Source organism: Anoplopoma fimbria, chromosome 9, assembly GCF_027596085.1.
Source record: "Anoplopoma fimbria isolate UVic2021 breed Golden Eagle Sablefish chromosome 9, Afim_UVic_2022, whole genome shotgun sequence".
NCBI classification, from domain to species: Eukaryota; Metazoa; Chordata; class Actinopteri; order Perciformes; family Anoplopomatidae; genus Anoplopoma; species Anoplopoma fimbria.
The window spans coordinates 28,991,925-29,136,103 of record NC_072457.1 but is presented as its reverse complement, the minus strand read 5'-3'; the positions used below and the strand labels follow the sequence as shown (position 1 = coordinate 29,136,103).

Below are 144,179 nucleotides of genomic sequence, written 5' to 3'. Positions count from 1 at the left end.
CATCCGCAGGGGATAGACAGGGACTCATTGACTGCAGTTAACTTTGGCTGTTAGATGATAAATATAGCCTAGTAACCCTATATCAATGCTTGATAACAATACAACCAAACTTTTCTTCACTTCCCTGGACCCAACAAGCACAAGCTGATAGCCTCATACTGTGGTTTGGTTTCCATTGATAACACAGTCCCGACCAACGGCGTCTGTAGCCTCTGAAGTGGAAGAGCACAGTAAGTAGTATACAACTGAGTTGCACATGTTTAAAGTGTTTTGGGTGCCTTTTTGTAAGTTGTAAGTAAGACAATATGTTAGAATAGTAACATAGTTTAATAATACAATAATAAAAACAACATAAATATATAGCCGTTTTAGTCTGTGTCTTTTATTTAGCAGCCCAAGGTCCAGGTGGCTTACCTCACCTAACGGTATAGTCTACCCTTTCCTTTTTTGGTAGTGTATTTCACGGGGGATTCTGGGCGTGAACAGCCCAATTTATTTGTTTGACGCAACTACTATATATATCATGGCAGGTGTATAGCTCAAGAACCAAGGAGGCACAGTTTGAGTGTGAAATTGTTTGTATGAGCTGTTCTCCAGAAAGCTGCAAGCATTAAGCCCCTTCTGAACAAGCATGTTTTGGAAGGACACCCATTTATTCTGGTTTTAATTTTAGCACATTTTTTTGCACAATTTTTCAGGTCAATATGTGCATATGAAAGCAGTCTGATATGATTTGGACATAATTGTATAGCTAATGTTTGAGTTTATCTTTCCAAAATAAGTCAGGTGCAGCTTTTGATAGAGGGCAGGATAGGAGTTTGTGAGTTTAGAGTAAACTCAGCAGCATGTACAGTTAATGTACTCAAATGTTGGAGTATCAATTATTTAACTAGCTATGCAGAATCTGTCAGAAAACACTTAGGAGAGAGGTTCATTAAAATATAGATCCCGTGAGATATTTAATGTACCAAAGACAAGAGGGTCGGAGGTCAACCCAACGAGAAAAAGATGAGAATGATGATGTAGAGCGAGTTTGAGGTTAAGGAAGAGGAGGGAAAGTGGAGAGGGTGAAGGACGAATAATGAGTGATGGAGAGGAAGAGACCATTTTATGGGCTGTTTGAGAGGATACTCTGGGAGACCCATTTGGCCTTCATTCTCCCCTGAGCATGCAAATGCTTTTAAAGGAGAGTGAGAGCGAGAGGAAGAGAGAGAGAGGGGGGTGAAAGAGAAAGTGTGTTTTTACTTTAATATCTTCATCCTGCACGTTTGCACGGCAAACACTGTTTAAAGGAGTAAATGCTTTGCCATGAGCTGAAATGCTCTGCTTATACTGTTTGTTTTCCTTGAGTTGAAATGAAATTAAGTCGACTGACAGAGATTAAAAGGGGGAGAAAAGGATGGGGGGGGGGGGGGGGGAGACAGCAGAAAAGACAGAGATTAAACTGAGTAAGATGAGGTAGAAAGCTGATGACAGAGACAGAACCTGAGAGATTTGTGGGTGAGAAAGAATGGAGACAGGTGCAAAGAGCCAGAGGAAGAAAGATAGTGGCACATGCTTGACAGCAGCATGATCCTTCTCATTGCAACTGTAGTGTCAGAACCTTGCAAAAAACTTCCATTCATTTTTCTTTTTGTCACATTCTTTCATTCTGCCTTTTTTCCGCAGATAAGCACTAATATATGTCTAATACAGTGCTATTAAAAGCCTTGTGACATTCACAGAAGACCACACAGTAACAGTGTCCCGACACATTTTCATGCAGAAAGAAAATTTACTTTTTTCACGTTCAAAATGAGCAGATCAAAAGAAATTGCATATCTGTCCCTCAAGGCACGTCCACCAAAAAGTGGGTTACATGAATTTGAATATATTTCATGTAAGTGAGTCATTCAGCCTTTGTAGTTCAATATCTAAACAGTGATTTTCCTTTCTTATTTTACATTATAGTGGTGATTGGGTGTAAATGAGACCCTGAAGTGGCCATATTGGGGTTTAAGAAATGTCATCTAACCTTGAGAGAATCCAGAGCGAGTGATGTGGGCATCATCAACCTGTTCTGTATGCTGAGTACACTTATTATCTTATGCTTAATATGCTATTATGAAAATTGTTAAAAAGTGAAACGTGTTGGCATATATGTTAAAAAAATTATTGAAATGGGTTTGTGGAAATTAAAAAAATGCTCCCAAGCTCTATGCGTAAAATATGGAAACCTAATGATAAGTAGGGTGTTCATGAAAAAAGGCGGAGGATACAGTGGTGTGGAGCGGGCAATGCAGTGTGAGTTGCTTTCAACACATTTGTTTGTGACTCAGTTTGTGTTTAGCCACGCCCCCTCTGCTCTGTGTTCTGCTCTATAAATGTTACTGTGATATAAGCCTTGTAACCACGCAGCTAAACACACACACACACACACACACACACACACACACATACACAAACATCTCATCAACACAGTTCACTGACTGGATCATCAGTCATGCATTCAAATACATGAAGAGAGCAGCTTCTATTTGAAAACAAGTGACAGCGTCATGAATATACCTACAGGCTGAGGTTACACATTAGTAGTAGCAAATTTTGAAACCACCAGTAGCAACAGAAAAACTCTACACATGTGTACGTGCTATTTACTCTGTGTTCATGTTTTTTGAAGGCACTGTACATATCAGTTGGTGTAGATGTGTATGAGGCTAAAATTGTAGCTTACAGTATGTCACATAAGCCCTCTGTTCCCAGCACTCGGCCCTGAAAACAAATGTGACGTCACAGTTTTGATGTTGGTAATAGATAAATGTTGATCAGAGGGTTCGCAAATTGTAATCAGTGTGTCAAAGAAATGCTACAGTTAAAGTATTGTCTAGTAGTGTAATATTGTACTTTACATGGTCATGATACACGCAATAATTACTTTTAAATTTCCAACAGAGTGGAAAATATGTTTATATTCTACAAATGTCCACAAATGTTACAAAGGAAAACATAATTGCTGCCCTGATTACATCCATTAGCAATGTTCCCTCTAAACTATATTAGTGTTTTTTCAACATCTAATCAAGACTACAATTTTTCTTTTTTCGTACTTTGGATTGCCTAAACATAACCAGTCGATTGTTAATGTTGTGCTGAAAATATAATCCTTGCAATTTTACAGTTATACAAAAGCATTTATTAATACAAATGTGGGTTATTTATTTTATGAATGTGTAAAAACATCTGTAAAAGCACACTGAGATTTGTAAGTGTTCTAGAGTTTGTAAGTAGTCTTAAATTTGTGGATGTGTAAAATGATCTGTATGTATATTCAGATTTATAATGACGTAAAACATCTGTTATTGTATACTGAGAATTGTAAGTATACTCAAAATTGTGAATGGTCTCAGATTTGTGAATTTGTAAAATGAACGGATAGGTGAGAGTAATTAAATTTATAATTATGTGAAACAATTGTTAAATGTGAGATTTAGAAATTGTACTCTAAATGGTGAAAATGTTCTCAAAATTGAAAATGTTAACTAAACAAACCACTGTAAAATGTGTCACATAAAAAGATCTTCACCATCAGAGTAAATGTTTTGAAGCTTGGAAAGCTCGCCTGCCAGCTGGATGACATTAGCTACTGTAGCTGCCTCCCTAGTAGATACCAGTAACCACAGCAGTTCTCAAGATGGTGCCACTTAATTCCCAGAAGTCCCTTGGTCTTTAATAGTGTGTCTGAGTCCATTATTACATGAACATATTGAGATTCAGGGTCACAACTTTCCACAAACATTTACAAATGATTTAAGTACAAACTTGGCTTCTGAAAATGCCAGGAGCAAGAGAGTGAGGGAAACACATACAAACACACACAGACAGAGACACCCCCAAGCCACGAGGGTCATGCATGGAATGAAGTATGTGTGGAGCCTGATAAACCATAAAAGAGCCTATCTGCCACCTTGCATAAATCAGATAGCTGTTATTTATGCCTTTGGAGCAAATGTTTACGTTACTGCTTTGAAATGCCGCGGCATCATTACAGTCTCTGCATCTATTCCACAGAGTGGCTCCAGGTCACAACCAGACTCCCTGCGTCAGCTGCGGTCAGTGATTAAGTCTGGGTGCATTTCAATAATACCCAATCCCTCCTTCCTTCTCTCCTTCTTCCCTCCCTTGTTCCCTGTCCTCCTTCCTTCCATTAATCTTTTCTTGCTACCTCTGTCCCTCTCTTCATTCCTTATCCAATCAATTTCAACTCAATGTCTAAGGACAAAGCTGCTTATTCTTCTTTATTTTAGAAATTATATATATATATATATATTTCCATAATATTGACTCCCACCTTAACTTAATCGTACTAAACTTAACCCAGCTAAACACAACTTGTAACCTAAACATATTCCTTTTGATAAGTTAAGGATCCATCAAAATAACTTACAATTACCAAATCAAAAAATCGAATTCATTAATAAAAAGTAGAAACCATTTTTATTCATACCATAACAGGGGTAAAATGAAATAAGGCTGTAAGACTCATCCATAGAAGCACATGACAATGAGAAAGGTTTTTATCAAAAGCATGCAGACGACCAGTCTCCCAGTCTGGATACCAGTGCTGGCACAGGCCCACACCCTCTCCCACCAGTAAACAGGAACACACATCCTGTAAACTAATTATCATCTGTGTTAGTTTACTCAAATCACGACTCATGGCTCAAAACTACATTTGCATTCATCAAAATGCATCTCTCGGATTCTTCTGCATTTCATTTAGTTGGCCTCGTTAACACGGAACGAAGCGTGACGACAAAGATACACATGTGAAATAACTTAAAAGTTGACAGTTTGACAATAAATCTTTGGAAACTTTAACGACTATTTTGAATTTTCAAATGTATAATAAAACTGAAAAAAGTTATACGACTGATTACAGATGACTGATTATCAGAGGAACTTCTTTGGCTTATATATATATATACATTGCTGACTTCTCATAGCTGAAATATTAAGACAAAGTTATAAAAATAAAAAGGGATAAACTGAACCATCATACAATCTGCAAGTTAACTGTCTTGTCACAGGAGCGCAAACCTCCCAGCTCATCATCGCCTCCTCATTTAAACCAGACGAATCTGAAATAAACATTATTAAAGCATTAAATCATAACATACAGCCTACCTTGCTCTACTTACCTTGAGCCATCAAACCCACGACAAGAAGCAACCAGGTCCATCTCTCCGCCGGCTGCATCTCCCCAGTGTCGTTTCAGGATCCTCTTCACTTTTTTTCTTTCTTCTGAAGGAACTCTCTCTGTTCAATCAATGAGCGAAATAAATAATGTGGAATGGCATGAAAAACGTGCGTCTCTCCCCTGGTATCAGTCTGGCTCTGCCGGGGATCTGATCCGGACTTGGCTTGGTTCGTCCCTCCCCTCTGAGCATCCACACGGGCTCCACACAGGGAAGAGCCTGACTGGCTCTGAAGGATACAAGGCGTCATTTGATACCATGGATGACAGGAAGAGAACATGTATCTATAAACAATATATGTATATTATAACAATGTTTGTATAGTATGTGTATTTATTGTCTGTGTAGTTGTATAGTATGTGTATTTATTGTCTGTGTAGTTGTATAGTATGTGTATTTATTGTCTGTGTAGTTGTATAGTATGTGTATTTATTGTCTGTGTAGTTGTATAGTATGTGTATTTATTGTCTGTGTAGTTGTATAGTATGTGTATTTATTGTCTGTGTAGTTGTATAGTATGTGTATTTATTGTCTGTGTAGTTGTATAGTATGTGTATTTATTGTCTGTGTAGTTGTATAGTATGTGTATTTATTGTCTGTGTAGTATTTATGTGTATTTATGTGTCTGTGTAGTTGTATAGTATGTGTATTTATTGTCTGTGTAGTTGTATAGTATGTGTATTTATTGTCTGTGTAGTTGTATAGTATGTGTATTTATTGTCTGTGTAGTTGTATAGTATGTGTATTTATTGTCTGTGTAGTTGTATAGTATGTGTATTTATTGTCTGTGTAGTTGTATAGTATGTGTATTTATTGTCTGTGTAGTTGTATAGTATGTGTATTTATTGTCTGTGTAGTTGTATAGTATGTGTATTTATTGTCTGTGTAGTTGAGCTGCTGCAACACTTGAATTTCCCCCATGGGGATCAATAAAGGAATATAATTAATATCAAATCATTTTTTTTTAGCCTTTATTCAGGAGAAATGTTTGGCCCTGGTGTCTTGTAACTAAAGGCAAGTGTTGCACCCACCGCGCCGTAATCTTCCTGTAAAATATCCTTAACTCACATTAACATTAACATTCCTATAACCGTTCATTTGTTTGTAGCTGAGCCATAAAAAGGTTCAGTAAATACAATATTAGAACAGAATAATGTCTGACTTAAAGACATGTGAGTTGTCGCCAGTCGCTCTGTGTTCATACTCTGATCTCCAGCTGGTATAGGTGGTAAAAGTTTCCGTGTGACGGTAAATACAGCTCTGAATGACGTGTAGCCCTGCTGTGTGGAGAGAAAGCGATGCTGGGGATTTCAGAACCACGGACAGCGCCAATGAGTTTCAGTGAGAGCTGTCATTGGTGCTATAGTCAGCTGCGTATTATTATTATATTCCTTTATTGATCCCCATGTAGCTCAACTACACAGACACAGACAATAAATACACATACTATACAACTACACAGACAATAAATACACATACTATACAACTACACAGACAATAAATACACATACTATACAACTACACAGACAATAAATACACATACTATACAACTACACAGACAATAAATACACATACTATACAACTACACAGACAATAAATACACATACTATACAACTACACAGACAATAAATACACATACTATACAACTACACAGACAATAAATACACATACTATATTGAAGTGCACTTACTTTATTTAGAGGGATATTTCATATGTTATTAGCATTTTACACCATGTTTTGTTGCATGACACGAATAGATGTCGAAAGGTCTTTTTTAAAAACATGTGTCAGAGTGTCCCAATGAGTTAAAGTACAATCTTTACATAACTTGTTTGCGCCGCTAAACCCCAGATTAGAGACAGAGCGTCGGGCATGCTGTGTCTTTTCCCAGCCACTAAACTGCAGCACTGCGCTGTGCTCAGGAGCAACGTGTATCTGCTCTGAACATCGCTTCTGTCTCTCTGAGAAAGCTGCTAATATGATATGCTTCCCAGGTGCCTCCAGATCGCGCTGATTATGTTTAATTTTAGCCTGCGATTTTCCACGCTTGGTTTGACGTCATCAAACAAAGTAATTAAGGTAGTAATGCTGAGCTGAGCTGAGCTGAGCTGAGCTGAACCGAGCTGACACAAAAACCTTCAGTGTGTGGGTAGAAAGTCAACAGACACACTCAAGGGTTGGGCGTATGTGTGTTTATACATGGAAGCACATCTGCCCTTGTTTATACATGGAAGCACATCACAACACACACACACACACACACACACACACACACACACACACACACACACACACACTTGTATTATGTAGTTTGGCATTATGGAGTATTTTTTTAACTTTTGACATCACTACCCCCTCGCTTCAATACGTTCTGATTAACTAAATTATATATTTTTTGTTCATCTTATTCTAATTGTGCATACTAGCCAGGGGCATAATATCAGACAATAGGCTGCTGGGCACACTACTACAGACTGAGTCCTGAGTCCCTTCCATCAGGGCCTGGTGGGCCTATAAAGTATTCATCCATGCTTACTAGTTTATTTTTATTTGAACTTAAAAATGCACTAGATGTTATAGTTTGTGGAACTTTTTTGTCAAATATATGACCTGTTGTTAAAAAAATACAACCATTTGTTCAAATCATGTTCTATTGATCTGTTTTTTATATTTTGTTGGTGTTCCTGGATTTTCTATATACTACAGAAGGGGATGTAGTATATAGAAAATCCAGAAACACCAACAAATCACTGAGCCACATGCCATCCATCCAATACACTAACAATCATATTAAATTTAGTTTAGCGTATTATTATATTTTAAATGAATTACAAAGGTTAATGAAAACAATGCAATATGAGACTGGATGAAACGATTACCACATCACAATTATGGTATTTAAGTTAAAGAGGCCAGTTGCCTCCGGTGAAACACTACCAGATGTGGCATGTGGGATATAAATATCCTGCTAGTATATGCATCATACGTGTGTGTACACTGGTGCTTATACACACACCAACTATATTTCAAGATCTCCCCTTCACCCTCAGGCAATATCACAGAGGATGAACACAATCTACCTTCACAAAACATCTGAATGTTGTCACAACAAACAGTATCGCTTCATTTCAACACAAGTAAAAACCATAAAAACATTTTTGCATTTCTCTTTCTCTTTCTTATTTAGCAATGGGAAGGATTTAACCAAGTTGATTCCTAAGGGTTGCATAAAAAGGATAGATGATGAGAAACAGAATAAGCATGGTGAGGATAATATGTTTTTGCTGTTGCTGGTGTCGCCATCTGACAAGTGCTGAGCTCACAGTGTGGCGTCATGACACGCTTGTCTTCGCAAGCCTTATTAGCGAAGCGGTTTAGAGGAGGAACTAGGTGAGAATCAATGTTTCTGCCAGGATTGTTTAGCGTGACGCACCATGGCCTGTGCTGCTGCTCTGCCCCGGGTGATGTTTAATTCATGTTTTTCATAAAAGCTGGATGCAGCGAGCCCAAAAGCCATTAGTGTCATCCTCTTTTCTCGCAACAGCGTCATCTCTCCATTTGCACTCCCTCTCCTTTCAGTCGTCACCCCAACAATAAATAGGCCTTCTTTATTAATCTGGGTCCGCCTTTTCATACCTTTCTTCTCCCAACAGTCCTCTTTTATAATACATTTTCCTTTCTTGCTGGGTATATTTCTTCCTCTCAATGCTTTCTGATGCCCTTCTCCTTTCACCTCACATACCTTCAACATGCTTTCCACCACTGAACCTGCTCTCGTTCATACAATGTACACTGGTGCCATCTTTCTGCCTTTAGTGAAACACAACATATAAAAATATCTATCTCCCTCGCTAGAACTTTTAGACCATCCTGAATTATTCACATCCACATATCTGCACCACATCCCCTGACCCTGAGAGAAGTGCTTTTATTTTCAACTCTGCGTAATGAAATCTGGATGGCCTTTTTTATTCTCCCTGACATGATCGCCTCACTGAGGTGGGGTTTAATGGAGCGGAGGTAATCAGAGGCTCCTGGAAGCTTCCTTGAGGCAGGAAGGTGGATATCTCGTCTTCGAAATATGGTGAGAAAAGAAGTAAGAGTGGTGGTAAAGTAGTAAAGAGGTCATGGTTGCGGTATGGACAGAGCAGAATGCATGACTTTCATAGAGGTTCAGTGCAGCTGCATCCAGGAAATCGCATCAGTCAGAAGGGAACAAAACAAATTGTTCAAGGAACGGTTGGTAATCTGCTTTAAAAACATTTGTTTCATTTGTTGAAGTTCTCAGTTCATCCTGACAGCGATCAATAGATCAAATACTCTGTCAAACAAAAAAATCCAGCATTTGTGGCTGTTGCAGCACTAAAATAAACCTCTCCAATCATTTCAGTCGACCCTCATCTAGTGATTGGAGGGGCTATCTGCCTGTCTACCTGACAGCTATGAGTACTAATGATCGCCAATGTTTTTCTTTGTTTTTGGGGAGTAGCTTTGGAGGGAGGCCTGGAGGTCAAGGCTGTCACTGTTGCCTATTTGGAAACGTTCTTGCTATATTTAGCAAACTTTCGTGCTTGTGCTACTTTCATTGGAAAAATGGTGGCAACACTGGAATGGGTTTTTCGGTTGGATATTTTTTTTTAAATCTAACGTTGCTCTTTCTAGTTTCTTAAGATTACCAATACTGGCTGTAGTTAAATGAATGGCTTTTTATCGCTTCAATGGAGGCTTAATTGCAACCATTGAATCTTAAGTATTTAACTGAAAGCAATCTTTTGTATCATTTAAATTCTCAAGCAATTTAAAAAAGAAAATAATAGATGCAATCAACACTTAAGAAGTGTACATTCATACTAAGAGAAGCAACCTCAGTAACGACTTTAAATAAATGATGACAGCACACCTGGTTGCGTAAGCATAAATTCACATGAGGTCTGCCAACGGTGGCAATTTCTTTCTTGAACGAAGGATTATCAGTTTAATGCACATGCATAAGGATACATGCAGGTGGAAGAGCAAAAATAAACACCTACACAAACACATCTGTTCATTTGTCTGATTAGGGAAAGCAATAATTTGATTGACTCTGCCCACATAGATCTATAGCTCTACAGTGTACTGTTGTGTATCTTTAAACACACACCAGGGTATGCAGTAGCCCTACATAGAGATGATTTACATCAGCAGCAGGTACCATACAATACCTACAATAACGCCAAAAGTTAACATACACACAGAAACACACACATGCTGGTCTTGCAAGACTAATTTCCACTGGGACAGTAAATGTCATACGGTCTGGTGCATGTAGTACAAATTGTATGCTGACTATAACTGCAATAAATCAAATTAGGGACATCAATGTTTGCCCCAAATTATGTATAAAACTCCCAGAATATTAGTTTAAAGTCCTGAAATCTGTCCCCATATGTGGCTTATGGTCTTCACATGCACACACTCACAGTCATGCAAATCACTGAGCTCCAAAGGTCTCAGTGTGAGGAGATTGCAAGTCAGGGATTGTAAACTGATAGTTCTAAATCTTGAAATAAATGTGGCAGCTCACCAGTCTGGCAATACTTTGACTGTTACAACTTGTGATAGCGAGGGAAGGAGTATCTGACACTCATGTAACTCGAGCCAAAGGCAAGAGGAATACTTAAACAAGTTCAAACCTCTGTTAGTACATCATAAGTGCTGTCTAACAGCATCGCTATCATTACTGTCTGCAAAGCTGGGTATCCTTTATTTATCGCTGTGGCGGCAGCAGAGGAAGGGGAGTATAATTAGAGACCAAATGTCCTGTCATCACTGGGGATGTTTTTACATGGTTTGGATAACTAAAATCAACTGAAAAGCCAAACTTAAACTCAAGTACAGTGCATCGGTGTTGTGCAGACTGTAAAATATCTGAAAGGATAAGTCTTTTAAATATTCAGAGTTGTTCATAGGACAGAAAAGTCGGGCATTTGTTTTTCGTCTTGCATTTATTTCTCATTGCAGTGTTTCTTTGCTGGTGTCCTTTCAGGTCATCTTCAGACAGCACAAACACACGTTTACACACACATGCAAGCTGACGCACATAGCGATCAAATAGTGTGTTCTGCTGAAAGTGGGTTATCCTGTGGGACAAGCTGACTTAAGCCATCATGCTTAGCATGCGATATCTAGTGGGGCCACAAACACACAGTGAAAACTCAGAAAGTAGTAATACTGCAGGGTCATCATGGAGCAGCCTACTGCTGCACTGGCACAACTTTATCTTGTCTGTTTCTCTCTCTGCTGGTGTTCACTGCAGAGATACAATACCTCTCTAGTCCAAAATAATAATTGCAGCAAAAATCAATTTCAATTTCTTACAGTAAGCGTGAATGCTGCGTTCAGTTGATTTGTAGTTCCCCACTGGTACAGCAGTCATTCAATTCCTGTGCTACTTAAATTACAAACACATAGGAATCCCATCTGAAGGCTGGTATTTCACACACAGCCTGTCCCATGTTCTAAGCTATTTGGGCGTGTAGCGTGAAAAAGGACAGATAATTGGGTTTATCACTGGCGTATTTTTAGTTTGCATTTCTCTACACGCAATTTACAACAGACTGAATAGGGGCGGGGACGTGAGGAAGGTTGAAGAGAGGAGGAGGAGGAGGAGGGGAATGGAGGTTAATAATGGGAAGAGAAAGAAGGAATGGGCCACGGAGATGGAGCTTGGCACGTGTCCAGGTTTGGTGGAGTGTGTGTGAAGGAGCAGTAGTGCTTCCGCCCCTCAGGCACTAGTCCGGGTAGACGGAGCAGAACAAGCCCTCTGGATGACTGCAGGGATGCCTGACAAACCATGCTTATTTATGAGAGGAACCTTAGGAAAGTTATAGGCAGGGAGCCGGATTATACACCATGATGCAGACCTCCGTTAACTCTGGCAAACATCACAGGGCATACAAATATAAATCTGATGGCTGTTGTGTGGCTTGAGGCATCCCTTCATGTTGTTAAGTTTTATGAAGGAACAGATAAAGTGATGTGCTGGAGATTCCATTAAGTGGTGCTTTGATCGATAAAACGAAACAAGAAATATTGATGGATAGTAACATAAATTGGATGCTTTGTTTCTATAAATGCATATTTAAAGACAAACTAGGAAAGAAGAAAAGCTTTGTTTAAGATTTGTGTTCAAGTTAAAATAATAGGGAATACTACAAGAATAGTTAAACAATGCTTATTCCCTCTCAAACATACAGTTAGCTGAGAAGATTGGCACCATTCACATGTTTGTATGTTACCTATGAAGCTACAGCAACAAGATGGTTAGCTTAGCCTGGACTGGAAAAGGGGAAAACAGCCAGTGTAAAAACGACACCTTGTTCTTTGACATAGCTGTGCTAGGTGTTTGCCCAGATTTATTTCCAGTTTCTGTTCCAGTTTTATGCTAAGTTAAGCTAATCATCTCCTAGCTGTAACTTCATATTCAACACACAGACATGAGTGGTTGCTGATCGACATTATCATCTCAGTCTTGGTAAGAGCGTTAAAAAGCATTTCCTTTAAACTATTCCTTTAAGGCCAATGCAACAATGTGCTTAAGATCTTCTTGAAAATGTTACCAATATTGTCTGAATATTTTTGCAAAAGCTAAATGACAAGATTTGGAATCTAGTGCTTAATTTTTCAAAGAGCAAATTATTGGAATTTGAGACAATTTTGCGTTATTGCATGGTAGCATGCTGGGTATTCACTGGGAGCTATGGCTATTGAAAAAGTGCACAGCTACTGTACCTTGACAAATGGACAGAAGGCTTAGTGTGAACATTGTGTGTTGGGCAAAAACTGCTGATCTGAAAAGCTGGCTTCACTTAAATTAATGCTGCAGCAGAGATCAGATGGGTGAGGGTAAGGGGGCGGCTGCAGAAGGCACTCAGAAATAGGGAGATGGAAAGAGATCAGTTAAAAAGCAGTGTCCCGGAAAAGTGCTGCTCTGTGAAGAACTGCGGCACCATTCAGAAATCAGTCACTGTTGGAAGAGAAATAAAAGCAGCAAATCAAGTTAGATTATTGTTGCAGTTAGTTTGGCAACACTTTAGCACTACATTTGTATGCTAAGGTTGCTTTGGTCAAATTTGCAATTGAACTTTGTGGAAGAAAGTTGATTTAAACCATTTATCAATTACTTTTGGATAACTATTTGGGCTGTTTAATTTAGCCATATGTTCCACCAATTTATAACTTATACAAATAATTCAAATGTTCCATTTTTTACCTTTATCTTACCCTTTCAACCATTTAATCATAACTTTTAGCTAACTATGCCAACTGTGTCCCCATTTCCGTTATTAAACAACTGGGTCTTTTAGCAATTTTATATACCTTTAAATTTAATGTCTATTTTAACTCTTTATTCATTACATTTTAGATTTCTGCTTGCACTGTAACATGGGTGTTACAGCTGATTTAATTATGAATGGATGGATGGATGTATATATATCTATGACTTAATAATGCTTAGTTGCACACAACGGCATTACATTACACAATCTAATACTACATAATGATAGCTGGCCTGCTCTGTCCTCTTCTGCCTTTCCTCCAGAGCCATCAACAGCACATCTGTCACCTTAATGCTCCAGTCAATCTCATATTGATAGGGTGGAGCACCTGTTAAATATCACACACACACACACACACACACACACACACACACACACACACACACACACACACACACACACACACACACACACACACACACACACACACACACACACACACACACACACACACACACACACACACACACACACACACACACACACACAGAGGGGGCACAGTAAATACATGTTTTGTCGATAGCTGTCCATGGCAGCAGAGGCTCATAGTATTTTTGCTGATGTGCTGACTTCAGGAATCAGCGCTTCACTTTTGCTGAGATAAAGGATTTGGGCCAGTTAAATCTTATCATAGTGTATTATGTGTGTGTGTGTTCATTCAGTGGTGGTACATAAAAAGTAACAGTGTGCTCTGTCTTCAGAGGCTGCTGACAGTTGGAAGGTTATGTTATTTTCACCTGATATTACCTTTTGGTTGGCAGATGGCATTCACAAATTTGGCCATATGCACTCACAAACACACAGGCCCACACACATGCCTGCAATGGAACAAAAGTGCATTAGTGCTGTTGAACACATTTCCTCTTCTGTCAGACTGAGGAACGAGGCTTTCTCGTACACGCAGATAGACATACAGTAACCAGGATGTCTATTAACAGGATGTGACTCTGAATGTAGATTCAACCTTTTTTTCCACTTGAGATAGATCCACTGACCAAAGCACTAAATGTGTGTGCGTGCACTCTGGCAAGATAAAATGTCTCCATAAATTGTCCCTGTGGTTCATTTTATCTCACCTATAAAGCAGATGAACATTAATAACATTTTACAAGGAACAAATGTATGTTGACTGAATATGTGTTTCAGAGAAACACTTACACCACACACACACACACACACACACACACACACACACACACACACACACACACACACACACACACACACACACACACACACACACACACACACACACACACACACACACACGTATTATGTAGTTTGGCATTATGGAGTATTTTTAGTGCTTGTCTTCTGATGCCGTTTGATCAACGCATGATGAAAAATTATGCAAAAGATTGGGAAAAGTTCAAAATGTGAATGAGGTCATCCAGATAAAACACGTCACAGATGACATTTTAGTGTCATTATAACTACTATACTTTTGAGATGTATAAAAATACTTTTCCCACTTTCTGCCAACCCTGTCTGCCCCCTTCTGAGTGCTGCACACCTCCTTTTATCGCTTACTGTCAGGACTCAGCCGAGTCTTTTAACAATGTCAGTTATCCGATCCACGGAAGCAATACAGTTATTTTGTCTTCTTCTAGTCTCTCCCCTCCTCTCTTTTACTGTATATAGTACATCTAACATTGTCTTCAGCTACAACACGAGGATAAAGTCAATGACATTCTGAGCTTGTAAATGATTTTCATTTTCACAACTAGTGATTGTATATGACCTTTTGTGAGACTATGGAAAAATCTTTGTCAAAAAGATTGTGCAAAATATTATATGTGAGGCATGTAAATAGAGGTATTGACTTAAAGTCTATTTATTTGCAGTCTTTCTTTGTACATTTGTTCATACTGAAGTTAAACTCTAACAACAGCTCAAGAATATACAGTTTAATTTTCTAAAACAGCCCAGTAATATTCCGAATCAGCTGGGCAGTGTAGATTTGAACACACTTTACTCAAAAATAAGTAATAGTGGATTTGTTTCTAACTATTTTTAGTTTGAACGTTGCAACTGTGAATATTTACAGCAGCAGGATGGTGTCTGTGGGGTTTTGTCCAAATAAACCATAGTTGCTGTGTTTATGGTAATAATGGAAAATGAATCAGTCAGAAGAGCAGTGGTTTATCAAAATAACTTTAATTGTGCAGCAATTAATACTCATGAATATAACCTTAATTTAGACCAATTTCATGACCATACCAGTGTTTTTTTTTCATGTTTAAGACAAATAAATACGATCAAAGGATTTAAAAAAAATAAAAACTCTAAAATAACATAGCTTCAATGAAAACAGTGCGGGTTTATGTTTCACTGTGATGCATTAGCTATATTGAGCAAGTTTCAAGTGTCTGAAGAAGATTTTAAGAACATACGAAAAGGAACTGAAACCAATAGGCCCATGGAAGGTAAGAAAATTAATCAAAAATGACATTTCTATCAATTGGGAAATGTTTTTCGGTAATGTAATTTGTAAGCACATAGGATTTACAGGGCTGACTGTGCAAAACTATTGGTTTGGCCCTTTAAAGAGACAAAATGTGAGGAAGAAACTGGGAAACGTGACTAAGGGAACAGCACTGGCCAAGCACATAAAATACAGAGCTTTTTATTCAACATGTAATAGAATACAGTAATAGTTATTCCTAATACTGTCTGTAACCTGGTGCTGCTACAAGTAAGATGTGATATGGCGCACAAAGGAGAGAAAATAAGAGAATAACCAAACAAGTGAGAGAAAGACAGATAGAAAACGCAAGAGGATAATACATATTTTTCAAAATAAGTCAATGCGGTAACGATTACAGTGCTGCTTGGGACGTGGATTGTGGAGATGAGGCACAATGCTCTGAAGCAGATCATGAAAAAGGACAGAGCTAAAGATATGATGGATTAATATTTTTATGAAGAGAATAGGTGGATGGGACAAATTGTTCTTGCGTTGTTACAATAAAGCTGGGTTTGAGACGGGAGAAATGGTGGCCCATTGTACTCTGCCAACAATTGGTACAATGTCGTATAATGTCTTATTTTTCACATCAACAGTGCTGCAGAGGAGAAAATAGTTGTTTTAGGTCCACTGGTACAAACACAGCCTATGTAGCTGGCTGCATTGATTAGGCTGAGTATGTGTCAGATTAGCCAGACCTTGTGCAGTTTCTCAGTTATAGTGTCTATGAGAGACGGTTATTTGGGCGGTTTTCTATTTCATGTCACACAAATCTTAGAAATCTCCATACCTATGAAAAGAAAAACACAAAATAGTTAATAGAAATAGATTGGAAGACATGCAGTAAACACCTGCTCCTTGAATGCTGTAATTTATGTATCTGACAGCACCCCGGAAATGTTTGAAATGAAGATGATTTTTTAGTTTGCATGACCAAAAAAAACTACTACAGGTTTGGCTTCATTTAGACATTATCTCTTTTGATTTGGCTTATTGATTTGGGCTTATTGATTCTGGTTCATTAATTCCTTCAATTCTTAGCAAATTGTAAGTATGAAAAAACAAACTGAAAAATGTCAAAGCAATAATCAACTCTTTTTCATCTGATTTAGGCAGCTCATTATTTATAAATAACTAGATACGTGTTTCAACCATACTCTATCTAAACCGACTGCCAATCAGTCTGCATCGTCAATCTGATAACAGTAATACAGGTTGAAAACACGCAATTATCTCATCCACTTTGATTTGAGCTTTAATGAACTCTGATGCAGTTTAGATGCAGTTTAGAAAGATAACACTTTCACTTACTGCTTGGAAAGCTTTAATTGTGGAGACTGCAAAGTGACTTGGCATGTTACCAGATAAAATCAAATACAGTAAAAATGAACATTTAGATTGATCGGGTATACAGTAAACATGAGGTTTCTTTCTTATTTTAGACATTTTAATGACTTGTTTTTGCCAAGTTAAGAGATATGTTGCTATGTTCTTTAATGTATGTTTCAGAGGTTGTATGTGACTCACTCTGTGTCATCAGCTGCGGGAGTGTTATAGCTTTGAAACAGCGGCTGCATGAAGAGCCCCAGAGTTCCCACCACACACACCAGGATGAAGATCCACAGGAACAGACGGTCTATCACCATAGCTACGTACTTCCAGTCTTCTATGATCTGAAACCAAACCAACAAGTTAAGACTGTTACAGATTGTTAACACAGATCACATCACGACTTTAAAGTAAGTTTGTAGGAACAGACCTTCAGGGAAACACCATGTTTTAACCCTTTGGGTCAGAAGAACATAAACCTGTGAGGGGTCTCTAAAGGTTTGTGTGCTCACAATCCACCTATTTTACAGCTGATTGTTTGCTACACCCCTCCCCCAAACAGTAACTGTCGAACCAAGACTGTCTAATAATAGCTTAGCCATTAGATTACAACCCCCGTAATAAAAAGACCACCCACTCATGCCTAGCATATCCACTGTAGTATTTCCCCACTGTGTGAATATCTAAGTAATATTAGAAGCTAGGTCCTGAATGCTTAAGCTGCAGAAGCCCCAACCTACATAACCTGAGATTGCATTTGCATTGCATTGTCTGCTAAACACATTGGGTAGTCCTCCTCTTGTAATCATTGTCTCTTGTATTGTTGAAGGTGAAAAATACGAGCAACCATGCTAAACAGTTGGACCAGGTCTTATCTGATCTATTTCACACTTGGCAACAAAAAAACTTTTAATCGCCTTCCTGGAGTCGACAAGCAGTTAGACTACACAAGAACATCGCTACTCTGCCATTGCAACTCAAATTGTGTACGTTTTTGCCAAACTAATTTATAGAACTAATAATGTTACAGCCGCAAAAGTAACTTAGCTCAGCCGAGCTGTTTATTAAGTGTGGGGATTTGGTGGAATTTTAAAATCCTTAAGGGTGTATGCAGGGTTTTCTGAGGTTATCTGATACATTTCAGAAAAATAATAGATTAGTTGAAAGATTGGAATAATGTCACAGAAGGACAAAAGCAAATCCTGAATGATTTAAGACATGGCATGTTCTGTTTCTTATGTGGCCCTGATACCTTCTTCATTTATTTTACAAATCTCCTTATTCTGCCCTTATTCTTTGTCATCACCCATCTCCATAATCTGCTTTTATAGGTCTCCTTTCTTCTGTCATTGTTCTGTATTCTGTCTTCCCTTTCTTTCAACCTTTTATCCCATCTCTTCCTGCTCATCATCACTTATGTATTCTTTTGACCACGGCTTTATCTCCTCACCCCTTCATCGTCATCTTCTGTCTTCATATGTTCAGCGATGTATCTTACTCCATCCACTGCCTCCTCCACATCTGCATCCCACTGAACAGCCAAAGGCTTCCGGAAGTCTGAAAACCCACCACCTGCATCTGGGATGTCATCCACCTTCCAGCAAAACTTGTGTGCCAAGTCCTCATTCACATAGATAGAGTCGGCATCTGTTCGGATCCCACCGAGTCTGATGTTTGAATACTGCCTCTTGTCTGTGCCGCTTTGGGAATTGTTTTTCCCGACGGTACTCCGGTTGGCATACTTCCTGCGGAGTTTATCACGGACGTTGGAAGATCCTGGACGCCTCATGAAGAGGAAGGCAGGGAGGCGGACTAAGAAGAAGCGTTTGACCCAGTCGGGCATGTGATGAGTGGATGGGGAGCGGTGATGCACATTGAGGACACAGACACTGGTCACAATGCAAAAAGTGACCAGCACCATGGTGAACATCAAGTATTTACCTAAGAGAGAGAAACAAAAAGATGCCACCATGAACAAATAAATATTGGTGCTGCCTTAAATCACACTGCTCTCAGTCAGTCATGTGTTACTCTGTATTTGAATAATCACTGAGTCTCAAATAATTGTGGCGGTAATGTCCAACATGAACAAATAAGTCTCTAATAAAAGATCCCGTATGGCTCACCTTTTTCAGGCTGTACATTTCCACTTCTATCAGTACAACAATCAGAACCATGTCACACTCACCAATTTGCCGCTCTGAGGTTCCAATTTTAACAGAAATACTTTTTTCATTTACTGAGCAATTCCAAAGGCTTCCACTTTGCTGTTTTTTTGTTTGTTGTGAAGATGCTGTCAATAAGAGAGGACTTCCTACAAATGTTTCACATTAAAAGCATGCTGGAAAAGGAAGCGATTACTCCCCTTGAGGTTTTTGATGTGAGTTTGCAAATAGCAACAGCAAATATCATAGTAAAATAAAATGGGAGCCCCAAGGACTTGATTGTAATCAACTTGGCAGGCATTTTTATGTGTTATTCGGCTTTATAATTAACTTTAATGTGAAACTGTAAAAGCATTAGTTTGACCTTTTGGCTACCTTCTGGCTCTACCCAAACGTAACACAATCAGCCAGACTATTTCTTACCTGGGATCAGTGGCTGCCTGGAATTTTTTTGTTGGTTGCCTGGCTACCTGGTGGTGATGGCAAGACTCCAGGAAGTCACTGCACCCGAGCAAAATATTGTCCAACACATAACCTCCCTTAAATGTCACAACTTGTAGATTTTACACTTTGGCTGTTTTACAGATAAATAAATTAGATAGCATGGCTTTATTAGTGAGCTTTAGAGGTGCTTGAAGACGAACAGGCTGGCACTTTTTAATACATTTTTTACACAGAAAGGCAAACTAGTTTTTCCAAGAAACATAAATAAAGCTGAAAAATCCTACCTAATTGTGATAGTTTTAATAATAACAGATTCAAAATCTTGATTTTTATAAGCAAAATCTGACTGAAGGATGTTTTTGTTATATTTGGTTTTAAACCGTTTCTTTGAAAAAGATATCAAAAAGTTACTTGTGTGTTTTTAAGATGTTAAGATTTTTTAGTTTTTAGGGTTTTTTTAAGTTTATTTCATTCCCAATGATACAAGACTCATCTGTAAATGGTAAATGGTTCACACCTCTAACTGCAAAACAACTGTAAAAAGATGCAAATAAATATGACTGACCTATGAGTGGCACTGCCAGAGAGGTGGGTGGCACTATCTTTGATATCAGCAGCAGGAACACAGTGAGTGCCAGCAGCACGGAGATGCACAGCGTCATCTTCTCCCCGCAATCTGATGGCAGGTAGAACACCAGGATAGCCAGCGACGTGATCAGCACACATGGGATGATCAGGTTAATGGTGTAAAACAGCGGCTTCCTCTTGATCACAAAATCATAGGTGATATCCAGGTAGGTGATGTCATTGGGGTCCTCATTTTTGCGCGCCGGGAGTGAGACGATATCCCACTCTCCACTCGGAGTAAAGTCATCACGGCTCGCAAAGTCGCTTGTGAGAATCAGATCGAGTTCAGTGTGGTCATAGGTCCAGGAGCGAAACTTGAGAGTGCAGTTCTGCTGATCGAAGGGGAAGTTCTGCACCTCGATGGCGCAGGCCGACTTGTAGATGGCCGGAGGAAGCCAGAAGATGTCTCCTGTGTTGGAGACCACAGCATTGCAATAGAAGGAAACCTCGTACACGCCATCAGCACTGTGAGAGGTTGTGGGTGAGAGGTAAGATTAGAAAGAGGATGGATTCAGTCTTTAATGATAATAATCAGAAAAAACAAAATTCTTCCTCATGATTGTCTGAAGAAAAATATTAAAAGTAGACATTGATTAAGCTCTTACTAATCCCCTTCACCATACAAAAAAATGGCTTGGTAGAGAGACAATGCAACATTTTAATTACAAAATCTCCATTGAGAAACGTGCTTTTTTTAGCAGCAGATTTTCTGCTTGTAAAGCCCTGATGTGAATGTTGCAAAACCTCCTAATACTATAGAATAATATACTGTAACTCCATCAATACCACACAGTTATCCATTTATATGATGCCACTACACGCACACAAAAACACACATGCTGTTATTGTAGCTGCATTCTTTCATTACACTGACTAGCACAGCATAATAGATCCAGATCACCTCAATCAAATATGGACAAATTGGTCTTCTCTTTGGTGGAACTCTTTGGTATACTTACTTGTTGTAGAGAACTATATCAGGAAGCCAGATGTGTTTGGATGGTATTCGTAGTTTCTTGATGCCCTCGTACTTCTCTGGGTCCCATCTAAGCCTGTAGTCGTTCCACTCCTGCAGAGAAAGCGTTAATAAACTCCCTTACTGACAAACACACCCACATACTGTATGTTGAACACTGTATGGGCATTGAACAGTTAGAAAGATTAAATTGTACCTGAAACAGCCACAAGTTGGTAGTCATTATCTGTTCCCTCTCATTCTACAAGAAAACAATAGTCAGCTTGTCATTAAATAAGCATAATTTCCATAAAGAAATCCCTTTATAAGATGAATGGTTGAATTATTACAATGCTGTCTACTGGCCGTGGATACAGCACAACACACTAAAGGTCAAACCCAAATATCAGAGCATACCTTTAGGCAGACACAATAACATAAATATTTTGTGGCAAAATAACATTCCTTTCAAAAACCTTCACAAAATGTCACAAAGGTAGATTAAATACAGAGCTAAATGTATTTTCCCCCTGTAACGTGTTGTCAAAAGTCAGAGAATGTAACACATGAATTGTAATATTTACATTACTTTCAGATGTCAATTATGTATGATTGAGTGCAACAAAATGCATTCAAGTGGGATATGTTTGTGACAGGAAGCTAAAGCATCGCATGATTGAAATCAACGATGGTGACTGCATTATAAGCTGTCTTGTGCTAACAGTAGAGATGTCATTCAACAGTGGCCCAGATGATAAGCAATAAGAATTATTATATAGAAATAGTCAATCTTCTCACTGATGGGCTCATCTACTTATTTAGATCATATAGAGGCATCAGTATTACATTGAGACTGTTTCATTACCAGTTAAAAGTAAGTTAAAAAAATCAACATTTAGCCAAATTAAACATTATTACAACAGTAACAGTCCTCCACCATGAAATAAAAATATTTGTTTGTGATGGATGCATGCGTTAGTGCCATTTTAACAGTTTGAAGCATTTTCTGATGATTATCCGGATAAATGTATGTTACTGTGGCGTTATTGTTAAATACAACATTAGTTGCTCAAACTAGAGCAACCTAATGACCACAATGGTCTCTCTTTGCGGAATGCGTCCTGGTTGCTCGTAGTTGCCACAGCTGTGTCCTTGTAAAAGCCTTCAATTTTACTTTAATAAATTTAAAATACATACTTATCCTTGTTTATTATCTACTCCAACCATACATAAGTCACTAAGAGTAACCTCAGATGCATTCGGCTTCAAGTCAGCAGTTAATACTGTTAGCAGACACTGATTCACCACCACAGTGAATCAGTGAAATAGTGGTGGCGCCGCTATTATGGTGCAGCACACAAAGAGGTTGGTTTTTGTCTATACAGAGTTGTGATGCAACCTTTAAAGCATTGCTAGAAGCTTTAACAGATATGAATCAAAGCTCTCACGTCAGATTCATAGTAAGATAATATATCAAAAGGGGCTTTGGTTATATTCCTTTAAACATTTAGTCACAATCAGGATGTCACTGTAATCAAATTGATAATGTAGGTAGTGTCTGTCAAAACCTCAAAGCCTCAAATATGTGTTTACGTGTATAAAAACATACTTACTACATTGATGAGCTGCGACAGAGACACCTGTATGGAGATGGTGACCTGTTGGCTCTTATTGACAGCCGGTCTGATCAGTTTGTTGTAGCGCTCTGGACCCAAGAGGTAGTTCACCAGCCGCTCCTCTGCATTCTCTGCCCTGCTGCCTACAGACCATTCAGAATACAGAGAGTTGGAGAACATTATATTTTTAAAGAGCTATAAACCCATTTAAAATCTTAACAATACAGGTACACTTGCATGTACCTTTACTGCTCTGCTTAAAATGAAGTATTTGTCTAGGGGTAGTGTGTCTCGCATGAGTCATTGAATACAAAAATGTCACCATATTATGTTTGCATGTACAGTATGTTGCGGTTCCAAGCGTGAAATCCACCACAGTATGTTTTCAGTCCAGTGACACTGTGAATGATGAACAATAAACAAGTTGGGTGTAAATGAAGTAAATTTACCAAAGGGCTAAATCACGTGTTCATTTTAAAATGTGAGTGTGTGTGTGTGTGTGTGTGTGTGTGTGTGTGTGTGTGTGTGTGTGTGTGTGTGTGTGTGTGTGTGTGTGTGTGTGTGTGTGTGGGTGGGTCTTGCAGTCTCACGCCTTACTGCAGGGTTTTAGAGCAAAATAACAAACAAAAATCCAGTCATGCATCCATCACTGTGAGAGGATCCCTGAAGCTTTGTGTTTCCTCAGCCCTAAATTATTGGTTACGTAAAAGTGATCGTATGAATAAGTCAGAAGAAAAATGCTTTTGACCCATTCTCCTGGCTTCCGCAGCCATTATGTCTACATTGTCAAACAAACTGACAACAGTGCAGAGAGCGTTTAATATCTGCTCGGCTTCACCCCCTCTGTGCCACATGAATTGTCTGTTTATGAAAGAGAAGGCTGAGTGAGCAAAGATGTTCCTTTTTACCACAGCACCCTGCTCTTTCAAGTCACTGTCAATGTTTTCAGCTATTTAAAAGCAAGAGAGGTAAGGGAATTTATTAGAACTTAATGGGACTTTAGTCTGCAATTTCTTTTCACTTCAGAGGATAAATTACTTTCCATTAAGTAAGAACCTGAAATGTATATTTGTTCAAGAGACTGGTAAATTCAACTGAAGGTTAATCTAGTATGGAGCCTGTTATCACATTAAGATGCTATCTTAAGTGGTATCAATGTATTTAAAATTTGAATATGTGTGGTAACCGTTTCGATTATAGCCTGCAAATCATTTTGTCATTATTTAGCATATACAGGGAAATACTGGGTTGGCTACCTGTATCTGGAAAATATGTACTAAGTATGAGGAAAGGCAGTAAGTTGGTAACAACTTTGGTTTTAATACAGACTTAGTAATAAAAAATAAGGATGATTCTCATTGTGTGTTTTATTTCTCAGTACTTATTAAAAAAACCCGGTAAAATTGGTATTAAATAGTGTCTCTTTTCGCTCCCAAAACAAATGCATGCACTAGCCAGATAAAGATCTATCAAACATGAGGCGGTGGTGCTAATGGAAAAGCTACCACCTTTGTCCACTGGCAGCAAAAATCAAGACTCAATAAAAGCTTTCTCCAGGATTACGGTTGCAGCATTAAACAGTTTCAAACATGTGCGCAACATTGTAAACTGAAACAGAACAAAACAAAAAACGTTGACAGGTTTAGAGAAAAAAACATCATGGTTTGGCTAAAAATTACTACAAAATTGAAAGAAAAAAAATCACAAAAAGGTATGTTTTGGCAAATAAACAACCTGGTTACATTTAGGCTACCATGGTACTTGGTTGACACAGGACACAAACAGAGGTCTTCTGGGTGAAAGCACTGTGTATTTTTGACCCATCGACAACCCCAACCTTCAAACTAAGCAGACTTTGAAACTTGTTTTTTGATACTTCAGAAGCAATGCTAATCAAAGACAAAATACTTTCCTTCAAAACGAAATGGTGGTTTTGTTGAATAGGAACATAATTGTGTGTCTGGTTGACTCGCAGTTGATCCCGGCAGACCCATTTTATTGAGATTCATTGGACCACATACTTTTATGCATTCATTTGTTATTCCAGCTAAAGGTAATAGCAATTAATTTTGGAAAGAGTACTCCAACAATTTAGCATTGCACTCTTATAACATGGTCTGACTCACATTAAAAAAAAGTATAAAAATTGATGGGGCAGAAACCAGAGACCTTGTTTCATGCACTTGTCAAAACCTGGCACCCAAATTTCCCAATATGTAACTCGACTGCATGTGGTTCTGTTGAATTTGGATGTGTTTTGCTAGTAGTGGCTAATGTAGCCTCGAGCAGAGATGAGGAGCAGGCAAAGAGGTCTGTTGGGATTACTTCTTTCTAATGTGTAAAATTGATGGAGTGGTTTAATATGCCTACTGTGGCTTTTGTATTTTTTAATCTCTATGGTTTTGGACAGCTTCAGTTAAAACACAGCTGCTGTCACTGAGGAATTGTGCCAGACATCCTTGCATAGTACAAGGCCTAGTCACGTCTGCAGACACTCAAAACAACATGCTGGCAGACACAGCAAAGTACTATGTGCCTTCTTGGTGTACTGCATCATTTAAATAATTCAAACCTAGATTTCAGAGTATCTTTTCCTTGATGGAGGTTACAGCCTTATGCTTGACTATGCTGCCTGTCATACCTGATCTTCGTCAGAGTCCACCTGTTTTTGTACAGCAAACGTGACTATTGATGGTTCAGATTTTTTTTCTGTCTCAATAATTTTGTCCTATTGAAAGATAAGTCCAGCCAACGAGCTAAAGCTAAAGCAGAGCCTACAAGCTGATTCATTTCCATGGTAAACGTATACAACAGTCAACACTCTTTAGAAGAAAACCTGGATCAAGGTCAAGTTATGAAAGGAAGCTCCTCTTTGAGGACAGTGATGTTGACATCCAAATGCACTGCCTAAAAGACCGGAGACAGTGCTTTCCTGGCAGTAGGTATAAAATAGCCTTTTGTAAATTATTCAAAGAGCCATCTGCTTTTACTCACAAGTGTTTCAAAAGTATGATCACTACACAGTTTTTAAAAACCCTGTCTCTGAGGCAAATGCGGAGGGTTGGCTGCGTTCTTTTATTTAAAAACTCAATATTGTTGTCATAGACATACAGCATCCTCTCCTTTTGGGGCTATAGAGGGGTCCTTCGAGTTAGTGTTTCTTTCTTTAGCCATAAAGGACTCAGAGTATCATCAGTCTCTATACAACAATGTAAATTTGATGTAACAGATTGGTAAGACAGGTTGTGTACGGACATTTCCACAAGGTTATCAAGGCAACAAGAACAAAACATGCACACAAAATGTTTATCTATTTATACTATTTACAGAAACAATATTTTATTATATTCTCCAAATACACATAAACTACACAAGATGGGTTTTGCACTCAAAGTATTTTGAATGTGGCTGTTTATGTAACGAAATCGAGTAGCCCAAATACAATGCCATTTCAATAAAAGAGATCAATTGAGTTTTTTTTTACCACTAAGATATTCCTGGCACGTGAAAAGTTGGGAAAAGATTAGCATGTAACAATCATAGGTAGATAAACATTATCAAATTAATAATCAAAAGTAAAACAAAAAAGGCAATTGCACAGCATTTTTTGCCAGCTGCAGTCAAAAAAAAAGATCTAAGAGTGACCCTAACTACACGGATAGATATGAAATGACAAGTTGTCTCTTTATCCCTAAAGAGCTAAAGCAAGGTAGCCGAAAGAGAACACAAGGTTAACGCTGGGTTTGTTTAGTACTTCAGGGTTGCATTATGATCGCTTCAGATTTCCCCTCATGTATCTTTCTGCTTGTTAAAGAATATAAAGATATTTGAAAAATCTATAGGCTACATTGAACTCCCACCTGTTTATTTCAAGTAGTGTTGTGCAATATGGCCAATATCTTTAATCCTGATACAGGTCATTTCATGTCTTGATTAAAATATATATCGCGATAAAGCATGTTTTCTGGTAATTCAATAAATGAAAGTGGATATGAAATAACTAGATGGTACAGCCTATTTTTGTATACTTCTGTGTGCACTTAAAACATGACAAATTAAAAGTAGTTAGTATTTTATAATTTAACTAGGAATTTAAGTGCAACATTTGATTAGAGTTTAAAGTGACATTAAAAAGAATAAAATATATATTTCCTGTGTTTACATGAGTGCACACACATACGGAGCAATCAGATTAGGACAATAGTTTGTTTTAACGACCATGGCGTATTCCAGTGAGCAGAATTCTTATCAATTCACATAATTGTGTATCTCGATATATGATTTCTTCAACATACGATCCCATTGAAAGGCGTTAAATTATCATATTGAATTAGCACTTATGTTACACAGATTGCAGTTAGTGTTGTACAAATGAAATGACTTATGTATTTGGACACATCATGCTAAAAAAGCAGTAATTTGTTCAGTCTGTGTGCTTAAAGATTTCTCACGATTGAATGAACCACTTAAAGCAAAGAAGCACTTTAAATGATAGAGCTCAGTATTTGATTATAAGTTCATATCTAATTAGTGCCACCTTTAATGTGACTTATGTGTGCATGATTACCTAAAGGACATTACATTAATTTATCTTTAGTGAAATTATCTATTCAGCAGTTCCCTTAGACCTCATTTCAACTTCCTGTGTGTGTGTGTGTCAGTGTGTGTGTGTGAGATGACGTGAGAGGGAAACAGCAGAGAAAGAGAAAGATAGAGAGAGAAGGAGAGACTATTCATTTGTATATTCATCTTTTTGAAAGACGTTTTCATGATGGAGAGGTTGTGTCAGTGTATCAGCACCATGGACAGCGTCCTCTTGTCTTGTCTTATTGTTATGTACGGATGCTGGCTAAAGGACACAAGGACAATACTGTACGTTTGGAGAATTGATCAAAACAACAGTTTTACTACATTACCTCACTTAAATACACATCCAAACTTTGTGAAAATAATAAATATATTAGAACATACCGGTGTGAGAGAGGATGAAGAGCAGGAGGACAGTGCTGGCAGTCATCTCCTTTCTGCTTCCTTGGACAAAGTTGCCACTTTGTTATATTTTCCTCCAAAAAATAAAAAAAGAAGTGCCTTGACTGTGAACAGCTGTTATGAACTGTGTGTATTCCGTATATCGGGTTCTTCTGTCTTGTATCTGAGCTGTTCACACACTCGGTTCGTCGTCTTTTGCCTGAATAGTCGCAAAAATCACCCAAACCAAGAAACTTCTCTAATATGCTAAACAGATTTGTTGAAAATGATTACCTGTCAAAGATTACATGTTGTTCTCTTATTTCATAGCCGACTAGAGGAGCTGGGCTGATCATTCCTGCACCGCCGACTGAGCCACAAACCAGCACGACTACATCTAAACCCTCGATCCAAAGCCAGAAGTCCACAGAAGTGTAAGGTTGTTGTTTCCAGCCCTCCTCCCCAAAGAAAAGACATTAAACTTCTTCATCTATGGATTCAACCAGCAGCGCTCACCTGCGTTAGGTTCGCTCTCCTCCGATGTGTGTGTGTGTGTGTGTGTGTGTGTGTGTGTGTGTGTGTGTGTGTGTGTGTGTGTGTGTGTGTGTGTGTGTGTGTGTGTGCTCCTTGGAAAAAGAATCACGTCATGAAGAAACAGCACAGGACCGAGGATGTGCAGCCTGCACCCATCTGATTATAAGAAGCAATCCATTCTGAGCTGGTTTGATAGCTGGATATCATATATACATTTTATTTTATTTTTTGTTTGTTTTTAGTGTTTTATTATTATATTTGATTATTGTGATTGTTCTACCCTGTGCAGCACCTTGAGATTTCTTTGTATTTTAAAGTGTGCTATATAAATAAAATCCATTATTATTATTATTATTATTACATACTGTATATATATATATTTTATTTATATATTTGTTTAATTTATATTGCATTATTATTTTATAGTAAATGCATTCTGTAAGTGCATAATGCATATGTATGTTATATTACTTTCACTTACTTTTTTATTTACCTTTGACACGTATTTTAGTATTAAGTATATATCTTCTGTCGGAGCAGGATAAGTAGCCGTTGTGTTGGTAACAGCTAATCAGGATATTTATAAATTAAATTTTAAATTACACTTTATTTTAATTATCACATACACATTTAATCTGGCAGCGTGTAACCACTCCTAAGCATTTAGGGGCAGTGGTTCTGCTGTAAAGCACCCAGGGAGCAACCTGGGGTTCAGTGTCTTGCTAAAGACACATGCAGACAGGAGGAGCCTCGGATCAAACCGATGAACCAGTGATTATAGAAAGACCTGCTTTACCCTCTGAGCCACGGCCAGCCCAGATCTGGTTGATCCTCCATAACAACAACATATCCTGCCAAAGTTTCACTGAGCAAGACGTTACACACAGGCACTCTGCATCTGGAAAAATAAGAATCAGCCTCAAACTTTAAATCACAACTTCTATCCGACATGTGTTCCCACAAATAAGTTAAATAACAAAAATTAAAGTACATTTTTTTTTCTATCAATAAACTTATTATGTTCATTTCAAAACTGCTTTCACCGACTTCACAGTGAAGTAGATTCTAAGCGTCTGTGTAATGCAGATGTCAAGTTTTCACGTCACACATCTTCCAAATTGGGATGTCGTAAAAAATCCTGATCCTATGTACATGTCTTTAACTGGGATTAAAGGTTATAAAAGAGAAACGTTCCCCCTTTAGCAGATGAATGTGAGTACAGCTTTCCTGTTAAACTCTTCTCATACATCATTCTACAAAGTGAAGGTCAAACATCACAGTTAAGTCACAATAAGCAAAACCCATTTTTGAGCAGAGGGAGGCTTTAAAAATCACAAAAAAATGAAGAATGTGAGAAGTGGGAATTGTATTAACCACAAATGTCTTTATTCATTATCCACCAGCAGGTTTTGTGTCTCTAATTATTCTGAAGAATAACAATTTGCTCATCTTCTTTTATTGAGAGATAATTTACTTTGAAATTGATTGTATGGGTTCTGTTGAAAGACACTCCTATATAGAGGAGCTAATGTCTGGTTCATTTTACTATCCTACATTATCTACCATCAGAGCCGCAGTAATGTTGCATAATGTGTGCGGGCGTGCCTTTATAAGAGTGTTTTTTAACAGTTGGTACACGTGGCTATGATTTGCCATCTCACTAAGAGGAGAATCATGTCGCAGGCCACTTTGCTGCAGAAGTTACAGTGAAAATAGAGAAAGGTTTGGGTGTGAAAGCAATAAAGAGGAGAAGACCTGAAAAGGCAGCGCCACTTTTTAGATATTTTGCTTGTTGCCCATGAATAACCCATTGCACATTCAGTCGCATGACAGTCACATGCATGGATTCTTCTTGGCCAGGGGAATTAGAGGTTTGTTTAAAACATTTTATTGTTTTATTGTCAAAAATGAGAAGATTAAAAAATCATACCCATTTTTATAATTGATTCCAAATCAGAAGACACTTTTTTTTACCCCCTTTCAAACACACATACACAGCCCTCTAATGGTATTCACTCACAAAATCTCCTAAAACAGAAATAATGATGTCAAAACAAAGACTGACAGGAGATTAACACATTATTGATGGGTTTAGCATGTGCATGCATTCATCACAGTCCAGTCCACATAACTAACACATTACTCCTTTTCACAGCTGAGTGGACATTTCAATCCACCGTAATGGGAATGTGTGTCTGATTTAGTCAAGTCAACTGGCACCAGGGCGTCCCAGCTACGGCAATTCACAACAGCCTCTCTAACTCTGCCGCTCCATCACTACCTTTCTCTCTCACACACGCAGCTTCAGGCAGCTAAATAACAGCACCAAGATGATACCTGACACATTTATATATTTATAGTCAGGACACACTGTTTGGTGGGATCAATATATCAAGGCATTACTACTAGAGCTCTATGCCTGTTGGTTTTTAATCTGTATTTGTCCAGATAAGGGCTGCTGAGTGTGCATGTTGTATAGATTGCTGAGCATGCAACAAACAACCTACCTTCCAATTCATGAGCTCACCCACGCAGTCACAATAGGTGAGTGTGCTAATCTTATCCATGAATGGCTCAATCTCTCAGAAAATAGTAAAAGTCAACTCTTAAAAAAGCATCCTAAAAATCCTTCTAATACAGAGATCTAGAGTGTAAAAAAAGACAACTTAGCTATACATAGTATATTAAACAGAACACGAGTCTACTTAATCGATATCAGTGTCAGCTTACCCCTAAAAGCGCACCTCAGCAATTTGGTATCACATTTTCTAAAATTTGTGGGAAAGGGCCAGAGACTGATTTTTTAAATATTTTTTAACAAAACTGAAGCAGCAGATGTGTCATATCCTGACTTTAGGTCCCTGGGTAAAGCTCCAAATACGTCACATTTCACATAATGCAAACCACTAGCATCTTTTCACACTGCCTGATAAAGATCCATGTCTTTAACGCCATACCCTCAATTTATGGGTTCGAGGGCAGAAGCAACAGCTAGGCCCTGGATGATGGTTTTCTGAAATAATAAAAGTATTAATGGGTTCACGAGTCCTAATGTAGAGGTCGTGTGCAGGGAAAATCTGGTCACATTTTGTAGTATGCAACCCAGCAGGCTTTTTTGGCTATTCTGACCCACAATTCTTTGCGCTGCAGATATATGAGCAAGAGGGTCAAAGTTTAAGGGGCCATGTTATGAGGAAGTAGTATGTCAGAATTTAAAGCATACCTTATGTAACAGTACATACTTTGTAAGGGCAGCTATAGTATGTACTTAGAGTAAAAAGAAAGAGAAAGTGATTTGGAACGCAGCTAAAATCTTCAAACAAGACTGCAAAGACAATCCAGATATGTTTTGACATTGTAATGAAAAACTAAACAAAGAGGCACTCCTTCTGAGGGAGGGTGGAAGGTGAGTTATTATTAATAATATTGAGACAATAACTTTACATCCCTACGGGGTACCAAGAGAGACGGAAAAAGATTAGTGACTGCCTACTTTTGAAGCACTCATAAAGTCTGAATATGTGTCCATTCCTGGAGTATTCCTTTAAACCGTAAGAGTCCACTGTTTGAAGAATCAAAGCCCTTTTTCTGCCCCCCAAAAAAAGATAATCGAAGTTGTCTAGTCAAAAATATTGCTCTGACTGCTAAACTTCGTTTGTCAAACGAAGACCTAAACATATTTTCTCTTCTTCCTCCACTGCTGTTGCGTATCATTGTTTCGGTAACTTGCTCCCGAATAAACGTTTTCCCACCTTACTCTGTGTAGTTTTAACCCCTTTTCCTTTTGGGTTTAAGAAGGATTGAGAGACATTTGTTTCAGTACGCCGGTTGCAGTAAATCCCCTGGTGCCATAAAACGAGCATTGTTTACTGTCTCGGATGTATATCAAATGTATGCTTCGTAATGTATATTTGATTCAATCGCCTAATATTCAAGAAATAAACATACTGGTTTAAATAAACAATCTGGTAGTATTTCCCATCTTTGCTGAGCCAATGAAATTATAGGCATGTTCCAGTCAGACACTGGTTGAGTTCAGTGATAAATAAAGCTCGGTCAATAACTTGCAGTTTTGGTAAATACCTTGTAGCTACAGGTTGTGTAGGAGACTCCAGGGTAAAAAGCATTTTAGACAAGCAGGCAAATGAGCATACATTCATGCACACATATGAACAGAGGGGGGTAACAGGTGTAATATATCACAGTCATAGTCATCAAAGCCCCAGAGCTTTTACCCTTAGTCCTCCTTCTGTGCTCTTACATAACACATTAACCTGTTTTAGTTATTTTGTATAGTGCATGCAGCCAAACGTTACACACCAACTTATGTGACCTTCCATTGTAGAGTAAATATTTTTGCAAAAGTGCTTCTTGTTTCATGGCTGGAAAATAATTTGAGTTATCTTTTAGTTGGTGATTTAGTATATAATATGTTATATAAGTCCTTTGGATTTGACTATTTACATGTTTCCAGTTCACTCCATATATTTTAAAGGTTCTAAAGATGGATAACATGCTTCTCTGTGCTATAGTGGTCTGTGTTTTTACTGTGAGGGGCAGAGCTGGCCAGCATGAAGAGTCAATGGGGTTTTCAAAAAATAGGCATTTATTTAACCAACATTTTCTACAAACAATTTATGAAAGTAGCATGAAGTTCTGGACACATAAAAGAGAACAACTAAACAATATTTAACTCAGGCCATGCTTTCTTAACATTACTGAACAGACTAAAAAGACCCAACTAAGACTAAATCCATCCAAACAAACTGACAGAAGGGGAATATAATGGCTGATCAGACCATTTCTGAAACAAAGGGGTAACAAATATAAACACTACCAACTTAACTACATGCTTTAGCCTATTAACAAATTATTTCTGTAATCAACCAAAACATAAAGCACCAACAAAACTACTGAAATAAAATAAAAAAAACTCCAAACTAAAACTCTCAATCCCCACTATATATATATATATATATATATATATATTTATTTTGAATTAAAAGACTCTGCTTAAGTGTTTGGTATCCTTTGTGCCAGCTTGCCAATATTTCCTTCAGCAGCAGCAACCAGCAACAAAACCTTGATCACTGGCAACTCAAGATATATAAATTATAACAACTCAAGGCAAAAGTATCCAAAGACAAAATAAAGTAAGATCGTAGACAGAAGTTACCTAAATGTCTGTGCTACAAATAAAAGCCAAAGTACTGCAGTCATAAATAAACTATGATGAGTATGATTTATGAAACAAGTTCACTCTAGGTAGCAATGGAGGGGGTGTCTCTGAAAGGCAGTCCTTAAAATGAATGTCTTTTCTTTCTTGGCATGATATTTCAGTGGAGCTGATTGCTTTTCCTGATGTTTTGGAAGCGCTTCATACAGATTAGGTGGATTAGCTGACTCTCGGTGCAAACAACACCTACTGATATGTCAAGACAGCAGTCTGGATCTGATTCAAAACACTCAATCAGGCATTTTTTTTATTTTTTTATAATTTTAGTCAAACATCAGATGATAACTCTGTTCAACCTGTCACAATAGCTCTATAGCTAGTGTAAATGTTGATACACGTAGACCCAAGGGGACATGAATTGTATGCTTCTATGGCACACACAGGTAAAATGACAAACCTGTTGTATGTTTCAAATATAGCTTCCTAAAAGTTAGAGCTCTTTAAAACATACTCAATCCTGAAAAGAGATAAGAGATAAATTAATATCATGTGTTCGTACATATATCACCACTAGATGGCAATGGTGACTTAATGACTGGGTCCTATTCATGGTTTAGCCCTCCAGTCTGCAGCCAGATCATGGTTTTGAAATAACCAACAAAGGAACAATGATGAAAAATGATACTTTGCATGTACGTGTTTGTGCATCAGCATCTAATTTCATCCTGGAATGCTCCTAGTGACATATGTGGAAGTCAACAACAAAATCCCCAACACATTTAACGAAGCTATCACAACAACATCATAGTTATGATTAGAAGCTCACTGGGCCCATCCACAAGCCTGTCTGCATTGCATCAGAGGGCAGGTACAGTTCAAGTTCAAAGTGTGTGGTGAAGCAATGTGCTACTCAAGACCAAGTGACACTCAATCTTCTTCAAGGACCAAGATATGAAGGCCAACTCTAAAATCATCACTGTGCCCTTTTCCTTCACTTGAGCCTTGAGGATGGGGACATAATGGAGCATAAATGAGATAGCTGTGGGACTTGCAAAGGAAAGTTAGCCCACGTCATGTGCCAAGGAACAGCACTGCAGCAATAATGTCTGCAGACCATCAGGCACCGGACATGGTCACATTTATGTCAAGATAGGAATTTTGTGAAAAGCGTCACTGGGATTTTGATGATTAAACCACTGTAATAAGTAAAAATGAATAAATCCTGTAATACACATATAAATCAGCCAGTTATTTCCTTAGACAGTCACCAGTAGGTGGTTTACCCAAGAGTATATGAATATGCTATTCTTGGGGAACCTCAAACTACAGTCTGTGATCCTAATGGAAAAAACATTTCAATGTCTAACTGATGATCATAAAAACATCTGATAACAGATGAGTTAAATTACATGAATATCCTTAAATTTGAGTGCAAGTCCTCAGCTATAATTTACCAAACGCATTACTTAACAGTGGGGGGGTTTACACACGGAAAGTAACAGTTACTGAACATTGACCAGACAGACATCAGACAGGAACAACAGGAAGATAATAAAGTAAAGTGTTTTTGATGTGCTTGGTCAGAGGAAGAAGTGGATCTGGAGGAAGAACCAGAGGGGGGGCTGCAGCTGATCAGAGCAGAGACATGTGGGGCAGGGTTGCACAATGCCAAACTAAGTCTTTGTGTATTATGAGGGGAAACAATAGATGAGACTTTAAATGTCAAGAGAATAATGTGACCAGATAGACAGAAATTATTTTTTATGTTTTATGTTTTTGTATGTTTCAACACAAAAAAATCAGGTCAATTAGGACCTATTTGAAAAAAAGAATCCCCAAACTTACATCATGCATATGAAGGTAATTGTTCTTTACAATATTCTATATGTAAATTAGTGAGTGAGGAGCTCCATTCCAACACTGTTGAGGAATAGAACACAATGATGTCATAGAGTCATAGAGAGGCAGCATAATTATGTCATGGGATCACAGACATGAAGGCAGAGTGCTGTCAGAACAGTTCAGTACTCAGATGAGACTACAAGCAGACACTTTTCTCTCGTTCTTTGTCTTTTATATCAACATCAGCGCTGAGTTTGCTTGAAAACGATTCATGGCATTGAGTGACATGTCAGGTAAGCTGAGAGTGGTTAAGAAAACTCTGATATTGTTAACTGCAAAGAAATGAGAAACTCAAATTAAGTTGTGTGAATTTTATGTTGAGAAGAAAACCAACCTGTTAGTTTTTTTTCATGAATATTATTGTGTTTATTTGTTTGCTTATTCTTTGAAGATTATGGATTAATTGTGATGATGTTAGCCTGGCCCTCAGTAGGGGGCTCCAGGGCGATCAGATTTTTTTTGTTTTTTACAAAAAAAGGTATTTTTTATGCTATTTATCCACTCTAGCACCTCATTTACAGTACATGTCTTACAGTACATGTCTATCTTTGAAATGTGTACCTCAATAGCTGTTATTGTCCAGATCAATTAGGAATTGTGATGATAGAAATAGAAATATATATTTAGTTGTTAATAATTCGTATTGGTATACCATTTAAAGTGATGAACACATAAATGCATCAATAATTATAAAACAATAGTATGATGTACAATATGCTGAAAGGGGCCATTCTGTATTATAGTAACCTTTCCTTTTGATTTTTATGTATATTTTGTTGCTAATTCTTTAGCATTTTTACTTGGGTAATATTTTGAATGCAGGACTTTTATTTGTAATAGGGTATTTTACACTTTAGTTTCACTACTTTTACTTACAGATCTGAGTACTTCTTCCACAACATTGACAATAGTTTATTTAAATATTATAAAGGGTTAAGTTTTCATCCCAGACACAAAGGTACAGCTCATCCAGTGTAGTGTAAGATCTGTTCCCTTCTCCATCCTCTGATGCTGTCGGTCTGTCTCTCTACACGGTGACTTTAAGAACGTTTTCATTTATAGCAAAATTATTCATTTAATGTTTTAGCTAGTTTTAGAGGCACGTCATAAAGTAGTCCTTATGTAATAAAATTTGAGATTTTTAGGATAAAATAAAAAAAGAAACTACATATGTTAATAGATTGAATTGTTTTTAGTGCTTAAGTCGCGAAAAAAAAAGCTGAAGACACTGTCATAAGATTGTGTGCTGAATATGAGCAAATAACTTCCCTGGCCAAATTTAACAGAGATGAGGCTATATGTGTGTACTGGTGAGAATTGTCTATTGTTATGAACATACTAAAATGTGGATGACATGGTGGTTTATTTTCATAGAATTTTAGCAATTGTGGGTTTCTATTGTTTAAGCTACAGTACGCAACCACAACATTAAAGAAAAATCTTTTGTATTTTTTCCAGATGTGCAGCTCGGCCTGGTGCAAGTCGCTGATTTTAAGTATGCTTTTTTGCTTCCTTATCCTTTGTCTTATTATGGACTATTTGTGGGCATGGCTCGAGGTGCTAGTAACTTCCGACCTGCTTGCCATCGAGGGAGCAGCGTTCGCGGCCTTTGGGTGGCCATAATAAAGCTACCCAAAGGTGAAGAGGACGTGAGAAGACCTGCCTATGTTTGTTATCATTGCTTGGATTAATTTGTTTCCTTATTCTATATGTAAATTAGTGAGTGAGGAGCTCCATTCCAACACTGTTGAGGAATAGAACACAATGATGTCATAGAGTCATAGAGAGGCAGCACAATGATGTCATGGAATCAAAGACATGAAGGCAGAGTGCTGTCAGAACAGTTCAGTACTCAGATGAGACTACAAGCAGACACTTTTCTCTCGTTCTTTGTCTTTTATATCAACATCAGCGCTGAGTTTGCTTGAAAACGATTCATGGCATTGAGTGACATGTCAGGTAAGCTGAGAGTGGTTAAGAAAACTCTGATATTGTTAACTGCAAAGAAATGAGAAACTCAAATTAAGTTGTGTGAATTTTATGTTGAGAAGAAAACCAACCTGTTAGTTTTTTTTCATGAATATTATTGTGTTTATTTGTTTGCTTATTCTTTGAAGATTATGGATTAATTGTGATGATGTTAGCCTGGCCCTCAGTAGGGGGCTCCATTGCGATCAGATTTTTTTGTTTTTTACAAAAAAAGGTATTTTTTATGCTATTTATCCACTCTAGCACCTCATTTACAGTACATGTCTTACAGTACATGTCTATCTTTGAAATGTGTACCTCAATAGCTGTTATTGTCCAGATCAATTAGGAATTGTGATTAGAAATAGAAATATATATTTAGTTGTTAATAATTCGATTGGTATACCATTTAAAGTGATGAACACATAAATGCATCAATAATTATAAAACAATAGTATGATGTACAGATGCTGAAAGGGGCCATTCTGTATTATAGTAACCTTTCCTTTTGATTTTTATGTATATTTTGTTGCTAATTCTTTAGCATTTTACTTGGGTAATATTTTGAATGCAGGACTTTTATTTGTAATAGGGTATTTTACACTTTAGTTTCACTACTTTTATTAAGATCTGAGTATTCTTCCACAACATTGACAATAGTTTTTTAAATATTATAAAGGGTTAAGTTTTCATCCCAGACACAAAGGTAAGCTCATCCAGTGTACCTGATTGTTCCATTCTCCATCCTCTGATGCTGTCGGTCTGTCTGAGCTCTACACGGTGACTTTAAGAACGTTTTCATTTATAGCAAAATTATTCATTTAATGTTTTAGCTAGTTTTAGAGGCACGTCATAAAGTAGTCCTTATGTAATAAAACTTGAGATTTTTAGGATAAAATAAAAAAAGAAACTACATATGTTAATAGATTGAATTGTTTTTAGTGCTTAAGTCGCGAAAAAAAAAGCTGAAGACACTGTCATAAGATTGTGTGCTGAATATGAGCAAATAACTTCCCTGGCCAAATTTAACAGAGATGAGGCTATATGTGTGTACTGGTGAGAATTGTCTATTGTTATGAACATACTAAAATGTGGATGACATGGTGGTTTATTTTCATCATTTTAGCAATTGTGGGTTTCTATTGTTTAAGCTATTACCACAATTAAAGAAAAATCTTTTGTATTTTTTCCAGATGTGCAGCTGGCCTGGTGCAAGTTGATTTTAAGTTGCTTTTTTTGTTTCCTTATTCTTTGATTATTATGGATTATTTGTGAGCATGGCTCGAGGTGCTAGTAACTTCCGACCTGCTTGCCATCGAGGGAGCAGCATTCGCGGCCTTTGGGTGGCCATAATAAAGCTACCCAAAGGTGAAGAGGACGTGAGAAGACCTGCCTATGTTTGTTATCATTGCTTGGATTAATTTGTTTCCTTATTCTATTGTAAATTAGTGAGTGAGGAGCTTTCAACACTGTTGAGGAATAGAACACAATATGTCATAGAGTCATTGATGTCATGGAATCAGCATGAAGGCAGAGTGCTGTCAGAACAGTTCAGTACTCAGATGAGACTTCCAGACACTGCTTGTCCATCAGGCTGAGTTTGCTTGAAAACGATTCATGGCATTGAGTGACATGTCAGGTTGAGGTGGTTAAGAAAACCTGATATTGTTAACTAAAGAAATACCTCAAATTAAGAGTGTGAATTTTATGTTGAGAAGAAAACCAACCTGTTAGTTTTTTTTCATGAATATTTGTTTTATTTGTTTGCATTGAAGATTATGGATTAATTGTGATGATGTTAGCCTGGCCCTCAGTAGGGGGTTTTATTGTTTCCTTATTCTTTGGATTATTAAGGATTAGTTGTGAGCATGGCTCGAGGTGCTAGTAACTTCCGACCTGCTTGCCATCGAGGGAGCAGCATTCGCGGCCTTTGGGTGGCCATAATAAAGCTACCCAAAGGTGAAGAGGACGTGAGAAGACCTGCCTATGTTTGTTATCATTGCTTGGATTAATTTGTTTTATTGTTTCCTTATTCTTTGGATTATTAAGGATTAGTTGTGAGCATGGCTCGAGGTGCTAGTAACTTCCGACCTGCTTGCCATCGAGGGAGCAGCATTCGCGGCCTTTGGGTGGCCATAATAAAGCTACCCAAAGGTGAAGAGGACGTGAGAAGACCTGCCTATGTTTGTTATCATTGCTTGGATTAATTTTTTATTGTTTCCTTATTCTTTGGATTATTAAGGATTATTTGTGAGCATGGCTCGAGGTGCTAGTAACTTCCGACCTGCTTGCCATCGAGGGAGCAGCATTCGCGGCCTTTGGGTGGCCATAATAAAGCTACCCAAAGGTGAAGAGGACGTGAGAAGACCTGCCTATGTTTGTTATCATTGCTTGGATTAATTTGTTTTATTGTTTCCTTATTCTTTGGATTATTAAGGATTAGTTGTGAGCATGGCTCGAGGTGCTAGTAACTTCCGACCTGCTTGCCATCGAGGAGCAGCATTCGCGGCCTTTGGGTGGCCATAATAAAGCTACCCAAAGGTGAAGAGGACGTGAGAAGACCTGCCTATGTTTGTTATCATTGCTTGGATTAATTTGTTTTATTGTTTCCTTATTCTTTGGATTATTAAGGATTAGTTGTGAGCATGGCTCGAGGTGCTAGTAACTTCCGACCTGCTTGCCATCGAGGGAGCAGCATTCGCGGCCTTTGGGTGGCCATAATAAAGCTACCCAAAGGTGAAGAGGACGTGAGAAGACCTGCCTATGTTTGTTATCATTGCTTGGATTAATTTGTTTCCTTATTCTTTGGATTATTAAGGATTAGTTGTGAGCATGGCTCGAGGTGCTAGTTATTCTTTGGATTATTAAGGATTAGAGAGCAGCACAATGGGATTGTCATGGAGCATGGCTCAGACATGAAGGTGCTAGTAACTTCCGTTTGTTATCATTGCTGCTTGCCATCGAGGGAGCAGCATTTGCTTGCCATGTTTGTTATCATTGAAACGATTCATGGCTTTGGGTGGCCATAATAAAGCTACCCAAAGGTGAAAGGACGTGAGAAGACCTGCCTATGTTTGTTATCATTGCTTGGATTAATTCGTTTTATTGTTTCCTTATTCTTTGGATTATTAAGGATTAGTTGTGAGCATGGCTCGAGGTGCTAGTAACTTCCGACCTGCTTGCCATCGAGGGAGCAGCATTCGCGGCCTTTGGGTGGCCATAATAAAGCTACCCAAAGGTGAAGAGGACGTGAGAAGACCTGCCTATGTTTGTTATCATTGCTTGGATTAATTTGTTTTATTGTTTCCTTATTCTTTGGATTATTAAGGATTAGTTGTGAGCATGGCTCGAGGTGCTAGTAACTTCCGACCTGCTTGCCATCGAGGGAGCAGCATTCGCGGCCTTTGGGTGGCCATAATAAAGCTACCCAAAGGTGAAGAGGACGTGAGAAGACCTGCCTATGTTTGTTATCATTGCTTGGATTAATTCGTTTTATTGTTTCCTTATTCTTTGGATTATTAAGGATTAGTTGTGAGCATGGCTCGAGGTGCTAGTAACTTCCGACCTGCTTGCCATCGAGGGAGCAGCATTCGCGGCCTTTGGGTGGCCATAATAAAGCTACCCAAAGGTGAAGAGGACGTGAGAAGACCTGCCTATGTTTGTTATCATTGCTTGGATTAATTTGTTTTATTGTTTCCTTATTCTTTGGATTATTAAGGATTAGTTGTGAGCATGGCTCGAGGTGCTAGTAACTTCCGACCTGCTTGCCATCGAGGGAGCAGCATTCGCGGCCTTTGGGTGGCCATAATAAAGCTACCCAAAGGTGAAGAGGACGTGAGAAGACCTGCCTATGTTTGTTATCATTGCTTGGATTAATTTGTTTTATTGTTTCCTTATTCTTTGGATTATTAAGGATTAGTTGTGAGCATGGCTCGAGGTGCTAGTAACTTCCGACCTGCTTGCCATCGAGGGAGCAGCATTCGCGGCCTTTGGGTGGCCATAATAAAGCTACCCAAAGGTGAAGAGGACGTGAGAAGACCTGCCTATGTTTGTTATCATTGCTTGGATTAATTTGTTTTATTGTTTCCTTATTCTTTGGATTATTAAGGATTAGTTGTGAGCATGGCTCGAGGTGCTAGTAACTTCCGACCTGCTTGCCATCGAGGGAGCAGCATTCGCGGCCTTTGGGTGGCCATAATAAAGCTACCCAAAGGTGAAGAGGACGTGAGAAGACCTGCCTATGTTTGTTATCATTGCTTGGATTAATTTGTTTTATTGTTTCCTTATTCTTTGGATTATTAAGGATTAGTTGTGAGCATGGCTCGAGGTGCTAGTAACTTCCGACCTGCTTGCCATCGAGGGAGCAGCATTCGCGGCCTTTGGGTGGCCATAATAAAGCTACCCAAAGGTGAAGAGGACGTGAGAAGACCTGCCTATGTTTGTTATCATTGCTTGGATTAATTTGTTTTATTGTTTCCTTATTCTTTGGATTATTAAGGATTAGTTGTGAGCATGGCTCGAGGTGCTAGTAACTTCCGACCTGCTTGCCATCGAGGGAGCAGCATTCGCGGCCTTTGGGTGGCCATAATAAAGCTACCCAAAGGTGAAGAGGACGTGAGAAGACCTGCCTATGTTTGTTATCATTGCTTGGATTAATTTGTTTTATTGTTTCCTTATTCTTTGGATTATTAAGGATTAGTTGTGAGCATGGCTCGAGGTGCTAGTAACTTCCGACCTGCTTGCCATCGAGGGAGCAGCATTCGCGGCCTTTGGGTGGCCATAATAAAGCTACCCAAAGGTGAAGAGGACGTGAGAAGACCTGCCTATGTTTGTTATCATTGCTTGGATTAATTTGTTTCCTTATTCTTTGGATTATTAAGGATTAGTTGTGAGCATGGCTCGAGGTGCTAGTAACTTCCGACCTGCTTGCCATCGAGGGAGCAGCATTCGCGGCCTTTGGGTGGCCATAATAAAGCTACCCAAAGGTGAAGAGGACGTGAGAAGACCTGCCTATGTTTGTTATCATTGCTTGGATTAATTTGTTTTATTGTTTCCTTATTCTTTGGATTATTAAGGATTAGTTGTGAGCATGGCTCGAGGTGCTAGTAACTTCCGACCTGCTTGCCATCGAGGGAGCAGCATTCGCGGCCTTTGGGTGGCCATAATAAAGCTACCCAAAGGTGAAGAGGACGTGAGAAGACCTGCCTATGTTTGTTATCATTGCTTGGATTAATTTGTTTTATTGTTTCCTTATTCTTTGGATTATTAAGGATTAGTTGTGAGCATGGCTCGAGGTGCTAGTAACTTCCGACCTGCTTGCCATCGAGGGAGCAGCATTCGCGGCCTTTGGGTGGCCATAATAAAGCTACCCAAAGGTGAAGAGGACGTGAGAAGACCTGCCTATGTTTGTTATCATTGCTTGGATTAATTTGTTTTATTGTTTCCTTATTCTTTGGATTATTAAGGATTAGTTGTGAGCATGGCTCGAGGTGCTAGTAACTTCCGACCTGCTTGCCATCGAGGGAGCAGCATTCGCGGCCTTTGGGTGGCCATAATAAAGCTACCCAAAGGTGAAGAGGACGTGAGAAGACCTGCCTATGTTTGTTATCATTGCTTGGATTAATTTGTTTCCTTATTCTTTGGATTATTAAGGATTAGTTGTGAGCATGGCTCGAGGTGCTAGTAACTTCCGACCTGCTTGCCATCGAGGGAGCAGCATTCGCGGCCTTTGGGTGGCCATAATAAAGCTACCCAAAGGTGAAGAGGACGTGAGAAGACCTGCCTATGTTTGTTATCATTGCTTGGATTAATTTGTTTTATTGTTTCCTTATTCTTTGGATTATTAAGGATTAGTTGTGAGCATGGCTCGAGGTGCTAGTAACTTCCGACCTGCTTGCCATCGAGGGAGCAGCATTCGCGGCCTTTGGGTGGCCATAATAAAGCTACCCAAAGGTGAAGAGGACGTGAGAAGACCTGCCTATGTTTGTTATCATTGCTTGGATTAATTTGTTTTATTGTTTCCTTATTCTTTGGATTATTAAGGATTAGTTGTGAGCATGGCTCGAGGTGCTAGTAACTTCCGACCTGCTTGCCATCGAGGAGCAGCATTCGCGGCCTTTGGGTGGCCATAATAAAGCTACCCAAAGGTGAAGAGGACGTGAGAAGACCTGCCTATGTTTGTTATCATTGCTTGGATTAATTTGTTTTATTGTTTCCTTATTCTTTGGATTATTAAGGATTAGTTGTGAGCATGGCTCGAGGTGCTAGTAACTTCCGACCTGCTTGCCATCGAGGAGCAGCATTCGCGGCCTTTGGGTGGCCATAATAAAGCTACCCAAAGGTGAAGAGGACGTGAGAAGACCTGCCTATGTTTGTTATCATTGCTTGGATTAATTTGTTTTATTGTTTCCTTATTCTTTGGATTATTAAGGATTAGTTGTGAGCATGGCTCGAGGTGCTAGTAACTTCCGACCTGCTTGCCATCGAGGGAGCAGCATTCGCGGCCTTTGGGTGGCCATAATAAAGCTACCCAAAGGTGAAGAGGACGTGAGAAGACCTGCCTATGTTTGTTATCATTGCTTGGATTAATTTGTTTTATTGTTTCCTTATTCTTTGGATTATTAAGGATTAGTTGTGAGCATGGCTCGAGGTGCTAGTAACTTCCGACCTGCTTGCCATCGAGGGAGCAGCATTCGCGGCCTTTGGGTGGCCATAATAAAGCTACCCAAAGGTGAAGAGGACGTGAGAAGACCTGCCTATGTTTGTTATCATTGCTTGGATTAATTTGTTTTATTGTTTCCTTATTCTTTGGATTATTAAGGATTAGTTGTGAGCATGGCTCGAGGTGCTAGTAACTTCCGACCTGCTTGCCATCGAGGGAGCAGCATTCGCGGCCTTTGGGTGGCCATAATAAAGCTACCCAAAGGTGAAGAGGACGTGAGAAGACCTGCCTATGTTTGTTATCATTGCTTGGATTAATTTGTTTCCTTATTCTTTGGATTATTAAGGATTAGTTGTGAGCATGGCTCGAGGTGCTAGTAACTTCCGACCTGCTTGCCATCGAGGGAGCAGCATTCGCGGCCTTTGGGTGGCCATAATAAAGCTACCCAAAGGTGAAGAGGACGTGAGAAGACCTGCCTATGTTTGTTATCATTGCTTGGATTAATTTGTTTTATTGTTTCCTTATTCTTTGGATTATTAAGGATTAGTTGTGAGCATGGCTCGAGGTGCTAGTAACTTCCGACCTGCTTGCCATCGAGGGAGCAGCATTCGCGGCCTTTGGGTGGCCATAATAAAGCTACCCAAAGGTGAAGAGGACGTGAGAAGACCTGCCTATGTTTGTTATCATTGCTTGGATTAATTTGTTTCCTTATTCTTTGGATTATTAAGGATTAGTTGTGAGCATGGCTCGAGGTGCTAGTAACTTCCGACCTGCTTGCCATCGAGGGAGCAGCATTCGCGGCCTTTGGGTGGCCATAATAAAGCTACCCAAAGGTGAAGAGGACGTGAGAAGACCTGCCTATGTTTGTTATCATTGCTTGGATTAATTTGTTTTATTGTTTCCTTATTCTTTGGATTATTAAGGATTAGTTGTGAGCATGGCTCGAGGTGCTAGTAACTTCCGACCTGCTTGCCATCGAGGGAGCAGCATTCGCGGCCTTTGGGTGGCCATAATAAAGCTACCCAAAGGTGAAGAGGACGTGAGAAGACCTGCCTATGTTTGTTATCATTGCTTGGATTAATTTGTTTCCTTATTCTTTGGATTATTAAGGATTAGTTGTGAGCATGGCTCGAGGTGCTAGTAACTTCCGACCTGCTTGCCATCGAGGGAGCAGCATTCGCGGCCTTTGGGTGGCCATAATAAAGCTACCCAAAGGTGAAGAGGACGTGAGAAGACCTGCCTATGTTTGTTATCATTGCTTGGATTAATTTGTTTTATTGTTTCCTTATTCTTTGGATTATTAAGGATTAGTTGTGAGCATGGCTCGAGGTGCTAGTAACTTCCGACCTGCTTGCCATCGAGGGAGCAGCATTCGCGGCCTTTGGGTGGCCATAATAAAGCTACCCAAAGGTGAAGAGGACGTGAGAAGACCTGCCTATGTTTGTTATCATTGCTTGGATTAATTTGTTTTATTGTTTCCTTATTCTTTGGATTATTAAGGATTAGTTGTGAGCATGGCTCGAGGTGCTAGTAACTTCCGACCTGCTTGCCATCGAGGGAGCAGCATTCGCGGCCTTTGGGTGGCCATAATAAAGCCCAAAGGTGAAGAGGACGTGAGAAGACCTGCCTATGTTTGTTATCATTGCTTGGATTAATTTGTTTTATTGTTTCCTTATTCTTTGGATTATTAAGGATTAGTTGTGAGCATGGCTCGAGGTGCTAGTAACTTCCGACCTGCTTGCCATCGAGGGAGCAGCATTCGCGGCCTTTGGGTGGCCATAATAAAGCTACCCAAAGGTGAAGAGGACGTGAGAAGACCTGCCTATGTTTGTTATCATTGCTTGGATTAATTTGTTTTATTGTTTCCTTATTCTTTGGATTATTAAGGATTAGTTGTGAGCATGGCTCGAGGTGCTAGTAACTTCCGACCTGCTTGCCATCGAGGGAGCAGCATTCGCGGCCTTTGGGTGGCCATAATAAAGCTACCCAAAGGTGAAGAGGACGTGAGAAGACCTGCCTATGTTTGTTATCATTGCTTGGATTAATTTGTTTTATTGTTTCCTTATTCTTTGGATTATTAAGGATTAGTTGTGAGCATGGCTCGAGGTGCTAGTAACTTCCGACCTGCTTGCCATCGAGGGAGCAGCATTCGCGGCCTTTGGGTGGCCATAATAAAGCTACCCAAAGGTGAAGAGGACGTGAGAAGACCTGCCTATGTTTGTTATCATTGCTTGGATTAATTTGTTTTATTGTTTCCTTATTCTTTGGATTATTAAGGATTAGTTGTGAGCATGGCTCGAGGTGCTAGTAACTTCCGACCTGCTTGCCATCGAGGGAGCAGCGTTCGCGGCCTTTGGGTGGCCATAATAAAGCTACCCAAAGGTGAAGAGGACGTGAGAAGACCTGCCTATGTTTGTTATCATTGCTTGGATTAATTTGTTTTATTGTTTCCTTATTCTTTGGATTATTAAGGATTAGTTGTGAGCATGGCTCGAGGTGCTAGTAACTTCCGACCTGCTTGCCATCGAGGGAGCAGCATTCGCGGCCTTTGGGTGGCCATAATAAAGCTACCCAAAGGTGAAGAGGACGTGAGAAGACCTGCCTATGTTTGTTATCATTGCTTGGATTAATTTGTTTTATTGTTTCCTTATTCTTTGGATTATTAAGGATTAGTTGTGAGCATGGCTCGAGGTGCTAGTAACTTCCGACCTGCTTGCCATCGAGGGAGCAGCATTCGCGGCCTTTGGGTGGCCATAATAAAGCTACCCAAAGGTGAAGAGGACGTGAGAAGACCTGCCTATGTTTGTTATCATTGCTTGGATTAATTTGTTTTATTGTTTCCTTATTCTTTGGATTATTAAGGATTAGTTGTGAGCATGGCTCGAGGTGCTAGTAACTTCCGACCTGCTTGCCATCGAGGGAGCAGCATTCGCGGCCTTTGGGTGGCCATAATAAAGCTACCCAAAGGTGAAGAGGACGTGAGAAGACCTGCCTATGTTTGTTATCATTGCTTGGATTAATTTGTTTTATTGTTTCCTTATTCTTTGGATTATTAAGGATTAGTTGTGAGCATGGCTCGAGGTGCTAGTAACTTCCGACCTGCTTGCCATCGAGGGAGCAGCAGTCGCGGCCTTTGGGTGGCCATAATAAAGCTACCCAAAGGTGAAGAGGACGTGAGAAGACCTGCCTATGTTTGTTATCATTGCTTGGATTAATTTGTTTCCTTATTCTTTGGATTATTAAGGATTAGTTGTGAGCATGGCTCGAGGTGCTAGTAACTTCCGACCTGCTTGCCATCGAGGGAGCAGCATTCGCGGCCTTTGGGTGGCCATAATAAAGCTACCCAAAGGTGAAGAGGACGTGAGAAGACCTGCCTATGTTTGTTATCATTGCTTGGATTAATTTGTTTCCTTATTCTTTGGATTATTAAGGATTAGTTGTGAGCATGGCTCGAGGTGCTAGTAACTTCCGACCTGCTTGCCATCGAGGGCAGCAGCATTCGCGGCCTTTGGGTGGCCATAATAAAGCTACCCAAAGGTGAAGAGGACGTGAGAAGACCTGCCTATGTTTGTTATCATTGCTTGGATTAATTTGTTTTATTGTTTCCTTATTCTTTGGATTATTAAGGATTAGTTGTGAGCATGGCTCGAGGTGCTAGTAACTTCCGACCTGCTTGCCATCGAGGGAGCAGCATTCGCGGCCTTTGGGTGGCCATAATAAAGCTACCCAAAGGTGAAGAGGACGTGAGAAGACCTGCCTATGTTTGTTATCATTGCTTGGATTAATTCGTTTTATTGTTTCCTTATTCTTTGGATTATTAAGGATTATTTGTGAGCATGGCTCGAGGTGCTAGTAACTTCCGACCTGCTTGCCATCGAGGAGCAGCATTCGCGGCCTTTGGGTGGCCATAATAAAGCTACCCAAAGGTGAAGAGGACGTGAGAAGACCTGCCTATGTTTGTTATCATTGCTTGGATTAATTTGTTTTATTGTTTCCTTATTCTTTGGATTATTAAGGATTAGTTGTGAGCATGGCTCGAGGTGCTAGTAACTTCCGACCTGCTTGCCATCGAGGGAGCAGCATTCGCGGCCTTTGGGTGGCCATAATAAAGCTACCCAAAGGTGAAGAGGACGTGAGAAGACCTGCCTATGTTTGTTATCATTGCTTGGATTAATTTGTTTTATTGTTTCCTTATTCTTTGGATTATTAAGGATTAGTTGTGAGCATGGCTCGAGGTGCTAGTAACTTCCGACCTGCTTGCCATCGAGGGAGCAGCATTCGCGGCCTTTGGGTGGCCATAATAAAGCTACCCAAAGGTGAAGAGGACGTGAGAAGACCTGCCTATGTTTGTTATCATTGCTTGGATTAATTTGTTTTATTGTTTCCTTATTCTTTGGATTATTAAGGATTAGTTGTGAGCATGGCTCGAGGTGCTAGTAACTTCCGACCTGCTTGCCATCGAGGGAGCAGCATTCGCGGCCTTTGGGTGGCCATAATAAAGCTACCCAAAGGTGAAGAGGACGTGAGAAGACCTGCCTATGTTTGTTATCATTGCTTGGATTAATTTGTTTTATTGTTTCCTTATTCTTTGGATTATTAAGGATTAGTTGTGAGCATGGCTCGAGGTGCTAGTAACTTCCGACCTGCTTGCCATCGAGGGAGCAGCATTCGCGGCCTTTGGGTGGCCATAATAAAGCTACCCAAAGGTGAAGAGGACGTGAGAAGACCTGCCTATGTTTGTTATCATTGCTTGGATTAATTTGTTTTATTGTTTCCTTATTCTTTGGATTATTAAGGATTAGTTGTGAGCATGGCTCGAGGTGCTAGTAACTTCCGACCTGCTTGCCATCGAGGGAGCAGCATTCGCGGCCTTTGGGTGGCCATAATAAAGCTACCCAAAGGTGAAGAGGACGTGAGAAGACCTGCCTATGTTTGTTATCATTGCTTGGATTAATTTGTTTCCTTATTCTTTGGATTATTAAGGATTAGTTGTGAGCATGGCTCGAGGTGCTAGTAACTTCCGACCTGCTTGCCATCGAGGGAGCAGCATTCGCGGCCTTTGGGTGGCCATAATAAAGCTACCCAAAGGTGAAGAGGACGTGAGAAGACCTGCCTATGTTTGTTATCATTGCTTGGATTAATTTGTTTCCTTATTCTTTGGATTATTAAGGATTAGTTGTGAGCATGGCTCGAGGTGCTAGTAACTTCCGACCTGCTTGCCATCGAGGGAGCAGCATTCGCGGCCTTTGGGTGGCCATAATAAAGCTACCCAAAGGTGAAGAGGACGTGAGAAGACCTGCCTATGTTTGTTATCATTGCTTGGATTAATTTGTTTTATTGTTTCCTTATTCTTTGGATTATTAAGGATTAGTTGTGAGCATGGCTCGAGGTGCTAGTAACTTCCGACCTGCTTGCCATCGAGGGAGCAGCATTCGCGGCCTTTGGGTGGCCATAATAAAGCTACCCAAAGGTGAAGAGGACGTGAGAAGACCTGCCTATGTTTGTTATCATTGCTTGGATTAATTTGTTTTATTGTTTCCTTATTCTTTGGATTATTAAGGATTAGTTGTGAGCATGGCTCGAGGTGCTAGTAACTTCCGACCTGCTTGCCATCGAGGGAGCAGCATTCGCGGCCTTTGGGTGGCCATAATAAAGCTACCCAAAGGTGAAGAGGACGTGAGAAGACCTGCCTATGTTTGTTATCATTGCTTGGATTAATTTGTTTCCTTATTCTTTGGATTATTAAGGATTAGTTGTGAGCATGGCTCGAGGTGCTAGTAACTTCCGACCTGCTTGCCATCGAGGGAGCAGCATTCGCGGCCTTTGGGTGGCCATAATAAAGCTACCCAAAGGTGAAGAGGACGTGAGAAGACCTGCCTATGTTTGTTATCATTGCTTGGATTAATTTGTTTCCTTATTCTTTGGATTATTAAGGATTAGTTGTGAGCATGGCTCGAGGTGCTAGTAACTTCCGACCTGCTTGCCATCGAGGGAGCAGCATTCGCGGCCTTTGGGTGGCCATAATAAAGCTACCCAAAGGTGAAGAGGACGTGAGAAGACCTGCCTATGTTTGTTATCATTGCTTGGATTAATTTGTTTCCTTATTCTTTGGATTATTAAGGATTAGTTGTGAGCATGGCTCGAGGTGCTAGTAACTTCCGACCTGCTTGCCATCGAGGGAGCAGCATTCGCGGCCTTTGGGTGGCCATAATAAAGCTACCCAAAGGTGAAGAGGACGTGAGAAGACCTGCCTATGTTTGTTATCATTGCTTGGATTAATTCGTTTTATTGTTTCCTTATTCTTTGGATTATTAAGGATTAGTTGTGAGCATGGCTCGAGGTGCTAGTAACTTCCGACCTGCTTGCCATCGAGGGAGCAGCATTCGCGGCCTTTGGGTGGCCATAATAAAGCTACCCAAAGGTGAAGAGGACGTGAGAAGACCTGCCTATGTTTGTTATCATCCAGCTATGTGATGTTCGAGATGGTCTGAGAGAATTTGAGTTTGAGGGGACTGACATCAAGACCATGATCAGTCTCCTAGCGAGCATGTGATTATGATTGTTTCTTCCAACTGTACAATATATGTACGAATAAATTATTATTATTGATTGCATTAATTTGTTTTATTGTTTCCTTATTCTTTGGATTATTAAGGATTAGTTGTGAGCATGGCTCGAGGTGCTAGTAACTTCCGACCTGCTTGCCATCGAGGGAGCAGCGTTCGCGGCCTTTGGGTGGCCATAATAAAGCTACCCAAAGGTGAAGAGGACGTGCCAAGACCTGCCTCCTAAAGTTAAACATGAAATATACACAAAATGCATTTCTTTATTTTGTATTTATTGTTATATTTTCGTCTTCCTAGTGTCCAGGGTCTCAGCTACTTCTTGTATGGACCTGGATCTCCTTACTATCAAGCTCTTCTGTCCAGTATCCGAATGACCGAAATCGAAGATTTGCAAATTATTGTAGGTAGCTGCGAAGGATGAGAAACTTCTACTGCGTCATTCCACTCACATACCCTGACAAACAAATATAAACAATGTCCCTGGTTCATTATTATGACCTACTAAAATTCACCTTCTCATGTCCTGTCCATTTCTTCCAGTTCTTTTCCTGACAAATGGTGAACAAGCGTCACACCAATGCAGTCTCCCAGGACGTTGACAGCAGTGTTGCAGCGATCTCTGAAAGACACAAACGGCAGATGAGGGGATATGTGGGATATGCGGTGTGCTTTTTGATGTCAGGTGTAGAAATCCCTGCCAAAACTGAGGTTAAACTTACAGCAGCCATTCTATAGCCAACAGAAGGGAAGCGTCCCTCGCAGGAATCCCAATGACTGTCAAAATGAAGAGAGTGGTGACTGTTCCTGTAGCTGGGATCCCAGCTTCTCCAACGCTGGACACTGCTACTGTCAAACTGCAGTGAAAACACAGAGTCACCAGAGTTGACTGTTGAAGATGCTAAAATATTATTTTATTTTATTTACCAGCTTTTACAGATCCCATATTGTATACGATACTAATTCAATGTCTGTGTGTTCATTTCCCAGTTTTTCAAGTTCATCCCTTTACCAGGAATGGCTGGAAGGAGAGAGGGAGGCACTGCATGTATCCAACTTTATCCCGAAAACAGCACTACACTATGATCCTATGTTGAGTCAGAGCTTCTAAGACTTACTGAAGATTTGTGCTAAATGCAATCATTTTCAGTAATTTGGCAATATTTGGTTCATACAAAGGAACCACGGTGCACAACATTAACAAACATGTCTGGGTTGTGAGTGCATTGAAGGATCTACAGACACACAAAGGTAAGATTCATATCAGAAAGCACCGTGTGGAAGAGCAAATGAGAGAGGACTCAGCCCCTAATCACTAACACCGAGCTCAGCGGAGTGGAGGAGAGACGGACAGCGGAGAGTTGACTACTGCTGCACTCGTTGCGTTGCAGTTTATGAAAGCTTGTGACGGCTGACGTAAACCAAAGGCTCGGGCTCAATAGCTCAATATAGTCAATACTGATCAGTGAGAGAACGCCCTGGTCGGCCCCGATAGGGACATCCTTGCCAGAATGTTCAGCTACTACTGCGACTGATTTTATTATGACTATGTAACAGCAGCAGCTACATGTTACTGTAAATGGTTTGCTGCACAACCAAGAAAGAAAGCTATAGCATGTCATTGCAGCTTGAGAACAGCACCATCCAACTACAGATCCATAACCTGCTGCTGGGCACTAAGGGTCCGCTCACATGCCACAGAGCTCAACTCATCTCATGAGGCAAGGAACAAACCATCACAACTGGCAGATATATTTTTTCTGTCTTCTGTAAATATTAGTCTACCGTGAATTTGTGGAGGTGAAGTTAACCATTTTAGTGCAGAACTACAAGGAGCTTTATGATCTGTCCCACGGACTACTCCCCACTACAACTACAGTTGAAAATGGCACACAAATCTAGCAGTAGGTTTACCGAGAACTTTACAGTGCTGTAAATCCATACATCTTTGCTTTGACCTTGTTCAGTTTAGTCAGTTAGGCTTACTGCTAAATAAACGCAACGTCATCATTAGCCTCATGCAGTGACAAAGGTTCAGATTACCATCAGACTACACAATACTATACGTCAGCAATCAAGTTTTTTTCTTTTCTACAATATGAAAGGAACTATGTACTTGAGTGATTGAGCCACTCTCAAATACAGTAAAAAATAACACACATCATTCTAACATTACTATTTGAACTATATTTAGTGTTCAACATGCATAGAATTTAAACCAAGCTCTATATATCAAGAAGAAAGAGAGTGATACAATAATTGATTGTGTCTTACCTAAGGATAATTAGCTGGCTCCAGTTCAGATAGATGCGGTTGAGTTGGGCGATGAAAACTACCGCCGCTACTTCATAAAGAGCTGTTCCGTCCATGTTGACATTGATCCCAATCGGCAGCATGAAGCGAGTGATTCTTTTGTCAACCATGTTCACTTCCTCACAACATTGGAAAGTCATCGTGAACGCAGAGCTTGGAGACACAGTGCACCCCTTGTTAGTTACTAAATGTCTATTATCTATCAATCTAAATCCTCCAATCTAGATACTCTATTGCTAAAGACTCACACAAATGTAAAATACTCTTACCTGCGCGAGATAAGCATGGCCCTCATCATGGCGGGAAAAACACCCTTAATGACTAGAAAGGGGTTGCGTTTCACACATATGAGATAGATCAGTGGTAGGACTACTGCTCCATGGATGATGAGCCTGAAATAGAGCAGACATTACTCAGTGAAGACTTACCATACCAGACAAAAAAAACTGACAACATCAAGCACGGTTTGCATACACAATGCAACTGAAAAAGTGCTGAAAGTGCAAAAGAGAACATACCCAATAATAACCACTGCCATGAACTTTCCGAGTTTGAAGACAGTCTCAAAGTTGTCCCCAACCTCAACAATATAGCTTGCAGTCATGAACAACACTCCTATTGGCAAGAAGCTGGAAAGGTAACAAAAAAAATTAAAATTACAGGATAAAGAAGTATATTTATTAATCCCTCACAGACGACATTTTATTTTAAAAGAAGCTTAACATAAAAAATGTTAAACTTCCATTTATTCACATATATAGTTTTTTTTATTATTATTGTTTTTGTATTTTATTTATCAATTTTTTCCTGTTGTGAACCTCTATGTTACATTGTTAAGAAAAGTGCTATACACATAAACTTCAGGATACTCAGGATAGATATTATTTTCCATATGTAAATATTATTTCGCCACACAGAGGTTTTCTTCTAGAACATGCGTGCTGTTTCATCTTACCCTATTATGGATCTAACCACATGTTTGATGGCCTCGTTGAGGGCCTGAAGGAGGTCCACAACTAGTTGCGCGCTCTCTCCCATATTCCTGAGGGCCAGTCCAAAAATAGAAGACGAGACAATAAGGCCCAAAGTATTGAGCCCGTCAATATGTTCACCCACCAGACGCACTTCTGTGCTAATCTAAAAAAAAAATGTGAAACTCAGTGAGAACAGTCAGACAGCAAATTCATGTATGAACAGATAACACTGTGAATGAAGACTTCAAAAACTATATTTCTTAGTGAAAATTGTTTACCACTTCCAGGCCAGTATTTTCATCGATTTCTGTAATTTCAAACTCCACCTTCCGAGTTTTGTACTGAAGAGGAGAAAAGAATCAAACCCTTTGATATTACATTGTCTTCCTTATGGACCATATGTCCCATATCTGAGCAATAAAACATACCTGTTGAAAGCTAGCCTGAACCAGATTTTGTGGCACCATGTTCCTATAAAGAGAAAAAAAACACACATATATATACCGTCATGAAATTGTTGAGTAAAAATATAAGTCAGCTTGTAAATGCTGACGCATCTGATTAGAAGTTCAGAGAAAAACTTTCTTCTCACCTTATTAGATCCAACAAGGCATCAACTGTGGAGAAGGTTTCTTCATCCTCTTCATCTGTCTCAGCAGCATTGTGACTGACCCCAGGCTTGACTAACAGTACCAACAGTAATCCTACAACACAAAATCCAGTTGAACTCAGGTGGAAAAACTAAGTATTCTTTAACTCTTCCATAGGGACTGAATACAACACTATTCAATCACTAGTTTAAAATACCATACTGAGCTAATTGGAAAATTTCACTACAATAGCTAGTGTTAATAATCAGTTTGAACTGTTGTTTTAATAGTACTTAACACTGGTATAAAAACAGTGAAAAATGAGAAGAGGAAAACAAATCTGCTGAAATGTTGAACACCATGAATGAAGATAAAAAAAATGGTTTTAATTTAAATGAAACAAAAAAAAATATCACATGGTGTAAAATAATCCTCTCTATTCTCAGATATTGCTAGGGATTATGGAGAAAATGTATTTTTGTCATTTGAGTGTACTGCAGTCTTGATGTATAAAATCTAAACCGTATGATTCTGACTTGTAGCATAAAAAAATGATTTGGGTCAAACATGATAACTAATTGTGTTTGTATGACTAACTGTGTTTAAAAGTGAAAATAAGCTACAATCAGGTGACAATTTATTAAGTAAACTAAAACTAAACTCAACAAATGCGATCTTATACCGCATTCCTGCAATAAACCATACTTTCATCAAGTTAAGAATGTATTTCTATTATTTTGTCCACCCAGCAATGCAATCTACATCATACAAAATAATCATTGACAACACCGCTCCAGAAAAAGTTAAAAATACAAAAAAACTGAACATAGTAACGTACAAGAAGGTAGGATTGACTGAGGGAGTATTACACTGCGTACTAAATAAACTGGCAACTGAGAGTACATTGTATGCATTTCTCTTACCTAAAGCAACAGCCAGAAAAGTGGTTGAAACAAAGTATACTGTTGTACGCATGGTGATTTTCCTGGAGGTGCCAACACTCAGACTAGAAATTCCTATAAAAGTTAAGAATGTGAGCATCAGTAAAATCATTTCTGAGTAGTACATTAATGTCATGGAAAGTTAGGGCAACCTAACAACCTGTTATCTTTAAACTCTATGACGATTACATTTCTTAAAACGTATATTACTGTCAAATTGTGAGAAATTAGTGTCAATTATTATTGTAAATATGATTATGACTTTTGATTTGCTTTGTGTGTAACATGTATAACCTAATGTAACAGCTGACAGAGTGGGAAATACACCTGTGGCTTACCGGTTATCACACTTGACATAATGAGAGGAATGGTAACCAACTGCAACAGCCGCATGAGTATTTCTCCAGGGAAGCTGATGTACACTTTGTCAAGGTTTGTCATCGGGACGTAGGCCTTCAGAATCATGCCCAAAGCAACACCTTGGTGACAGTAACATAGAAATATTAGACTGTCAACACAGGAAAAGGGTTCAGAATCGCCGAGAACAGAAATGTAACAGAAGGAAAACAAACGACGATAAATTACCTCACATTTGCACAAATAACGCATACATTTTACAAAACTAAACAAAATGCCACACTAAATACGATAAACCACAATAATAAACCATAATTCATAATTTTTTGTTGTTGTTGTCGTGGTTCCAGATATTGCAAATGATAGGCCTGTATTGTATTGACTGTATGTACTCTGTATCCTAGCATGCCTTTGTCAATTAAATGATCTATATTTCAGACCACCAGATTAATGTCACACAGTAACATCACGACAAAAGAAAAACAAACGTAGAACATGTCAGCAACCCCCATTCTCAAATGATTTACAAATGCATTTATTCTGTATTATTACACTAATCTCTACCATATCCAAACTGCACATATCTTTCTACAAAGGTTCCTATTGAATGCGTAACAAACGGGCATATTTATGCTCATGAACATGCAACAAAAATGTTAAAAGTTAGAGAAATTTCAAAATGTCAAGTTTTCCATGATGTAAAATCACATGCCTGCTTCCTTTACGCACGTGTCATGTCTGTGGAAACTAATAATTATTATTATATTCCTTTATTGATCCCCATGGGGGAAATTCAAGTGTTGCAGCAGCTCAACTACACAGACACAGACAATAACTACACATACTATACAACTACACATACTATACAACTACACAGACAATAAATACACATACTATACAACTACACAGACAATAAATACACATACTATACAACTACACAGACAATAAATACACATACTATACAACTACACAGACAATAAATACACATACTATACAACTACACAGACAATAAATACACATACTATACAACTACAGACAATAAATACACTATACAACTACACAGACAATAAATACACATACTATACAACTACACAGACAATAAATACACATACTATACAACTACACAGACAATAAATACACATACTATACAACTACACATACTATACAACTAAATACACATACTATACAACTACACAGACAATAAATACACATACTATACAACTACACAGACAATAAATACACATACTATACAACTACACAGACAATAAATACACATACTATACAACTACACAGACAATAAATACACATACTATACATACTACAATAAATACACATACTATACAACTACACAGACAATAAATACACATACTATACAACTACACAGACAATAAATACAGTTATAATGCGTGACATAGGGATAAACATGATCGTCCATCACGGTTGAAAATCTAAACAATTGTGTGGGGTTATTTATTATTGGCCCTCCATCACTGCTGCCTCACAGACAGGCTCTCTGTGGGGTTGCATGTTAATGTGTGGAAGCTAGAGGAGATGCAGTGACTGTAACTGTCCACTAGATGGTGCTGTTTACTTCGGGTCCGTCTTACTCAAGTTGCAGGATGATAAAGACGCACCTGTTTGCTGTTTTCATTTATCTTCTGTGCAGAACATTAGTTACCTCAGACATGCATTGTACGTTTAGATTACCATACCTTAAAATGAGAATTGTATTGATCGTTAGCTTCATCAGAACAGGATACTACCATTGTTTAGTCAGGCCTGGAACATCAATTAAGATAAGATAAGATAAGATAAGATAAGATAAGATAAGATAATCCTTTATTAGTCCCGCAGCGGGGACATGTGCAGACTTACAGCAGCAGAGAGTAAAGTGCACACAAGAGACTTAGTAGAAGAAAAACAAAATAAAAAGTAAAAACAAGAAAAAATGAAAAATAAAAATAAAATAAAACAAGTATTATAAATAAGTAATAATAATAATTACTTACTAACTTAATGAATTTACCAACCGTGTCATTTGGTTTTTAAATGTGGTTTTTAAACAATAACATGTCACTGATGTAGTTCAGTGACACAATAGAACCAGGTCAGCTCAGTAGGTTAGTCTGGGTTAAACTTACCCAGGGCCAGAGCCACCAGGCTGGACACCGTTAACATAGTCCTGCTCCGGAGGAAGTTGCAACATGCTGTTAAGCAGTTCACCATTTTCTCGCAGTCTAAAAGAAAACCAAAAAAAACTCACAATTATAATAATTTGCTAATTGGCTTTTTGCAGTGAGCCCAATGATGGCGTTTACTACACAGATCACCTGAGTCAATACTCACAAAGACAACGGGAGATAATGAACGTTTAGTATGAAGTCAGCTGGTGAGATGTCCTGCAGCCGTTCTCTCTCTCTCTCTCTCTCTCTCTCTCTCTCTCTCTCTTCAAATCTCCCGTTTTGATTCAAAGTGAACCCAGTCTTGGTGATAGAACACAGCGTTACGAAAGTAAACAGAACATCTGTCGTGATAACTACAGAAACAGTTACAGTCTAAACACTCACTGATGGCTAATGCTGTGTCTCTGAATTAAATCAGATTAATGGCATGTTGTTGTTTTTTTGCAAAACCTATATACATTTCGTTAACTACTTTGTCAATTAACATTTAAAAACAAAAGGTTTCTATAAAGCCACAGTCATGCAGGTATTGATATGAATGTATCGTTTGGCTTTTCTCTAAACAGAAAACTTGAGAAGCATTGAAATCAATGTTTTGTATTCAAATCTAACAAACTTGTGTTTAAAATATGCTGCATTGTCAAATAAAGACAAATGTTGTCGGCACTTGATTTAAGCAGGTCGTGAAGAAAAGTAACAAGTGGAGGATTTTAGCACAATGCAAACTAAATGTCAGGGTCAGAAGTCATATGTGAGCCTTTCAGATACATAGTGTGGATAACATAACTACACTGGCACCAGGTGGACTGTCCCAAAGTCAAGGATTACATTTTTAAAAGCTGAAAGACAAGAAAGGTGATGAGGGAAAAATAAGTGGAAAACACAATGTTTTAGAAGAGGATGTTATACATTTATTATTTAACCAGCTTTTGAAATCCAAAAGACGGGGTAGGGGTTTAAAAAAAATCATTGCACTACTTAATAAAGTATTACTAGTAATTACTCTCATACAAAATGTACAAATGTTTGTTAAAAATGTCATTATCGTCATAACAGGCCTTCAAATGATTTTGGTTACAGATATAATACATAATGAAACTACTATGATACCATTTTATTTATAAAGTTTCATAGTTTAAAAGGAAAAATATTCAAACAACCCAACAGCTTGCATGGAAAAAAAAAAAGATTAGCAAAATGAATTGATAAGCACTAATCATACTGGTTGCGCCATTTTCTGAAAAGACATAAATAGTGGGACTGAGGTAATTGCTATTGTACCAAGCAACAACAAAATAACTGTCCAACATAAAACAATCCCAAGACACAAAATGGATGCATACGGTCACAAATATGGCCTTTTACCCCAAAGAAAAAAATTTGACAGAAAATAAAATTCCCCTCATTTCACATGACTTTATACACTGACGGAGAGTTTCATAAGCGACGCTCTTCCTGGTTCTCCACTGATTCACTGTTGGTTTGCATTTTTCTGGGAAACAAAACTCAGGTTTAAACAAATGGATTGGTCTGATGTGACGTCTCTTGATAGAGACAAGTTGTACCTGCAGAAAATAGAGGTTTGTAAATGCTTCTTAGATGTAAGACTATGCAGGTGCCTGGGTGAACTTTCCAAAACAAACTTGTGTCTAAGCATCTCTATAAGGCCTATGTTAGGCTGCCATCTTGTAACAAAACACCAATTGTGATAAATAACCATAATTCCATTAGAAAGCCTGCTCTGTGCGTGAGGTGAACATCTCTATATTACATTATCACATGCTGACCTAGGCCTTACAGAGATTAAAGTATCATTAACAAACGGATGTGGAGTGGGAATAATATAAAGGAATTTACATATTGGGATACTGTAGGTGCTGGAAGTCAATGTGGAGAACGTGTATGTTTTTAATGCATTAAAATATTTGTTCTCAGACACACGTGTACTGTGGGAAAACTGAAGTGTGTGTAGGTCTTAAATCTACGTATTAAAGTGCTGAAGTGTTACATCCACCGTCTGGTGAAACAGTAGATTAACTGCGACCTTTAAAGTCTCTTCAAACCTGTTCCCTGTCAATGATGGAGAAATCATCGCTATCCATCAACACTTCACAGAAAGCTGCTTGGCTACAATGACAGATATAGACGCATGTTTTCAAAGGCCTCATTGCCGTGAGAAAGCTAGCAAACGGAGCAAGTATGAATGTTTTGGCGAGATTTTTTAATGAATGTTTTGCACTGATCTCATCAGCTCTGTAAAATCTAACTGAATTCACATAATGCGTCTTGGGGGAGAGCTTAGTCCATATGTCGAGAAAAAAGATAAATAGTCCTAATCTGTTTCCTTTAGGTGAGGACACACTGTATCACAAAAAAAATGTATTTTAAAAGCCGCCAGCCTAAACTCATTTAAGACGAGAAAAATGTAGATAGGCAGACAAGGGGTGATGGAGTCAGAATTGTAGAGCGTGTTGATGATGTGTGGCTTAGAAAGCAAAAAATAAACATGATGACTTCCATGGAGGTTCTTCTGGTCCAACACTTTGATTTTTGAACAAAACTTGGCTATAAAAGCCTGAAGTTGCCCTCAACCTCCAGAGTCTAATCATTCTCAAACAGAGTGGAAAGAAACAGGATTAAGGAAGTCAATGCACTGTACCATATGAACTGTATAAATACCACAGGAGAAGTAACACACACACCCACACAAGCGCACAGACACACACAGGCACACAAACACACGTATAGAGAAAATAGTCTATTTTTCATTGTTCTAAAGTAGCTTTGACACAGTGTACAGTATCTTTGTTTCGCCCAATACAGACGGAGCTCACGGCGAGGAATGCAAGAATAAATGTACAGGAATGAAAAATTGACAGAAACTGTTCAAATGCAATTATAATGAGTCTAGTAGAAATGAGCCAGGATGTGAAAGCTTAATTATAACCAGAACAATAACAATGTGGTACCATGATCTTTCCACAGCAAATTAAACTATACCAACGTTTTTCCAAAAGTCCTTTTTTTCTGTCCAGGGCTCATGGGTTTAAAGAAAAATACACATACATTTGTCCACCTGCACATGACACTGTGTATGTGTTTCAAAGGCCATTCATAGTGAAGGGGTAACCATGAGCAGAAGGCGGAGTAGTAGGGGTGTAAAAGTCAAAAAACAGAAGGCCGAGGAAGTCCAGCGATAAAGTGAGCAAGAGTCAGTAGAGAGTTGCTGATCCCAGGTGAGAATACTGGTCAGTGTGCTGGATGATAAAGAGTGAAGGAATAAGGAGCACTGGTCCCAGTTATGTGGCAGAATGTGTGAGAGGAAGCATTTGGTAAAAGGAAAGAAGTTCACTGATTGGTTGGTGCATCCAAAATGGAGTCTGGGATTGAGGGTTTTGGGAAATGGTCACTCTGAATCCCGCTGGACCTCAGAGGCGTCGGCTCGACAGATAGGACAGGTTCGGTTAGCCTGGAAGGAATGAAAAAGTAAGGAGAGTTGAGTGGGTTAAGCAGTTTTAAAATATCCCTAAAAGATCAATGAATAATAGATACAAACACCAAAGCCTAATGTGTTCAAACTGTCTACGTATGGAAGACACTTAGAAGTCAGCAGATTAAAGGCCTGATCACACCAGCATTTAAAACAGTGACATTTATACGCAAATCAAATTATTGCACGTGAATAGCAGCAATCAGGGGATTTGCTTGAGGGAGCTTAAAGTAAATCTGCACAAACTGCCACTTTAAATTCTGTGAACTTATATGTATATACATATATACATACATACATACATACATACATACATACATACATACATACATACATACATACATACATACATACATACAAAGCAGCTTATACATTTCAGTGATCCAAATAGATCCGTGTCTTAACTCACCTTAAGCCATTTGTCGACACACTTGGCGTGAAACTCGTGATTACAGGGCAAGACCCTTAGGAGCTGGCGAGACTCAAAGTCACACATGCATACCACACACCTGCAAGACAAAAGCAAGGTATTTAAAACAACATGTTGTACAAAATCATACCACCTTAAAACCTACAAGAAAAATTCCTCACAACACATGGATATTATAAAAAGGCAGAAAGGTACTCACATTGTTTGTTCAGATTGATGGTTGTTGGAGTTGAACCTGTATGATGGGAGCTGTTCTATATCGGCCTTAGTCAGACCACGGGGCTTGGCCTCCCCTAGACGTTCCGCAAGGTTCAGCAGGGCCTGAAGGTTTCACACAGAAATGCAAAGTTTAGAAGTTTGCAATGGAAGAACTAATAAAAAAGCAGTTAGAAAATAGATTCTCTCCAGTCCAGGTTTAAAGAGTGTGAGGAAAAATGTCATAGTATATAAATCTGTTTGGGCTGACAAAAGAAGTCCCTTTAAAAACCTAAATGAAATCCTAAGGTGTATCATGTATAACATTATTATTGGTTGGACGTTGTGGCAGCAGTTTTGTCCTACCTCATAGTTCTCAACCTCTCCGTCGTCCACATCCAGCTCTAGATTGATAGTGGGGGCCACATTCGGGGGCACTGGAAGCATAGACCTTTATATGGTTGAAGACAAGGTACACAAAAGTTAGTAGATCGTATTTGTGACGTGTCTGAGACATACTCAAATCTACTGCAAATATAACTATTTAGTTTCACATAAACTTGAGAAAGTAAAAAACACTTACAGGAAGTAAGGCAGGAAGCTGGGGTGGTAGGGTGATGGAGGTACAGCCTGCTGAGAGCGGTAACGCCGGCTTGTGAATCGGCGAGGCATAAAGTGGGGATAGGGCTGTGAAAGATGGGAGAAAAACAAAAGATAAATTGTTAATTCCACAACGCGAAAAATGATTAATTTTACCATAATCATATATTGTTATCCAAACAAATGTGGTCACGGTCATGAATGTACTGACCACTGTGAAGAGCTCCTGCGACAGAGGGTCATGGTGCGAGAGGAACTGGAGTGGTGTGGAGGGCGGCAGGGTGGAGGGAGGCTGGTGGTGATGGTGGTGGTGGTGATGGTGGGCGTAGCTGAAGCCTCCACCTACTGAAAGGTGCTCTCCAAGAAGCTCAACCTCATTTTCAATCCTCTGTAAAGGCTGTGTGAAGAAACACGCTACGTTATTGATCATGACAAATGGATAACAGGTGTTATGATGGGAAGTTTAGGGCCAAATGTGTTAACAAGGAGTTTTGTAGGATATTTGAGCTGCTAAATCAGGACAGCAGATTTTTCAATATAATATATTATTATTTTTATACAATTTTTCGGGTATATGAGACCCCTCTGTTATTTGACTAGGAAACTAATACAACTAGGGGTTATTTATTAGCTGGTACTGTTCTTTAAAGGCTATATAAAACTACTACTAGGAAAATAATTTGTCTTCCTTTATGCATACCAAAGTCAAAGTGCAATTTTTAGCACAGAACGATACAGAATTCATATAATTGAATACCAGATTTAAAACATAAATCTTTCACGTACCGATCGTGGCTGTTGCGTCTGGAAAGGCAGGAACTGTCCGGGTGTGGGGAGGTGGGGCGGGTGGTGAGAGAGGTGGGGTGGATGGGGAAGCAGGAACTGAGTGTCACTGGACAGCAGCGAGGGAAAGGCATAGGGCACTGGCAAATGTTGCATTGAACACGCCTGAAGCATCTAGAGAAGGGGTGAATGAGAAGAGAGAGCAAAGTTATAAATGCTTCTTTTTTCACCATTGTGATTGTAATGTGCCATGTTTTGCCACAAGGTGGCAGCAAACGCCAAAAAGATTAACAAGCCCCTTTAAACGGGGAAATGCTCTGCAGGTCTTCCTATTTTTTACCCACTTTCCTTCTTGTGCACTTTTCTTTTTCTTTTGTGGCTTCATAAGAGAGACTGTACAGCACAAAGTGTACTTTCTTATTAACAAACAAACCCACACACTCCTACAAAATGCACACTGCTGTGTTCTTCTCACCGGGTGGTAGTGTTGTCCAGTGCTGAAAACAACACTGCAGGCGGGGACTTGTTGAGAGGAACAGGTAGGGGGAAGGTGCTGGCCGCTACACAAAGGCGCCGCCAGACTGTGCGGAGGGACCGGGGTCACCGTGTAGGACACTGGTACACTGCCCTGCTGCAGCTGGGGACAGAACACACAACAGTTAATATGCAGACACACACACACACACGCACACGCACACGCACACACAGTCTCCTAGTGATCTAACACGCACATTCAAAGTTTGTAAACTAACCTGTTCATGCAAGTCCATGACCATGGCTCCTTGCTGCTGCTGCTGCGTTGCATGATGCTGTTGCGCATGATGATGGTGAAGGTGATGATGGTGGGCAGCCGGGTGAAGTAGCCGTGGCGACAAGGTGGGAGGGTGGAAAGCTCGGGGCTCCTCCAAACCTGCCCCTCCGCCTCCAGCTGTAGGGTGCTGACCATAGACGCTGGGTGTGTGTGTCGGGTATGTGTGGTGTGCCGAGGGATGGGGGTTGTGGTGGTAGTTTTCATCCTGGTGCTCTGACGGCGACAGGCGAGGTGCGGGGCCTTGGGTGGAGGGGTGGTGATGGGGAGGCATGTGACGGGTGGGTCTGACGAGGCGGCCACGCTGGCGCCTTGCTGGCGGGCTAGAGGTAGAGAAAGAGGGACAGCTTTAGATTAAGGAAGCTCAGTTAACTAATTCAAATGCAGACATCAAGAAATGAGCTTACCTGCGCCTGTGCCGAGCAGGGGTGAGGCATCTCTCCTGGTGATAGTGAGTGTGGGGGTGAGGTTGTCTTCGACTTGGGGGTCCTGACTCCCAGGGGCGGATGGGGGAGATGGGGTGGACGGTGGGGGGCGGATGAGGTCAGCTGTTCCAAGACGGACTGACTGGACAGCCTCTGGCGCTTTGGACTGGGGCTTTCCTCACTCTGCAGAGAGGGGAGGGGTTAAACATGGAGGAGGAAAAAGAGGGAGTGGGAGAGAGGATGAGTGTTGTAGTCAGTGACCCATAGCATGCGTATGAAATCAATTTCACCATGCTTAACATTTCCCAATCCATACTACTGCATGGACACTTAGTTCCATTGTGACTCATGGCATTTCCTGTATGATCCAGAGTGTGAGTGTGTGTGTGTGTGTGTGTGTGTGATGTGTGTGTGTGTGTGTGTGTGTGTGTGTGTGTGTGTGTGTGTGTGTGTGTGTGTGTGTGTGTGTGTGTGTGTGTGTGTGTTTGCTTATATGCATGTGTGTGTGAAGGAGAGCATATTACACCACCAGCGCTCTGAGGCCCTGAGGGTACAAAGTCACTTCCTCTTGGAGTGAGGAAATGCAAATGCAAGACAAGAACTCACAAGCCCATGTGCGAGTCATACGTACACACCCTCAACCGGAGAGCTCAACAAATATGTTCTGTATGGAGTCACCGATACACACAAAGACCGTCACATAGCTGAACATGTTGTCATCGAGATTTAGACTGACTAAGGAGTTATCATGAACACCGTTTCAATCCTATCAACTCATCTGTGAGTCACTTACAGTCAAACAGTGACTCTCACACTTCGCACTAGGTGAGGCAAGAACACACACGCTCATGTGTCAGCTCTTAGTCACTCTCCTCAAGACAGACCATAGCTATGCTTTGAGGAACACACAGGTTATTTAAGAGACACCGCAAACACACACACACACACGCCAACTTCGTAGTTACCATTACTCCTCCCACCCCCCACCACCACCACTTACTCAATCCCTGCTTCCACTGCCCCTCTTCGTGGGAGAGACACGTTGTTAAAGTGTGATAAAAATGACTCAGCGGCTGTGACTTTTAACACACGCATACAGAGACACACATACCCAACTCAGCAACCTTGAGAGCGGTGTGATAGTTAACAGGAAACAGCTGGAGAGCAGGCTGCAGAACCACACACACACACACACACGGTTATGGTTATTCACATTCACACATGGGCAGCTGCCACTGTTTGAGTTCTACAACCCAGAAAAGAACAATACCTTCTGAAGCTCTTTAGAGCAAGACACTGCAGTTCTAACAAACCTGAACAAAATGTGATTCGACTGAAGGGACAAAAAACACACTGTCCACTATTGGCTCTATCGCTCACGAGCACTGGATGTGACCTGAGCCTGACCAGCTGATGGGAAAGACAAACAATAACAATGACTTCATTCTGTATTGACCAGAGAGGACTATGTGATAGGAGAGGGCTGGAAAGAAACATGGACAACGGAAGAAAAAACGAGAAGTGGAGACAGAAGGAGTGCGTAAGACAGATGAAAGAGAGGAGAAGCTTGGTGGAGCCTTAGGGTGCACCAGAACCCTTAATGGCAAAACATATTTGGGACGTATGGGTTAAGCACCACGGAAATTGGAGTTTGTCTGCCTGTGTCTGCTTATATTTTCATATGCTGTGTAAATTATCATGCCTGAGAATTTGTGTCAAAAATGACCTAGCCTTCCTATAGTTCTCAATATATTTTCCTTTATACAGTGCTCCAATTCTTTCTCAAAGTAATGGTTAACCTTCTTTCAGAATCAGCTTTGAATGGTGCAGCCCTAAATTCAAATAAAAAAAAATGTCCAGGCAATATGTATGGGGTAGTATTTATACTTTATAACTTAAGATCTCTCAAATGCTGAATAATTAACATCAGACACAAAAGGTACTTTGTTTGATTCAAGTCTGTAATGTTCCAACACAATGAGGTTGTTTTACATTTCAGAGGATCCTCTGCACATTAAGTAACATTTAAATGATTCTATATATTCCTTTTAGAAAAAAAATCTTTAAAATAATTGTATGGTCAACTTCACCTTTAAGTAAAGCTATGCTAGCTTTTTATCGGATCGAAAGTGACATGGAAGGCACACTCTAGATCTGTGCCCATTTCTATACATGCTGGAGGGCTCCAGGGATCCACCCCCACTCCCAAACCTCAAGCCTCTCTGCTCCTCTGAACAGCAGCCCTCCCTCTTCTCCCTCCCTCTTCTTCCCAACACCCCACAACCTCTGTACCAGCCTAGCCCCAACACCAACACCCTAGGGACATCTACTGTGCCCATTTTCACATCTAAGCCAGCCTCCTTCAGCCCGAGCCTGACATATTCCCTCCTCTCACCCACACTCCCCACCCTCCTCAACAACCTCCTCCCTTCCCCCCCTTTCCTTCCATCAGATAAGCTGAACCCCTCTTCCTCTTGCTTCCTCCCCCTTTTTTCCCCTCTGTCTGTCCTGTCCGGTCCTGTACTGTCCGAGACCTCGGCCTAAAATCTAAGGGGACAAGACAAGAAGTTCTGAGACAGGACACACACACACACACACACACACAAACACACACACTCTGTCTTAACACATGCAGACTATTGCCCATTAGTATGAAAGTTTGATGGGCCTGTCTACCCGCGTTAGTGGGAGGAGAGCAGTGTCAGACAAAGGAGTGTGTGTGTGTGTGTGTGTGTGTGTGTGTGTGTGTGCGCTCCCAAGCAATATGCCTTAACATGGCCTTATGTTCTAATAAAGTGTTTGTTATGAACATATACACACACACTTCTGGTCCAAACATGTTTGCACTAAAGCCAGAAAATTGGAGAAAAAAAAAAACATGCTGACTCTCAACACACACACAGACGGACTAACAGACACATACAGTGACTCCCAGCACAGCCAAGTACATTGTGAACTGCTCTATGGCTGATATTACAGCACATTCGGCTGTGCTCACAGTGTGTGTGCACACACACACACACACACACACACACACACACACACACACACACACACACACACACACACACACACACACACACACACACACACACACACACACACACACACACACACACACACACACACACACACACACACACACACACACACACACACACACACACACACACACACACACACACACACACACACACACATTCCTTTCACTGTGTCCACATTCAGCATGCACACACCAAGCCGGGCAGATATCCTGAAGCACAAGTACAGACACACCCTACCACATTCTAGTTCACTATGTCCGCATTTGGGATGTGCATGTATCTACTCGGACACACACACCCAGCAGCTGCTGTAGCTTCGCTGTCAATGCTGAGAACCAAAATAAAGAGAGAGACCCGCAGAGTGAATGCAAATACTCAACTTAGACATACAACTGAGCCCAAGTTTCCCTTTTGCAGCTTTCATGCCCCAAGAAATTGAGCATGAATGTGCACACTGCACACTGAGCAAATATGGTCATTTGCTTTTACAGATTCATTAATATTTGCAGACATGCTTCCACTAACACTCAAACACTTCTCCCTCCCCCCACCTATTTTCTTTCCATCAACAAGATTTCAAAGCCCATTTTGTTTCCTCTGCCACTGTTCCTCCCTTCCTCCCCCTCACTCCTTCTCCTCCTCCTCCTTCCCCTTCCCTCACTCCAACCAAGTCCCACAGCTGGAGGTGAAATCATTAGCAAAACCCCCTCCCTGTTTTTTCGGCCTCCCCTCCCTCCAAGCTTTCTGCAACACCTTCCTCAGCATCCTGCCTCCCCTCTTCTCCTTCTTCACTGTTTTTTTTTTATTTGTCTGCCTGCTTTTTAACAGAGACCTTTGCGCGTGACGATGACTATCATTTACTGAAGTACAAATTAACATTAGGGTTTTAAATTAGGCTTATATGAGCTACATGAATATGTTTCTATAAAACTGCCATCATTGACATGCCAATGTTGACTGAAATGATCAGTTTTAAAATGCACATTTTCTTCCCTTGTCGATTTAAGTTTATGGTTTCTAACAAGGAATAAGTACCCTCAATGGAAATGAAAAACTATATGGTTAGTGTAGAGAATGTATATATGAAGGACGCATGGATGTATCACTCAGTTATCAGCTGATCATCAGAGGATTACCTAAAAGCATGGTCAGCTCCTACAATGTCCTTTCAAACAAATGAAAAGAAAGAGAAGGTTCTTTTAAATACTTAAATAGGCTTCAATTCAGCCTCCTACACTTTCAGACAACTATGAATTTGCTGGAGGAGCACGAGACTCACATATTGAACTCTGCATATACTGTACATTGTGTATACACAAATAAACACACACACACAGGAACTGGTCTGGTTCACGGTGTATGCCTCTCAGTCCTTCAACAAGCATCAGCTGAGAGAAATCATCATCCATTACTGAGTCACATCATCTCAATCACGCTGTGCAATAGGGTACTTCACTGATATACCTCAATATATGTATTATGTTGTGTATGTTAAAGGTGTGTGGCTTACCTTATCACTCTCCTCTCCATATGCGTGATCAGGGTGGCAGTGGTAGGATCCGCCAGAAGCTCCTACACAGAGAAGAAAAAAGAAGAAAACAAGGTCACACGGTGCGACAACATATGCCTTAAGTCTGTTAGGTCTGGTGTTTATTACGCTCACTGCACATATAAAATGTTTTACTTGCTCAGGGATCTTTCATGTTCTACATTTCATAAATGCAACACATCTCATTTTCATAAATGAATTGATGTGGTATTTTTTGGGACAATGTTTAGCAGCCCTTTTCCCTAAATTAAATTTATTAAGGCATGTTATGTTCCGCCTGTTATGTTCAGTAATATTCCCCAAACAATAATTGCAGAAATGTGTGATTTTGACACTGCCAACGGTTAGTCAATGCAATAAAATTAATGATTTTTGTAATATGCGATTCCATTTGGACCACCTAACAATGTGTATCTGCACTCTCAACAAAGTCTTGTCCTGCTCTACATGAGTTTGATTGTATTTGACTAGCATGAGTAATAATTGGGTATTAATGTGTGTATTATTTTACAACATGATATCCTAAGCATGTTGGTAATACCTTTTGTTGAAATTAATAGCACGGTTATGCCCGGACGTTTTTGGGGAAGACTCCTGTTTATCTACACAGTAAATTTAATCCTTTTGTTGTTATTGTTCTTGTGCAACTTGGATTTAATACACAGCAGCAAAAAACAATGACAACATGTTTGTGAGAAGGGGCGCTGACCATGTGTACAGCACAAAAGTGACTAAAACACATATGGCATACTCTCAGATCAGAGGCAGTAGATGTCGGTGTACACACACACACACACACACACACACACACACACACACACACACACACACACACACACACACACACACACACACACACACACACACACACACACACACACACACACAACACACACACACACACACACACACACACACACACACACACACACAGTAATCCTGGATTAGAGAAGCTGATGATACCGCCGCTTGCATCATGGCTAAGACTTTTACTCCTTTGTTTTGCCACAATCCTTTCATCTTTTTATTGTCTTTATTTTTTCATTCTGGGTTTTGTTTTTCCCTTTGTCATGGGCATGTGTTTAGCTGGGGACGTCCTCACCACAGATGGTGGCAGTGGTATACCAAGGGTAAGCACTCCCAAGGGCGCTCCAGACAAGGCTACCTTTACGATAGATATGAAGGGAGCTAAACTGGAAGGGAATAGATGCAAAAAAGCCTTTTAAAAAAAAAGAGCATTTTTAACCCCTCGGCTGTTGTTTGTGGTATCTTTGCTGCTCACAGCCACCTTCTTTGAAGAAAAAGCCGTGATTGACAACAAAGAACAGAGGGGGGAGAGAAAGCGAAAGAAGAGGCAGACAGAGTGCGGTTTTCACAACGGAATTCCTCACTTTTTAAAAGAAGCATTTTCCTCTCCAATCCCTAGAAAATAAATGGATTGAAAAGGCTGAGTTAAGTAAAGCTTAGTGAAAACCAGCTAAAGGGCTATTTTCACCAAGTTGATTTGGGATTGAGTGCTGGTGAGGCATTCATGGGACTTGCCGGCTGCATAGCGCTTTTCTGTAGGACACTCATTCACCGGTCACAATAGGCAAAAATCCAGCTTCCAGCTCCCCCCCCCCACTGAATATGGTCTCACTTGCAAATTGTACGAGACCGGTAAATTGAGTCAGAGACGAGTCATTCAGTCGGAGTCACTCTATAGAGCACAACACAGAGGCTACAGAACAGGTTTAAAATGTTTTGATGACATCATGTCCACTGTTGGACTCACAGACTGCACACAGCACAGTACACACAGTTTAGTTTCTACACTCAGGGCCTCAAGGAAAGCTGAACAGTAGGATAACAGTATGAATTTCAATGTGTGTGGACACAATCATTTCTTCTCCAGTGTCTAGGGAATTTTAGAAAATATGGGCAATTTCATGCATATAATAATCTTTCAAATGTGTTAATATTTTAAACGCGCACAGTGTCTCGTCAAGGTAGATACTGGAGACTTATGCACACACAAGATAGACACGCTGCAGGCAAAATCAATGTCAATGTTACAAATGTTGGTGTGGAAATAGAAAAAAGAGTCACAGAATGACGATGGGTGGAAAAGAGGATTCAATAAAAATACTAATAACTGTCAATTTTGAAAATATAGGATTTAACAAAGAAAGAACTGCACTTTTAAGTAAAGAAAAAGCAAATCCAAAATAGACATGTGTGACATTAAAACATCAGAAGCCTCACAACAAGCTTTCATTTACACTAACTATTGAGTACTATTGTTACTAACCACTACATTGGGCCATTTCTACTTTGAGAAAGACATTTTCAAATCTGGTGAAATGCATGGGATTTGCAATGTCAAATTGTATCACTTCCCCAAGCATGTGGGAGAAAAAAAAAAAAGCAAGCCTAGAAGGTGTGTACATGCTTTAAGCAGACTACTTCATGTACAAAAGATTGCCCAGCAAATTTGAAAACTGGAATGAGATGATGTCCATTATAGAGAAGGGTGTGATTGTGAGCAGGACATTCTTTATGTGGTATTAACCAAACAATATAAAATGTTTGGACTTTAACTAGTAAAAAACAAAAGAGCACTACTTTACAAGTCTCACAAAAATAGCACACCACCATCTTGACTAAAAAAAGTTGAATCCTTTCCTGAAGTGTCAAAGTTACTGGTGGTATAAAAGTGGAGCATGATACAAAATTCTAAGTAATCAACAATCAATTAGCTTAAGTGGTAGTGTGAAGAATGAACTATGTTTGGAGACCACAAAAAACATTCCTATTTCCGTCCCCAACCACACCCTCACATTTCAGATTTGTTGGAAAGATAGGAGAATGATAGACATACAAGTCCCTGATACCCATGTTAGGTCTAAAGCATGCGGAAGCCCGTAGAAGATAAGAGGATGCTTTGGAACGAGGGTGAAAGACAAGGCCAGGACAACGGCGATGAGAGGTGAGGACGAAGGGGGCGGGGGGTGAAGGAGAGAAACGACCGGGGAGGAAAATGTGGCAAACAACAAGAAAGTAAAGTGGCGTTACAGAAGAAGGAGAGGACAGGGATGTAAATGTACATGAAAGGGTGAGAGCACTGAGGAGGAAATGGAGATGGGAAAAGATAAAGAGTGGAGGGACAAAACATAAGGAAGACGAGTGGAGGCGGAGACAGCAGTCAGAGAGGGAGAGAGGGAGCAGGGTGGGGGTTGTGGCTTCCCCTCTTGACTACTATCGATTTTCTGTAAGCCTCAGAGTGCATCAGCTATTTCTATCCATTTCCTCCACCTCTCCCTCCCTTCCTCGTTCCTCACCCCTCTCCCTCCCTTCCTCGTCCCCCCCCCCTCTCTGCACTCAGCACAGACACCCTCCTCACACATCCTCCTCCTCCTCACACTCTCCCATCACTTCATCACCATCCCTCCCTGCCACCGATCTATTTCCCCGATCTGCCGGCCTGTCTCTCTCCCATATATTCCGGCTGCTTTATCTCACAGCGTCCACATTTCCCTGCTTTCCCGTATCGCACCATCTCGGCCCATGATCTCCATCACCCTCTCTGCTGCAGACTGTCTCCATTAAACTTTCCTTCTCATGTCAAAAAGCAGAAAAACAGAGGGGAAAGTGGGTGAAAAGAAAGAGCGGTTGGATAGATAAAATGATAGATAAGTGACAGGCTTACAACAGAAAATCACCAGCTGAACGGTAACTAATGGGAAAATGGACAGAAACATTGTCGACTGCAGCAGAACTTGTACCAATTTACATAGAGAAAGACAATTTCAGCCAGGCATATGGGTAACACGCACACACACGTACACAACGCACCTCTCACATCACCCCGCCTTCTGAACACATGCCACAGCACACTTCACACCCTAGTGCAAAGCAGAGGCGAGTAACAAGCTGGCATACGGGCTTAAAATAGGCGGGCATGTAGCGTCTGCCCAGCCATTACCTGCCTAACACTGCTTCACACAGGCCTGATGGCAGGTTTGAATGTGTGTGTGAGCATTTAGAAATGGGACTGATTTTACCTTTCTCCCACTGCATTGTCCTCCATCTATTTATTGTTCTTTCCTCCTCATTATCTTTCTCATTATCTTCCTCTTCTGTTCTGTTACTGCTGCAGTCCTTGAGGTTGCTCCTCTATCCTGCACTTCTTCTCAAGTCTTAAACGTGGATGTATACCCCCAGAACATGTGCAGGTGTTCACACTCAACATACTTGATTGTGAAGTTATTACGGGCAGCAGCGGTAAAGCTTTGGCCAAAATAAGAATGCATGGCAAACCTAAAGTCAGAGACACAACCCTAGAAAGAACATCAAATACAATAAATAACAAAGTAAATGCAATACTGTTGTATATCCTTCCTTGACCGACCAATCACAACTACAAAAACACATTATGCGCAGTTGTTATTCTGGAGGAAAAGTATTGAGTTTACAAGACGACATGAGCTATAGCTACCCAGAAACCCTTTCTGTACATCCCTTCACAAGGATCAATCTATATAGTTTTAGCTGAGGCTTGTTTTGATGTTGTGGTTTTAACCCATCTACACAGACCTGAGCTTTGGATATTTTATTATGTGGTTAATAATAGTCTATATAGCCTTATAAAAAGCTCAAAAGACATTGGTTTTGCATTATAACCATGTTTATTTCCAAGTCAGAGTCATTACTGCAGAATATATTAAGAGTCTTTTTCCATGCAAAAATATGTTTTGCTTATTCTGTATGTATACATACGTTTCTGACACTCCTGTTTCTGCTCCAGGCCCACCCAGGCCGCAACTAAACAACACGTGTGCGCACACACACACACACACACACACACACACACACGTCAGTAGAGGCACATACACGTACTCCTTCACACTCCTTACTCGTTCTCACTCCTCCTTCTGCCCTAACAATCTCCCTCCCCTCCTTCCCCAATGAAAGACTGAAGCCAGCTGAGACAGAGTGTTAGAGGAGAGAAAGTGATGTACAGAAAGGCAGAGACAGATGACAGTCTTAATTATTTTTCTTCTGTCATAAATCTCAACACTATCACCACAAACTGAGCCATCAACTCATTGAAACTACATTCTGAGGAGCTGAACGGCAATAACTTTTAAGAAATGTACCTGATCTGTGTCTTTTGGACAACCAATGCACATTTTATATCCTTAGAATCAATGTCAGTCAATCTTACTATAATTTTACCATAAAAACACAGAAACACACACACACAGTGGCTGTTTTACAACAGCTGCAAATGTGGACTGTGTGAAAATGTTGGTCAAAAACCAGTGAATTTAAAAACAAAATACCGATAGTCAGGATGTTCTAAAAAATTTTTTAAAAAAAGGAGGTTTTCTCCCAACGACAACTACAAGGCAAATGTTACAACCTCAATTAAGATCTACAAACTTTCAGTGAGGTATTCAGTCCACGTACATGTGCATTGCCAGCTCACTTTGCATAACCGTTAAAACAGAAGCAGAAAGAGAACAACAAGAGGTGGATACAGGGAAGGACACAGACAGGGATTATGTTGAAATGACAAAAAATGCTGAAGATGCAAACAAACTGTTGAGACACAGATATTGCAAGAAAAGCAACTACAGTTCAAAATGCAAGCGTGAGCGAGCAGAGCTCCGTTTACTTGAGCCTGGCACCGCATCGCGAGCCACCACAGACGGCGCGCAAGCACGGAGCATGAACAGAGACGTTTATACTCAATGTGTTGCATTATTCTCGAAAAACGCCAAAGCGTGTACAAACAAAATGAACTGTGAAGAAACAAAAAGATTAACCTACAGATATGTCCATTGACTGTAGGCGTAACCAGCAAAAAGCCATACATCAACCTCTTATTATCTGTAAACTCGCATCTCATATTCATGGACTACTTTCTTGCCTTTGTACAAGCCCTGTAAAGAAAAAAAATCAAGTATTACATGCATTATAAAGAAATGACGGTTGAATATACTGTAAACTATTTGATTCAGATGGCAAAATATACACGCAAATTAAGTTATTTTAATACCACCTGTTTCTAAAGCATTTAAAAGGCAAACTGGGCTTGGCCGTCTCACTATGGCAAGTTTGAACTAGGCCTAAGAAATGGTAGAATTGTTAGTATCTGTTGAAGCCTGGTGATAACTGTATTGTCTTTAAGTTGAATTTAAACTTGATAAAAGGACAGGCAGTTCTGCCACAGATAGCTACAGCATAGGTTTTGACATAATAATAATATGATGATGATAAGTCCAGTTAGTGAGAGGCTGTGAGAGAGCTCAAAACAACACAAATCTAGCTGCCTAAAGACACATTTCTTTAGAACTCCAGTGGACCCAAGGATTTACACCCATGTCACAATTGAGCCACATCCGTTGGACATTCCCAGTTACATCCACAGGGATAAGAGACTAACATGCAAACAGCAGGAGAAATTAATCTCCCTCTCACTCAAAATTAATTCATGCATGCATGCATTTCTCACACACACTTTAACCAACACTCACACTTTACCTAAACTTACTGCCTCTAGTCTCAGCTCCAACCACCTATGCCACCCTCTGCCGGGCCTCCACCTGCTCCCAGACGCTCTCTTTTCCAGCTCAGTTTTTGCACTGACTGATTCCCCTCCTGTATTCTCCCTATATTGACCATGTCTCTCCCGCTCCCTCTTAGAAGTTCAATTTTTTTCAGATCAGATCCCAGGCCATCCATTGGGTTAAAAGCTAATTTGGGGTCACTGTCTTTTACCCCCATAATCTTCTCTTGCTGACCAAAGTGACTGCTTTGTTGTTTATTTGGAGTGACAGAGTAGCAGGGAACCCCTGCTACTTGGTCGATCCAAGTGAAAGAGTTTCTCTTCAAACTGGAGGGGGTTGCCTGGGAGACAAGACAAAGGAAAGTTAAAAAAAATAATTAAAAAAAATAACAGAGTGCATGTTTCCACCTCTGTAGTTTGCAGAAGGATGGAGAGGATAGGAGTGGAGTGGAGTGGAGTGGAGGGGTAAAGGTAGAGTGGTAGGAGTGTCTGCCCCTCTGCTGCTTTGGGCAATCCATTAAAACGATCCCTCCATTAGACAAATGGGAGGGAGGAGGCCAGAGAAAATGGACCGGAGGGGCGCAGAAAGGGTTGACTGATCCAAAGGGGAGGGAGAAATGAATGTGGCTAAGAGAGGACCGGCTGTGACAGAGGTGGGTCAGAATAAGGATAGGATAGCCACTGCTACAGAGGACGATTTGTCCACATGGACCAATTTGGCAGCAGTTTTAAGAATTTGGTTGGAACTTAAGCTTAAGTGCTTCTACATTTTCTGTGCTCGAGTTTAAATTTTGCCAACTTGGGCTCTCAGAGTCTTTTTACCTCATTAGACATGTTAACCTCCGATATGGTAAGCAAGTCGTGTAAACAGTAAATGAGATAGAATGTCAATTGGCAAAAAACTTGAGCACTACAAACTGTATAAAACAGGCATGAAAGAACAAGGCACAAAAGAGGCCAGAAGATGGAGAATGGACTACTACAGAAAGAGAAGGAGGGATTGAAGAGTACAGGATATCATTAGCTTTCATGCCGTACGCAGGTGACTAGCACGGGAAGAATGGACTAAGTATCTCTCCATCTCTCTCACTCTCTCCCACCAAGCAGGACCCATTCTGGAAATGGAAAGCGGGTCTAACAAAAAGGTGTGTAGTGTTGGGAAAGGTCCGGCTGGCCAGCTGCTTCACTTGTGTAAGAGAATAGTCATCTTTAAATTAGCCCTGAGGCCTCCTCTGGCTAAGTTAACCATGTAAGCGGCACTCTAAGTAAAACATATGCAGTCAGTCTTATCATTTCAAAATAGAGCAACTGCTTTACTTTTGAAGCGCTTCATGACTACAAAATTAAGCATAACCCTTCCACCACTTTTGCTTCAGTCAGACTTTATTGTTTGTGCTACTTACAAATAAAAAGTACAAATAAAAATATACAAACATAGACCTATATATATTTTCATATTACTGTTACCGTTACTTTTGTGTGCTATGCGTTTCAGGTCTAATTGAAATTAATCCAGATAACGAGTGAGTGTCTAGAGAATCTCTAGCCAGTGCCTACCTCTCCAGATCGAAATCCATTTGGATGGAAATACAATACAGTCATTCTATCCATTGATTGGTGCTATCCTACATGTCATTGCCGAGCTACTATGACAGAGTATGGGTCACAGGTCACAGCAGGCCGATAAACTCTGCAGATGACTACTACACCGTCACCGTCTGTTTTTTTGAGTCATTTTTCTTTTTAAACCCTTTGTCTCAGTTCCTCCTGGTCTCCCTTTCTAGCACAAATATACAAACATAGAGCTGGATGAGTTCCCTCAAACTCAGCAAGCCTGTACAAAGACAGACACGTGAAACACAAATGGCTTGACAACCTATAGGCTGACAAATGAGAAGGGGCCTTAGATTGTTTATGTATGTTCAGCTGCTTGTTCTTGCTTTCCCCAGACAGGTAATTCCAGTCCCAAAAAAACAGTTGCTCAGTCTTTAGTGCATCCAAGCTTACATGCTGTAAGTGTGGATGTAAGCATGTTTCACTAAAATTTGGACCTGGTAAAAAAAAATGTTTATTTCATAGTGTAGTTGAATTCTGTGCCCAAAACAAAAATAAACCCCTTTAGTGACTTAGTTACATTATTAGTTGCTTACTGAGCGAAATGGGAAGTTTTGGATTAGCAACTATAAATAAATTCTCTTCAACCCCTCCTTTTATTTAGCCTCTTCATTTTGATAGTCAATAATTCAAATTTATACTAAAGAAAAAGATCAGCCTCATACCATACAGGCGCATCAAAATTCATCTCGCAAATAGTCCAAACTGTACTGAATGTAGACAGAATACTGTCAGTTAATACCTTCATGTTTTCAGAGAACACCCTTCTGTGACAATGTATATAGTTTGTGTTAAATACGGTTCCTAGGTGCAAGTATCCTTGTCTATGTGACATCTGACAAAGTCAATAATAACAAAAAACAATCTGTCTCATGATTTGTACATAACACGGGCAAATAAAACAACTCTTTAAGCTTTTCATTTTGGTTAATTATGAAGTAACCGCTAAATAAATATACCCCAAAGCACCACAGAAGACAATTACCAACAATGCATTTCTCTACCCGGAGAAGCCTGTTAGGTGTGTTGAAATAAAAGCTTTCCCCTGGCCTTGCTGAATGTGAAACTCTAGCTGTGCCGTTTCAATGTTGTGTGGTTCACTGCACTGCACACGCTGCGAGTGGCCTCACATGTATTCTACCTCTAGCGCCAGTCGGTTCAGACTATCTGTACATTTTAGGTCGCAGTGAAGCACATATATCAGAGCAAGGTTTACCCAGATAGTGACTGGTATAGAACTCCCTATGGGATAGGGTTAGTTTGTCTTCCCCATGCCATTAAGGCAAATTTTCTTGACCATACATTCTCTGAAACGTCTGTGTATACATAAAAAATAAAAAGGGCCTCACTGATCTGCTCGAACATTTACGTATTGTTTAACCAACGTAGATTTTCCAACACTTTGCCAAAACTTATCCAGGCCTGGAAATTGCCATTTTCAAATAACATTACTTTTCCAGGTTTAACATGACCGTTTAAACCCTGTTTTTTGTAGGGGGCCATGGCAATCCCGTTTTTTTTTTCCATTTAGATTTGTCTCTTTGTATTATGATTTCAGTATGTAGATGTGAAAACAAACCTGCATCTTTAACAGCTACACAAGAGTGTACATAAAATGAACAGAAATGTCACGACAGAAATGTGTGAGGTGTGCCTGTTTTCTCATTTCTTGGTCACATTTACTGGTTACAGCACCAAACCCCTTGGTTATCTAGCCATAATTTAGTAATCATGCCTAGTTTGGACAAAGACTAGCCTGTTCACACTGTAAGGCGTGTTACCTAGCTACATCAATATTTTTGAAGTTGACTAAAAGACATGTAGCATCGTCTTAAGACAAACTGGGTAAACTTAACTATTCACAGCAGTTCAATAAGCTTGAGGCTAGCCCCAGACCACACCACAGAGCTGACTGCTGCTGTTCATCTACCTACTGCATGTGCAGCTCTGTTGCAAGCACACACAACACCCCGTCTTATTATAATACAACAAATGTGTTCACACATGCACAGACACTTCTGTCATGCCAACCCCAGTACAGCCCGCTTCTCCTCCCAACTTGCCTTTCTGAAAAACATCCCCCAGGTATTTAACACCTCGACATCCATCTCTACAACTTATTATTATTATTATTATTATTATTATTATTATATTCATTTATTATTAACTTGGTGTGTATGCAAAGATAAAAGTCCTATTAAACATCTAAAGCATCTACCTCTACACTACCACATACACAGCCAGTGACAATGACAAGTGGGGACATTTACCTGCCGCCGGGATGCGGTGGTGCGCTCCGGGGACCGAAGGCAGCCTCTGAATGCCGGGGAGGCGTTACTTCCTGGGGCTCCTCGCGGCTGGTTCTCCGGTAGGCTGCTGTGAGCTCCGAGCGGTGCGCACCCAGCACCGTGTTGCCGTGGGTGGGGGTGTGGATGTGGATGTGGATGTAGTTGTTGTAGTTGCTGCTGCTGCTGCTGCTGCTGCTGCTGGTGATGATGGTGGTGGAGGTGATGGTGCGACCCCATGACTCCTCCGCCGGTAATCCCAGTGCCGTTCCCACCACCGTACTGCTGGTAATATCCAGACCGAGATCGCGACCGAGTCCTCGGGGGCTCCATGGCCATCTGGAGAGGATGGAAGAGGAAGGAGGAGGACGCGGCGGGGGACTGCGGCGGAGACCCGCTGTTGGCCCCGCTGAGGCTGTAACTGTATCCCGGTCCTCTGCCCCCTCTGCGCCCCCGTACTCTGTCCGCTCCGCCGACCCCGCCGCCCCCGCCTCGTCGAACAGATCAGCCCCTTTAGGGCCGGGCTCCGGGGTGGAGGGCAGCCGGGGGCACACTCTGGGCTCCTGAGTCGTTGGCTGTCCAGTGGCTGCGATTGGCATTTCCTTTCGGGGGATTTCCTCTTTTTCTCTCTTCTTTTTTTTTTTTTTCCTGCGTTTTCCTCTCGTTTCCTCTCACAGGGGAAGCTTTCAGTCCCTGTTTTAAAAACACGTAAAGTTATAGAGAGAGGCACACAAACACACAGACACACAAGAACACAGACACACACACACAAACACACAAACACACACAGACAAACACACAGACACACACACACAAACACACACACACACACAAACACACAGATACTTGTATAGTATGTGTATTTATTGTCTGTAGTTGTATAGTATGTGTATTTATTGTCTGTGTAGTTGTATAGTATGTGTATTTATTGTCTGTGTAGTTGTATAGTATGTGTATTTATTGTCTGTGTAGTTGTATATGTATTTATTGTCTGTATTGTATTGTCTGTGTAGTTGTATAGTATGTGTATTTATTGTCTGTGTAGTTGTATAGTATGTGTATTTATTGTCTGTGTAGTTGTATAGTATGTGTATTTATTGTCTGTGTAGTTGTATAGTATGTGTATTTATTGTCTGTGTAGTTGTATAGTATGTGTATTTATTGTCTGTGTAGTTGTATAGTATGTGTATTTATTGTCTGTGTAGTTGTATAGTATGTGTATTTATTGTCTGTGTAGTTGTATAGTATGTGTATTTATTGTCTGTGTAGTTGTATAGTATGTGTATTTATTGTCTGTGTCTGTGTAGTTGAGCTGCTGCAACACTTGAATTCCCCCATGGGGATCAATAAAGGAATAATAATAATATAATAATATAATGAAGACTGCACCGGAGAAACACGCGTTATAACTTTGCTGGTCCTCCTCCCCGTCACATTAAAACACGCTGCCCGGGATATAACATCTGTATTTATAGTGTAAACACACTGACACACACACACACACACACACACACACACACACACACACACACACACACACACACACACACACACACACACACACACACACACACACACACACAGGTCGTGTTTAACGTCTAGTCCACAACAGTGCGACTCGTTAGCTCCGATGCTAACACGGGCTAGCATGAAGCCGCATAGCCCGCAGTAAACGCACCGCCACGCGTTTCCTACCCGCACAACAACCACCTTGCGGGTTTATCACGACTGCTTTAATCCAACAACTAAGTTTAAAGCAACTTTGTCCACTTTAAGGACCATTTAAACTAGTTTAGCCGGTCTGCGTGACGGCTCGGCTCGGCTAGCTCCGGCAGCCCCTCCTCCTCCTCCTCCTCCTCCTCCGACCAACACACAAGAACCCGGAGCTAGCCACCCACGCCTACTCCCTTTAAACTGCCTGGTTATTAGTAAGCAAACACGAAAAACAGGGGTTTTAATAAACTTATTAGCGGTGGATTTCGTTGAGTTAAAGGATGTTTTCTCAGCTGGAGAAAGACGCGAAAAAGTGTTCAACCTGATCTACAAAGAAAGAAGAAAAGGATGAAATTAAGACGGTGTAAAGCAGTGACCCCACCTCTCAGTCCGCCAGTGAACGCCGGTGTAATGTCCCCACACTGGAGGAGTTGTTGTGTTCTTAGAACCTTACCTGTAATGTTCTCTCTCGGCTGTTCTTGACTCGGATCTGTCGATGATATGGAGCCCAGCGTGTGTGTGTGTGTGTGTGTCAGCGTGAAATGTGACAGACCGTCAACGCTCCAGTCGGGTTTCAGCAGACGCGCCCAATCGATCCCAGATAAAAGGAAAGTGTTTGTAGTCGCTTTTAACGCGCAACTCTTCCGCACATTCGCCAGGATAAGAAAAAAAACAACTCGATGTTATATTTGGATGTGTTTTTAGTGGTTTGTTTGGGGTGGATTTGTTTTAAGATACGAGTTTAGTTGGTGATATGAATCCGTCCAGGATCGGTGATCGATTACATCTCCTGGTAAATCAGAAGCTGCGGATAGCAGAGAGGCAGGCTAAAAGGGGCTTTAAATTATTTATTTACAAATACCAAGCCTATACCCATTGCAGCTGTTTCTCCCGGAGCTGGAAGTTGGCTTTAAGAATAAGTATTTTTGCTGTGTTTGCAAAAGTTGCAAAAAAAAAAAAAAAACAACAACACAGATAAACAGGAAGACAAGAAACAGTGAAATGGGCAAATAATTTGGCCTAATTAAATATTCACCATCAAGGCTAAGCGAGGACAGGCTGCTTGTGAGACCCTCTGCTTGCACATTTGTCAGGGATGGAACAAGTTTGTGCATCTTATAGTGAAATGTGGCAATTTCTCATAGTTTCATAGCAATGATTTAGGCTAGAGAGAGGTGTCTGTTGTGTCAAAATCAGTATTTCTGACATAAACTTGTGTTAATGATGACTGGTGATATGTGTATGCATCATCTGTGTGTGTGTGTGTGTGTGTGTGTGTGTGTGTGTGTGTCTGTGTGTGTGTGTGTGTGTGTGTGTGTGTGTGTGTGTGTGTGTGTGTGTGTGTGTGTGTGTGTGAGAGAGAGTGTGTGTGTGATGGATGGCCTGTGAAGGGAAGCATGCATGTGTTCTCAGTCTGTCTGTCCTCTCTCCCTCTTTCACACACAAACACACCTAAACCCATCCCAGTCATCTCACCTCCCATACTATATTCCCTTGGTCTTCTTCTCTCATTTCACACACGCTCAAACCCAACCCATCAACACTAGTCCTAATACACACATACACCCAACACACACACACACATTCTCTCCTCATTACACTCCCTTTCCCTACTTTGATGATATGCAAATATCCCTTCCACCCCACCCTCCTCCATCCTCCCCTCCTCCCTTCCTCTCTCCCGCAAGCAGCAAGCCTTCACGCACACACACACACACACATCACACACAGGCTAATGCACTGTGGCAGCGTCCACAGACAGGCGGGGAGGATCAATTTTTCTCCCAGTGTGCTACCGATATTCACAAGATAAGGCCACAGAAGAGGGAGGAAGGAGAGAGAGGTGGGGGGAGGAAGGGAAGCGACAGAGATGGGGATAAGGAAAATGGCGAGTGGGTGTAATGAAGGAAAGGGAGTCTGAATAAAGGGTTTTCAGGAAAATGGGTGAGTGGGAGACTGTGTGAGAGGGAAAAGGAAGAGGACTGGGGAGCAGTGATAGGGAGGATGAACACGGGTGAGAAAGTAGGGAGGGTGGGGAAGTCTCATAGGTGTGCTAGAGGGTGGAGGCAGGATGAGTAAGTGGGTTAGGGGGTGGTAGGAAAGGGGGATGGGGTGTAGAGGGCTCTGGGGGATGGGGTTGGGAATGGATGGGGTGGTAAGGGAAAACGAGGGTTGGTGTGTGTGTGTATGTGGGGGGGGGGGTATTTTGCTGACGTGCTCTCTTATTGGCTTGTTCAAACGCTGGGGGAGGGGCGGCCACAAACCATACTCTCACCAGCTGTAGGGGAAGAGCAGAGAAACAAAGAGAGAGAGGAGGGGGGGGATATGTGTTTTAATGTTGATATTCTGCTCTAATTAGATTCCTGTCTAAGTGGCGGAATGAATGGTGCTGATCAGATAGAAATGGGCGTTGTAGAAGAGGGAGCAGGCTTTGTTTCAGTTGGAGAATTCTGTTTTTAGTGCACATAAGGGCTTCTTGATCTATAATTCAATTTCACTTGAGAGACAGAGAGGAGCAAATTGCCCTCACTGTCTCTTATGGATACATTCAAACTCACATTTGTTCGTTTTGTGTGGAAAAGGAGCGCGTGCCTTCTGAGGAGCAGCTGCATTTTCGATGGCACGTCATTGCTTTAATACCACCAGGGTTACCTAATCATTATGCAATATGTTTTTGAAGGTATGTGACAATAAAGGTGTTCCAAAGTGATTGAAATGTCTTAGTCTAGATACAAATATGGTGCGAACGAAACATATATGGCAAAGTACAATGTCTACCTTGTCCATATGTGTAAGTGTAAAAATATTTACTGTCTTTAAACATGTTCATAAAATTTAAAGAGGATTAAGTAGAGAGCATAAACAGCATAGAAAAATAAATACCATTCCAGCACACACAAGAAGGCAGATTGAGAGCCATGTGTTTGTGGAGCCCAGCTGAACCTCGCCTGTTAAACCAGTCCGCTGGCTGTGACAGACTGACAGGCAAGGAAAGAGAGAGGGTGGTGTGTGTGTGTGTGTGTGTGTGTGTGTGTGTGTGTGTGTGTGTGTGTGTTTTGTTAGAAGAGTACACAAAAAGAGAAATTGAGACAAAGAGGCAGATTGACCAATGCAACCAGACAGAAAAAATTAAACAGAAAGGAAAAAGACAAACAGGAGGGACATAGCGACGTAGAGAAACATCCAAAGAGAAAGAGAGAGGGACCCGTACTGTAGTCATACATGGATATGGAGAGAGAGAGGGAGCAGAGAGAAGAAGAAGCCAAGCTTTCTGTGGCTTAGCCAGACTGGAGCGGTGGGACTTGGCTGGCTGTGGACCCTTGGCTTACTATTAAAGCAACGAAGAAAAAAAAATCACAGTCAAAAAATGAAAAGGGCAAAGAGCTATGCCAAGAATGCACAGGCAAGAAGCAACACATTAGGTTCTTTCCTTCTGCCTGCCTCTCTGTTTCCCCCAAGCAGATCTAAACAATAGGTGGGACGAGCCACGAGAACTGAGCGCTGTACATACAGAACCCTGCTGAGTGTCTGAGGTCGACTCTTGAAGTTTGAAACTGTGTCTGATTAGCCCTCTTAAAAGGGCCTTTGCAGTCTCCATTAGAATTGAATACAAAGTTCTGTGGTTTTTTATCAGTGTTTCGTTGCATGCCCTGAGTTTGTACTGACTTGCCTACCAGCCAGACACAGTATGTGGCCACTAGTGTTACTCAATGTTAAATTTCTAGATAATTTATCACACGTATCAGTCAACAGCCACACTAGCAACTTTGTGAGGCTGTACTTAGGCACTACAATGCTTTGAGCTAAATGATAACATTCTCTTGGAATCATTGTGCACAATGCTGAAAGGCTGAAAGTTATCAGTTATCAGGTAAATGTTGAGATATTCCACTGAATAAGTGGTGGCGGCACTGCAGCAAAAGTCAGCAGATCACCAACGCATGTAGGATGTGTCCTCTGGAGACCACGAGTGTTACATTTATGAATGAATTTCATGGCCATTCCTCTAATAGTTTTTGAGATTTTTCCACCTTGACCAAATTGTTGGACCGACCAATTGGTCGACCAGCTTGCCACTAGCTGGGCTTAAAGTCTCAACTTGGTCTTTACTGTGTTTACTCTCTTTTGTTAAGCAGCTGTCGATGTTAATGGCATCGCAACAACAAATGGACGCTAGCAGTCTAGTTCTTTGTGTTCATGTGTTAGCATAGGTTGCCTGTTTGTCTTCTACATTTCAAGTGCCGTGCTAGCCATGTGGAGGATATGCATTGCATATCAGCCCTAAAGAGAATTAAAAAGCCAGAGGGGCTTCAACACCTGTGTTATTTCTGTTATTGGCAAACACACACAAACAAAAATCATTCCTCCATTGTTTTTATCAAAGACCATACAAAAACAAAATATCCCATAATGCAATCTGACTGACCCAGCTACTCAAAGCTACTAAACATGGAGTAATAGTCGTCATGCTATAATCATATCACTCGAAGCATGAGGGGATTTATAGGCTTTGACAGATTAATAATGAAAAACACGGACTTGTTTTTCTGACTTTTCCCTCCACTGATACCCTAAGTAGAGGATTATAGCCTTGAGATCATCTGACTCCAGAAAAGCTATCACAGAGGGGGATATTTGTGGAAAACACCCCAGAAATGGCTAGCAACACCATGGTGCAGCAAAATATCTGACCGGCCTGCCAGATGAGCACCAGAATGGCTTTGAAACAACAAAGGGAGAGAGATTCTGTTAGCTTGGTTAGAGAAGCTAAATCCATTTTTGTTGTTGCTGGTCTGATGATTAAAAAAAAATCAGAAAACTGATATTTTCACATCAACAATTGCCAATATCAGAGGAGAGCAAACAGGTACCACAAAGTAAATCACCATGAGGCTCTTTGGTTATCTTCATCTGTCAAATGTTTGAAACGCAGCTTGATTTTGTTTGCCATATGTCTTGTATTGCGAAGCTGATTGTGTGTATGCAGCTGAGATGCAACCCCAAAGCCATGTCATATTCTGGGCTTGGGGGAGAAGGGAGGATGCCAAGAAGTGAAACGTGATGACGAGTGGGTGTGTGAGAGCGAGTGGGGAAAAGGGAAGCCTTCCAAAGGCTCTTTTGCTGTGTGTATGTGTATGTGTGTGTACACTCATGTATACGCACATGTGATCGAGGGTGCATTTATGTGTGGGAAGAAGGAATCCTTCCAGCCGTTTTCTTTCCTGAGCCTCTTCCTGTGTCCCCCCGTACACAATTATAAAAGCCGGCTTCGGAGGGTTCGGCCTCGGCAAGATCCAACCCACCAGAGGAGACGGAGGAAAGGAGCCAGGGTTTCTCTCCCCTTCACTCTCTCTCCTCGGAGCTCTGTCTGTTTCCACCACTCACCGAATGTTACTATAAATCCTGTTCACACACAAACATTCCCACATCTCTCCATCCAGTGTGTGTGTGTCTCATATGACTTGGCAGAAGTGAACCATGCGTATGTGCGTGCCAGTGCGAGAATGTGTGTGTTAAGAGTTTTGGCAGTTTTCTCAACGCAGCCTTACCAAAAGATCCACTGGGAAATGTGGTTTTAACGCCCCCTCTCTTTTCTCCTCTTGTTTCCTTTCTCTCTCCATTTCACAATTACATCGCCTCTGTATCTTAACGCTCCGCTCCCTCTTTCTTTCAAATTCCTCCCTTTTCTCTTCATTTCAACCTGTGGAAATCCTCTCTGCTTCTCCTTCCAGCTATCCCTTCTCGCTCTAATGACTCCAGTCTCTGCTTTTTTCAGTGTGCATATTAACTATCTGTTCTCTATTAAAATCATGTCATCATCATTTGCATAAAAAAACATTGTAAGATGCGCATGCATATCGGCCTGCTATTGAGGATGTAACTCTCCTAGCGCTGTCCACACACAATGAATGCTGATGGAGAGACATGATAGGTTATCCTGTAGGGAAGACTGGTCAAATGAAATAGCTACTTGGTATTCCATCCCTCTGCAAAGCATGACACACAGGAGAGGGATGCTGGCAAATATGCAAATGATGAATTACTTCATATATTTCATGGCCTTCTTTAGTTCATCTGGAACAGAAGTGATAGATGTATTTGTGATGTGTGAGGGCTGGGGAAAATATACATTAAAACATAATGCATGTTGTAAATACATGAATGCACATGTGTATATATAAGCCTACATATGGTTGTAAAGTAACTAAGTCAATTTAATCAAATACTGTACTTAAGCACTTGTACTTAACTTCCATTATAGGTTACTTCATACTTCTACTTCACTTCATTTCAGAGGGAAATATTTTACCTTTTTACTCCACTATATTTACCTGACGACTGTAGTTACAATTTGGAGATGTAAGTTTTTACATAAATTATCAGTTTATACAATTGGATGAAGCACTGTATGACATTTTTTCATGAATAAAGATTTTTTTAACATCAAGTACTGACCCTTTTTTCCCTTCTTTCATTAATTTTAAACAACGTTTGGTTACTTTCAAGAGGTAATTAGTTTTTGGTCTGGTTTTTGCTGCTTCACTTTTTTGAACTTGTATTGGTTTTATTGTATTGGTTTGAACTTGTATTGGTTTTATACTATACTATACTATACTATACTATACTATACTATACTATACTATACTATACTATAACACAGTACACTAAAAGGGCAGTCAACGCCATGCCCCATCTCTCAATTTTTACATAAATGAAACATAATTCATGGATCTGCGCTAAGATTGAATGGATTCATCCTTGGCCCATTCTAAACACTTCCACCAAGTTTCATGAAAATTGGGACAGTAGTTATTTTTTAGTCCTGCTGACAAACAGACAAACCAACCAAAAACAGAATAAATTGGAAAACATAACCTTCTTGGTATTGGTAATAATGTATGGAAATATAAATGAACAAGAACCTTGAATTTAAAAGTCTTTATTTTAAACAATAGTTAAAGAATTCCACATCTTTGTTGACATAATTTACATGTACCTTTCAGTAGCTAAGTTATTAAGTATGATCACTCCCGAAAATTGTTTTAATCATTCTTTCAAATTTAACATCACTTATATGAATTTGGTCTTGCCTAAATTCAGTGATAGCTTAATTTTTAACCAGCTATTTAAAAGTTTTAATTATTTTCATTCCATATTCACAAGTTGATTCACACTCTTTTGATAATAATATATAAAAATGTAAGAACAAAATAAAGTTTAAAAGGTACTCCCACGATTAAGCATTTCACTCCGATAACATTGTCAGCCTCACACTGCACAGATTCAGTAGAGCTAACTTAACACCCACAGATTTTTTCATTTTTAAACTTGAAAATGAGACCCAACCAACACTGACTCCAGTGACCTCACTTGAGGATATTTATCAGACTTCACCCAGCTCCCTCTGGAGAAACAACAACTTGTTTCACATATGCAGCGCTCCCCAACACCTGTAAACACACAAGGAGTTCCTCTTTAACATTTTAACTAACCAGCGACAACATAAAATAAAGCATAATGCTCCGTATTAATACTGCAAAACTACAACACGCACTTAGCTGCTAACTTTTATTAAAAAAATTTAATTCAGGAGTTACCCGGACTTTCACTTGAGAAATAAGATCTGAATACTTCATCATTACTGTTTTTTGCCTGCTATCATGCAGTCCTATTTCTCTTTTGGTCATTCATAAGCCCGAAACAAGTCCCATTGACGGTGATAGGGATCTAACCACACAGACGTCTGGCTGTCTTCCACAGTGACTCCATTGGCCCGGCTCTGTTCTGCGAAGTTCACCAGAGTTCATCTTCTTTGTCACTGCTGAGCTCAGGCTGGCTACTGTCTCCATCCATGTCTCACCCATCTCTCCTCACCCCTGTCCCTCCCCGGGTCTACTTCATCACCTATCCCGAGGGAATAACCGCCTCCACACACACCTCCCCCTCTGTCTGTCCCTAAACCAACCCGACCTCACCCTGCCTCTCCCTCTGCTCTTTGGCTGCAGCCTCTTTATGTGATGTCATTGAGGAGAAGTGCAGCCTTTTTGGCTTGTGTGTGTGTGTGTATGTGGGAATGTGTGGGAGTATAAAGGGGGTGTATGGTGTGTGTGAGTCAGTGAGCGGGGGCGTGCATGTGTGTGAGTGTGTGACAGGGAAAGAGAGAGAGAGGATCGACAGAAATTAGGAAAGAAAGGCACAAGTGTCAGGTTTCTCTTTTCAATTCAGAGGCTCAACTCCTTGTTTTTAATCTAGAAAAGAGGGTGAAAGCAGGAGGGAAAGGAGAGAAGATAGCTTGGAACTTGAGCTGCTGACAGCTGTTTTTGTCCCTTCTCTCCTCACCCCTCATTCTTTCGTTCTGTTTCTGTCTCTCTTTACAGTCTCATGACTGTGTGTGAACCCAAAGTACTTGTATAAACATATATACAACTGCCCATAAAATGATGCCCCTTTACACGGCTTTATCTCTGTTATCTTGAAAAAAAAGGTGTGATTAGAGTGGCGGCCTGTCTTTTTTCTACTGATGATAGCTTTTCAAATCACATCTTTCTCTCTCTTCCTGTGACGTCTCACTCGCCACATCCTGGTCTTGACTTCACAAGACACCGGCATAGCAGCAGTTTAACGGCTTTCCTGTCAATTTTCGGTTCACCCACACATATGCTCATAGATGCTCTCGTAGGACATATTTTCTCACAACGCAAGCTAAAGTGCAAGTGCCCACACTGTATGTTAAATACACACCATCATGGTAGGGTACTGTCCAATCTGTGGGAAGCCGGTCTACTTTGGTGAGTTTGACCCCTTTAAGGTTTTACTCTTTATGTTTATCTGTCTGAAATGTTCTCTTTGATTGTTTAGATCTCTCTCTCTCTCTCTCTCTCTCTCTCTCTCTCTCTCTCTCTCTCTCTATCTATCTCACACATACAGGAAAAAAGCATTAATAAGAAAAAAGTGTCATAAAAGTCACAAAACGGTCAAAAAAGTTTATGGGATAAAAGTAAAGTAGTGACCGGGTGAAAATGTATACTATTCATAATAAACCTCTCCTTATAACCTTATACATTATAAACTGCCAAAAACAGGTGCATCTAATAATTTGAACAATGGCTGGATTTGATTTAGCTGTAACAGTATTAAGTGGATACTGACTCACAGACACATCGTTCTTCTAACTGAGATATTGTTAGCATCATTCGTTACACCTGTTCTATTCCTTCAACGGCACGCCAATATATCTGCTTTGAAAATGGGGTTTTGATTTTCATTTTGATAAGTGCTACAAATGTTTTGTTTGGAGGACAAAAAGAAGGCCTTCATTACCGGCTTTCTCCTCTTTCAAGCATGCAAACAAAAATGCTTGCACACGTATCCATGATAACAACAGGATGTGGGTCTAGCCAAATGAGCTTGCACGCTAGGTTTCTGGGTTTCCTCCTTACCCTATGCCTCTTTTAGTTGAGTCCTCTCCCACACTCAGATCGCTCACTATTAAATGCACAGCAGCACTTAAACCAAGTTGTTTGTTGTTTTTAAGCTATTTTTACTTTTCTATTTATGAGCCAGTTAAGTTAAAACTCTCTGCTGTGACCCAGTCTACTTAACTCCTTCTTCAACACCCTCTCTATGTGTACTGAAACTAACAGTCTATATTCAGAACCAAACACTTGAATCTCAATGTCTCTTGTAAATTACTGTTAGAGACAAATGTATTTTTTTCTGATTGAAAGGATTGTCCTGAAAATGTGTGAAAATGCAAAATTCTTCTGACTTTTTGGTGAAATATCTATAAAAAGACATAACATGGCTCTCATTATTTATTCTTTGGTACAGGTGAGAAGAAGAGGTCCTTAGGAAGGGACTACCACCCGCTGTGTCTCAAGTGTCAAAAGTGCAACAGACAGCTCACAGCTGGACAACATGCTGAGGTATGTGTGGACAATGAATTAGGAAATATGTAAAAGGAAAATAAAAGTGATTAAATAAATGAGAAGGATAATGCAGTAAATGTGTTCTGCTGATTGTGTTTCAGTATGATGAGAAGCCATATTGTTCACACTGCTACCTAAAGATGTTTGGTCCAAGAGGTACTGCCTTCCCACTATGAAAGCACACACATACACACACGCACACGCACACGCACACACACACACACACACACACACACACACACACACACACACACACACACACACACACACACACACATACACTGGCACCCGCATGCAGTTTGTCTTATCTCTGTGTGAATCTTTCTTGACAGGTAACAGGTGACTGGTGTCGCCATGGCACAGTGCAGCTCCTTCATAGACACCAGACTGAACCAACATGGACAAATGCTGACATAGGCCTACAAAAGACATGCAGGGCCTGTTTATTGGCCCAAAATTATGACTAAATAGATAGATAAATATGAATGTCAATCCACTGTAGTTGTCTGTAATAAATACAGTATTTATAAATGTGTGATTACCACTTGATGCCATGTGTAGGTGATTGTACACTTTTATAATGTTAATTAATTTTGATTGTAAATTTTAGGTCTGTATTAATAAATGCATTTTTAAACATGACAACATCAAACCCTGGTGGATGTCTCAGTCTCTGAAGTGGACTTTGTTATCAAGAGCCCACATGCTCATATCTGGGCACACAGGGTGGATGTATTCGCTCACCAACTAACAAATACTCTAATTACAGACAACACACATGCACACACAACAAAATGAGTTGAGCTATTGGGTTCTCCCTCTCTCCCTCATCAAGAAACCAGGGGAAAGGACAAGGAAGGAAGGAAGGAAGGGAGGAAGGAGGAAAATGGATGAGGGTGGTTTCTGTTGGCAGGGTAAACCAGATCTTATGCCAGCAGAATCTGCTGGAATGGGTGGTACAGTTTGGCAACGACACACACGCACACATATGCATTCATGCACACTGCTGCCCCTGGAGCAGTGTGTCTTGACTGCTGCAGGGGCTTGTCACCCAGTGGTGGGTGAAGTACATTGACACAGACACACACACACATAGAGAAAGTGGTGTGCTGACGTGCTTCCCTGTAAAGTGTCATGTGTCACAAGAGTGACAGTTCAGGTATTTGTCCTTGAAGGATAGAGGGGATAAAAAAGAAAAGGGTATAAAGGATAAAAGAGACAGAGGCAGAAACAATACGGAGAGAGCTGATGAATAAAGGAAGAGAGGGCTAATGGGATTATTTTAACATCTGCAAAGAGCTAGCAGAGGGATGCCTGTGTGTCTCTTCAGCATGTCTTTGAACCTGTCCGTCTCCCTCTCATCCCCCCAGAACCGCCTTCATCCTCCCTCTTCTTCTATCCCTGCACTCTCCCCCGCCCTCCTCCTTCCATGTCTCCTTCACCCCCTAACCCCCTAGCCTGATGGATCACATGACTGCTGTGATACCAGCTGGCTGACTGCTCATTTGCATGTGTTTCAGCTACATTCTCTTATTAGGGAGAGGGGTGGTGTTGGTGGTGGAGGGGCCGAGTTATAGGTTGAGAGGGGCTGAGGGTTAAAGGAGAGCGAGTTGCTGTGGAGAGCGCTGGGTGATTGAGGGGCACTGTGAGGGCTGACAGAAAAGGGGGAGAGATCATGGAGTTGTAGGGGAAACAAGAAGAGAGAGGGGATAGTAACATACAGGAGTAGAAAATAAATACATTAGGTCTGGCATAGCAGGGATTCTTAAACCTGTGTCAATCCAACACGGGTCAACAGAGGTGAGCTTTATGTCATTTATAACTATCTTTCCATGTGGTGGCTGCACCACAAATATGCCCATTTGTGGTCTTACTTTAAGTTCAAAAGCAGCCTGTGGTTATAGGTCAGAAGCACTCCTATGCTGGCCAGACATTAAGAATGTTGACACATGATGAGGAACAGACTAATTGAATAAGGACTATTTTTCATCAAAGTAAAAAAGAATGAATGTTTCTCAGGAAAGGTCACTTTGCATGGGACTCAACATATTGAGTCCCATGCAAAGTGGGACTCAATTGCACTAGTCTTCCTCTGTGTATCAGTGTCGACATCTAGTGGCCATAACAGTTACCACAAAGGAAGGCAAGCAGTGACATGCATGACAGGACAGTTATCAGTATATATATATATATATATATATATATATATATATATTTGCCAAGTGTCATGAACATTTTGAAGTATGGCGTTGAGTCAAATACAAGTGATGTTTGGATTATTACCATTATTCTAATTTGTGTGTCAAGATTTAGAGAAATGCTTCATTATAAAACCTAAAAAAAAAACTCTCGGAGCTGCTTCACTTTGTCTAACAGTTTTATCATGATTTACCTGATGTTGATGTATAAATTAAGCATTATTTTTGGTATATTGTTCATTGTTTACAATTTAAGCTCCCCTCAAAAAAAATGCGACAGAGAAGACAGCAGTTTCAGAGCAGGCCATGTAAAACATATTATTATTATTATTATTATATTCCTTTATTGATCCCCATGGGGGAAATTCAAGTGTTGCAGCAGCTCAACTACACAGACACAGACAATAAATACACATACTATACAACTACACAGACAATAAATACACATACTATACAACTACACAGACAATAAATACACATACTATACAACTACACAGACAATAAATACACATACTATACAACAACTACACAGACAATAAATACACATACTATACAACTACACAGACAATAAATACACATACTATACAACTACACAGACAATAAATACACATACTATACTATACAACTACACAGACAATAAATACACATACTATACAACTACACAGACAATAAATACACATACTATACAACTACACAGAAACAGATAATAAATACACATATTATACAATAAAATAAAAAATAAAAATAGAATAAAATAAAAAAATAAGAATACAAATAATAAATGTACAGTATATCCACATGGGGGTGGTCATATGGCTCACACATTACATGATCTATAGTCCATGTGAAGTTGAAATGTCTTGTTTTTTCTCATGTCAAGTGCAGTTTTGACCGACAATTTCTTAACGTCTTGAAATATCGGAAGTTCGGATTTCACAAGGAGCACCTGAAGGCATCTTCTTTCGTGATGCGCATGCGCAGTGACCCAACCAGGAAGCAGCGCACAGAGACCGTGTTGACGGATCATATGTGGACACCTCCATCTCCAGAGGGCTGTAGATACGCGTGAGAAACACAAGAGTCTCTTAAACATGGCCGGCTGACAGCTTCAAGCGACGTCTGTGTAACTAAACTCACATTTAGCTTGTATGTCATAACATAAACTGAGCCGTAATGATGTCAGAGTGCGACCCGACGGAGGCGCTGGACGCCGGAGCCGCAGCGGTGGTGCCGGCTCCACCGCGTAACGTCCGCTCCCCGGACCCTCCCATGGTGCTGTTCGACCGGGACGGGGTAGGTCTGGGGCTGGGGTCGAACCTCGGAGGTGCCGTCCGTATTTCTGGGTCGTGTGAGAGCGTCCTGACCGAGCTGGAGACGGACGGCTCCGGGGAGGAGACGCTGCTGTTGCCGTGTTTAGCCGGAAGCGCGTCGTCTCCGCGGGGTGTGCGGGACAAGCGCAGCCGGCGGAGCAGACACAGCTCAGCGTCCGATAGAGACACGCTGGCCTCCCCGGGTAAGTGTTCGACCAGAGCCGGAGAGGGCAGATAAGTTACACCAGATATGTCTTCAGGGACCATTGGTCTGTGAGCAAAATGACTTGTTATTACATTACATTACTTTACATTACATTATATTATATTATTATTATATTATATTACATTACATTATATTATATTATATTACATTACTTTACATTACATTATATTACATTATATTATATTATACATTACATTACATTACATTATATTATATTATATTATATTACATTACATTACATTACATTACATTATATTATATTACATTACATTACATTACATTACATTATATTATATTATATTACATTACATTATTACATTACATTATATTATATTACATTACATTACATTACATTACATTATATTATATTACTTTACATTACATTACATTACATTACATTACATTATATTATATTACATTACATTACATTACATTACATTACATTATATTACATTACATTACATTACATTTACATTACATTACATTACATTACATTATTACATTACATTACATTTATATTATATTATATTACATTACATTACTTTACATTACATTACATTATATTATATTACATTACATTACATTACATTACATTATATTATATTATATTATATTACATTACATTATATTATATTATATTATTTACATTACATTACATTACATTATATTATATTACTATTACATTACATTACATTACATTACATTATTACATTACATTACATTACATTATTACATTATTACATTACATTACATTACATTACATTACATTATATTACATTATATTACTTTACATTACATTACAGGCATTTAGCAGACGCTTTTATCCAAAGAGACTTACAATAAGTGTATTCAACATAGGTATTCAAGAGAACTACTAGTCAACAGAAGTCATCAGTGCATCTCCTTTCTTAAACAAGCATCTTACGAATATAATAAGTGCTACAAACTACTACAAATGTAATGTAATGTATTGCCAGCCCTCTGAGGAAGGGTTAACTAGTTTACTGTGGCTCTCCAGCCCCTCAGTGGCCCCTGGAGGAGGGTCAGATTTGGGGACCTAAAGCGTTGGATATTGATTGGATATAAAGCAGAAACTTGTTACATTACATTATTACATTATTACATTACATTACATTACATTACATTACAGTCATTTAGCAGACGCTTTTATCCAAAGAGACTTACAGGAAGTGTATTCAACATAGGTATTCAAGAGAACTACTAGTCACCAGAAGTCATCAGTGCATCTCCTTTCTTAAACAAGCATCTAACAGCAGAAACCAGAGCAAAAGTATAGTGCAGAGGCAAATTACTACGAAAACAATAATTGCAACAAACTACTACGAATAGGATAAGTTGTTAGATGTATAGATGACAGTGAATGCAACGTGGCCATAACGTTGTGATGTACTGCACTTATCCTATTCGTAGTAGTTTGTAGCACTTATTGTATTGTTATGAAAACAATCCATATATACATTCATGTTACTTTGAGTGCATTAGGCTTGTGTTTGCATAGAGTCTGTGCCTTGTCTGGGTCTGTTCCCAGGGAGCTGATGTAATAACATGTTATCTTCTCTGTGGCTGATAAGTGCTGGCACTTTGACCTGGTGACCCGAACACAACTTTGAATTTTAGCCACGAGTACACTCAATAGAAATAGTTTAGTGTCGTCACTGCAAACACCCTCAAATCACACTTACATTAATGTACACTTTTTTTGTAGTGTTTTTAAAAATGTTCCTGTGTTAATGCCAATCCAGATCAAGCAGGTTTTTAAGCAGATGTCTTCCTCAGTATGGATGTAGACTTACATTTTTTTATTTTTTTGCCAGATTATTGTTATGTTGCTTATCTGATAGTGGAAAACAAAGAACAGGTGATTTATTCACCATGGAAGCGGCACATATTCTGACCCAACCACTAATTGGATTTAACACCACTCCCCCTCATACCACCCACCTTTTTCCCTTAAAATTTAAATTTGGAGCATGTGTTTCCTTTTCTATTCACTCATAATGCTCTCTCTCTCTCTCCCCATCTCTCTCTGCTGAGATCTATTGTTTGACCAGTTCTACCGGGGCCAGAAATGTAGGCCACAGGTGGTCATGCTGAGCCTGAAATTGCAGGTGTTAGTGTCCCATTTCCTCTGGCCTTTTAGAGTAATAGTACAATAGCTCTCAGGACTATGTGTGACTCCTAATTTGTAATGAACTGACTAAAAACCGTGTTGTAATTCTAGACCTGAACACTGTGCCGCTTTGTAGGATATAAAATGTTACACCAATCTCCATTACACATTTTTGCTGTTAATTCCAGCTAAAATTTACATTCATATAATCGACCAAACAGCATTCAGCTTTTGGTTCATCCTTTCATACCGTCTTCTTTCATCAGAGTCCACTCTCCATGAGTACTGATGGCAGTGTGCAGGGAGCAATGTGAAGTTATCTTATTTTAAAGTTATGCAAACTACATTTAATCTAGTTACATTTGCATACAGTGACATTTGCATACATGTAACAAGTAAAACACTAATGAATCATTTAAAATTTTCAGAGTGCAGTGTTGCAACATCTCACACACTGTGTGCACTGCAGGTCAGCAGGACTCTAGAGCTCTGAGTGAAAAAGCTCAGCTGGGCCCTTTAACTGACCTCAGAGAGACCGACATTAAATATACACAAGGCCTTTGTAAAAGCAAACACTCTGTAGTTCATTACAGTGCATGAGGACGATGAAGAAGAGGGAACTTGGGAGAGTGAAAGTAAAGTTGTGTTTACTTTTTAAGTAAACTTGTGTTTACTTTCACTACAGCTTGGGTGAAAATAATGGGACGATAAAGAGTCCTGCCTCCTGCAGTCACACTGCACAATGATATCATCACAGACTGTCATCAACAGTACAATCGAGTGCATGCACACATCCATCACCAGGCAAGACAGCTGTATAAACACGCTGAATCTATTGTTGGAAATTAAATGATGAAGATAAAATATTATGTCAGCTCTGTCTTACAGGCAGAGAAATTTCATTGTAAATCAGAGGCAGTACTTTATCACAATCTATCTTTAGGTCTGTGTCTGACACCATCTTATATTCATCTTAATGTCAAGACGGAGCTGTTTTTTGAATAACAATCAGCCTCTCTGCAGACTACCAAAATATATCTTCATGTTAGGATGGCATACTAGTCATAAGAAATTGCTAATCGTACATCAACTAGACCTTTCAGCTTCAGGGGGGTTGCTGTGGACGGCACAGAGGCCTAACTCCGGGAGATGAGCCGTCTCATACTAGGTTATCAAGCAAAGGTGGCGTAACACGTTAAGAAAACCACAGGATCACCTCTTACATTTCTTTCTAATATTAAGCATTTTTTCAAGTGGGCCCCTAGATTGCACAACAATTTCATACATACACACCATTGTATGAATTGAATCCAGGTATTTTGCCCTTGTTTAATCATTTTTCAGGATCAATCACATGTGGACTGTGTGTGTCAGTTATTAGTTTGCTTTTTTATACTTTTATATAGGCTAAACTATATATAGTTACTTTAATGGAATGTGTGTTGATCCAGAAGGCTGACAGTCAAGTCTTGCGGCAACATGCTGTTGTATGATCTTACCTGCTGGTGAAGTTAGACTTGGTCATAAAGTCATCTAGGGCTCTACTTTCTGGCATGATTTTAATAATTTTACTGTATAAACTAGGCTTACCAAGTGCCAAATGGAGCGGAAAACACAAGCAAAGCCTCTCTTATTTTGGTTGATCCCTAGCACTACTTTGAGTTGCAACTCATGCACAGAACTTAAAACCTAAAAAAAAATGCACCGGTATGTGGCTTTTAGATAGAGATCTAGTGAAGATATTGATGCAGGTAGTTTTCAGGTGGATGTAAATTAACTTTGCATAAAGACATTAATCATCTGCCATAGGAACAAAAACAGTTGATGTAAGTGCTTTATAGTCCCACTGTTAATTAAAAGACTCCCTATAAGACATCTTAATGTGCTTGGTTGAGTGTAGGCGGACCAAATGGCTTGCACAATCCTCACATATATCTACTTTTTAAATGATCTGAGTCGGTGATGTCATTTTTTGTCCTCTCTCCTCCTGTTCTCCCATCCCTTCATCTTTTTATTTGCTTCTTTCTAAGCCCCCTTTCAAGTAAATTAGCTTCAAAGCTATCTCTGGTTTCTCCTTATCTTTCTGTTACAAAACGGCATGTGAACTGTCCTCCCGTCCCTTCGTCCATCCCCCTCTCCCCTCTTCCCCCGTGTCTGTCCCTTCATCCCTCCCTGCATCCCACAGTGACTGTAGTGGGACTGATACAGAGCATATGGAGCCTCTCTGTCAGCTGACTGCTCCGTACTGCGTGAGGAGGAGACAGCAGAACGTGTCATGTCATATGATCGGGCCTTCATTGAAGGAATAATTAGCATCCAATGCCCATCAGAGAGCAGACTCATCCAGAGAGATAGATCAGATCAGCAAGGCAATAGAAAGAGACATTTTCTGATGAGTGGCAGAGTCACTCATTCAGCTCTGTGGCCTCACAGCTAGAAGGTTCTGAGTTTAAATCCACCCACCGTGTGTGTGTGTGTGTGTGTGTGTGTGTGTGTGTGTGTGTGTGTGTGTGTGTGTGTGTGTGTGTGTGTGTGTGTGTGTGTGTGTGTGTGTGCAGTTTGCATTTTCTCTGTGCCTGTGTGGGTTTCATCACGTTTGGTGATAGAAATGTCCAGTAAACTTTGTACATAGCCTAAATAAAAATTGATCTTACTACATGTTTGGGGCCTTTTTACAATCTGTTTTCCCTTTTAAAAAAAGATTTTATTAGAACAATATCTGATTTCTACTGTTAAAATGCAAAAATGAAGTATAAATGTTTTTTCACTATAATCCCTGCTCAGATCAAAAATATATTTTCATGGCAATCGGCTCCTTTTTATAAACTATGAGACAGGTTGCCATGGATATTTCCTGATGGGGCTTCGATGTTCCCACAAAATCTACAATGTATTTCACTGCGTGGCATTTATATAACACCATATTTTGAAAGTGGCATGACGAAACAGTATCATTGTGCCTTTCTTTAAAAAAAAAATCCTTTGCTATTTAACCGCAGCACAGTCTGATTTCCCACAATATTAACATGATTATCAATCTTAATTTTTTTCCTCTTCCAGGTATAGGCAATGGAGACTTCAACCATTTTCCTAACGATCCAGAGTTTGCAGATATTATCCAAAGGGCGGAGCAAGCTATTGAGAATGGCGTCTCTCCAGAAAGGATCTCCCAGGGTTCCAGTGGGAGCTACTTTGTCAAAGACCCAAAAGGGGTAAGGAGGGGATAGAGGAATCACACATTTATAGCATTATATATTCACTTTTCCCATTTAGATTTATCCAGCTTGTGTAGTAATTCTAGCTGGTGATTACATCTGCTAGCTTTTCACTTTTAGCTTACTGTAAGCTGTCTATAAGGTTGGTCTGCGTTGCTCTCGACTGTTAAAAGATTGTACAGGAGGTGAGTTTGAAGGTTAACAGGAGGAATCCGTAGTGAACACTCATTGAATAATGCAGCCAGTGAAGCTTGCATCGATAACAGATAGTCTTTATGCACAGTTGGCATGTTTAATGTACACTGCAGGGATAAGATATTGATCATTAACTTGTTAGCAGCATCTCTGTCACTTTACATTTGTTGCTATAACTTAACATGCGTTGCCGGTTGTTCTTTTATGTTGTTATTTAAAGGTCCCATGAAATTAAATATGGCTTGTCCTGTCGCAGTTATGTCCCAGTCTCTGCTGTATTCTCCCACAGTCTGCCATATGCCAAATACATATCAAATGCATTTTTTAACACTCCTTATCATTCTCCTTTCCTTCCACAGAAAGTCATTGGTGTTTTTAAACCAAAGTCAGAGGAACCTTACGGTCACCTGAACCCCAAATGGACCAAATATTTTCACAAGGTACACCGTGTCACATGTGTTATCTGTGTGTAAACAATCCGAAGGAGAACAAGCTGCAATCTAAACTAGCTTATTTATTTATACAGCTTTCTAAAAGTTTGCTGGTTGCCCTCTCTGTCTTTCGTTCTCTAACTAGCTGTGCTGTCCGTGTTGTTTCGGCCGAGGCTGCTTGTTGCCTAACCAGGGTTACCTCTCCGAGGCCGCTGCCTCACTGGTGGATACCAAACTCGGGCTGGGAGTTGTGCCGAAAACAAAGGTGGGGGCTCTGAATGCATGCATTTTTTGCATTTCAACATTTTTGGAATATGCAAAATGGCCTCACAGTTTCACTGCAATCAGACTAAATTCTGAACTCCTGTGAATGTGTTGAAATGAGATGAAATGAAGATTCAGTGAACACCTGAGCGGACCTTGGTGAAGATGGGATATTTAATCCTAGCGGCCGGGAAATCTATCCAGAAGTGGTCACGAGTTACAACTATAAACCAGTGGTAACTGAGCGTCTTCTGTTTTTATCAGGTGGTGTATCTGGCCAGTGAGACGTTCCACTACAGCGCCATCGACAGAGCCAAATCCAAGGGAAAGAAGTACGCCTTAGAGATGGTCCCCAAGGTGGGAAAACGCTTCCACAGAGTGGGTCTGCCACCTAAGGTAATTTATGGTCAAATGTCCCCAAACTTTAGCTGATTTATACGAGCAATCATTGAGAAACATAGGCTGGAAACACTTCTCTAGTTTATTCCTGTGTGTTACAACCCCTTCGGCTTTACTTTTCGTTTTCTTTGTGTTATTGTGTAAAACACTTTGTAGCTGTGAAGCCCTTTTTAGGTTTAATTAGAACAAATACTAATATATACTTATAATAATTATAGTGCTAACATCTTTTTGTTTCTTTGATAATCTCCTTAAATATCATACCTTTTGTTTTACATATACATGGTGTGCTGTCTTATCATCATGAAATTAAAGAGTTGAGGTCTCAGTGAGCGAAGGGCTCAGAATATCTGCTGATGCAGCCCTGTCAGAGGGCAGTTTAAGGAATCATGTCACCCTCTGTTCCCTGAAAAGACAGGTTTATTCAAATAAATAGGTCAGAGGAACCATAAATGTCATCTCTGCTTTAAAATGTGATCTTTTTTTCAGGGTCTTTCAAACTGTGATTGTGTATTCTTATCTTTTGTGTAGTGTGCTGCTGTAATTGCATCCAGCACCAATATAAGCAGTTCCTCATAAACATGCATTACAACGTATTGTGCAGGTCCTGTTTCTTATCTGAGACAGCCTTCTTGGTGATCAATAGCTTTGTATTGATGAAGTGAAAAGATGTCTGCAAAAATGTGGACAGGAAGTCGTATGAGGAAGGAAGTTGGCTTCATGTTTCAACTGTCATTCCCTGCTGACATTTCAGCCCGTTGATGTCACATTTTCACGTTACATAATTTGCACCCTGTCACGTTTCTATTACCATAGAAACAAGCTGGAGGCTATTTTTGATGAGGCGTGTGATTGTTTCCAGGTGGGCTCATTTCAGCTGTTTGTGGAGGGTTACCGTGAAGCCGACTACTGGTTGCGGCGCTTTGAGGCGGAACCTCTGCCAGAGAACATCAGGAAGCAGCTGCAGTCCCAGTTTGAGCGGTTGGTAGTGTTGGACTACGTTATCAGAAACACAGGTGAGGGGCGTGTCTGTGTTGACATTTAATCACAGTGTTTACTTAACTTAAGCCCAGCTATAATTGAAATTTTGTTCAATCCCCTTACTTGTATTGACTGACTGATTTTGTTAATGATAAAAAGGACATTCATCAAATTTGACTAAAGTGAGTATTTCGCACTAGGCCTTTTACAGTCATTGTCACCGGTATTCTTTTGGACTAGATAGTCACTAGCTAACATTGTCGGCTATTTGAGAGTTCACTGGTGTATGACATTGAAATCGACCTTCTCATCATGGCCAATAATCTTAACAGCTGCCTAATTGTGGTCTTTCCTGACCTACACATGTTCCTCTGAAAACCTCTCTTTGTCTTCCTCCTCAGATCGAGGTAATGACAACTGGTTGATCAAGTATGAGAAGCCAGGTGGTGGAGGAGGAGGAGGAGGAGGAGGAGGAGACGGACAAAAGGTGAGGTATACTCAACACTTACTAAGGGTGTGTTAAGACTGATCATACAGCAAATTCTGAAACTAGGTCATGTATTTAAACTGCTGGAATGCTGATACATTTTCATCACGGTGCACCGCTAATTTTAAACACACACAAAAAAGCTTAAACACACAACACTCTGTCACTCGTTCACACCCAGGACACACGCCCACATAGACCGACAATAAATGGATATTACAGGTCTGGAACAAACTAGTTCCCCAGTGACTTTGCTGGTTAGAGCAACCTGAAGACTCTCTGACTCCCCATCGTCAATCATTATTTGCCATTCACTGATAAATGAGCTAAAGGTTGTCATCTATCTTACCAATTATTATACCAATGACTCTTCTGGTCACCGCTAATTAATCCCTCAGTCAGTTGCTGTTGATGACTTATCTGAACGTGTTTCTCTTCACTGTAGGATGCAGAGTGGACGGACAACAGCTCCGACTCCTGCACCAAGATTGCAGCGATCGACAACGGCCTGGCCTTCCCCTTTAAACACCCGGATGAATGGAGAGCCTGTATGTTGGTCTCTTTCCTCCCTCTCCTCTCTGCACTCATGTTCTGTCTTTACTACTTGTCAGTCTTTGTTAAAACCTTGTCCATTCTAATAATAGTGGACACACTGGTTATTGACTTTCATCCTGAATTCATTACTTTTTTGTAATTTAGTCTATAAAATGACAAATCCATCACAAGCTACCAGAGCATAGCATGACAGCAATTATTCATTTAAATTTACAATGACATCGTTACCATTAATAGAAATTGCGTTAGCATTTATAGTAATCATTTTTCTATTAGGTTAAACATATCAAAACAGTGTGACTTTTAGATTTCAGGCTGTTCTCAATCAGACAGTTATTATTAGTTAAAGGAATGGTTTTACATTTTGGGAATTTCTTTTTTATTTTGCTTTCTTGCTGAGACTTAGATGGTAAGCAAGAGCCAGTAGACAGTTAGCTTAGCATTATGACTGGGAATAGGAGGGAACAGCTAGCCCGTCTTTTTCCAAAGGTATATAAAACACTTAAACAAACACAGATTGAACAAACAAGTCATGACGTGTTAATTAGTGAGCTTAGGTTTGCTAGTAGGTGGATTTTGTTTATTATCTTTCCAGTGTTTGTGCTAAGCTAACCAGCTGCTGGATGTAGCTCCATTTCTACCTTACAGACATGAGAGAGGTATCAATCTTCCCATCTGAGCTCTTGACAAGAAAGCGATTCAGCTTTTTATTTTAGTATTTTTTTGAATTATTGGTCAATCAAATAGTTAACTAACAAAAAACCTGAAGGACTGTTTACAGTTAATGAAAAACAAAATTAAAGACACAATATCATATAAGACGGTGTGGACTTTGCAAATAGTAATATACAGTTTTAAAAGAGGAGGGCTTTGACTTTAGCGGCAGCAGGCAAAGGTTGTTTAATTACATACAGCGTTTTGGGAGAGCTCATGACAAAGTGTACCGTTGCCTCCTTCCGTCAGACCCGTTCCACTGGGCATGGCTCCCCCAGGCTAAGGTGGTATTCTCCCAGGAGACCAGAGACCTGGTGCTGTCCCACCTGTCCGACATGAACTTTGTCCAGGACCTCTGTGAGGACCTCTATGAGATGTTCAAGGTGCAAGCCCCCTTTTAACTTTCCTCTTCCCTTTTGAGATTATTTAATAGTTATTTAAATAAACAGCTGTCTCTCAGCAAAGCACATTTGAATGTAGTGACACAGGACACCTGCTAACAGGAGTTATTGTTTCTCTCTTCAGACGGATAAAGGCTTCGATAAAACCATGTTTGAGAGACAAATGTCTGTAATGAGGGGACAGGTGAGTTTTCTCTTTGACTGTGTTGTTCCTATCAGCCTCTTTTCCTTTGTGTCCTCTATTCTGTTCTTTCCTTTTTTATCCTACTTGCTCTCCTTTCTCTCTCCTGTGCCCTACTTTCTGTTACTTGGGTTGTTTGCTTTATAACCTCATCACTACCCATTTGAATCTAGTTTCTCACCCTCCAGAGAATAACAGAGAATTCACTATTTTGGTGATTAATTGTTGAAGTCATTCTTTAACAGATGAGAGAAAGGTGGATTTTGCTAGTCTAATCCATGTTGGGTCAGATTTCATAGGTGCTTAACCTCACAGACACTCTTAAATGCAACCAATGCACCAGTACTCATGTACACCATGAAAAAAGGGTTTCTGTAAGTCCTGTTTTTTGTCACCAGGTGTTGAATCTGACCCAGGCGCTGAAGGACGGGAAGAGCCCCATCCAGCTGGTGCAGATGCCCCGGGTGGTGGTGGAGCGCAGCCGCTCAGGCGGTCAGGGACGTGTGGTCACGCTTGGCAACGCCTTCACACAAACCTTCCACTGCAAGCGCCCCTTTTTTTCCTCTTGGTAGTCAGAGATGGGCGAGGAGGGCAGTTGAGGAGAGACTTCTGCAACCTCTCTTTTTTCCTCCTGAAGTCAGGAAGCGAGGGAGAAGAAGTGAATATCACACTGGAACCTGCCGATATTCCTTTGGGGGAGAAGAAATGAAGACATGAAGGAAGTAAGAAATATAGTAAGAAGAAGAAACTTGGCTTCTCCCCATTCCACATTTTGTGAAGAGAGCGCAGAGAAGCATGGGAGACTGAGAGATTGACATACCAGTGTCTCCTAAAGACCATGGGTCTGTTAGTGGTTTCCATGGTGACTTGATAAGATAATCTGCTTTTCCACAGAGGTGGGCTTTGTTTATTGTTAGAAGGCAAAAAATATCTTTTTTTACCCACCCAAAGTACCTACCGAAGTACCTTGCAAGGTCTCATAGTGGTGCTAATGGCCAAAGAAGTAGTTACAGACAGATCTGTGGACCACTATGTTTGGCAAATCTAAAGGACTGGTTTCACAGATCTCTCCAGAAAGTGATTTATTTATTTTAAAAATCTGGGACAGAGTTGTTCCTTGCCTGGGATTAAGTCTCAAACTATTTGCTTTGCCTTGTAGGATTACTTATTGAAATATAGATGTGCACTTGCACTGCTGGAAGTTTTTGACTAGTTCGATAGAGCTGGGTCAAACTGCTTTTTACCCAGTGTTAGCTTTCATAACCACATCTGTTGTACAAACACAAACCCAGTGTCTTCAACTCTCAATACTGCCAAAATCTGTTTATGGAATGAGTATTTAATGGCCTCAAGACAATAGATATTGTTGAAACTTGAATAGGAATTTTGGGGAAGGAGGACTAGTTATAAACAAATTGTTTGAATGTAATCTGTTTACGTCTAAACACAGATTGTTGCTCCGAAACATTTCAATATGAGTGAATGCTGTAACAATGAATGTATTTGTTATTTGACATGTATTTAATTGCTGGCAAGCAGATTTCTCTTGAACCTTGTGGCATGGGGGTCGGCACCTGGTCCTTGCCATTTATAATATATATGAAGAGGAAAAACAAAATGGAGGACTATGTTTCACACATGCTCGATGCCCTTGTGTTTTCTTATGTATGCATCTTGAAATTTCTATTCCAACTCAATGATTGTATGAGAAAAGTTGTATATTTAACAGATGAAAAATAAAATTTGGGAAATTTGAAATCTCGTGGTTTTGCCTTAAAACAATGTTGACAAAGGTTTGTTCAGTGGACTGTAGATAACAGTGCTTTTTCAGCCTGGCATGACTTACTGTACATCTAAGTCTGCAAATAACAGTTATCAGGATTGACTTACTTTAATATTCTCTATGCATCAAGTCATCGTTTAGTCTTTACAAGTCCAATTTGCTTGTTTTTAATAATTCCATTTAAAATACAAAACGCTTAAGCTATTGAATATTCTACAATTTATCTTGTTGAATGACAGACAACTAATTGATTAATTGTGTAATTGTTATTTATGATGGTTCATCACTATGGTTATGGAAAATCTTGGTAATAAAACATTAAATAAAGATAATAAAACATAAAATAAAGAGAATGAAAAATTAAATAAAGAGATTAAAACATTAAATAAAGAAAAAAAAACATTAAATAAAGAGAATAAAACATTAAATAAAGAAAATAAAAGATTAATTAAAGAGAATGAAAAATTAAATAAAGAGAATTGTTATTTATGAAAGATATGGTTAAATCACCGCTATGTGACAAACACGAAACATTAAATAAAGATAATAAAACATTAAATAAAGATAATAATAAAACATTAAATAAAGATAATAAACATTAAATAAAAGAAAATAAAACATTAAATAAAGATAAAACATTAAATAAAGATAATAAAACATTAAATAAAGAAAATAAAAATTAAATAAAGAAAATGAAACATTAAATAAAGAGAATAAAACATTAAATAAAGAAAAAAACATTAAATAAAGATTAAATAAAGAAAATGAAACATTAAATAAAGAGAATGAAAACATAAAACATCAAAGAAAATAAAACATTAAATAAAGAAACTAAAACATTAAATAAAGAAAATAAAACATTAAATAAAGAAAATAAAACATTAAATAAAGAGAATCAATAAAATATTAAATAAAGAGAATAAAACATTAAATAAAGATAATAAAACATTAAATAAAGAGAATGAAACATTAAATAAAGAGAATAAAACATTAAATAAAGAAAATGAAACATTAAATAAAGAGAATAAAACATTAAATAAAGAAAATAAAACATTAAATAAAGAAATAAAACATTAAATAAAGAGAAAAAAACATTAAATAAAGATAATGAAACATTAAATAAAGATAATAAAACATTAAATAAAGAAATAAAACATAAAAAAGAAGAATAAAACATTAAATAAAGAAAATAAAACATTAAATAAAGAAGAATTAAAACATTAAATAAAGATATTAAAACATTAAATAAAGAAAATAAAACATTAAATAAAGATAATGAAACATTAAATAAAGATAATGAAACATAAAACAAAGAAGATAAAACATTAAATAAAGAGAATAAAACATTAAATAAAGAGAATAAAACATTAAATAAAGAGAATAAAACATTAAATCAGTGAACTTGCAGAAAGTAGTGATACCGAAACCTTGAACTGACAACATCACAACATAGCTGTGTCTTACATGCAATGGTGCCTGCTGCAGGGTAGACTGATAGAAGTGATTTGAATGTAGGAACTGATGAGCAGATGTCAACATGTGGACACAAACACATGCATAATTCATCTGCCCTGATTAAAACCTCTCTACATCTGCAAATGAAACACAGGTACCAACACACACCCACACACACTCCCTCCACACTATGCCCCTTCTGCCTTACCACTGGTGGATGTGAAGAAGCTGAAAAGTGTCACCACACACTCATCTGTTAAGACAGCGGCGGCACCCACACATACAGACAGCTGTGCAGGACACATCTGGAGGGGGAAAGAAAATATGAAAGCATCTGTTGCAATACAGTTAGCATCTGTATCAGCAGTAGTGGCTTAACACTGCCACCCTGTGGGAAACCTTTATTTAGCTGAATATACAGTAAAGGCACAAATTGGCTCTCAAATTGGCTGACAGGTCCTCTAAAACAATGACTAATATTACATCAACACAATATTGACATCAGTGCATATTTTGAGTAAAACGAGCCAATATTTGGAATTATGATTTCAGTATAGTATACTAGAGGTTTTTGTCTTTATAGCCACAAGCAGGAGGTCCGTGTCAACACAATACACCTTTTTCTCAGCACACATTTTGTCTTGAGAGAGTAGGACTACAAACGTTAACAAGGCTCTGTTCCATTCAAGTGTCCCAGCATGCACAGTACCAGGACCCTGAAACTGTAACAACTAAATGGGATTCAGCTATCATTAATTGGATTATTTACACCTGTGCTTCACCTACTTGCTTGATAGTGTAACACACAAACATTACCATATTTAAGAAATGTATTTCTCCTATGGCCTGCAGGGGGCATTCTAAACAACACTGAACGAACTGCTGCTTGTTTTGCCTGCACGGGTAAGGAGAAACATTTTAACATTTTTAATAACATTTGAATAAAAAAAAATAAAAAACGACATTTGCCTATATTTTAAAAGTCGTTTTTCTTTTTACATTTCAAGACATGTCTCGTATAATTGCTTAAAAAGGCAGAAATAAAACCCTGTGTATGTCCATGTCCATGTTTTAATATGTCATTCAACAAATCAGTGTACAATAACTGCCCATATGTGATTTTAGATTAAAGTAGGCCATATTTTGCTTTAGAGGACAACTTGGAGTAGTGAAGGAGTAAATGATCTTTTGAATTGTGTTGACTGTGTTTTGTCCCCACTAGATGGAACCAACAGATGTATATTCACCAGGTTGTCAAAATATGCAGACTCAGCAATGTCCAGAGTTACATCTCCAGAGAGATGACAACACAACCATTCACCCAGCAGCACCATAGATGTGTGGAGTGGAGTGACCAGAGGAGAGAGAGAAACAACTGTATAGGATCATTTAATATAAAGATATAAAGAATCAACATTCTTCACCATGCAGTTGCTTTTGCTCGCATTCCTCTTTACGCACAGCTTCTCCGGAGCTGTAAAGCGTAAAGAGGAGTGCGCCTCCCGCTGCGATGTGAGCTCCTGTCCGAGTCCCAGCTGTCCCGGAGGATACGTCCCGGATAGATGTACCTGCTGCCTGGCCTGCTCTCCGGGAGAAGGTGACCCCTGCGGCCGAGAACATGACCTGCCCTGCGGGGAAGGCCTGGAGTGCAAGCTGCTCGCTGCGGGGAGGCGGAGAGTCACCAAGGGGGTCTGCAGGTGTCAGGTGGAGCATGGAGTCTGTGGAAGCGACGGGAAAACGTATGGAAATGTGTGTAAGATGAGAGCAGCCAGCCGGAGAGCCGAGCACAAGGGGAGACCCGCAGTAAGACAAGCGCACAAAGGATCCTGTGCAACTACAAGTGCAGGTAGGGAAGCTGTGGATGGATGAGAATGATCAAAAAAGATCATAAGTGGACTATCAATGTGTTTCTGGTGCAATAGTAGGGTTATATGTGCTTATTATACTGCAGTTTGCATATCAACCAGGTTTAATACTTTACAGTGCCACCATACCATCAAATCACTAGGAAGCAAAAGGAATGATAAAGGGAGAGGTTTGTCTTGACTGTAGTTGTGCTGAGATGTCTCTACTTGTCTCTGTATCTTTACCTGATACAGTAGTGTGGTTGTTCAAAACAACATCTGTAAGGAGCTGCAACCATTAGTGGATTACTCCATTAGTAGATCTTCAGAAAATGAATCTGCAGCCATTTCAATAATTGATTTATCTTTTGGGTTTTTGTTTGAAAGAAATCAAGTTAAAACTGCAAAATATTCTGTAATTTCAGTTTATTCAATATCAGGATGTGCTGCTTTCTGTGTTTGACGTCATTGTAAACTGAACAGTGACTGTTGGTCAGAGACAATAAGAAGAAGAAACTGTGATGGAACTTTTTAAACTATTTTCTGGTCAAAAAAACAACCAACAGATTAATAAAAAACGAAAAATAATCCTTGGTTTAAGCCGTAATCAGGAATTGTTAATATTTTTTAACATACTTTGGAAATAATTACCATTGCATTTTGCACTTTACTGGAAAACTTTAGGAGATGTGGAGGATCATCCTGAATATGAGTCTTTCTCCTGATGCATTTTTATGTAAGCAGGACCAGGATAGAAAGAATAATAGGTATCTGTGTGTGTGTGTGTGTGTGTGTGTGTGTGTGTGTGTGTGTGTGTGTGTGTGTGTGTGTGTGTGTGTGTGTGTGTGTGTGTGTGTGTGTGTGTGTGTGTGTGTGTGTGTGTGTTGAGGTGTGTGTATTTGTGTTAATGCTATGCTTTCCTCATGTCAGTACAGGTCGTCCACTGGTCCATCCCAACAGCCCTCGCTACAAATTCAACTTCATCGCTGACGTGGTGGAGAAGATAGCTCCTGCTGTTGTCCACATTGAACTGTTCATAAGGTGTGGCGTGTGTATGTTTGTAGAGAGATGTTAAAGTTTATCACTTCAACCATTAAATTGTAAATATATTTTTGTGTCATTATCTGGAACATACATGTGTTGTGGAAAACCTCTAAGTGCTCATTAAGTGATGAACCTCAACCAATACAACCTGGACCCAAAATAAGATTTGAATATAATATCCCTTTCTTTCTCATTCCCCTCTCTGTCTCCAGACATCCCCTGTTTGGTCGCCACATGCGTCTCTCCAGTGGCTCTGGTTTCATTGTGTCCCATTCAGGTATGATTGTGACCAACGCTCACGTGGTAACCACAGCTGCCACGGTTACAGGGAGGCCCCAGCTTCGCGTGCAGCTCCATGACGGCGACGCCTACGAGGCTTCGGTCCGAGATTTAGACAGGAAGGCAGACATCGCCACGATCAAGGTCAATCCCCAGGTGAGAGCATTTATGTAAAGTCCAGGCAACATCAAAACCACTTAATTCACCCTTTTCTCTTTATTCAAATTTATGTAAGGACATTTTTATATTCCAGACATTTCTTGACCCTAATACGAAAAAACCTCTGCAATATTGCACAACACATCGGCTGACACGTGTCTGTACCAACTTCAGACAGTTTCCTGCTAGACATTCTGACACAGTGAGATACTTTCCGAAACACCCGCTCTGTGACTCAGAGACACCGCGCTCATGTGTGTATTCTCACACCTATATCTCAAATACTTGGACAGTTTTGTAATCATTAAACACGTCTTCATTTCTCTCTCCGTTTGTCTTTCTTTTGATCATTTATTTTGCCCCTCAACATTTTGCATTTTTCTCTCCTTACAACTTGCCCAGTATGTCTCCATGTGACGCTCATGTGTGTGTGCTGGTATGTTTGATCCGTCCATATGGGAGCAGAAGAAGCTCCCCGTGCTGTCTCTGGCCCGTTCAGCTGATCTGAGACCGGGGGAGTTTGTGGTTGCTATTGGCAGCCCCTTCGCCCTGCAGAACACCGTCACCACCGGCATCGTCAGCACCGCTCAGAGAGACGGCAAGGAGCTGGGCATCAAGGACTCAGACATAGACTACATCCAGACTGATGCTATTATTAATGTGAGCTCACAAGCACACATAGACACACACAAGATCGTACATAGACATACACACACACACACACACACACTATGACACAGGTCATTCATTTAGGACAGTTAGAGATGTTTTGTTGTTGTATATAGATATAATTTATTTTGGTAGTTTGCAAATGTGTCAAAATCATTGATGTGATTGTCTCAGTCTCATATTTCATCTTTTCTGTGAAAAGTATGGAAATTCTGGAGGACCTCTTGTAAACTTGGTGAGTATAGTTAATAACTTTTTCATAACTTATATGATTTAGGTCAACATTGTTGTATAATTATCATTATTTTTAATTATTACTAACAGAACAAATTAATATGTAATACATATCTATCTATTAGGATACCAACATTATAGAAACACTGTTACCACGTTGGGCTGAAATGTTAACATATTGCCATTTTATATCGAGAGTTCAAAAATATAATATATTATAATATAACAGGAAAATGATTTACACATGATAAAAACTGCTACTACTGCTCATTCTCCTTCTATAATACTTCCCTGAAAATGTGTGATTTTTTTGACTATGTGATTAAAATTGATTTGATTTGAAATATTGGTTTTACAATAAAACACAATTAAAAACTTGTTATATAAAAAGAATTGTTGAGTGAATGAAGTGAAAAACAAAATGGCAGTTCGGTCTGGAATTCCGACTAACAATTGCATAAATAATTGCAAGATTTTGCATCAGTGCCCATGTACAGTGTAAAGCAATATTTAATGTGTTAAACTGTGCAAAATATACCTTTAGATAAAATTATATTTTATACATTATATATACATATATATACATTGAATATATTCTCCAAAATGTACACCAAGACTTGGACAGTATTTGAGATCTTGTTGAATTTACTCTGTGCTGTGAATGTTTCTATGTATGTGTGTTTGTGTGCGTGTGTGTGTGTGTGTGTGTGTGTGTGTGTGTTTGTGTGCGTGTGTGTGTGTGTTTGTGTGTGTTTGTGTCTATGTGTTCCCTTCAGGACGGTGAGGTGATAGGCATCAACACTCTGAAAGTGACAGCAGGGATCTCCTTCGCAATACCCTCAGACAGAATCAGACGCTTCCTCACAGAGTCACAGACTAAACACAGCAAAGGTCAGAGCTTGAACAGCACATAGGTAGAAAGTAAAAGCAAATTGTTTCTGTTTTTGTCGTTTGAGGCCCTGAAGGGGTTATTTCATGGTATTTCTCAGTAAATCTCATCACAGTTATTGTTGTTGTTGTGACAGAAAAGACAAGACTGCAAAGAAGACCTACAGAGGAACAACAGTCTGATGCAGGTGAGAGTTGCTGATGGGTCACATGCTTTTCCCAAGATGACATTATACTTTTGTGTTGTTTTTAGATGCATCAGAAGTGAAGATAATATATATTTTAGGGCATCAGGATGCTTACTATCCCCAAAGTGTGAGCTGTGACATCAACACACACATTTTTGTTTGTTTTAACCTCTAAATGTCACTGTTTTAAATGCTGGTGTGATCAGGCCTTTAATCTGCTGACTTCTAAGTGTCTTCCATACGTAGACAGTTTGAACACATTAGGCTTTGGTGTTTGTATCTATTATTCATTGATCTTTTAGGGATATTTTAAAACTGCTTAACCCACTCAACTCTCCTTACTTTTTCATTCCTTCCAGGCTAACCGAACCTGTCCTATCTGTCGAGCCGACGCCTCTGAGGTCCAGCGGGATTCAGAGTGACCATTTCCCAAAACCCTCAATCCCAGACTCCATTTTGGATGCACCAACCAATCAGTGAACTTCTTTCCTTTTACCAAATGCTTCCTCTCACACATTCTGCCACATAACTGGGACCAGTGCTCCTTATTCCTTCACTCTTTATCATCCAGCACACTGACCAGTATTCTCACCTGGGATCAGCAACTCTCTACTGACTCTTGCTCACTTTATCGCTGGACTTCCTCGGCCTTCTGTTTTTTGACTTTTACACCCCTACTACTCCGCCTTCTGCTCATGGTTACCCCTTCACTATGAATGGCCTTTGAAACACATACACACAGTGTCTACAATATACACACATACAAGAGTGCGTTTCAGAGGAGGGGTTAAAGTAAGTTGACGTTATAGTCAAACTAAATGGACAACCAGTCCAGACCATTGAAGACATCCATGAGGTGTTGTAGTGTGACCAGCCTCTCCTGCTTAAACTGTTTTCAGATTTCTGGTAAAATGTTCCCAAGTCTGGTGATGAATATTCTTGATTTACAATTATTTTTTGGGGGGTGTTTTGTCATAGAAACTCTTAAATGAATACATAAAAATACTGGAAGGAAAATATATTGTACTGTATATTATATAAAGCTCAAATAATTTCACATATAAAAACTCCAAACAAGAAAGTGTGCACTGGTATGTAACTGTCTGTTCAGCAGCTGCTGTCCATCCGCACACTCCTTTGTTTATGTCTACTCCTCCTTTCACCCCCACATTCTGCCTCGGAAAGACATTCTGCTAATTCAAACAAACCTAAGCCGACACCTAGACACACACACACACACACACACACACACACACACACACACACACACACACACACACACACACACACACACACACACACACACACACACACACACACACACACAACCTCAGCATAGTGCGGCTGTTAATGGAAAACTGACTTTTATCCTCCTCTTTTGATGATGGAAATCCTTATGCATAACAATTTCTGAACCTTGAAGTTAAGGACAGAAATTCCTTCTGTGGCTGCTTTGTTAGTGTTTTTAGATAATCCAACTTCAGCTGGAAACCAATAACAAAACCTGACTTGGCAGCATTTGCTTCAAGATAAAATAAAATGTAATTATGTATAGTTGACCTGAACAAATGCTCCTCGTGGGATTTGACATGATACTATCTTAGGACAGCGTTACTTTTCTTTAGTACAGATGTCTTCCAACATGATGACAAACCTAAAAATGACCACTACTGATGTATGACTATGTGTACACAGTCCGTAAACTGGCTCAGACAGATAATCTTTCCTGCTTATTTGAATAAAGACTGATGCATGTTACTATTGGCAACTATATTTGTGCATCAAATACATACAGTTTTAATGGAATATACCACACATTTCCTTTAAGGCCCTGTTGAAGCAGTGGATCAATGAATGTATCACCATCCAGAGGCCAAATGGAGTCCAGCCTGGTTTAAATAAAACACAAATGATGATTCCCAAACAGGCCACTAGATGGCGTGTTGGGAATAATAATTTGCTCCTGACGTGGCAACTGATGCTCTGATTATAAGGCTACTGTATATGTGAAGCATAGCCGCTGAAGCAGTCCACATATAGCTCTAGTTTCTAACTGGGTAAAGATGAGGCTAAAGTAGAGGGCACTGGATGAAGCTCTATTATTACCAGTGAAAGACACCTTTAATGCTGAAGTGACCAGTGATGACCACATTCACCAAACTGAAATGTTAATCAGCTATACATTTTCGGGAAAAAGGATATTTACAGTAACTTCTTTGGGATTTTGTTATGAATTTACTGAGACTTTGGGACTTTTGTACTACCTATTTGTGTTCTGTTGATGTCATCAGATTTATCTCGGCTTGGGCGTGGATTTAACAAATAATGACAGAGAGCCTGCGTCTCAGCCACTGATGTTGTACTTTTGACTTATCTTTGTTTAATCCGTCTCTAATCGGATCCCCAATTTAACAGAAGTTCAAATCTATATGACTGGAGTATTCCTATGTATCGGAATCCTTTATCTTATCTTATCTTATACACTATATCGGCCTTTTTGGAGGTTTTCTTCAGTATTGTTTTTTGCGGCCCTCCAGGAAAGGCATCTATAGGGTATAATGGACCTTCAGCTCATTCACATGTTCTCAGGATGACTTGTTTATGATTCAGATAGAGAAAGAGATAAAGACTGAGAGACATTTATAGTAGGGCACAATCATAATGCCCTATGCAATGTCAAACTGTGAGTCACCCGTGACCTCAGAACCTGATGACATTCTGAGCGCCATCAGAAGCTCTTAATGGACGCTAGTCATCTCTCTGCTGTTTGCAAACAAACACATGCATTTTATGTGCCAAACAAATGAACCTGAGATGGACACGTCTGCTATTAGCTGATACAAATACCAAGCTGGTAATAATAAAAAGGACCCAATTGATTTAGGCAGTGGTAGTAAGTAACTAAGTACATTTCCATACTGTACCTGAATACAATTTTGAGGTTCTTGTACTTCACTTCAGTAATTCCACATTATTCTATTTTACACTGTCTTTTTACTCCACTATATTTATTTAGAGACTAGTTACTTTTCAGATTCAGATTATTCCTACAAACTATAATCAGCAAAGAAATTATGAAGTATACAGTATGTTCAAAAATGCCCAGTAGTAAATAAATTAGTAGAAATTAGATTCACCTTTACTGCATCATTACAAGGATGCTTACACAAATGCATCTATAATTATAATTCAAAAGTATAATATGTTTTTCTGAAATGCTGTGTGTGTGTGTGTGTGTGTGTGTGTGTGTGTGTGTGTGTGTGTGTGTGTGTGTGTGTGTGTGTGTGTGTGTGTGTGTGTGTGTGTGTGTGTGTTTTGCTGTGGTATATCATATTGTCAAGGGAGTGAGTAAAATAAGACTAGGAATAGTACATTTACAGTATGTGGTTTCATTGAATGTCTAACAAGCGCAAGAGACTATGTTCACAGTGACGTTTTGAGTTTACTTTGGACACAGATGGCAGACGGGGCATCTAGCATGGCAGCAGAGCTTTAGACAGATTGGACTCAATTTAAAAAAAAAAAAAAAATCCTGTTACACTAAGTCATTACAGTAGTATAGGGCCTAACTACTCCCATCTGTCTGCAGTCCAACTCTCACTGTGACGCAGCGCCTTGCTGACCAAAACCACCGTTGGCTACTTACTTCATAACAGGAAAAGAGAAGAGAAGAGAACTTTTGAGCAGACATTTAGAGAGAGAAAAAAAGAAAGTCTTTCGACCCACCACATACATTCACCCACGTAAACACACAGTATAATACTGCTTAAGGCAAGATCTCTCACACAATGAGGCTACACAACTGGACAATTAGTCTTGGAAGAAGCTAAGTAGATCCATGTGTTGTTGTGTTGAGTATTTATACTGTGCTTCCACCTCCAAAAATGTGATAAAATGGTACATTCATGGGCAAATCTGTACCTGTAAGTATAGTCTATCTATGTCCTTATGACAGCTAGTCCTCAGTATCATTTTCTTTTCCGAAGGCCACATAGTTTAATGTGGATTCCAGGCATTCCTGGCAAACTGTGATCTGTTTTTCTCAGGAGATACTTTGTCTCTCCACAGTCATTTCAAAGTTGTTATTGGACTGAAGTGAGACCGTAGACTCTTCTCTTGTTTGTCTTTTTAGTCCAGCTTTCTTTCCAAAAAGAGAGGAAGGGTTGATTATACAAAAAGGGGTTGAGTTGTTTTCACTTTATTTTGCAGCCACTTCTAGCAAGCTGATTTGTAATTGCTTTTTTTTTGTTATTTCAATGTGAATAGTTTGGCAGCACCTAGTGGTAGTTTTTGGGGTCAACCCAAGTGCACAGCGTCACCTGACCTTGCATTTTGAAGCTCTTATTAAAATCAGGTGTGCTGAAAATACTCACTGCAGGACTGCAAGGAGACGCCACGAGGACTCTCAAGATGGTACTTGAGAGTTTAGCCTGACCAGGTATTCTCATCTTTCTTTGTTTCCTTCCACGTCTTGTCCTTTTTTTTCTCTTTCACGTCTCTCATTCCTTTCTCTAATGGAAGATAAGTCTCCAAGGTCTCTTTTTGTTGTCCTAAAGGTACATCATAAAATCAGCACAAGCAGAGAGAACATTGTGCCTCTCATCTATTTTTTCTGGGTCTCAAAATAAATCCTCTAGTAAGGAGGTTGTTTAATAATGCAGCATATCTGAATATTCTCTGGACTTTTCCAGCTACAGCTTTTTCTGTTTGAGTTTTACCTGAGGCACCAAAGAGCAGACGGACACAGTTTTAGACTTGATTGAACACAGTAGAGCATTTAGCAGCTAAAGAGCCAGATATTACTCGCAGAAAAACAGAGCTAAAATGAAAGTGACTATTGGTCTTACATTTATTAGCTGGTCACAAAATGACTCCAAATGTTACTACTGTCACTCTGTAACTGCTGGATGTGTGAAAAGGAAACAGCTTGTTATAACATTCAAAAGATCATCTTTATATGTTGTGTTGTGCTCAAGAGTAAAAACAAAAAATCATGTATTGAAGGTTTAAAGTAGCAGTTTCATACACGCTTTCTTGCTGAGTGTTAGATGAAAAGATTGATATATCTTTTAATTTACGAAGCTGCTGCAGAAAGACAGTTAGCGTTGCCTAGTATAAGTACTGGCAAACAGCTAGCCAGGCTCTCATCAAAGTCTAAAGCTGACTTATGAGTCTAATTTGTGTAATTAGAACACCAAAAGAAATGCATCAAACTACATTTTGTGCTGTTACTATTTATTTGGGACCAACGGTCAGAAGCAGTGCTGCTAGGCTACCTTCCCGCTGGCTGTGGCTCAATTCTCCACAGGCATGAGAGTAGTATAAAACTTCTTATCAAATGCACGACAAGAAAGCGAATAAATGAAGCTTAGCGTTAGTTCATGCAGGCCCCCAGCTGTAACCAGCTGACAGCCAGCCGATCGAATCATAGCTTCCAATCGGCCACACACCAATCACCGCTCACTCTCACCAAAGGCGGTCCATTTAAATATGACTCCCTTCTCACTGATCCTTGTTACACCAACGCGTTACGACCATACCGCTGGCAAAGCCTGCCTCCTCCACCCCTTTCTAGTATAGAGCTAACCTTACATAACAATTGTCGAAATGGAATTTAAATTCTAACCTCAGGCTCATTTCTGTAGACCGGGGGGGTCTATGTATGGTGCTCCCTGTTTTGGCTTAGTAGCTGCTTGGCCATCCAGGGAGCATGTCAATAGCGGAGCCCCAGCGCCAAGTATAACTGTATTTCCATTGTTGCAATAAATGGATCAAATCTATGGCGCAAGTGTTCCTGACTGAAGTGTATTTCCCAAAATGTTGAAGTATTCCTGTGAGATTCAAGTATTTATGCCATTCTCTGAGCAAAACTGCTCAGCAAATCTCTTTCAAAACAGAGATAGAAGCGTGTGCTTTGCTGTGGTTTTACAGAAATTCCTCAGAACTCAATATACACCAGGGACACACACACACACACACACACACACACACACACACACACACACACACACACACACACACACACACACACACACACACACACACACACACACACACACACACACACACACACACACAGAAGGAGAGAGAGAGACACATAGTAAATTGAGCCCAGAAATTCTTTTGTCAGGTTTTCAGTGATGACTAAATCCTGTGAGTCCTTCCTCTGTCTCTCAACTCCCTCTTTCTGGCAGACTGCTGACTCACGCTTTCTCCTCCTCCTCCTTCTCCTCCCCCTTTTTTTCTCACTCTTTCTCTGTCTTTAAAAATCCAGTCTGCAGTATTTCCCCTCAACTCCTCTTCTTTCTAACTTATGCATTTCTTGGGATTTAAAATAATTCAGCTGCATGTCCTCTTCTTGTTGAGACCCCTGTGTGTGTGTGTGTGTGTGTGCACCGGCAGAGGTGAAATTATCATAAGTGTATGTGTCGTTTAAGCTCTTGCAATGGGTGTGTGGGGTAGGGTCATGTGTGTAAGCAGACTCGATCGCCCCTCCTGCCTGTGCAGTTTATTTCGTGTTTGAAGAAACAGAGTAATTGCCTCTTACTGAAGCCGGCTAAGTCTCTTAATGAGAGTAAGGCTTGCTCTGCCCAAAGCTAGAAGCTCAGTATGCTGTGGGTTAAGTTGGCACTCACAGGGAAACCAGCATTGTTCTAGTGGGAAAAGCTTCCTTTTGTCTTTTAGCTTTTTTACCAGTTATGTCTTAGAAATGTATGCTCGGTTACCTTGACAGTTTTTGCTGTAGTTTCACTCTTTTTCTGAGAAGCACAGGTGATGTTGTGCTGCCAGTTTGTCGTGTGCTTGGTCTGCTGGAAATGGCAAAACAATGCTGTTTTGTGACAGGATTTTTGGGATACATTATCCAGAAGTTAAAATTCTGAATAGGAGACGTCTGGAGCACAGATTTGTGAAAATAAACAACAAGCCAGCCAAGGAAAGTAATCTTGAATAATCATAATAAGAACCACATGTTCTTTATTGGCCTGAGTGGGGGCCATAATTGTTATACCTATAAACAAAAACCTACTCGCTGGATTGCAAAGACAATACAAAACCAAGATGTGCCCAAAGGACAGTTACCGGATAAAAATGATAGAGTGTGACAATTCTGTAAAGTATCATAGTGAAGGTGCATAAATCAAAAAGGGTAAACTGATCATATCATGTGCTGTAGCTGTTCACAAGCCTGGCTTCTGGGCAAAAAAACAAACTTTATTTTATTTTATTAAAAGGTAGTCTAAAATGCATTCCTGATGGCATTAGCTTAAATTTACTGTGAGGAACTTTTAACATGCATAAAACAGTCTCAATTTAATACTGATGCCTCTGTATGACCTACATAGACCATCAACGAGAAGCTGGACTGAGCAGGGCAGACTGTCAGACCTATCTACAGTAAAAATGTACATAAAAATGAGCCCTTGCCAAATGAGTTCACACAATGCTGATTAAGTCATTCGATGCCAGGGCGAGTTATTGTTTTCTGTTGCATCTTTCCAGCGTCTGCATTTAACATCAAGTGAGCTCGTTGCATCTCCCCAGGAACTCTCTTCATGTCTTCCTGTGCAATATCATTTACTTGAATCCCTCCTCTGGATGCAGAGTTTCTTTTTTAACTGGAACATCAACTCCAGAAACTTTTCTTAGTAGCTTCTTGGGATTTTCAGCCATAGCTGTTATTGCTATACTCCTAGCTTCTACTCCGTCTCTACGTTCACTTCCATATGGTAATAACTCTCACTACCAGTAGGGGGAGTCAAAAGTTACACACTCCATCTTTAAGCTGTGCAATGGATCGTTGAGTTTTGCCCATCATTTTTTTGTTTTGGTGACAGAGAGCATGTGAGTGTCTGTGTGAGTTAGGAAACAGCTGCCCACAGCTGCACACACTTATGCGTGCATGCATGCAGAGGTGAAACTATGGAAGATTTAGAATGCCTAAATAAAAACAAACCAAAAAATAAAATACAAAACATTAATTGTTAGGATATATGTATTTCCTTCTTATGTATGCATTTACTGTGTCATAATAATATGAGAAACAGTCTTTAAGCACAATTAATAAGCTTTTTGTCTTTGATAATTAAATTAATTGTTTAGGAGTAAGGAACTGTCTTTTATTTTCTCGGCCAGGAGGATCATGCGATCAGTCGCATGTGTGCAGGGGTCATGTGAGTGAAAGAGTGTGCACCTCTGTGTCTGTCCACAACTAATCTGGCATTGTGCTGCATCAAACTGCATCATTTTTGGGGTGGCCAGGTTATGGCTGCCTACTGAAGGACCTCTCGTGGTTGCGGTGACTTACACTTTTTGGAAAAATAAACTTTTTTAAAGCCTGTTTTTTCCAGCCACCAACTGCCTGCTGACTCCTCACTCAGTACTCTTAACCGGCCACGGGGCAGTAGGGGCCACTAGAGATAACACAGTTGAGTGCATCTCTGTCCCCCACCCCACTGCTGTATCTCTCCATCACTCAGGAGCTGCTGCGTGGCCGGACAGCTTGATGAGTTCAATACATTTTTGGCAAGATTGTATGACATGCCTTTTACAACAACTTTGAGCCGATTGCTTCATTCATCGCTGCTTTTTATAAGTTTGAAGATAATGTGTTTTACAACCTTACAATAAATTACATTAAATTACACACTATAGTAGTAGTAATAATAGTAGTAATAACAGACACACCTGGCGGAAATCTGCATTCTACTGAGTAGCCCTTCCTAATATAATTTGTTTGTTTGTTTTTATTTTATCTAGGCATTTGAAGTCTTCTATAAAAAAACTATGGGTGCACAAAAAACCCTCATGGTCATTTCCGCCAGCTTCTTAAAGGGAAATATTTTTGGTTTTTGAATCATTATCAAAACTAATCAGCATTATAATTTAAAAAATGTATAGAAATAACTGAATACCTGAAACAGACTATAGCTGCCTGTAAGACATTCTGGAAAGACAAGTCCATCCATTTTTCCATCTATCCATCCTGGTCATTCCTCCCCCTTTTTAAGGCTCCGGTTCCATCTGTCCTTTCATACTTCCCCTGCTCTTCCCCCTCCTCATACTGCATTTACAATGCAGATCCTTTCTAACACAATGTCTGATATTTTTCACGCATAGTATTTAAATGAGCACGCTGAAGCAAATGGTTTCTTACTATTAGATCAACACAAATCAGTGCTGAAGAATATGAAGTTCAAAGAGTGATGAAACCACCAGGGATTCGGTGTTGCTATGGAGATTAGTAATTCTCTGTGTGTATGTGTATGTGTGTGTTCTTCACCTGATTTTTTTTTTTTTTTTGGGGGGGGGACTAAATCTGTCACCATGGTCACAGCTTAACTGGGTCTATGTGCTCATGTTGATCCACTGGAAGGTGTTCAAAGGAAATGAGAAGATGTAGGATTAACTATCCCTCTCTTTCTCTCTCTCTCTCTCTCTCTCTCTTCTCTCTTACACACACACACACACACACACACACACACACACACACACACACACACACACACACACACACATACATACATACATACATACATACATACATACAAATCCCACCAATTAATATTTCTCAAAATTTGAAGCAGTGCCACACACAGACATCTTCCCAGCCACCACCTAGGCCTTTTGTGCAGAACCACGTTGTCATAATTTGTGTGCACGGTCCATGGCATCTCCATCTCTGACATCAACTCCTGCTTGCATGAATATTGTTCAAGCATCACATGATGCACGGCAATGCCAGCGAGAGAGGAGGCACCGGATAGTGCGCATGATCGAGAGTGAACACTGAGCACTGGGTAACTTAAAGTCATCCTTTCTACAGCCTTTCACTAAAGACAGGGAGAGTCATTACTGGATGATTTAAAAGATCACCAACAACAATTTAATCACTCGATATCTAAAGGAATATATAATGTCAGGGAAGGCTTGTTTGGGCACATTTCAGCACTGGACAGCTCTCTCCGCCCTGTGTCTGGATAGTGACCAGCTATAGTTGGGGGGAGGGGGGGGAGCAGAGAGCATGGCGGACTCCCCACAGCATCCTGACTATCACCACCACCTCGAGAGATGAGCATCCCGGAGTTCCTACTGGAAGTGTCCATCGTGGTGATAGCTGTTGTCTCGTTGTTGACAAACCTGTCGGTGCTGCTATGTTTAGCCCAGAGCGCAGAGTTGAGATCCCATGTGCCAGGCATCTTCATCCTCAACCTGTCCTCCTCCAACCTCCTCCTCGCCCTCATCAACATGCCGGCCACTTTTGTCGGAGTGGCCGAGAGCGCAAAGCCCCTCGGGGACTTGTTCTGCCAAGCTGTCGGTTTTGCTGAGACTTTTCTCACCGCCAATGCCATGTTGAGCATGGCCGCGCTGGGTCTGGACAGGTGGGTCGCCGTGGTGTTCCCCCTGAGTTACTCCAGCAAGATGCGCTATAGGGACGCTCTTCTGATCGTGGCGTACTCCTGGCTGCACTCTCTCGCCTTCTCTCTGACCCAGCTGCTCATGGACTGGGGAGGTTATAGCCACACGTACGCGTCGTGCACCCTTCACCTGGACGGGGAGAGGAGGTCGCAGCTGGCCGCCTATGCCACCTTTACGGCGCTGTTCCACTTCAGCAGCTTTGCGCTCTGCCTCCTCGTCCTGTGCTTCGCCTACCTGAAGGTTTTGAGGGTGGCCAGGTCCCACTGCAAGAGGATAGATGTCATTACAGTGCAGGCTCTGCTCCTGCTGGTTGATATCCACCCCAGGTAACGTATACTGGAGATGCAACTTTGAGTGAGCCCTTCAGATATTTTTTTGGGGGGGAAAGCTCAACAGTCTGAGATGTTTCTACATGTTTGACTTGTTGCAATGAGAACTTGACTTATTTTAGAATGCTGCAAACATTTTTTGTGTCAGACATGAATTAATCTCTATATGTCTGTCTGTCTGTCTGTCTGTCTGTCTGTCTGTCTGTCTGTCTGTCTGTCTGTCTGTCTGTCTGTCTGTCTGTCTGTCTGTCTGTCTGTCTGTCTGTCTGTCAGTGTGAAGGAGAGGTGTCTAGCTGAGCAGAAGAAGAGGAGGCAGCGCGCCATAAAAAAATTAGCATCTTCATCGGCACATTCATCCTCTGCTTTTCACATTCATCCTCTGCTTTTCACCCTATGTTATAACAAGGTAACAGCTCGCTCTCTCTGTTTTTATCTGCTGTGAGGCTGGTACCTGTTCTAATGGAACTTTGCTTGTTTGTTTTGTTTATCAAAGTATTTTGTTTGTCGCTCTCTCTGTTTTTATCCCAGGCTTTATGTCTGTTGGTTAACTCCCTACATGACTCATCTGTCTTAAGATGCTTTTACAATAATGGCCTAAAGAAATTCTATATACTCATCTATATTTCCTGTTTATCCAAATGGTCTTGGATACAATTGTTATTGATCATGTCCTTACAGTTATACTGTGGTACAACATCTGACTCACAAAGACTAGCCTACACAATGTCCTGAACACACCAGTATGTACTTTACATGCTGGAGCCCTGAAATTTGACCTTAGTGAAGTTTCTAACATTCATTTTGTTGATGTTTTGAGTGATGTTTTTAAGTGTTCATTTTCTTATCTGACAATATAAAGGAGTGCCTTACAACAGCCTCAAGTAGTTCAATTAACACTTTTTTGTTTTTCATATATATAAGAAAATAAGTCACAATTATGTGAGATTTTATATATATTTTTAAAGTGCATGATAGAAACAGAATTGACTTTTTCTTCTTGTGTTCCTCCCGCAGGTTGGTGGAGTTGTTGCCCTCTGTGCACATCCCCCGCTACTGGGGCATAACCGCCAAATGTCTGTACTATGCCAAAACCTCCAGCGACCCGTTTGTCTACTGTCTGCTGCGGCAGCAGTACAGGAAGGTCCTGGTTGGGATCATCAGCCGGGTTCTGGGAGAGAATCACTACACGCTATCAGTCCACAGTGCAAGCAGCACGCTGGACACCAGAATCACCTGAGCTTGATGTGGAAGAATTTTAATTATTCAACACCTGCATCTGTCCTGCAGAGGTCAGGGTCACGGAAAAGCAGCAGCCCTGGAAGGGAGTCGGGGCCTTGCTCAAGGACATGTATGCAGGATTTATACTCAATGAGAGCATACTGGCCTCTGATGCTGAAGGCCTCTTCAGCCTCTACAGACTGCTGTTCCACAGGGAAGTCAGTTTGCCTGCTGCTTAGACATTGCCGTGAGACTGTGCTGCAAGAACACACCACATGAAGCCCACAACACTATGTTCACTGCTGTAATCATTGCAAAGACGCCCTCAATTTGTTGGGAAGTAGTCTTCATGTCTTGTTGAAAGAACTTGAAGAAATATTCATTCTGATTACTGTGTTGAAGTCAATACTAAAGTTTTTGCTAATAAGGGACTTATGTAACATGTGAAGTGTAAAAAGAAGTGTGAGGATGTTATATCACTGCATAAAACACAGATTGAAGAATAAACTCCACTGACACAGACACACGAGTCCACTAAATACATAACGATGCTGTAGGCAATTTAAATTATAGCTGTGTTGTTGCAGTTCTTCACAACTTGTTTCGCCTGGCAACCTTTAATCGCATGAGCTGTGAGCAACTCAAACAAAGAGAGAGTGAGTCATTTGATGGATGCCTGAAGAGAAAAGAAGAAGCAAACACATTAAGGACAAGTGCTGGCATTTCTGTTATCCTTTTAACCATCTGGTGACCCCTCATATCTATCTTTGAACCCTGCGGGTCCCTCACCTCTATGCTGGAAACCCCCTGATGAATGAATTTAGCAGTCCCAATAATAAATGAGAGTTAGAAGATTAAAGCAGCGATGACATGATGTTTGACAAGGTTTTACAGACTAATGGGGGCGGCTGTGGCGTAGTGGAGAGCAAGGTAGTTCTCCAATCAGAGGGTCGGTGGTTCGATACCCGGCTTCGGCAGTCGATGTGTCCTTGGGCAAGACACTTAACCCCAAGTTGCTCCTGAAGGCCATCGGTGTGGACTGGATGATGAATGTTAGTTAGAGTCTGATGGTGGCACCTTGATGGTAGCCTGTCATCAGTGTGTGAATGGGTGAATGATATGTAACATACTACTGACTGTAAGTCTGCTAAATGACTGTAATGTAATGTAATGGAAAACATATCTATTCTCTCATTATATTGGTGAACAGGCACTGCAGCTCTTATTATGACGACCAAACAGGCAATGAACCTTCGACCACCCCCACAAGCCACGTTCAGCTCTGCGCAGTGAAATATGATCGACTCGTACCGCACAGTGAGCAGTGATCCTCGGCTCAGGGATGCTCCTCTGCTCCTCTGCTCCTCTGCAAACAAAGGAAGGAGGTCTCAGACACCACACTGCCACATCACACTCACAGCATGCATTTAGGACTGTCGGTGCTGCTTCTCTCCTGGACGAGCAGTTGTCTGTGCGCTCCGCAGCAGACTTGTCATCCAGGAGACGAGTTTTTGGGTAAGGTGACTTCAGCTTGAAAACAAATGGTTTACTAGGAATCATCATTTAAATGCCTATTTGAATGAAGAAGATGGTCGATTTTATGCTCCCAATCAATTAAATAACAGCTGGTAGAGATGCGATGCAGACCCTAAAACTTCACAACTCCATAATCTACACAAGTAGTTCATTCTTAAAGTCTGTAGTATCCAGTCTCTCTTCAGTGTAGTAGTCTCTAGTACGTCTGTCGTAGACTTTATTATTACAAATGTGTTCATGACTTCGTGCTGTAGACACATATGTCACTTTTTCTTTTTTCTTTTGTTGTAACCATCAGCCTCGTTATAAACGGTGAAGAAGTTGAAGTCCTGCTTTGGCTCGTCTCTTTGGAAGATGTCGCCTCCTAGCGTTTTCTTTGTGACTTTTCATGCTTCCTTATGTGTGTTGTTTGGCTTGTGTTCTCTCACAGGAAGATGCAGCAACAACGTGTTTGAAGACAAACGTAGGTGGCTAATTCATTTCATATATAGGGCCTTACAATAAATCTATTTTTTAAAGATCAAATTGTATATGGCAGGTGCAAAAAAGTGATCAGATGTGTCTAGAATAACATATCAGGGTCCATCCACTTAGACATTGGACTATATGTGCCCTTAGATGAATTCATAGGCCATAAATCAACCTTCAGGGCTTGAAAACCAAAGTGTTTGAAATACCAAGTGCCTATGCAAGATGCAACAAGTCTCCTCTCTGAGAGGAAACAAACACAGCTGGGGGACCTGAGCTCCACCTGTCGGGGGAGGATTTATGGCTTCAAAAAGGATTTATGGAGCTTCAAAAAGAAAGCTTTCTTTCGTGAAATTTTTCTCAAGTGTACTTACCAGCTTTCTCTGCCTTCTCTCTCCCACAGCTACCTGTACAGATATGAACCTTGGCTCCTGTAATGATTTGGAGTACTCTAGGTGGGTGGTGGAGGTTGGTACTAATGTGGGCGAGCCTTTTTTGCGCCAGCTAAAAACTAACAATACATACATTTTAAGCAATTGCTGTTATTCTTTGGATTTCTTTCCAAGCTGATTGTTAACACCTTGTGTTAAAACGCTGCCACTCCAGAACCATATTTCCCAACATCCTTGGCCATCGGAGTCGCCAGGAAGCGGAGTCGGGGGCAGAGTACCTCTTGCTGAGCGTCATCCACGGCCTGCTCAACGGGGAGTGCTCCCCCGAGATACGCCTCCTCGGCTGCTCGGTTATCGCCTCGCCCTGCAAGGACGACAAGATGATCAAACCCTGCCGCAGCACATGCGACGCACTGAGGAGGGACTGTGCCCATGCCTTCGAAGCCATCGAAATGGCCTGGCCCTACTTCCTAGATTGCGATCGTTTCTTTGCCAGTAACGAGGAGGGCTGCTTTGACCCGCTGGCAGGGCTGAAAGGTAAAGGTCACGCTGTTGTGTTGTACTGTTTGGACCGATTGCATCCTGTGAAACAAACAAAGCATCCTTCTCTCCTCCTCCTCCAAATCCTGGCATCCCTCCTCCAGCCAGACAGGGGCTAGAAATGTCCAGCCTTTCACCTGAGGAACCCAGCACCATCATCCAGTTCACATATGCCTCCAACGCCCAGATGTACAGCTTGCTGAAAAGAACAGCAGCCAAGTGCTCCCAAATCTCTCATGTGTACAGCATTGGGCGCAGCACAGAAGGCCGGGATCTGCTGGTTATTGAGTTCAGCAACAACCCAGGACAGCACGAGCTATGTGAGTACGGAAGAGCAGTGTGAATGAATTGCGAGATAACCTTCATACAATCTATGCTATGTGATAAAAAGAGTTCAAATATAACCATACTCCAGAATTGCTGACTCCACCTTAACCTGATTTTTTGTCATTTGGGAGCAGTTTTAACATTGTTCAGCTCATTGTTTTTTTTTTTGGGGGGGGGGGTTACAGCCTGATATGTTTTGATTAAATCTTACGACTCTCATCAACCTTGTTTCCCGTTGCAGCAATCAGCTCAAAGCTCTAATAAATGCTGACAAACTGCCCAACACCAAATAGCAGATAAAGATAGTGGTTAGCTGGTGAATGTAGTGGAGCATTTAGCTGCTAAAGAGACAGAGATTTCCCTCAGAAGTTGATGGAGACCAAAACAGAGTTAAAAGGAGAGTGTATATTGGATGCAAATTCATCAGATGGACACAAACACAACTCCAAATGTATGCTAATGTAGCTATGTGTAACACTTTCATAAGCGATAATATGTCAAATTTGTGTTTACAGCTCGTTCTGCTGCTTCAATGTGGACATACCAGTGAATGAATCTTTAACTTTGATGTTTCTGTCTGTGCTTCTGTCTGTAAACTGTAGTGGAGCCAGAGGTCAAGCTGGTGGCCAACATGCATGGCAACGAGGTGCTGGGCCGCCAGCTGCTGATCTACCTGGTCCAGTACCTGTGTTCAGAGTACAATCTGGGGAACCAACGAATTCAGACCATCATCAACACCACCCGCATCCATATTCTAGCTTCCATGAATCCAGATGGCTATGAGCTGGCCGCCTCAGAGGTAGAGGATAACAATGACCCGGAGCTCAGCAACCAGGAAGTAAATATTGTTAACAAAAAAAACAAGAGACAAACATCCATTATCCGCTCTCTATCTGTTTGCCTGTTCAGTCTGTTCGGCTTGAGGGGTGTGGAGCTGGAGGAATGAGGAACTCTGCTGAGGCAGTTTGATCTTCGCCAATGCAGATGGTTTTCACAACGTTGTTTGGTGGTTGTGAAATGGGACACCATTGAGCATCACTATGACAATGTTGGTTGATCTTTTTGTGAACATAGAAGAAGAATAGTACTGAATATGTAATTTCTTAATTTTGGCATTAAGATAGTAATTTACACAAGAAGAATAGTACTGAATATGTTTTTCGTGGAGGCTGCTGGTAGTTTTAACTACTACTAAATTGGATATAGAGTACTCAAGCTTTCCAACTTCCACCAATCAATCTGTTTTCCACTAACCAGAGAATTCATCACTAACTTTAGCAATTGTAGAAGTCCCCCTTTTTTGTCCAAATAACTGAGGCAGTGTGAGAAGCATGAAAAAGTGTGGCTTTTACATTGGCATCTCTTGAGCCTTTTAATACTCAGTATGGCAATATTGACACAACCTTTTGGTTAAAAGTGTTGTGTATTTATTCACTAATGTGTCAGGCCGTGTCACTGAGCCTCTAACAAGCTCTGCATGCTGATACAGAAAACATATGTATACTGAACTTGTGTATACTCAAATCTGTGTTGCAGTCATTTGACAGGATTCTGAATGTCCACATCAATTGTCCATGAATGCTATGTGTAACTACACACAGCTTTGCATTTTATAAGCATGGGTCTTGACGGTTGAAACATCATTGAAAGTGTGCAGCATATTGTACCCTTTAATAATATGCTCACAATGTAGAATTATGCAGGCCAAACTACTTTGAATGTATTTATATTCTTTTGCATGTGATGAAGTTGTTTTCCAATTATACTTATCAAAGTGTAAATTGAAACCTCAAACTGTTTGCATATTCGCACTGTATATGGCAACATATTCATATATGTTTATAGTATTCAATAATATGCAACAGATATCCCAAAACATCTCTTTCATAGTTTGGATGGATATGAATGAAATGCAAGTTTTGCTCATCTCTTAAATGCATTAATAATGTTTTTCTCTTGTTACTTTATTTGCTACTTTTTCTCATGACGGATAAATGGTCTTGTTTACATGTTAACAACAGAATTAACGATTAAGTCTAACAGGTTCCTTCCTGTTCTTCTGACTAATATTCATATCATTTGCTCAATATTTTCTTCATATAATCACTGCTCCTACTAATGTCTAAACATCATCACTCTAAATAATGTCACACTTCCTGACGCCTGGTAATACTCCTAGTTGTTTGAACCTAAATGTTTCAGGGTCACTTGTTGAATGGTTGGACCAATGGACGGACCAACGCCCAGAATCTTGACCTCAACCGCAATTTTCCAGACCTCACCTCTATTTTCTACCGAAACCGCCGCAGCAGGCACTACCGCATTGACCACATCCCAATCCCTGATGCCTACTGGTTTGGCAAGGTCAGGGGATTGTTTTTAATAATCAGAATTATGGAGATTTATCATCAGCGGATACAGTATTTCAACCTGGGTCCAAAAACAATTCAGTTCTACCTTTGGGCTGTAGGTGGCACCAGAGACCTATGCTGTGATGAAGTGGATCAGGTCACTGCCCTTCGTTCAGTCCGCCAGCCTCCACGGAGGAGATCTGGTCATCTCCTATCCCTTTGACTTCTCTAGACACCCGCAGGAGGAGAGGATGCTCTCACCCACTCCTGATGAACAGGTAGGATGTCTCAATTCATGGATTAACCGTTGCTGAAAAAGTGTGGTGCAGCTTCATTGTCATATTTCCTCTCTCACCACACACACACACACACACACACACACACACACACACACACACACACCTCGCTCAGGTCCTCAAGCAGCTGGCTCGTACCTATGCAGACGCCCATGACACCATGTCAAACAATGACACAGAGAGGTGTGGAGCCTCCTTCTACCGAACCAGGGGCATCATCAATGGGGCTTTGTGGTACAGTTTTGCTGGTGGTGAGACACACTTTTCCAAACTACAGAGAGAACGTATATACATTTTTTTTTCTTTTAACCCTTCTCCTTGCTTGTGAGGTACTCATTATTCAACCATCTCCCTTGCAGGTATGTCAGACTTCAACTACTTACACACTAATTGTCTGGAGATCACTGTGGAGCTCGGCTGTGACAAATTCCCATCAGAGGCCGAGCTTTACCCAGAATGGAAGAGGAATAAGGAAGCTCTGCTCGGTTTTATGGAGTCTGTAAGTGTCTGTTAGACAGGCTTGATGACCAGCTTGTATTAAAATGTGCATATTTTTTTACGGTGATTTAATTCAATTGATAGTGATCTGTAATTGAGCTGCTGCTACACCCGAATTTCCCCATGGGGATCAATAAAGGAATAAAGGAAGTAGTAGAAGGATGAATATTTGACAATCATAGTGTGAAATGAGACCCACTTGTAATGTAAAATTAGCTGGAAGAACACTTGTAGCAAGCAGGTTTTCAAGACCAGAAAGGACAGAAAAGATAAAGACATTCAGTTATAAGTATGTGCTTTTAGGCATAAAGACTATACAGACCTACTGCATGTAGACCACATTGGCACTTGACCCAGAACAAAAGTACAAGGAAAATAATATGTAAGTAATATGGATTTCCATTGTTCTCCCTGTCCCTGCACAGGTCCATCGAGGGATAAAGGGAGTTGTTCAAGATGTTGATGGAAATGGGATAAAAGGTGCAACTATCTCTGTCAGGGGAATAAGGAAAGATGTCACCACAGGTAAACACAGTCCGACATGATTTCGCATTTCCCAGTTAGTATACTTTGGTGATTTTTTTTTCACAATTTGATAAGTTCACCTTCCATATTTAACAGTTTTATTTTTTTAAATATCTCAACTGTTGGATAGATCGCCATGAAACGTTGTGCAGATATTCATAGTAACCACATGATGAATCCTAATGAGTTCTGGGATTCCCCTACCTTTCAACATGGAATAACATTTGTGGTTTTGAGTAAAATGTTTTAACAACTATTGGATAAATTGCCATAAAACATTTGTGTCCCCGACAGGATGAATTGCAATAACTTTTGTAATTTCTTAACCATCATCAAACCATTAAATTAAATTAAAATAATAAATTGTAACATGTCCTATACTCCCTCAGCTGTACACTGTGTTTAGTTCTAATTTAATTAGCATGCTAAGCCTGCAGCTTGAAGCACCACTCTGGCCAGGTTCAGCTTCACAGAGCCGTCAGCATGCATGCATATTTTCCCCCTTTTGTTTCTAACACTTTTTACTGTGCTCTTCTTTGATTTGTTTGACCCCTCTCGGACATATTGTCTGTATTGCCTTCTAGCTGAAGATGGAGACTACTGGCGGCTGCTGAATCCTGGTACTCACATCCTGACAGCCACAGCCAAGGGTTACTCCAGGGTCAGTAAGAGGGTTTTTCTGCCTCACAACATGAACAAGGCCGGACGTGTCGACTTTGTCTTGGAGAAGGTTGGATTTTTGTCTTCATTGTCTTGTTTAACTAATTCCATTCAAATATCCTTTTTTAACATTTCCTTCTACCCATGCATGGCTTAGTTTAGTTAAGATGTATTATACCAGATTTAGCTGCTAGCTCTTTTCCTTCTGCAGTAATACAACAAATACATATACAAGTTCATAATACAATACTAAATGGATGGTCCTCCATTATCCCTGCTCTCCATCCTCACCATTTCCCTTGCCTTTCATCTAGGTTCCCATAGAGCCTGATATCGACGACCATCTCTTCCCCACAGTAGACTCATGGGACCGATTCGACCCATACAACCAGTTTGATCGCTACAGCCAGCAAGACGTAAGTGAGGGAGGGATAGAGCGGCAGGAAAAACCATGGTGGTGGAACTACTTCTCCCAGTCTGGCATCTCACCTCCACACTGGCTGCTGCGAAATGTCTAGACACATTACAGGACAATAAAGATCCCAGGATACCAATACGAGACTGGTGATGGACGATCCCACTTCCAACCCCACTGGTGCTTTCAGAGGCGTCTATGTAGCAGGAGCTGTGACACTAAAATCAGCAGTAGGCCTACCTAAATAGGTTTCAGTGCTTTTTAAGATGTGAATACGCTTTTTTTCCCACTAGGCAACAGATTTGATTCTGGCCTGTTAGCCGAGTTTTGGCAAATATTGCTTTGCAGCTGAATTAACTTGTTTAAGTAAAGATGTAACCACTGGGAAATAAAAGATTTATGGATAACTCAATTGTGAAACTTTAAAGATGTTTAGAGTCAAAAAAGAACTGTCTATGCACTTGTTTGAATTTTGTGACACAATTTCACATGTGACGGCAGCTGCAAAACATGTCTTTTACACATTTAAAAAAAATTAGTTGGGTACAAATTTCATGCAGATTTGACTGTTTTTATTATTATTACATTCCACGGCTTATGTTTTAGCCACCAGTTAATACATATACTGGGCATAAGTGCAACAGTCAACATTTTCTTGACCTGTTATTATACCATATATTGAGCACTACTATAAACTTGGATTAGCAGCAATACTGTGCCAAATGTGAACAGCTGCACTTCTTGCTTTGTTTGAATTTCACAAGCATAAAAAATAAAATATTGACTGCATATTTTCTTCCATCTATTTTGAATATTATCAAGTGAAATTGTTCAGTTAGAAGAGTTTTTAAAGTTTTAAAACAGGCCCTACTTGTTTGGCACCGTTGTAGCATTTGATCACCAGAGGGCGCCGACGTCTTTAGAGTCAATGATTAGTAACTTGAGTCTTTAATTAGTAATATATGGTAGCAGCAATCTTTATTCATTCATGAATTGATGCATTATTTCGCGTTGAGTGTTATTTGACACACACCATCAGGAAGAATTGGTTTAATTTGTTGATTTCACAGTCTTTCAATATCTTACGTTTCAGGTGAAAGATTGAAGTGTTAGTTCTCAGAAGTCACCAGAAAGGAGAGTTATCTGAGAGGGTCAAGCTGCAGCTGCGAGCCTCGTTTTAATGCTTTCGTTTTTAGATAAACATGACATATAGGACTACCTACGGAGCCCAGTTGCGTGATGTATCCTTGCGCCTTCAGGTGCGTTTGCATTGTGGTGATTGACAAAAGGGCCAAGTTACTGTTGTTAGTTATTTAGTGCAGCTTGCTAGGTTTTTGCACGACAGCAACCCACACTTTCCTTCAGCAGTCAAAGCACAGGTATGCTACTCTCCCACAGAACCCAGTGCATCAAACTTCAGTAGTTTAAGGGTTCTTTAGTTCTCTCCCGCACTAGTTAATGCATTCACCTGTGTTAAATACTCTCTGAATATTCTACCTGGCTAGCATGAGAACCAGCAGGACTATATGGGCCTTTATGGAGGGAGAGCTGCATGGCTTTCCCCCTCTACACATGAACAACCATAATGTTTACACTCCAAAAAAAAAAAAATCAAATCTATACTTTCAAATCCTGTTCTAACCCTACCTGGAAGAAAAATATACAGAGACAATTATTAAGCATGCAAATAAGAGACATTGTATAGTCATGTGCCTCTTGACTAGAAGTAGCATAATGATGATGACATGCATAACATTACACATTCACTGTTGCACCAGCCTGTACTGCCTGTTTTATTTAGGTCTATCCAGCATAATCCATCTGCACCACCTCCTGCATCCTACAGCTTACCCAAATTGCCACAGCCGGAGCAGAGGATGCACAGCGGTCTATCAATAATATCTGCTGGTGACCGAATCGCGTGCAACCTCTTCATAACCTCACAGTCCATCTGCTATCGGTTTCTAAAGCACACTGACCTGTGCTTGAACTAATGTATCTAACAGTATTAAGCCAGATCAGGATTCACATCCATAATCTATCCCATATTATATGGAGGCCTGCATAGTATAGTCTATATTATGCAGTGCATGCAGTTAACCAGGAAGCTTAAGTAGTTTAGTTTAGTTAATTTATACTCAGTGCAGGTTTTTATGATGATCCTGAGCTTAATGCAGGTCTGCTGTAGGTGGAGAAACGTCCTCATTATGGGACCGTTCAACAGAGAGCTAAATGGAATCCAACACACATAAATTGGGCCGCACCAGTAAATGTTTAACATTTCACTTGTGTTAATAAAAGTCCCAAAGCTGGATGTAAACCTTGAATTTTATAAATTGTAGGGCTGTACGGTCTTGGTTGATTAGTTTAGTCACTAAGTCATTTTTTGTGCTTTTTCATGAATGACTGAATGACTGAATGATGAATGACTTATTTCTAAGAAATGTAGGAGTATATTTCTGGTAAACACAAGATTGAAAGTAGTGATTTTGTGTGATTATTCATTGAGAAACTCGGTTTAACAGTTCTGTCTATTAAATCAATCGATTAGACGACTAAGAATGTCTTTGGTCAAGGATTGCTCCAATTTATTTAAAGTTGAACTATTTTATATTTAAGCTATAGTAATGTCTATTTGAAAGCCTACGTTAACTGTTGGTCACTAGCAGATGTGTTTCCATACTATTAAAGCCAAACTGTTAAAGTGTGAACCTCAAGGGTTTTGAAAGCCACTGTGGAAGTAATTCAAGTTTAGACTGGAAAAACCTTATCCACTGATGTATCGTTTGATAAACACTTTTTTTAACCTTTTGACTCTTTGTTACAGGGAGTTGAAGACTATACATGCGGACCATGCAGTCGTGGATATGTACTTCCCTTTCACCTTATAAACTCCAGAACAAGGTATCACATGAACACACAACATCATGAGTTATGATCTGCAAACACTTTGCCTGTTTTCTAAAAGCTATTTATTGATACTATTTCTAAGAGCTTTGCAGCAACTGCTTTGTTCTTTGTTTGTATCTTGAGCACACGGACTGACAATAACTTAAAGGCACTGAAATCAATTTTCTCGATCAGCTTTTTACTAGAAGCGATTGTATCCTCCATGAACGCATGTGCGTAGTTTTGAACAGCTTTGGTTATTTCACTTGAGTGATTTTTAGGTAGGAAAATGTAATGCCACGTATTTCCATGCAACAATAAGGGTTGAGAAACTTTTTTATCAAAATATGATGACGGTTGGTGGGTTTTTACGGATGTTGCCAGGCATTATGAATAATAAACAAGCAGCAACCTCTGAGGCTGAGAAATGAAGCCAATGCGGAAGTGCTGCAAAACCGCAGTTCCTCAAATGGCCACTTGAGGCTGACTCCAAAAGTGAGACGTCCAGATAGACCCCCATATTAAAATGCCCAACTTTACTGCAAAAAATTATTTTGGTGTCTATAGCTAATTGTCTCATTCATGACAACTGTACAGGGTGTGAATATTGATATCATACTCTTGTTTATGACAAACATAAATTATATGAAGGCTTAATGTTTGAAGTAAATAAGGGTGGAGGACCTTTGAGTAACAGGTAGGTGCAGACACAGCTGCTCTCTGTCGGCTAGGTGTCAGCTGAGCTCATTCGAGTCACTTCCAAAATAAATAAGATTCAAATTCATGTTAAACAAGCCTTGTGATATTATCTCATAAAACTCCAACAACGTCTCTCTCTCCAAGGCGATCTTCTTGCCTCATCAAACAAACTCCTCAGCTACTAATATAACAGTCAGAACAACATGAACAGTTATGAGGCATTTGTAGGTTTTCTTTTTGAAAAGGCTATTTTTGAATCATGCTATAATTATCTTCTTTCCAAGGCAGTGTGTTCCCAGATGTCTCCTCCTTATGTTCCTGGAGTGAGTTTCCATCTGGCAGACTTCTTCTGAGGTTTCTGCCTTTTTCTCTCACTCTTTCTCTTTCTCTTTCTCTCTGTTGCTCTTTCTCTCTCGCTTTCACTCTTGCTCCCTCTCTCTCCCACTCCTCCCCAATGCCCTGTGTAGTCACTTTCAATCTGACTGCATCAGTTTCTCTAACATAACCCATTTAACACTGCGCACATAAAATGCAAATGCCAAACCACTTTGCTCTGAACTTCCTCCATCCTTCTCTTTTTCTCTCTGTTCCTCTCTGTCTTTCATTCCTGTAGCTATCTAGCTTGCTATGCCCCAGGAGTGGAGGCCTGCTCAATGTGGCAGAGATGATTTGTTTGCTTTGCAATTATTTTTCGTCAGTGGAGACAAATGGATTCATACTGCATAGAAAAACCAACACAGACAGAGTTTGAGCGATGAATGCAGTGGAACAGACTAATGTGTACTGGGCAAAGACAAAGATAGAGAACATGGAGCACCTTGGGTAAAGAATAGATAGCTTTGTAAAAAAGCTCGAAGGACAAAGAGCATCTCAGTGACATTAGCCCTGGCTTTCCATATAACTACCTTTTTGCTTACCCTATTTCCTAAAAACCTAATTTATATGCTACTAATATGCAAAATAACAGGAAATTAAGATAAAGAAATTGAATGCTGCATGGTTATTTTTTTATCTTAATAATGACTAAAGTATTGTTTTGTCTACATGACAATATCTTTTTTTGAATGAATATGCTGCCTTTACATCATATCAGATAGATTCCAATGTTCATGACTTGAAAGAGTAGATATCACCGGAGCACTCAGAATGGTTGTATGATATCAGAGCTGTTTCTCTGAGGGTTCAAAATACTGTACATTGACAATATAACACAATATCTAATAAATCTGGGTTCAATTACCTTGAATGCAGACTTTGGCTTATGTGAAGAGGCAATATTTGTTTACTTTTTCAGGCACTTCTCTATTAGTATGTGCAACATTTTATGTATCTAACTTAACACTATTTATAAGTTGGAAACTGGCAATTATGGTAACTCTAGTATCACATGATTGCTGCATTAGGTGACTCAAAGTGCTTTGATGAATTTAAACGTGATGTTCTGGATTAAATACTCAAAAATTCAATGCTTTGTAGCACAAGAGTGTTCTGGTTTACCACAATCTTTCCCTAACCCTAACCAGCGTGTTTTAGTAGCCTAAACCTACTCACAATTCCTGTCTACAGTACTAAAGTCTTGTGTTATGTGTACCCAACACCTATCCTGTCCAATTTAATTTAAAACTAGAAAAGTGCACTCAGCAGAGTCCAGATCTCCTCCAGGTGTAATGTTTGATTTAGGGTTTCCTCCGTATGTACTGCTTATATCAGAAGCATTTTTCACTCATGCACGTCTCACGCAAAAGATCCGCCCTCATTTTAATCTATGCAGCTTTCTGCACCAGCAGCTAACGTTCACTGTAACTCTTCATGTTGACTGTTTAACACCTCCTCTAAACAGAAACCTTCAGTTCAGTTCCTGATTAGCTGTTAGCTCTTTTAGCTAAACATGCCACATGACTAATCTAACAAGCTCTCATCATAGCGACATGAGAAGATGTTCTCTGTTGTTGTCTGATCTCGGTTCAGTTTGTCATTTGCTAAGCTTACCATAAATACATTCAATTGTCTTACTTAGGGAACATTTCATAATCCGTAGCGCACACGCAAACTGAAGCAGTTGTTGATCACATGCTTCCCTACTGGCCTGTTAAGAGTAGTGAGGAGGCAGCAGGTGATGTGTGTATAAATCAGTCAATGAAATAGTTCATTTTTTTAAAATGTGAATCACTGCAACCACGAGAGGTCCTTGATCATAGAGTAATATATGAGCCCAAAGAATAGTAGGCCGATGGATCCAGCAGTGTCTAAGCCATGGACAGACAGACGGACACAGAGATGCACACACACAGGTACAAACATATAGGCGACAAAATACATAATGTCCTGGCGAATATAACAAAAAATGGTTCTTTTGATCGTACTAATAAACGATGGTGAGTACCACTTGCAATTTCTCAAACATAGTTTGATGGGCTGATAGAACATGTAGTCAGAGGGCAGAATGGAGTTGAAGGGTCTCCCCATTTGCCCCCAATGTGTGATGGACACAACTGGGCTGCAGATTTTTTCCGTCCCCGTTGAACTTTCAAACTATCCACAGTAAAAGAGATTAACCTTTTCCTCCCAGCTCGCGTCTACTTGATTTTTCCTTCTCCTGCCTTCTGTCTTCCTTTCCTCTTTATGACCCCGTCTCCCCTTTTCCAGTGTCTCTGTTGACTATCCCTTGTCCTCCCTGCCCCTCCTCCCCTTGCCTCCCCTTTCCCCTCTCCTCCCTCCCTTTATACGAAGGGCAGGTTCAGGGGTCACCAATTACTCAGAGAGGGCTGAGAAAGTTGTATGGGCTCTGCCCTCGGGGCTGCCATGTTGCATTACCATCATGGAGATTGCAGGTACGCAGCAGCCACTGGCTGCCGGCACAACAACCTCAACCTCAGCCCAGCACCGGACCGTATAGACGTTCAAACCCTCCTCATGCCTGAGCGGCTGGCTGGCTCCGAGTCAGCCCCCCTCTCTTACTGACCTGCTGGGCAGAACTAATATGTATGTCTAGACTTCCTGGGAACTCCTCTACCTGAGAATACACAGCTGCACAGTATGTGTGAAGATTGTTTGGCTACTTATTTTACTGATATATATATTTTTTTTTTTGTCACACCTTCAAGAAATTATTCTGTTGACTTTTGTTGACCATTTACCCCATTCAGAAAACATGGCCATTGCTCTGAAAAACAAATAAGAAAGAGCCTCCAGGTGAAGTAGATTTGTGCATATTATTACCAGACAGGCAAACTGTGAGCTGTTGTTCTGCATTTTCTTCGTAAGAAAGTAACAATCAAATAATCAGAATCTGAACGAGTGTAGGGCCAAGAACGTTTGTATTCTTTTCAAGGCAATACTTTAGGAGAATAAATGAAACTAAGCCTGGAGACAGTCAGCATAAGTTGGCATAAAACCTGGAAGCAGACTTGTATTTGGGCTGGAAGTAGCCACATCCGGAAGTTTTATCATCACTGTAAGGTTAGTAGGTTTATACAGGAGATGCTGCTCATGGCGAAAACAAAGTTTGGTAGACCTTTGGTTTTCCTCACATACCTTTTTGAACAGATTACATAAAACGGGATATAGCATGCAACCTCTAAAGTGAGCTTTAGAGGTTTTGGTTGGCTCTTTTCCTCTTGTTCCTGTTTTATGCTAAGCTAACAGACTCCCGACTGTAGCTTCACATAAAACAGAAAAATGATACAAGAAAGCTATTGCTCTCTCATCTAACTAACAAGAAAGCAAAAAAGTGGCTTTACATTAAATATCAATTAATTATCTGAGGTTATCCCAGTACATAATAACATAAAAGTAGTCCCAGATCATTTTACAGGTGGAATAGATTCTAAAGACTTAATCAGTCTCTATTGATGATGCTCAATGTGTTGCACCTTTTTAAGAGATGTGATGGATGGTAAAGATGTTCGGTTTAGCTCCTCTTTTTCCTTCATGCTCTGCCTCAAGGCTGTTCACACTCAGCCCTCCAGCAGCCACACAGCCTTTTCAATACTTATATAGTATAACCTGCCTCAGCCACCTGTGTGCTGCCTCTGCAAAAAAGAAAAGAAAAGAAAAAGATAAACATTTGGATTGATCTTTTCTGAAACCCCATCAGAACTGATTTTCAGGCTCAGAGAGAGGCCCAGGCCCAGCACTGTTTAGGCCAAAGCCAACAGAAGCTGTTCAGCCAGTTGGAGTTTAAATGGCTCCTGAACAGAGAATCCCAGGGTCTGATTCAGTGTGTTCAGCCAAACCCTCTGTAATTGCAAAAACAGCACTTGGTCCACTAATAATGGGTGCGTGTCATCTCCAATCCCCAGTCCGCCTGTCCGTCCATGCCACAGAGGCAGCAATTACAGACTCTGGCCTTCCACTGGACGTGCACACAGTAAGAGCAGAGGAACAGTAGGGTGTGTGTGTGTGTGTGTGTGTGTGTGTGTGTGTGTGTGTGTGTGTGTGCGTGTGCGTGTGCGTGCGTGTGCGTGCGGTCGGTCGGTCGGTTAAGGGGTGCATGAGTAACTGAATGAGGTGAATGTATGCTTCTCTGTGCATGTGAGCACACTGGAGAGGGCAAATGCTGACTTCAGGCAAGGCTCAAATTAATTCTATTTAGCCGGTCAACAGTACTGTGAAAGTGAATTATCCCAAAGTTTAAAACCGTTAAATAACTTTAATCTGCAGCTGGAAACTCCTCAAACTGATAAATTGTCATTCAATCAAACTACCAGTATTTCAAAAACAGGCATTTTGTTTTTCCCCCCAATGTTTTTCTCAGTTCACTGTCTTGGTTGCTGTATTCTGAGATGAAATTCAAAATAAGAATGGCAAGACAAAACAGTGTGAATTGTTGAAACCTCCTTTTTTATGTTGTTTTTTTACTGTCTAACTGAGTGTGATAACTAAGACCTTGTGTGAGCAGCACACAGTTGGACATCTCTCTGAGTCACTTCCTTTACTAAACACTCTCATGGCTACCCATCCATGACTCCTACAATGGCCATCACGAGGATTTACTAAAACATCAACTGATCTTTCCTGTTACGCTGCTATTGTTTTATTTGATTTTCTCCGCAGAGGCATGACGAACCGGTGTCATGGCAGACAATGGAACTGAGTCCGGGTCTGACCCCAAAACTAATTTGCCAGCTTAAGCTCTTTTCACAAGTGGCAGTTTCACAAGTACTCAGTTTGTTTACCCCTCGTTCCGCTTTCCCTTTATTTGTTGTGATTTTCTTTTTATGTGCAAAGAGCTGTTAATGGGCAGGAGGAGAAAATGAAAAAAAAGATTAAGGCTCTTTTCTTCGTCGGCTTTCACATACCTTTCTCATATCCTCTCAGGCCTGCTTTTAGGAAGTTTAAGATGGTGTCTTAATCTTGAATGGTGTTTTTTATTTTTTTTTGTTAAATAATTTTAAACCATCACATTTATGTAATAGAACAATCCAGATGCATGACTCTTCCCATACCAGTATTGTGTAATCAGTTCTTGAATTAATAGCCTTGTTTTCCTTCCTGACTTGTATTTCTCATTGTTTCAAAGACAGTATCTGCTTTTGATTTGGTTGGAGTGTTGTTGCCATAGAACTGTACCACAACAACCAGTGTCTGGTTGCTGAAGGGGTCAGAGGTCAGACCAGAGTAGCCGTGAGCAGCGACAATGCGTGTGAAATTGGAGACCGCTCTGCACCATTTGTGTGTGATTACGTCGATTTCCTAGGGCAACTTGTGTCGGCACCTTTTCACAGACAGATAGCATACAAAACGTGGGAATCTATGATGGGATAATGATTTAAAATGATAATTTTTCACTGCTCATTATGTCTGTATATATTTATGTGTGTATGTATATATATATATATATATATATATATATATATATATATATATATATATATATACACTAGGCTTGTAGAGATTAGTAGGCTGGAATGTTACTGATGACCCTGCTATACTGACAATATACTGAACAGTGACCTCGTAACCACATATTAAATTCATATTTTGATATATGTGGTTATGAGTTCACCGTTCAGTATTTTGTCAGAACAGCGGGGAAAACAGAATATAAGATTTCTTTACCCTGAGAATGTGAACACTAAACAGTGTTCACAGACAACTCATGCTGTTAAGATAAAAGTCCTCAAACATCTGGATATGGTCAGTAAGTAATCTAAGAGAGAACAAGGACAGTATGTTAGCGTCGGTCCAATTTGAATACGTAACTACGTGCACAGGAATGAACATACTGAGGCTCTAATGCAACACTCGCTGAGTCAGACTGAGTTGCATACAGCACTCCTATGATGTTGGTCATTGTTTTAATGAGAGTGTGAACACTGTGTGGTAAAGGACAATATCTCCCTTAATTCTAAGTGAGGTAAAGTCCTCAATTAAATTCTTAATTTAGGTGGTGTAACTGTATAACGATGGTTTAGCTAAAAGTCAACAGCTTAGTGCTGCCAAAGCTTTTCTGGGTGGTGTTCATATGATAGTGGACCACAACACATATGCCAAGATGTAAACACAGCCCTACTGATATTGCCTTTTAAAATGTTACTATTTACACATTCAGCAGACACGGTTCAACATTATTATTTAAGGTACCTGAGGAATTCAACTCCAATATTAGTCTCTCTTTAGCAACTCCAGAGAGAAAATACTTGGCTTGTTAGAACACTAGATGCATCACTTTGTTAACCATTCC

At 40.1% G+C, this 144,179-nt stretch overlaps 9 protein-coding genes across 9 annotated transcripts in view; 5 read left to right on the top strand and 4 right to left on the bottom strand.

Annotated features, from left to right (window-relative positions):
- Nucleotides 1-5,235, bottom strand: part of chrna6 (cholinergic receptor, nicotinic, alpha 6) — a 19,310-nt gene extending 14,075 nt beyond the window's left edge. The window contains exon 1 of the mRNA XM_054603931.1: nucleotides 5,178-5,235. Coding sequence (XP_054459906.1) covers nucleotides 5,178-5,235 — 58 coding nt within the window. The remainder of the gene's footprint in view (nucleotides 1-5,177) is intronic.
- Nucleotides 5,236-16,794: 11,559 nt separating this feature from the next.
- On the bottom strand, nucleotides 16,795-28,188 carry chrnb5a (cholinergic receptor, nicotinic, beta 5a). Its single transcript, XM_054604337.1, has 8 exons — nucleotides 28,128-28,188; nucleotides 23,154-23,299; nucleotides 21,758-21,802; nucleotides 21,545-21,654; nucleotides 20,524-21,050; nucleotides 18,800-19,290; nucleotides 17,548-17,693; nucleotides 16,795-16,810 (listed from the first exon to the last, which is right to left on the bottom strand). Exons 1-8 carry the CDS (start codon nucleotides 28,171-28,173, stop codon nucleotides 16,795-16,797), a joined length of 1,527 nt encoding a protein of 508 aa, XP_054460312.1. The 5' UTR covers nucleotides 28,174-28,188.
- A 23,085-nt stretch (nucleotides 28,189-51,273) lies between these two features.
- LOC129096034 (excitatory amino acid transporter 3-like) lies at nucleotides 51,274-58,523 on the bottom strand. Its single transcript, XM_054604681.1, has 14 exons — nucleotides 58,450-58,523; nucleotides 58,245-58,340; nucleotides 56,085-56,225; nucleotides 55,729-55,821; nucleotides 54,808-54,919; nucleotides 54,644-54,686; nucleotides 54,494-54,556; nucleotides 54,197-54,378; nucleotides 53,760-53,870; nucleotides 53,511-53,633; nucleotides 53,203-53,394; nucleotides 51,651-51,785; nucleotides 51,444-51,550; nucleotides 51,274-51,356 (listed from the first exon to the last, which is right to left on the bottom strand). The coding sequence occupies exons 2-13, from the start codon at nucleotides 58,327-58,329 to the stop codon at nucleotides 51,448-51,450; spliced, it is 1,383 nt and encodes a 460-aa protein (XP_054460656.1). The 5' UTR covers nucleotides 58,330-58,340; nucleotides 58,450-58,523; the 3' UTR covers nucleotides 51,274-51,356; nucleotides 51,444-51,447.
- Nucleotides 58,524-59,187: 664 nt separating this feature from the next.
- Nucleotides 59,188-82,242, bottom strand: rnf38 (ring finger protein 38). The gene is given in 17 exon segments (XM_054604143.1): nucleotides 59,188-61,755; nucleotides 62,186-62,285; nucleotides 62,406-62,527; nucleotides 62,768-62,852; nucleotides 62,985-63,088; nucleotides 63,213-63,398; nucleotides 63,788-63,958; nucleotides 64,260-64,421; nucleotides 64,537-64,915; nucleotides 65,000-65,099; nucleotides 65,102-65,128; nucleotides 65,131-65,200; nucleotides 69,572-69,633; nucleotides 80,048-80,107; nucleotides 80,110-80,508; nucleotides 80,511-80,755; nucleotides 82,158-82,242. Coding segments are annotated over 16 exon segments (2,241 nt in total). The 5' UTR covers nucleotides 80,662-80,755; nucleotides 82,158-82,242; the 3' UTR covers nucleotides 59,188-61,692.
- Nucleotides 82,243-90,382: 8,140 nt separating this feature from the next.
- On the top strand, nucleotides 90,383-92,336 carry zgc:195282 (uncharacterized protein LOC100192223 homolog). Its single transcript, XM_054605269.1, has 4 exons — nucleotides 90,383-90,564; nucleotides 91,607-91,701; nucleotides 91,806-91,860; nucleotides 92,037-92,336. Exons 1-4 carry the CDS (start codon nucleotides 90,522-90,524, stop codon nucleotides 92,045-92,047), a joined length of 204 nt encoding a protein of 67 aa, XP_054461244.1. The 5' UTR covers nucleotides 90,383-90,521; the 3' UTR covers nucleotides 92,048-92,336.
- A 2,548-nt stretch (nucleotides 92,337-94,884) lies between these two features.
- Nucleotides 94,885-107,150, top strand: pi4k2b (phosphatidylinositol 4-kinase type 2 beta). The gene is made up of 11 exons (XM_054605264.1): nucleotides 94,885-95,415; nucleotides 100,630-100,781; nucleotides 101,339-101,419; nucleotides 101,556-101,675; nucleotides 101,939-102,070; nucleotides 102,936-103,089; nucleotides 103,456-103,541; nucleotides 103,987-104,089; nucleotides 105,060-105,193; nucleotides 105,336-105,395; nucleotides 105,791-107,150. Exons 1-11 carry the CDS (start codon nucleotides 95,076-95,078, stop codon nucleotides 105,962-105,964), a joined length of 1,536 nt encoding a protein of 511 aa, XP_054461239.1. The 5' UTR covers nucleotides 94,885-95,075; the 3' UTR covers nucleotides 105,965-107,150.
- A 2,905-nt stretch (nucleotides 107,151-110,055) lies between these two features.
- htra3a (HtrA serine peptidase 3a) lies at nucleotides 110,056-114,779 on the top strand. The gene is made up of 8 exons (XM_054605266.1): nucleotides 110,056-110,476; nucleotides 111,410-111,515; nucleotides 111,731-111,953; nucleotides 112,422-112,616; nucleotides 112,828-112,860; nucleotides 113,636-113,750; nucleotides 113,885-113,935; nucleotides 114,295-114,779. Exons 1-8 carry the CDS (start codon nucleotides 110,056-110,058, stop codon nucleotides 114,297-114,299), a joined length of 1,149 nt encoding a protein of 382 aa, XP_054461241.1. The 3' UTR covers nucleotides 114,300-114,779.
- A 9,224-nt stretch (nucleotides 114,780-124,003) lies between these two features.
- gpr78a (G protein-coupled receptor 78a) lies at nucleotides 124,004-126,415 on the top strand. The gene is given in 4 exon segments (XM_054605267.1): nucleotides 124,004-124,677; nucleotides 124,954-125,038; nucleotides 125,040-125,086; nucleotides 125,695-126,415. Coding segments are annotated over 4 exon segments (1,029 nt in total). The 3' UTR covers nucleotides 125,918-126,415.
- Nucleotides 126,027-134,679, top strand: cpz (carboxypeptidase Z). Its single transcript, XM_054604336.1, has 14 exons — nucleotides 126,027-126,116; nucleotides 127,227-127,413; nucleotides 127,865-127,897; nucleotides 128,306-128,357; nucleotides 128,509-128,831; nucleotides 128,939-129,154; nucleotides 129,764-129,999; nucleotides 131,364-131,525; nucleotides 131,632-131,790; nucleotides 131,924-132,059; nucleotides 132,168-132,307; nucleotides 132,732-132,831; nucleotides 133,416-133,561; nucleotides 133,806-134,679. The coding sequence occupies exons 1-14, from the start codon at nucleotides 126,027-126,029 to the stop codon at nucleotides 134,007-134,009; spliced, it is 2,184 nt and encodes a 727-aa protein (XP_054460311.1). The 3' UTR covers nucleotides 134,010-134,679.
- Nucleotides 134,680-144,179: the final 9,500 nt, after the last annotated feature.

Coding starts and splice junctions, on each gene's coding strand:
- zgc:195282 (XM_054605269.1), top strand. CDS start 90,522: ATGGTAGGGTACTGTCCAATCTGTGGGAAGCCGGTCTACTTTG. Junction 90,565..91,606: donor TGGGAAGCCGGTCTACTTTG/GTGAGTTTGACC, acceptor TCTTTGGTACAG/GTGAGAAGAAGAGGTCCTTA. Junction 91,702..91,805: donor CAGCTGGACAACATGCTGAG/GTATGTGTGGAC, acceptor ATTGTGTTTCAG/TATGATGAGAAGCCATATTG.
- chrnb5a (XM_054604337.1), bottom strand. CDS start 28,173: ATGACTGCCAGCACTGTCCTCCTGCTCTTCATCCTCTCTCACACCG. Junction 23,300..28,127: donor CTTCATCCTCTCTCACACCG/GTATGTTCTAAT, acceptor AATGGTCTGTAG/GCAGCAGGGCAGAGAATGCA. Junction 17,694..18,799: donor CAGAAGATGACGATGAAGGG/GTGAGGAGATAA, acceptor GTTTGGTTTCAG/ATCATAGAAGACTGGAAGTA.
- pi4k2b (XM_054605264.1), top strand. CDS start 95,076: ATGATGTCAGAGTGCGACCCGACGGAGGCGCTGGACGCCGGAGCCGCA. Junction 101,420..101,555: donor GGACCAAATATTTTCACAAG/GTACACCGTGTC, acceptor TTCTCTAACTAG/CTGTGCTGTCCGTGTTGTTT. Junction 102,071..102,935: donor GAGTGGGTCTGCCACCTAAG/GTAATTTATGGT, acceptor GATTGTTTCCAG/GTGGGCTCATTTCAGCTGTT.
- htra3a (XM_054605266.1), top strand. CDS start 110,056: ATGCAGTTGCTTTTGCTCGCATTCCTCTTTACGCACAGCTTCTCCGGA. Junction 110,477..111,409: donor CTGTGCAACTACAAGTGCAG/GTAGGGAAGCTG, acceptor ATGTCAGTACAG/GTCGTCCACTGGTCCATCCC. Junction 112,861..113,635: donor GAGGACCTCTTGTAAACTTG/GTGAGTATAGTT, acceptor TGTTCCCTTCAG/GACGGTGAGGTGATAGGCAT.
- cpz (XM_054604336.1), top strand. CDS start 126,027: ATGTATGCAGGATTTATACTCAATGAGAGCATACTGGCCTCTGATGCT. Junction 129,155..129,763: donor CCCAGGACAGCACGAGCTAT/GTGAGTACGGAA, acceptor TGTAAACTGTAG/TGGAGCCAGAGGTCAAGCTG. Junction 132,832..133,415: donor AAGGAAAGATGTCACCACAG/GTAAACACAGTC, acceptor ATTGCCTTCTAG/CTGAAGATGGAGACTACTGG.
- LOC129096034 (XM_054604681.1), bottom strand. CDS start 58,329: ATGGTGAACTGCTTAACAGCATGTTGCAACTTCCTCCGGAGCAGGACT. Junction 51,786..53,202: donor AGCCAGCTAATTATCCTTAG/GTAAGACACAAT, acceptor TTTTCACTGCAG/TTTGACAGTAGCAGTGTCCA. Junction 51,551..51,650: donor TTGGCTATAGAATGGCTGCT/GTAAGTTTAACC, acceptor TGTGTCTTTCAG/AGATCGCTGCAACACTGCTG.